This window comes from Lynx rufus, unplaced genomic scaffold (assembly GCF_022079265.1).
Source record: "Lynx rufus isolate CCGP_SWC_20201006 ecotype Redwood Valley unplaced genomic scaffold, mLynRuf1.p SCAF_4, whole genome shotgun sequence".
Classification (NCBI taxonomy): Eukaryota; Metazoa; Chordata; class Mammalia; order Carnivora; family Felidae; genus Lynx; species Lynx rufus.
This window is the reverse complement of record NW_025814856.1, coordinates 122,824,445-122,966,807: the sequence shown is the minus strand read 5'-3', so window position 1 is coordinate 122,966,807 and position 142,363 is coordinate 122,824,445. Positions and strand designations below refer to the sequence as shown.

The 142,363-nt window shown below is 52.3% G+C and overlaps 2 protein-coding genes and 1 pseudogene across 2 annotated transcripts in view; all 3 read right to left on the bottom strand.

The window, feature by feature from the left end:
- The window catches only part of AQP1 (aquaporin 1 (Colton blood group)), a 13,448-nt gene extending 2,920 nt beyond the window's left edge, over nt 1–10,528 (bottom strand). Inside the window, exons 1-3 of the mRNA XM_047096833.1 lie at nt 9,963–10,528; nt 308–472; nt 1 (exon numbers count right to left, since the gene is read on the bottom strand). The exon at nt 1 is cut by the window's left edge and continues 80 nt beyond it. Of these exons, the coding sequence (XP_046952789.1) occupies nt 1; nt 308–472; nt 9,963–10,352 (556 nt within the window). The 5' untranslated portion in view covers nt 10,353–10,528. The remainder of the gene's footprint in view (nt 2–307; nt 473–9,962) is intronic.
- An 18,921-nt stretch (nt 10,529–29,449) lies between these two features.
- On the bottom strand, nt 29,450–139,523 carry MINDY4 (MINDY lysine 48 deubiquitinase 4). The gene is made up of 18 exons (XM_047097363.1): nt 139,461–139,523; nt 131,703–131,822; nt 127,259–127,494; nt 124,040–124,286; nt 118,128–118,558; nt 88,844–88,902; nt 83,718–83,824; nt 81,119–81,235; nt 79,806–79,894; nt 70,827–70,928; nt 68,940–69,003; nt 67,804–67,869; nt 62,294–62,361; nt 49,666–49,729; nt 46,413–46,574; nt 39,906–40,086; nt 39,300–39,372; nt 29,450–29,892 (listed from the first exon to the last, which is right to left on the bottom strand). The coding sequence occupies exons 1-18, from the start codon at nt 139,521–139,523 to the stop codon at nt 29,844–29,846; spliced, it is 2,298 nt and encodes a 765-aa protein (XP_046953319.1). The 3' UTR covers nt 29,450–29,843.
- Nucleotides 31,199–38,196, bottom strand: LOC124525038 (oxysterol-binding protein-related protein 9-like; annotated as a pseudogene).
- Nucleotides 139,524–142,363: the final 2,840 nt, after the last annotated feature.

The following is a 142,363-nucleotide window of genomic DNA, read 5'->3' as shown; positions in this document are numbered from 1 at the left end:
TCTGCAAGGGGAAGGGCAGGGAGGCAGAAGGGGGAGAGCCAGAGAAACACAGACAGAGGGAGAGGAGGCGAGGCAATGACACACAGAGAGAAGACAGGGGGGTAACAATCAGGCTCAGAAAGAGGGGCACGCTGACCCAGAAAGATGGTCAGGGGGTCCCTGTGCTGCCCTCTCCTGAGCAGGACCCTATCCCCAGCCCCAAAGAGCTGATCATCCCACCCCCCTACCCGTGAGAGGGTACCCCGACCACCTCTGCCTGGCCCTGTTCTCCCCACCCTACCCCCAGCCAGGAAGACCCCACACTCACCGCGAGCAGATGTCCCAGGGCCACAGAGAGGCCGATGGCGAGGGGGCCTGAGCCCCCGAGATCACGGCGCCTCCTGTCAGTGGTGGCCAGCACACAAAGCACCAGCTGCAGGGTGCCGATGATTTCGATGCCCAGGCCCTGGCCAGAGTTCACACCGGGGGCCAGCTGTAGGAGAGAGGGACAGGGAGGTTGGGTGAGTGGGCAGAGAAGGGACTCTGTCTGAGACCCGCCCCCCCGGGCCCAGGCAACTTGGTGTCCTCAAAGCCCATGACATCAGCCCCTGAGCTAGGCCCAGAAGGGGCCAGGCCCCTCCCGAGAACACACCTCTGGTAGTGGACACCAGGCTCTGTCCCTTCCACGACTTTGAGGAGGTGCCAGCTCAGCCCCTGGTACCTGCCTCCTCCCTGCAGCACTCCGCCTAGAGGCCAGAGAAGCCTGGGGTGAGGCAGGGCATCTGCCCACCTCCAGCCAGCCAGAGTGCCCTGCGGGTACCGAAGCCATAGACAAGGGGCAAGCCCCACACATGGGAGGAGACGGTCAGGGATTCTCAACCCTGCAGGGAGCAGAGAAGCAAATGGCCGGAGACATTGCTTCACACCCCAAAAGTCCAGAACATTCCACCCCATCTCCTGCTGCATCTACAACTCCCAGAGTTGAGAAGGGTCTTCCTCAGTTAGCTGGCCCCAGCTCCCTTAGTCTCTCTCCCTGTTCTGGTCTCCCGCGCTGCCCTGCCCTGTCTCCTACCCACCCTCTGTCTGTCTCTCCCGGTTCTGTGTCTCTCCCATTTCTTCTCAGCCCTCCCTACATTCCCCTCCCTCTCCCTCCTGGAACCCACCCCCTCCCGCCCCACCACCAACTCCCTGGCCACATAGGCCCCGCCACCACCGTCTGGCTACTACTTGCTTTTGGGCCACTTTTAGAAACATGAGTCATGGAAAAAGAAGGGAATGGGAGCCGTCATGAGGTCACCGGAGCCCTCCCTCTGCAGCTGCACCAGGGAGACCCCTCCCCAGGGACCCCTGCACCCGCCCCTTTGTGGGGGTCCCAGGGGCCAGGGGCACCCGTACAGGAGAGCTGAGCCACGTGAGCAAAGGCTCACTGGCAAAGATGCCCGGATGTGGCCATGTGGGCTGTGTTCCCCCAGGGCAGGGCTGGTGTGCCCAAATACGCCTGAACTTGAAGCCTCATCCTGGGGGCATGAGGGGGGCATCCTCCAAAGCCAGAGGGCATTTTTACAAAACTCTAGGTGGGGGGCCCTCCTCCACCCCCACGCCCAGTTTTCTCAGCCCCACCCTGAGGCCATCTTACAAGAACAATTCTCTTCCCGCCTTTGTCTGCAGCCCTGGGTCACAGGGAAAGTGACTCACATCCCCTCCCCTGTGTTGCAGCCCCAGATCTAGGCCTTTCCTGGCCGACCCCAGAGCTTTGACCCCTCAGCTCAGCCAGCCCGGGGGGCAATGCCCAGTTTTGTTCCCATCCCTGTGTTCAGGTCCTGACTCTCCTACTTGTGCTGCCATGGCCATGGCCTTTCCCCAGTCTGACCCTCAGTTTCCCCATCTGTAAAATAGCTTTTCCTGCCCACCTTCCAGAGTGGCTGGAGTTTCAAAGGCAATGGTGGGGGGTGTCTCGGGGCATCTGGAAAGGGCTGCTGAGGCAGGAGGGATCAGGACAGTTGTGGCTTTGTTCTGGTTCTTTCTCACCTTATCCCCAGGACTGGGGGACAGCCAGAAGGGGCGGGGCCCTGCACAGGGTTGTGGAGGCCGGAGCGAGGACTGCCTGGAGCCAGGACAGGCTCCGTGGAGGTGAGGTTGGTGTGACCGGGCCAACTTGTACAGATGCCCATCACACTCACACCTGCTGCTGCCCTCCTGCTCTTCCCGCTCTCTCCTCTGCTCCCCAGCGCCAGCCTAATTGCTAGCTGGCCGGAGTCCTGAAACCAGGCCTGGCATGCTGATTAATGGAGCCATCGTTCTAAGTGGTTCCTGCCTCCTATACTCCCCATTCCCCACCCTCTCACAGACTGGGCCTGGGCGAGCTCATCTCCCCCAGTTCTTAACCAGGTCTGAGTACCCCAGGCCCTGCTCTGCCCAAAGGCATGCCTTCTCATGCAAAGTGAGCAGAGCACAGGAGCCGGGGGCCATGCCCAGCACTCTTGAGTCCACAGGAAGCAGGAGAGGTGGCCACCCACCCTGGGAACTCTGGGTTATACCCCCTTCCTGACCACCCAGGGCGTTTAGCTCAGAACCACGCAGGTTGACTATCTTCCTCTCCCGATACCCATCACCACCACCACTAGGAAGCCTCCCCTGATTGCTTCAGTATCTACTGGCTACTTCTGCTTTAACCACCAATGCACTTGTGTGACTTACATCTGGAAAAACTTGATAATTCAGAACTGAAAAGGATAGTTAAAGGTCTGTTGAAACTTGATGTCCAGGAAAAGTAGGTAAATATTCAAAACATGTTACTATTTACAACCCATTAAATTGGAAACAATTGCTTAAATAAGGCTAATCCCAGTTGTGGTCACTTGGTGTTGGGAAAAAAAAAATATGTCTGCACATCCCCAGGTAGTTTTGCCCAGCCGAGGCTTTATATTTCACTGATTAAGCCCCCTTCCAAACAACAACAACAACAACACAGTTTTATTAAACGACAGAATAATCCACACATTTAATGTGAAGTATCAGAAAGACGCCAAGCTCTGCATTTTCACATCAAATCCATTTACGCCCACTGTCAAGGCCCAGTTCAGATCCCACCAGCTCCAAGAAGCTTCCTCCTATCCCTGGCTGAAATTAATTTCTGCTGCTACCCACTCACGCTGTTAACCCTCCTTCCTCCTCTGTAGGTCGTCCAACCCCTGGCCTGGGAGCTTGGTGAGGACAGAGTAGGGAGACTTTCCCATCTTGCTGCCCAGGCCTCATAGGGGACACTTGGTGCATAGCGACAGAAGTAGCAGATGATGCTAATTTTCCAGAACTTCTATCCTCTCTAGAAGCAGCCTGGAAGGGAAGCTCTCTGGTCCAGTGCTAGTTTATTTGCTTTGTAGCTTGGAGACCAGAGGCCAGTCATTAGTTTTTGTGGGTCTTACAGGGCAGCCATGCAAGCCTCTGTAAGAGAATGGATGAGGAGGCTGAGTCCCAGGGACAAGATGGCAAAGCCAGGATCCTTGTCCCAGCCAAGGGTCCTGATGTCTACACGCCCAGCCAAGGGACCTGGCTATTCCCAGCTTGGTCTGAGGAGCAGGCAGAAGATGGCTGTCTAGCTGCCAGTGTGCCCCAGCACCCAGGAGAGGGTGGGGGACAGGTTGACCTGTCTAGACAATGGGTCCCTAGAACCATCCCTGCTGCCCATGGACAGACTGACCAAGGCAGCTTCCTAGGCCCAGGGCCCCAACTTGACCTGGGCACCCTGGTGTCCCACCCTTGGGGAACAGCAGGCACCAGGCCTCGCTGCACTCTGAGCATACACTCTCAAAGAACAGGGGAGGGGAGACATCGAGGCCTGCCCTGCTCACCCACTGCCTCCAGGACTCAGCACTCACGTGAGGGGGACCTCAGTGGGTCCCTTGTGTCACTCCTTCATGGATATTCCTGTGTGCATGTTCCTGTGGGTATCCACGGCTATGTGTGCCTCTGTGTATGTTCGTATATTGGTACCTGCAGGATCTGTAGGTGACCAGATGTGTCCGGGTGTAACTCTCTCCTTTTCCTTTTCGTGAGACGTTAAAAGGCTTATTACAAAATAATTGAATGAAAAAGTCTATCAGAGAGCTACATAAATTCGAAACCTGTATGCGCCAAACAACATAGCCTAAAAATAAGCGACAGTTGACAGAATATAAGGAGAATTTGATCAGTCCACCACCAGAGTGAAAGAGTTTAACAACCCTCTCGTAGAAACTGATGGACTGAAGCAGTCAGACAATATAAATAGCACAAACAGGAAGGATTTGAGCCACATAATTAACAAGTTTGATTTAAGGAAACTCTGTAAAGCCATCCACCCCAAATTTGAGAATATCCACTCTTTTTCAGCCCGTGTGGACATTCAGACGAACTAGTCAGGTATTGGCCAGTGTATCTCAAATTTCTCTGAGAATCCCTATCACACAGGGTGCCGCCTCTTACCAAGGTGGGCCCTGTGCATCTGGGGGTCTCTGTGACATGTGGCCCTGTATGGCCGTGCTGTGTGTCTGATGGCATTTCTGAGTGTGCAGCCCTGTCTCTTTGTATCACATAGCTACACACAGGGTCCACTACTTGGCTGGGGAAAGGGGAGGAGGAGGAAAGGAAGCCCCCTTGAGGGACAAAGAGTCACAGATCTCAAAGGGCCCTTATTTGCCCCCAGAAGCCATTTCATCTTCCTGACAAGAAACAATACACAAAGTAATGGCTTCCTCCTTCCCTCCCTCCTTCTTTTCCTTACTCCAGGGCAGTCCCCATCCTCCTGCCAGGGAAAGGAAGAGGCTCCATTGAGGAGCACTTACCCCACCTTCCTAGGATCCCAGGGCCCGAGTGGAACCACCCAGGCTTGAGAATATGCTCTCTACACCCACGTGTGTATGCCCCTATGTGCCATGTATGTGTGTGTGTTGAGGGAGAGGGGACGTTAGTGAAGTGTGAACACGTGCACTTTACAGAAGCAGAAATAATCAAGGGCTGGGAGGCAGGCTGGGGGCATGGTCCTGCCCTGCCGTGATCTGCTATACAACCTCACAATCTCAATGCCTCTGTGGCCTCAGTTTCCTTATCAGTAAAATGGAAGCCTTGGCCCAGATTTTAGCCCCGGACAGTCTCCAGGATTCCTCCCTGCCTGACATGGGACCCCTAGCCCCAGGACCCACAGTCACCCTCCCGGCCAGGATCCTGAGTGCAGGATTCCCACAGAGCCATCTGACCTGGGGTCTCAATACGGCACACTGCTGTACCCCCACACAGCCAGATGCCCCCAGAGCTGGCTGCGGGCAGATTCTACTTGCACACCTAACGATAGGGAGCTTACTGGCTTGGTGGCAGCCCCTTCCTGATTAAAAATAAAAACTGCTTTGGGGCGCCTGGGTGGCGCAGTCGGTTAAGCGTCCGACTTCAGCCAGGTCACGATCTCGCGGTCTGTGAGTTCGAGCCCCGCGTCAGGCTCTGGGCTGATGGCTCAGAGCCTGGAGCCTGTTTCCGATTCTGTGTCTCCCTCTCTCTCTGCCCCTCCCCTGTTCATGCTCTGTCTCTCTCTGTCCCAAAAATAAATAAACGTTGAAAAAAAAAATTTTTTTAAAAAAATAAAAACTGCTTCTTTGCACTGAGCAGACATCTGCCTCTCTAGTTGTCCTGGCGGTGGAATTTCAGGCACTGAAAGGAGCTGCTAATGGGAACAGGGCATTTTCCAGGCTTTTCTACCATTTTTGAGTTGGGGTTCTTAACCCCACAGAACTGCAGCTCCTTGGTTACATAAAGAGAGCCCCTCACTTATCCCCCTAAGCATCACTGTGGGCAAGGAGCCCCCCCCCCACACACACACACATCCCTGGGGAGAGGCCCTGGCTGAGGGGACAATGGCCATGACAACATTTTCCTGCCGACACCTGCGAGTGTGTTGGCTCAACCCCAGCTATTCAGGAGACCCCAGACCCACTGGCGCTTCCAGAGGGCAGGGACCATGGCCCCCAGGGAGGCTCTACCAATAAGAACAGAGGAAGCCCTGAGCCAGTCCCTGAGGGGTGGACATACGGCACGTTTAAGCCACCTGGGGAAAGCCCTGGCGGCTAATGCTGAAGGAACCCTTGCTGAGTGGGGCCCTAGAGAAAGTGGGGAGCACTCTCTGGGACTGAGCTCAGGTTAGAGGGCCCTACATGCAATTGGCCCGCAATGAACTAATGGCTCAAGGTGTGAGAGGAAGGCTGTGACCCAGGGGCGTGAGGGTGAGGCGCGTCCCCTCAGACTGAGGCACTCCAGCAGGCCACGTCCCCTCTCGTGGCACTGCCCCTTCAGAAGAGGATTCACAGAGCGAGCCCTGGTTAAGGCCAGGTATTGGGGTGGGCAGCCTGGGGCTGGCAGGGCTGCTCCGAGGGCCCCCACTGGGGAAACAGCCTCAGAATTTTCTGTGGCGAGGGAAGTCTCCACCACAAAACTCCTGCCTCTCGATGCCCTCCCCCTCATCTGGTTCTGGCTGGAAACAGTAATTATATGTCCCAGCTGTGGCACCACCACCCAGCCCCCAGCCCCCCTCTCTGGGCACATCCGTCTGAAAACTGGCTTCCCTTTCCCCAGCCCACCCCCAGCTCTGGAGGAGGCAGAGGGGCCCTCAACCCTGGAAGAACCGGTGGCCCAGCGCAGGGGTGGGGGGGAAGGGGGCCAACAGGGAAGGGACAACCCTCTGGCTCTGTGGTTGGGGAAACTGGGGAAGGGGAGAGTTTAGGGCTGAGGCCAGGCCCAGGCCGTGACCTCCCACTGCCGCCTTGCCTGTGCTCACAGCCTGTGACGCCCTTTCTCTGCCTGCAACCCCCTTTTCCTGCCTCCACATTCAGGTTCCCCATGGAGCTTCCTCCCCGAAAGCCTTCCAGGCCCTTCCCACCGCTCAAAGGCAGAGAGGTTCCTTTGCCGCTCTGACAGTCCCAACACTTCTTATCACACCTGCCTCCTGCCCCATATCGTGGGCAGCTGTGCGCGGGGCTTATCTTGCTCGCCAGGGTCTGCCAAGGGTAGGGAGCTGGTGACTCAGCCCCCAGCTCAGCCCCCAGCAGTCCCATTTTGGTTTGCAGGGAGCATGGGTGAGTGAGCCAGAGAGGGGAGGAATAAAAAGAGCCAGCTAACAGTCAGGACTCCCAGGTCCAGGAGCATATTGCATTTTCCAGAGCCCAGCCACGCCCCGCTGTGTCCCTATTTCACAGACGGACACTGGGGCCACACAGGCGAGCTTGTTGGCCTGAAGTGTTTCAGTGTCTGACAAGGAGAGAGGGAGACGGGGACACCAACCCCTGCCTCTGAGACTGTCACTTTGGGCCTAAATTGGGGTTTGGCTCTTAGAACCAGCCAGGATCCTATAGGCTGGACAGAGGCCCGTGGTCTCTCCAGGGTGCATCCCAAGTCCTGACTCAGTGAGAAGAGAGTTGTCCCACCATGCCCCCAGGGGCACCCCCTGACTCACTCCAACCACTTCCTGCCTCCTTTCCCTATTTTCCTTTGAAATCTCCATGCCAACAAAGGGCCCCACCTAGGTTTGGGCCAGGGTGGGGTCCGGGGCCCAAGGGGCTATGGGAGCCTCCAGCAAAGCCTGGGGGAAAGAATGTGTCACTTGCTGGGTAGACTGGTCTCTGCCCCTCTCGAGGCATTGAGGCCGCCTGCCGGGTCCCTTCAGATCCCTTCAGATCCCAAGTCCGGTGTCCCAGAGGAGGCCTTGAGAGAGATGCTTTCTCTGTTTCTAGGCCTAGAACTTGTGCTTCTGGACCCCAAACTTCCATTGTGTGGACAGGAGAGTGCCTGCACCCCGCCTCAATACTCAGTACCCTTGTGTTCAGCACGGCCCCTCTTAGGCTCCTCGTAGCCAGACCCTCCTGGGAAGGCTGATAAATTCAAGTCTGCAAAGTGAGCTTGCTGGTGGTATGGGCAGGGCCGAGAGAGATCTAGAGACCTGGGTTCCTTCTTGGAGTCTCAGGGTCCTCAGCTCCAGTGAAACTCAACAGGTGAGCAGGAGCAGGCCTTGAACACGGTGTGCTTGCCTCTGAGACCAGGGCTGGCCCCTGCATGAGCTTATCCCTTTTCCCCTCCTATCTGCAACCTGCCCAGCCCAGGCATCTGGGTAACTCTGCAAAATGGAGGTCAGAGAAGGGAAGGGACGCTGGATCAGGGTGTGGCCAGATCAAAATGACACCGTGGGTGCCCACCCTCCCCCACATCTGCCCGTGATGCCTGAGTTAGAGCGCAAGGTCTGACAACAGATGCCTGTCCTGCCTGTCCCTTGAGAAGGAGGGTCAAGAGGGGGCAGAAGGCCTGAAGAGATTCAACCCCTCCCCTGCGAGGCCCTTTTCACCACCCCCATCGCGCCCAGCCCAGCCCTAGCGTGAACCTGACCCTACCCAGGGGCACTTTCCGAAGTCACCTGGTTCTGCCCCTCTGGAGAGGCTGAGGCTTGGAGGAACGTGGCCTGCCAGAGTTCTGCCCCTTCTACCCACCTCGGCCACGTCTTCCCTGACTAAAGTCTAAACTCCAGCCTGTAGGCTAATCTTCAATCTTGGGCTGAGCCACAGTTAGCTCCTCAGAGGGGGCTGGGTAAGGTGTCACTGTGACACAAGAAGTGCTAATTCCCCCGTGGCAAGGCCATGCCCTCACCAAGCCTCCCCCAGCTGAAGCGCCCGGGTCTGAACTTCGGCTGGGAAGCGAGAGAACGATTGCTATATAATCACCCGCCGAGGAGCCCTTGGCCGGCTCCCTCACCGTCCCTACACCCGCCTGCCCTGCCCGGGCCTGGCCAGCCTCCTTTCTGTAGATCTGATTCCTCCTCTGTGCTCCTTCACTCTCCCCTTCCCTGGGACGGCACCCTCCAAGCCTTCCTCAGCCTCTCTCAGGCCAGATTCACCCCTGCTGTGGCCCAAGCCAGGTCTGAGTTTGCACTTGGCTGAGGGTCTGGAAAAGCCCAGGTCCGCAACAGCAGGCAACTGCCGCCAACGGCCAATTAGCTGTGCTAAGCGGCCCGGGAGGAATGCTTCTCAGCAGCTGCCACCCAGTCGCCAACCTCTGCTTACCACCAGCGCCCCCAGCCCAGACCCCACTCAAGCCAGGAGCAGTGGGCACACACAGGTACACGCACACACCCCCACCCACTCATGCAGTGGCCCTAACTCTCCCAGGCACACTTCTAGACACAGACGCACGCGGGGGCACACAAGCTTACACAAGCTCAGAGACCCATGCCAGCATCCACGTGCACACACCGCTCACACACACACACACACACACACACGCACACGCCATGCCTCACAGTGCCCGGCGACAGAGAATGGAGCCCAGACAGGAGGCAAGATGTCCCCACGCTGGCCGCCACCCCACACTGCAATCCAGGAAAACCACCTGCAAACAGCCGAGAGAGTGTTTTCACCCCCGGTCTTTGTCCACTCCCTGGGGACCAAGGAGCAGGAGGGGCTTTTTCCTTGAAGGCAGTTCGTTCGGGGCCCTGTGTGACCGTGGGGCCGCCCACCTGGGTCCTGCTCACACACTGGCAGACCTGACACGGACATGCCCGGCATCTAGGTCAGGGCAGCAAAGGGACAGCGGACAGCGGCTCCTGGGGGCCGGGCTGTGGGAAGAGGGAGCTGGCTGCACAGGCGGAGCGGAGGGGGGGGCCGAGAAACTACAGCCGAAAGGTGCAGCACCGTTGGCCCGAAGGTTAGCTGCCTCCAGAGCTTATTCCCCACAGTAGGTGCCCACAGGGGACACTGGCAAGACTATTGTTCTCTGGGTCTCGGCTTCCCACAGTGCCTGGCAGAAAGCAGGCTCTGGGCTGCAGGTGTAGCTGAGCACCAGCCCCAGCTCCGCATGACCCCCAGAAGCCTCTTGTCCCCTCGGCTCCTCAGTGTCCCCATCTGCACAATGGGTGGAGGGGGGAGACCTGTGCCATCTCTGCCCCGTTCCAGAGCCCTGGTGCCTGGGACGACCTCACATACCTCGTTTCGGCCGAGCGAGTTGTCCGGCAGGGAGGAGGTGACGCCCGAGAGGATGGCAGTGGCCACGATGGCCCCCACGCACTGGGCGATGATGTACATGATAGCCCTGAGGATGCTGATCTGGCAGCTGAGCAACAGCCCCAGCGTGACGGCCGGGTTGAGGTGGGCGCCACTGATGTGGCCCACGCTCTGGGCCAGGGTGGCGATGCTCAGCCCGAAGGCCAGTGACACCTTCACGTTGTCCTGGGAGGCACCTGCTGTCTGGTTGTTCTTCACCGGGTAATTGAAGCCCAGGGCGGAACCGATGCTGATGAAGACGAAGAGGGTCATGGCCAGGAACTCGGCCACCACGGCCCTCCAGAAGAGCTTCTTCTTGAACTCGCTGGCCATGCTGGCAGGGGGCTTGGCTTGAGACCGCTGCCTGGTGCTCGACTCCCTCTGAGAGCTGAGCCACAGCCCGGGCTGGGCCTATTTATAGGGCCCCGGGGGCAGGAGAGGAGGGGGGAGCACAAAGGGAGGAAGGCCTCTCCTCGCTCCTGGCCCGCCCCACACTGCACGGGCCTCCTCTCAGCGATGGATGCAGACACAGTGCTGCTGTCGGCCTGCCAACTTTTTTCCCTCCCTCCTCTCCCTCCTCCCTCCCTCTCTCCCTCCGCCCTCAGCCCTGCCCAGCCCAAGGAGGCAGGCAGGAGGCAGCCACTGCTCTAATAGGCTTTGGGAAATTCCTCCAAGTTGGCCCCACTCAGGGGGCCACAGAAGTCCAGGTGTCCCTGCCCTACATGCAAAGCTCAGAGGGTGCCCGCAGGCAGAGCCAGGAGCACTGGATGGGGCAGGCTGGACTCAGCAGGTGGACGGTGCCTTCCCTGGAGGCGGGGCACCATGATACTGCTTGCCTGGCATCCCCATCCCATCCCAGGGTGGCGTTAGTCTGGAGTCCCCGGGTCCAGGGGTCCCTGGGGGCATTCTGGGCCTCCTGCATCCCAGACTAGGCCTGGCCACTGGAAGTCACTTTAGGGATGTCCCGGGCCCCAGAGCCACTGGCCAGGTCCAGTTGATGGGGGCTCAGAGGCATTAAGACTCACAGAGAGCTTGTCTGTGGCCCACCCTCCACTCTGGGGTCAAGGGCAGGCTTTGGGGGCCTTCACGCTTCTGGAGAAATTTGAACCAATGATTTCAGGGCAGGTGGGGAAAATGGGAGCAGTCTAGGACTTTCCTCTCAAAGGCTGCAAGCCGGCAGACCACTGGGGAGAGAGAAGGGACGGCAACCTAGCCTGGAGACAGGAAGGAAAGAGGAGAAAAGACACAAGATAAGGGGAGAGGCAGAGACACAGACTGAGAAGGGAAGACAGACAGACAGACAGGGGAAAACAGAGGGAATGAAAAAGTAAAAGGGGAAGTAGAATCCCAACAAAAGTGGAAGTGAAAGAGAGACATCTCCAGGCCAGACCGAAAAGGAGAGACAGACAGGGAACACAGAGGGTGAAGAGATAAACTAGAAAGAGAGGATACAGGACTGGACCCAGAGGCAAGATACAAAGGGGGAAAGATGGGGGAGGGGACGAGGCTGCTCTGCAGACCCCTGTGGTCCACCCTGTGCCCTCCCTGCACAGCCTTAAGCCAGAGGCCCAAAGGCAGCTGATAAACTGTGCAAGCAACTAGACTCCCACGGGCAGGCAGCTGCTGCCCGTCCGCCAGCCTGGGGCAGTCAGGGTGTGCAGTTAGGGACAGAGCAGCCAGGTGGGGCCCCGGGAGGCAGGCAAGGCCCGGCCCAGGAGGGAGGGGCCCACTCTGGCCCTCTCCTCCCACCTCCTGCCTACCCGTCCTCGGTCCTGCTCCTGAGTATTGACTTCTCCCCAGTTTACAGGTGGCAAACTGAGGCCCAGCAAGGGGAAGGACATCTCTAAGTTCTGCATGTGCCAAGGGCAGGGCATGAATGGGCATGCGGGTCTTTGGCCTCGTGTCCAGGGGCCATCTGCCGAAGATGACACCATTCCCTGTTGGCCACCCTTTTGCCTGGCTGCAGCCACCCTGGAGCGGCGACGAACCACCCAGGGATCAGCCCGGGATTTGCCGGGAGCAGGAGGCCCCCTGGGGGTGGAGGTGGAGGGGAGCCGTGGCCACCTAAGTGCCTGTAAGTACAGGATGGAGTGGATGCAAGGCATGGAGTTGGCACGGTGGCCAGAGGGCCCTGCACGCTCAGCAAGGCCCGGCGGCCGGAGGTCATCGGTGCCTTATTAACCACCCAAGAGAGGGAGCCAGCCGGACTGGGCCACTTCCCGGAACCTCCTCCACATCCTTTCCTCTGGGCAGCACTTGCTCAGCTCTCCACACCCCAGGAGGCTGCTGCCTTATGCCTGGCCCTGGCCATTTCCCACGACCCCTCCGGCCCGCTGAGCGTCCTGGCCCACATCTGTCCCTGCCCTCCACTTGGTGCGGGGAGGAGTTCAGATGCTGGCAGGTACCAGGACTCAGCCTGGAGGCTTGAGGCAGGCAGCAGGGGGAGAGCTGGCACCAGGCCCACAAGGGCCACCGGACTCAGGCTCGTGCGGGGGTGCGGGACTTCCTGCTCCGGTTTCCATGACAGGCTCCACGGGCCGGGTCAGGATCCGTGAGGAAGCACCGTGTGCTGCTATGCACCTGAGAGTCACCTGGGACATTCTCATTTATCCACCAAATATTTACTTAGCGTGCCTCATGTGCCAAACTTCTCTGAGCACTGGGGTGACGGCTGCAAAGCAGACCGCCCAGCTCCCTGTCCTCCTGAAGCCTGCGTTCTAGCATGGGCAGGCTCCATGTGGGCACTCCAGATGGTGGAGTTTGCAGCTGTGCAGGGCACACGTGCATGAGTGTGTACTTGCCGGGGACCTGCATCCTTCTGGAGCAGGGCACGACATGGGTGGGGGAGGGGGGGGAGGCAGAGTAGCAAAGCACTTTTGCCTAGGCAAATTAGGCACCCACCCATCTCAGGATGATATGAGGGTCCTCGAGACAACACCCTGGACATCCACTGCATCTCCTGCCCCCTCCCCCATGCCCACCTGGCCTCTGCCTTAAAGGCCACCCACCATTATACTCCATTCCTTTGGGCAAAGGCATTGCCATCACCAAGAGAGGCTGTCAGAGTGCAGACATCTCTAGAACAATGCCCACCTCTTTCACCCACCATCTCCCATAATGGAGGAGGGCCTGTGTAGCCATGACCTGACCATTTCAGTGCAAGAGGGAGAAATGCCGCTCCAGCCCAAGACCCAGGAAGGCTGAAAACCCCATGGCCTTCTTCTCCCTGGTCTGCCACAAATCCTGGCTAACCGGGGAACGGAGGAAGGGAGGAAGGGAAGGAGGGAACAGTCTCGGGCTGAGGGCTCATCTTCACCACAGCCTGGGATGCTCAGATGTTAAGTGATTGGGCAAAGAATGGCAGAGCTAGGATTAGAACTCAGGACCCCCCCCCCACCCCGGCCCAATTCCCAGAACCCCAGTCTGGTTCTCTGTTCGCCTGTCAGGAACGGCCCCTGATGGCCCTGATTACCAGACGGAAAGCCAAGTTCTGATGGCCCAGTAACAAGGACAGGACCGAGAAATCCAGGCCCCAGGATGGGCAGGGAACATGGGGGCGGAAAGGAAAGGGCCATCTCCAACCTCTCCGCACAATTGGGACAGGGTGAGGGGTGGATGGAGAAGGAAGCACTGAGCTAAGAGTGGACACTCAGAGTGCTGGGAGAGACCAGAGCCACCTCTGAGCCCTACAACCCCGGGGAGCTTGGGCTCTGAGGCAGGGTGTTACCCACACCTCAGCTCCTCCCCACCGCGTGGCCTGCCTCCGTGAGCTCCGTGTCCCTCCCACGGACAGTGGCACAGGCCCAGCCTCCAGATCCCACAGGCCCGAGCCAGGCTACATAAGGGGAGACTGCTCCCCTCCCCAACTCCTGAGTCCCGGGCGGGGCTTGAAGCCACTCAAGGCCGGGCACTGTCTGGCCCTTCAGGAGCAACAGTCTGAAATCGTTTTACCAGATGTGCCTTATTTCTGACGTGCCCGGCGAGACCCACTTTCCAGTCAGAGCTGGCTGTTTCCAGGACAATCTGGGCCGTAGCTCCACCAAGATCCAGCGGGAGAACCTCAGGCTTTGTCCAGAGATGGGTGCACAGCTTCTCAGATGCATGGAAGATGGGGGGGGGGGGGTCCCAGGCTGCATGGGGGGAAGACACCCATGGGTGTGGTCACAGCCGTCACTCTTTCAGCCAGAAGCTTCTGTGGAGCCCCGTGCAGAGGGGCTGAGGGGAGTGGACCCTCCCTACTGGGCGGGGCAGGGGTTTCCCACCCACAGGCCTCCGTGTGGGAAACAATGACTTCATTCCCTCCGGGAGGCCCACCAGGAAGATGGAGCTGGAGGCGGAAGGGAATTCTGACAGCAGACTGGCTTTGACCATGCGGTCACCATCAGCTCACCAGCATGTTGGATGAATCTTCCAGAATCGGTCAGGCTTTCCTGAATTGAGGCAGGGTGCGCTAACAGAGGGTGGGAAGACAGGACAAAGTCCTGGGGAGGGGGTGAAACATAAAAGAATGCCTTCTCCCACAGAATCCCTCCGCCTCCTCGTGGCTCTGCCCCTCCCTCAACAGGGTGCTCGGTGCATCCCTCCCCTGAACTTGATCTAAGACCTGCCAGCCCTGGCTCTTGGCTGCACAGACGGGGCCCGTCCCCCACCCCTGCCCCCCCCCCCCGCACCACTGCCTGGAAGACATGGGCCAGGGAGGCATGGGCCAAAGTGGGGACTCTACATTAGTGTGGAGTCATCCTTCCAGTGAGGCTCAGCCAGACCCCCACCCCTGAGCCTGGGGGAGCAGAAAAGGGACCAAGGCCCAGAGACCAAAAAGAAGACAGAATGTCCCCCACACTGCTCAGCCCAGTCCTTAAGGCTCTCCACTCTCCACCCCTTCCCAACTCCAGACAAGGTCCCCGGCTCCTGTGCCACCAGGCTCCCTGTCCCCGGATATTTGCATGTCCGCTCTTCCTCCTGCTAGGCACCCTCCTTCCTTCCCCTTCCCAGCGGCACCTCCTCTCCTGACCCCCTCTTCCATGGCAGCACCCTCAGTTAAGGCGATGCACCTTGGCCTCCAGACCTGGTTCTCACCCCCCCACACACCCCTGCCCCCACCCCATCCGCTGATGGCCCTGCTGGTGAAGCTGGGCTGCAGGACAGGGCTGGGGTCTTCTCACCCCCGGCCCACCATGCCCCCAGCAGAGCTGAGCTCAGGGGATGATCCAGGAGATATCTGCACCCTGACCATCCGATTTCCCTGAGAGACAAGCACCCACCTCTCAAAGCCTAGAATTCCTCCCTGACAGATAACTCCTGGCCATTTAGGCGTCACACGATCCCCCTTAAATCAAAACCGGATTTAGCGGGCCACCAGTGATTCACCAGGGGCAGAACAATTTAGTAATTTTAATTTTCCAAGCTACTGTCTTCCCCCACCCCTGCCTTCCCTGAGCAATACTGTGTGTGTTGGGGCTGGGGGCTGGGGGGGAGGGTGATGTCAAGCCTATTTCTGGAAAGTGGAATCTTCTGTTTGGATGTTCACTCAACTCTTCAGCAATATCCCCGCTTGATGCTGCAGAGGAGGAGACAGAGAGACAAGATGGGGACAGTCGCCCCCAGCCCTGCTAGCATCCATGAGAGTTCGACACGCCACATTCAAAGATGGGAGCAGGGCTTCGAGGATGGGCTGGGCTCCCAGGACTGAATGAGGGTGCCTTGAGGACACAGGGCCGCCCCCTGTCCCACCCCCAACTCTGCTTAGACTGGAGGAGAAAAGAGGGAATGAAGTCACGGTTTCCCCAGCCCTGCCCTGCAGGCGAGGAGGCCAGGCCGGGCCAGGAGGGCGGCATCCCTCACTTCCAGAAAATGCTGGTGGTGGCATTCTTGCCAGGCGGCCGGCAACACCCTTGGGGGCCAGGTAGGGCAGAGGGCTCTGCCTGGAGCCAGCCTCTGCAGTGTGGGTCCCTGGAAGGGGAGTCCTCGTCCTGTGTATAAGCGACTTCGGAGAGTTTCCTTGCCCTGGGCACACACACACTTCCCCTCTCTGCTGACCTCACTGCTACTGAAGCTTCCGCTCTACTTTCCAGGCCCTTAACCCCTCCTGCCTGGGCCCTCAAAATCTCCTCTCTGTGCCTTATTACATCCTAACGCATCAAGATTGGGAAAAGAGGCTCCGCTGGCCGTGGACCTGATGCCCTCGTTTTACACATGGAGAAACTGAGGCTCGGAGAGGCAAGGTGGCATGCCCAGCATCCTTTTGTGAGTCAGGGGGGAGTTAGGACTAGAGTCCGGGTCTCCTGGTACCTGCCGAGGCCTGGCCTGCTAGCCACACCCAGCCTCTTCCTCCCCTCTTCTCTACTTGGTGAGAGGCTATCTCCTCCTTGGACTCCAGCAAGGACTCAGAAAAGCGCCTTCCCTGAGTAAGAGGAAAGAGACCTGGGCAGCAAGAACATATCCATGAGGGAGCCTGCCATCTACTCCCCCAGCCCGCAGGACCTAATGTTTCCATCTCCCAGCAGGGCCTGAGCCAGTGTAGAGGTAGGTCAACCCCCCACCAATGCCGTTGTCCCCCAAATGTCTAACCCCCGTGGCTCTTTCGAGTTCTGCTCAGTTTTCAAGGTTTCCCAGCCACCCTGCCCCCCTCTCATCCCCCCCCCCTCGCCTATAGCCAGTGTCCCCAGAAGGGGTGTCCACATGCTCTCAGCAAGTCCTGCAGGCAGGAACGATGCTCCCTCTCCTCCTCCAGCCCCTCTCCTGGATGCCCCATGCCACGTGGCCACCTGGCCTCACTGCTCTGCTGTGGATCCCACGGCCACTGCTGCTCTCTACTATATCTTCCTTGGCCGTGTATCTTCCCGAGAACCGCCACGGCTGCTGGCTCCTGCCCCAGCTGCCCCTTGGTCCCATCACCCGTGCCGGGTTCCCTTTGCCTCCTCTGGGTCCCGCTGCTGGGACCGGCTTGGTGCTTCACAGGGCCAAAAGCCTCACTGGATTCTTTGGCTTCTCCCCCAAGCAAGTCCCGGCTGGGTTCCCGCCATAGGAGCAGACGCGGGCCCAGGCGCAGCCTCCTGCTCCTTCCTGGGCCCGACAGCAGGGCCACTTAGGTGCCAGCGGGTAGCGGGGCTTTCGGGAAATTCCTGTTTCTCCGTGCTAGTGGCTGTTCTCACGACTCACCACCAGGATTCACCTGTTCATCTTTACACCAGCACAGTTGTAAAATTTAGCTTTTCATATTTGTTTATGGAGGCAGAGGCCCACGAACGCAAAAGAGCCCAGGGTCCGTGAAAGTGAAAACATGGCCTTGCCCCCCACCACGGCCGCCCCCCACCACTATGGCTAGACAGCAGTGCGCAGGGCAGGGACAGAGATGAGCACACTCCCGCCAGGCTCAGACTGACCCTTCTAACAAGTAAAGCATATTCCCAGGCTGAGCTGTGTCCCCAGCCCTCTCCTTCACGATGAGTCCTCAATCCCTCTCACTTGCCCTTGCCAAGCCACACCTGGCTGGGGTGCCACTACACAGGCTTAGCTGTCCCTTCCCCCTCCCCTGACAGTGCATGGGCTTGCATGCTCAAATGTGGGTGCATGTGCGTGCGCACACACACACACACACAGCATGTGCTTGCACACACGTGTACATACGCACGGGCAATGCACACGTACACACCAGCATATACATCGGTTGCCTGCACAACACGTTGCACGCACATGTGTATACACATATGCAAACACGCGTGCATACTCAAACCCACCCAAGTGCATGCACAACCTCATGTGAGCACAGGCTTGTAAATACACAGAGCAGAGATACACATGGTGGCCATGAACCTTGCACCTCCTAAACCCTCTGCTGTGTATCCTACGGACTCTGCTGCCTGTACCCTGAACCCTGGAGACTGCACGGTCTCTCTGGCACCTTCGAGCGCTCATAGCTGTTACTACCTGTGCTGTTCATAATCCAGGGGCCTCTCTCAACTCATCTCCTTATCGGGGAGCTGACTTTAGATGGTGGAGAGGAGGAGGCGTGAGCAAGAGGAATGCAGTGGTAGGCATTTCTGTAACTGCATGGCTCCAAGGTTCCTCTCTTGGGAATACACTATGTGTGTCCTAGTCTCTTCATTTCCAGCCAGGACCCCCTACCCTGGGAGGGGGATGGGGACTGGATCTGACCCAGCTCTCTGCTCACAGCCAGATGGGGAGCAGGCTCGGTGTACAGAGAAGCTCGGGAAAGTTTTCAACGGTGAAGAGAGCCAGCCATCTGCCAGCCCACCAGCCAGTGTCAGGAGGGGTGTGCTGGGCCCCCGTGGAGTGGGGATGGGCAGGTGCAATTCCGGGACCACCCTTTTCACTCTTTAGCTTCCTAGGATGTCATGATGCTGTGGGCTGGGGCCAGTAGGGGTGAGTCTAGGAAGGTGGGAGGTGCCCACCCTTGTCCCTCTCCATTGCAGACCCCTCCCTCTGTGGTCCGCTCTGGGGATTCTATTCATGTGAAGCCAACATTCCTGGAGCCCACAGGGCCAGCAAGATCATCTCACACAGGCAGATCGCTGTCTTGCCTAATGAGAAAATGATCACATGGCCCCCTGCCCCGGGCCCCTGCGCCCAGCCAGGCTCTGGCTCCCCAGCCCTCAGTGTCAGCAGCCTCACCCCAACACATGCACACCTCCCGCTTGTGCTGTTGTTCTACAGGTGTGTCCATCGGGCAACTCACAGGGTCCCTGTGCCTCCCCATCCAGAGCCCCCCTGTCACCAAGGGTTGGGCACCTCTGAACGCCCAGGGTATTAGACCATTAGGATAGGAGGGCCTTCAGGTCATTAAGACCCTATTGCACAAAAGTGAACTGAGGCCATGAGCTAAAGTGGCTTCCCCAGTGTCACACGCAGTGACCACCCCCTCCCGCCCCATCCCACCAGCAGAGCAACAGCCACCAGGGCACACAGTGGACCAGGAAGGACTTGCAGCATGAGGGAGGCAGGACTCCCTACCACACACACCGTTTCATCGCTGCACACCTCCTCCAGGCCAATCTCACTGGCAACTTTAAAGAACCAGGGCCTCAGGGGTTGGGGATACAGTGTCTGGAATTCAGGAAGTCCAGTCCCCTTATAGTGATCCTGCCTCTGCCCAGGCCAGGCCCAGTCCTAACAAAGGCTAAATATACAGTGTTGGCAGCATCCAAGGGGTGGGTGAGAGGCCTTCTCCCAAGCACTCCGTGTTCAAGAGCGAGAAGCCCTCGGAAGAGGCCATTTTTAGAGCCAGAGGCCAGGAAAGAGGCCTGGGTCAGCTGCCTGCCTGTATCTCCCACTCACCAGTCTAAGGGCAGGTGGACAGAGGAGGAGACCCAGGCCATAAGTTCTCTGGCGGTTGGGGGCCCAGACTCACAAATACAAGGCAAAGAAGAACCCAGGTGAGCTTATGAGCTGGGGGTGGGGAGTGATCAGTAAGGGTGGAAGAAATCATAGAAGCCTTCCTGGAGGAGGCATGGAATTTCAGGATCCGAAGGGATCTGAAAAGCTGCCTAAAACTGCACATCACCAGACCCAGGATGCACTTCGATATCATTTGATATCCAGAGGGTCATGATGTCCTGTGTGGGTACTTCTTCCACTCGACAGCTCATGGGAATGGTTACAGAATTGCTCGCCAGAGGGCAGAACCAAAGGTCAGAATCAAAGAGGGCTGGTGTGAAGTGGGGTCAGGCTTGAGCAGGGCCGCTGCAGAGGTAAATTTCTTTGGTAGAGAAGTCAGGGTAGGAAGGGGAAGAATCACTGCAGGTCTTATCTCATCTACCTTTTATATCTGTTCTAAAAGCACTTGGGGATTCCATCAGTGCTTCTCAGACTATACTGCAAACGTGAGTCCCCTGGAGGGCTTATTAAAACACTGCTCCTGATTCAGTAGGCCCGGGTGGGGCCCCAAGATTTTGCAGCTCTAACAATCTCCCAGTCGATACTAATGCTCTCTGGTCTCAGGACTTTGAGCAGCAAGTGTCTGAATTACAAAACAAGACAAAACTCCGGATCATAGTCTAGTTAAAAACACAGAGAGGCAGGAAGCTTCTTGTGACACCAGAGAGAGATTACAATGGAGCATCACTTTCCCTCTGAGCTTCCCGGAAGCCATCGCGAGAAAGGAAGACATGTTTACCAATGGTTCCTCTATGGTAACAGAGACAGCCGCCTGTGCTAGGGAGGAAGTTTCTCCCCAGATTCTGGCTGCTCAAGGAACTGATCAAGGAGACCTTATCACCAGGAGATTTGAGGAGCAGGCAGAGGCTGTGCTTTAGGGGCATTGTGGGCCTTTCTGTGAGAAGGGCTGAGCCTGGGCACCTCAGTGGGCTGCATCCTGATGGAGAGTCACAGTGCGGATAACACGATGCCCCTTGGTGCCCGGCCTGGGCCAGCGCCACGGTCAATGCCCATAGGTGACCATCCTTCCACCACTCAGCGGCTCAGCCCCGAGCTGGCTCAAGTGGAGAGAAACTCACAACTCTGATGCTCCACCATGCAGCCCTGGGTGTGTGAGGCAGGGTAGCCGAGGCCCAGGCCTGAGGCTCAGGAAGGGGTGAGGTGGATTTGTGGGCAGCGGAAGATCCCCACCTCTTCCCAATAATCAGGAAAGGCTTCCTAGAAGGGGGGGACATGGCAGATAGATTTGTTTATGCAAAGGAAGGGAGGTGGTTTGGGAAGAGGAAAGGCCCAAGCAGAAGGATGGATGGATGAGTGGGCTTCTAGCCATGGCAGGGGTGGGGCGGTTCCCTCGCTGCCCCTCTCCCCAGGGCTGACTGAGACCCTCAGAGAGGGGCTGCTGGAAGAGGGATGGTGTGCTCTGTGAGTCTGTCTGGGCTTCAGAGCCTGAATCTCTGCTTTCCCTCCAGGTCAGCGCAGGGAAGGAGGCCTGGGCCCCGCCTGCCTCAGGTGCACCTGGCTGGGGGCGCAGGGGCTCTGCCTTCGGAGAGCTCCTGGCCCAGACCGGTGTGTGTGTGTGGGGGGGGGGGGAGCTGGGGCTGAACGAGGAGCTTGAACAATTAGGCCTCTGAACGTGACTGTGGGCACAGCCATGGATGGGACACAGGAGATGACAGACTTTGTCAGCCTTGTGCCACATGGCCTTGGGAGGTGACCACCCCAGCCAGAGGTTCTTAAGCAGCTGTGTTCCTATGAAAGGCCAACCTGAACAGTCATCTCAGCCTAAGGGGGTGTCAAGGAGAGCACAGCTGAGTCACAAGGTGCTAGGTTCTCAGCTTTCTTTGCTTATCCCTTCCCGGGGTGACCAAGGATATACCTCTCTCTTCCCAGACTCCTTTGTGATGAAGGGGACGTGCATAATCCTGATGACTTTCCAGAAAAGGAAATGGAAAATCTTTAGACAAATAAACCCAAGGTGTGTCTGTGTTAGTGGGGAAGAAGGAAAAAAAGTGCTTGGCATTTTCTATGGTTGCCAAAGCCATCGGGGCTGGGGGACGACAGGAAGTGGGGTTTGAAGGAGACTCTGAAGCTGGATGCCTGCTCCCACCTTGGCTGGCCGGGCTTCCTCTGAGCAGGGCCAGGCAGGGGGCCTGGCCCATCCTTTTCTCTGGGCCACTGACAGGGAGCCATCTGAATCAAAGGGAAGACTGGGCTCCCATAATGGCTTGCAGGTATAGAAACTAGGGTGCTCACAGACATTTCCAGAGGCCCTGAAGTCTCAGGCCTGGGCTGCTGACTGGGGAAAATAATCAAGGAAGACAGGGGATGAGGGATTCCGGGAAGTGTCTCGCTCCTCCCCCACCCCTCTGCTTGGTGGCCTTCTAGGAGGCAGGGGAGCAAGTAAGAACTTGACATCTGCCATCTATTAGCCTGGAGGCCCTGGGCGAGTACCTTGGCTCTCTGAGACTCAGTTTCCCCACCTGAAAGTGAGAGGTTTGAGAGAGGGGCCCTGCAGGTGCTGCACACAGTGCCTGCCACTGGTGCCCTCGTCTCAGTCTCAGGAGTGGTCACTGCTTTGCAGAGCCACCTCATCTGATGACCTCATTTTACAAAAGTGGAGGGGGAGGGCCATATGGGGTGACCAGAGAGGGGAGCACATATTCAGTTAGCCCAGAAGCTGCTATGGGGCCATGAGAGCTGGAGAAAGGAGAGGAAGGACTGATATTTGGGGGAGGGGGTCAGGGAAGAGGGGCTGACCTCCAGGGATGGAGTGGCCTCACCGTGTCACCCCATCCCACATGGTCACACTTCTTGTCTCTCTGTGAGCTAGATCCACCCGGATTCCTGCATCCTCCCATCCGGCTCCCAGTCAAAGAGCCAACATCTGCTGGGTGCAGACTGGGAACCAAGCCCAGTTGCAAGCACTGTGCCCTTACTCCCATCCCAACCTTAAGAGGTACAGGATGTTATTATTCTCATTTCACAGGGAGGGAAACTGAGGCTCAGAGAGGTTTTTGGTTTGTTGGTTTGTTTCGTCTTTTTATTCTGTTTTGCAACTCAGGCGACACAACCGAGAAGTTAGAGCTAAGATCTAAACCCGGGTCATCAAAGTCCAGGTCCCAGTTTATAACGCTCCCCACCCCCTGGCAGGCTGCGCAGTCCCCTGTCTTGGTACACAGCCCCCCATGGGTGCAGCAAGGACCCCCTCCCCCAACCCAGAGGGAACACGGCAGACAAGAGCTTGGCCTTCTGACCCATAGGTTCCAGAGAGCCAGGGCCCAAACGACAGTGCATGCGAAGGAAGCAGGAGCCTCAGACCAGAGACTGGGACTGTGCTTTCCTGCCTGAGAGCTTCCTGGTCCTCAGGAGAGGAGCAGTTTCCATAATGCCCACTAACACCCGAAATGGCCAAGCTGGGGGTCCCAGGCTCTGAGAACACAGTTGGGGCAGCCCATGTGGCAGATGCCCTCCCCACGGAGGGACTGGGAGCCATCCTGCCAGCCTGGCTGTCTTCCATGTGTACTTGGAGGTGGCCAGGCCCAAGGGAGCCAGCCGGTCCCGTCCAGCTGGCCCAAGGTCACCAACAGCTTCGAAAACAATGGGCAGTGGGTCCAGCCGTAGCCGGGTCCAGAACAAAGGCCTGGGCACTTCCTCACATTGAGGCCCCCTCCTTCATGGTTTGCCAAGACAGGAGACGGAGGAAGCCTTCATCGGGAGGTAGGGATGTTTTGCAAAGACCATTCCCAGGAGAGCTACGGCCACCAGTGCCAACAGGGGAGCACACAGAAGCAACGGCTGCTCAAGGCCAAAGTCTGCCTGCCAGGAAGCAGGGGAGAGAGGGGCCTTGACTCCAAGCCCATGGGCCCCCTCCCCCCACCTCACCCCCTAGGCTGAATCACTAAAATGCAAGGTGTCTCCCACTGCTGTTCCTCTCTGGGGCCCTAGCTCAGAGGCTGGCGTCTGCCCTCTGGCCCGCCCCGCACGCTGCTGCAGCACGGTCTTCTAAAGCAGCGTGGAGCCACCGCTGCCCTGCTCCGAGACCCCCCACGACTTCCCAGCGCTCAGGAGGCAGCGCCACCCCCTTTGCCGGACACAAAAGCCCTTCAGCTCTAACATTCCTTATCTTCCCGCCGCCCCAGATGCCCCAGCCCCTCCCTTCCTCCTGGCAGCCCTGACCCTGCCCATCTGGGCTGGGGTACCTCTGGCCCTCCTCCTCCCCTACTTTCCTTCAGGGCCCGCCTTCAATTCCCCCCTCCAAGAAGCCTCACTGACTGCTCCGGCCTGTACAAGTTTCCCTCTTCTAAGCCCTATGCCCCCAATAAAATCCAAGAAGGATCTGAGCCCGGGACTTGGGAATCAAGTCAGGAAATCAATCGGTAACAAAACAATCCTTCCTGAGAGTAAAGTTCCCATACACAGCATAGTCTGTTTACACAACTGTCCTGGCGTGATTATTAATAACACTCCCTCAGGCCTGGTCCCCGTGCCGGGGCAGAGCCCAGAGATGGTGCTGACAACCGGTGTCTATAGTGCCCTGAGAGTATTCACGCTGGGCACCCAGGCAGGACACAAGGAGGTGGGTGCTATCATGGAGGTGAGCCCCATTCCACAGGGAGGCAGGGCTTTTCCTGAACCTCCCAGATGCCGAGAGGCCTTAAAACAGAAAATGCCAGATAAGCACCCAGGATTGCCCTTATCAAGGGCCACAGGAAAGGCGCAGGGTTTAATATCAAAACCACACCCGGAATCAACGGTTTAAAGACCTCAGGCAGTAAGTACCTCTCCACCCCAACACCCAGTGACTGGGGCTTTATGCCTGGAGGCGGGATGGGGGAGGGGTGCAGGGGTGGGTGATGGAGGGGCTTCTCCAAAGATGGGGAATGATCTTTGGGCTTCATCCCCCAGGATGAGACAGGTACACGAGGAGCAGGAAAGAAGGAAGACCAGGAGCCTCAGGCCCAAGGGCAAGGAAACAGGGTGGTGTAGAGGGTGTGTGTGTGTGTGTGTGTGTGTGTGTGTGTGCGCGCGCGTGCGCATGCATATGCACTTGTTGGGTAATGAGAGAAACCTGTAGCTGGGATCTGGGCTGTGAGAGAGGTGCCGATTGAGGGCCCTCAGAGGGTGGGTCCTGCACTTTCAGTTAGGTAATCCCAGAGGGCTTCCTAGAAGAGGGGCCTTGGAGACAGGCTTTGAGGGTCAGGTCAGATTTGGCAGATGGTCATGGGGAGCCAGAGGGCAGGGACCCAGGTGCAGTAAAGAGCACTGGCAAACGCTGCAGGTGGCAAGGGGCTTCAAGCAGCTGCTATGGTTGGGGGTGCACGGAGTGTGGAGCTGGGAGCAAGGTGAGGAGGCAGACAGGCAGGTTGGAATCATCCCCTTAGACTTCCCATCACATGTATTCCCTTGAGCCCAAAGGCCGTCTGGTGTTCTGGTCTCCAAGAGACCCTTCCATGAAGGAGAAATGTCCCAGCAGGGGTCTTCACGAACAATCCCTATCTGGCCTCAGTTTCCCCATCTGTGAACAGAAGGCCTTCGATGATTTCCCAGACAACAGGATATAGCATAGGTATCTCCCGGGAATGTGGACAGAACAGTAGATGAAGCACTTTGATGCCAAGACAGCAGGAAAGGCCAAGGGCGGGCGGCTGTGAGCACCGAGCCCCTGACCAGCGTGGGGCTCTGATTCCTCTCTTGCGCAGAGGTCTGCTGTGAAGCACATCCCCGAGCAACATGCCGAAACTGGCAGTGCGCCACACTGACCCATGGGCAGCCTGCCCGCCCACTCTCCCACCCACCTGCCAACCACCCCTCGTCCTGCGTTAAGCAATCTCTATTATCGCAAATGCCTGACATTTTTGCCTGGTAATTACAGCTCCCACAGCCCCAGGAGGATTAGGGCACGATTAGGGAGTAGGGAGGACTCTGGCAGATGGGGAGAAATACCTGTAAATAGACTTGGCAGCCTGATTGCCTCCTGCAAGTTTAGGCTCCCGGAAGGGCTCAGTGGCCAGTGAGGATCATCCTGGGGCCTTGGAAAGCAAAGGCCATCAGCATCTGTCACCCCCATCATCTCCTGGCCTCCCCACTCATACTGCCTTTCCTGGGCAGTATGTGCCCCTCAGTGTGCCCCCTGCCTCTGCCCCACACTCACTCCCCCATCAGGGAGAGAGATCTCAAGTAGAGCTCTGAGCAAACCTTGTCTCCTGGGAACAGGTCCCAGCCCTGGACCTGCCGTCTGAGGCCTTCCCCCACTCTGTCCCTCCTCTGATTCTCTGGGACTCCCACTCTGGGGTCACCTCAATGAGGCCCACAGACCTCATGGACTTTCAGGGTCTCTTAAAACCCTTTCAGGGTCTCTCACCAACCTTTCACCTTGAGTGATCTGCCATCCAAGTCTCCACTTGTCAAAACCGTGCCCATCCATCAAGACTTAGGTAAGATGCTGCCACCGCCGAGGAGCCCTCCAGTCCCCTCTGGAAATATTAAGAGCAAACACTTTGCAGGTCCTTGTGACGTGCCAGGCCCTACTCACTGTGCATTGACACACTGAATCCTCAGTACAGCCCTGGGCGGGTGCTAATTTTACAGACGAGGAAACTGAGGCCCAAAGAGCTTAGGTCACGTGCTCACAGCTACACAGGCAGGAAGCAGAGGGGACCCCTGGTCCTGATGCTGCTTGTCCTTGGACAACACTTCTCCCGCACGTCCCTTCAGTACAGCCTCGTTATGGGGCCAACTTCTGCGTCATCACACCCTCAGCCCCACAAAACCACAAGTTCTAGAGTACAGCTCTCTCTAACCGTAACCTGAGTCATCTGATGGTTTTATTAGAACGCAGATTCCGACTCAGGAGGTGGTGGGTGGAGCCTGAGAGTCTGCATGTCTAGGAAGTGTCCTAGTCTAAGGACTACACGTTGAGTAGCAAGACTAGAGCCTACACTAGGGCAGACAAGTCTTCCCCTTGCCATTGTTGGCTTAGCAGAGCCACGGGACTGTGGGAGCCTAAGACTGGTCCTTCACCATCCGTGGCCCTCCCAGGAGGGTGGGCCCCCTGTCGGTGCTCGCGACGGGCTAGGCCCCCACCGCTAACTTCCTTCTGCTCAGAAAAAAGCCGTGGGATGGGGTCTGGATGCACCCCTGCCTTAGGATATCCCCCAGCACCCCTCCAAGCCTTGGCCCAGCTCTGAGCCCCCAAGGAATGCTTGCAGTTCTTCTGGAAACTGCTCTTCTTACCTGTGCTGCTGCCACAAAGCACCTACAGAGACAGCAGGTCTCTGCTCGGCCAACACATCCTGTCCTCTGGCCACGGAAGAAGGTGAAGAAAGCACTTGGCAGTGGAAGAGGCCAGTAACTACTGATGACTTCTTTGGAGAGAGGCGTCAGTGTGCCGGGATCCCTTCCCCCAGCCATGGGGCACGGAGGCGTGCATGTCCTCTCCTAAAGCCAAGTGGGGGAGGCTTCCAGAAAGCTGATTGAAAGCTTACTCTGTGTGCCCACAGTGTGGGAAGGTCCCTGACTCCCACCTAAGGATGGGAGACATTGCTGTTCCCTATGGGAGGCTGAGCAGAGAGACAGGCTGAGGTGGGAAAGGTCTGACCTCCAGAGCTGGGGAGGCCTTGCATGGTTCAAACGTGGATCTTGCAGAAGGAAGACTCGGGTCTTCTTAAGAGGTGAAGGAGGAGGTTGACTTCACCAGAAGCTGGGTGTGACCAGGTACCAAGAGCTGTCGTAAGCAGCAGCTGGAGCATGAATCACCTGACTCAGGAGAGGTCGCTAGTGACTGGAGCCCCAAAGAAGCAGGGGGCAGAGGAGTTTCCACTGATGGGGGAGTATGGACTTGAGTGGTCGTGAGATGGCCCTTACTGCTCACACAACTGGGAGGGCAGTGCAACTGGCCGGCTCTTTCCTCCAGAGACCAAGAATTCACACCTCACTGAGGTCAGCTTGCTCACTGACCTGGCGGGGCCCGGCCCCCCCTGCCCCATGCACCTGGGGCACAGATGGGGCAGCCACACCCAGCACCGCCCTTGAGTGGGGTGGGAAGCCACCCAACTCTAGAACTCTCAACATTTTCTGCGGAATTCAGGAGGGTGTTAGTCCAAGTTCAAGGGTATAAGAAAGGCTAAAGATGCTCTTCCCAGAAAGTTACACATACATACGTGAACACAAAGATTTTAATATAATTTGGGAAGGAGACTGTGGACCCGCTGAAGCCTGCCCACAGTCTCCGTAGAAAACCATGCACCTTGGGTGGAGAACACCCACCTGCAAGGAGGCACGGGCCTCTATTTCATTCTTGCAGGCTTGGTGGCAGTGCTGTGGCTCTACTCCAGGAGAGGGTGGCGCTGGGCTTTGCCCCTCTTCCATTCCAGGAAACCCCAGGCCCAGGGTGTCACCCTGCGCATGTACCTGCATCTTGGCTTCTAGAAGAGTGTTTTTATAATTTGTTGGGACTGGGTTTTTCAAGCAACGCTGGGAATATTTTGATTTGTCCAGCCCTGCCAATGGGACCCCGGTCAGGAGGTTAAGTGAGTTTCATTGCAAAGACACACTTTTCCTTCCCGGGTTGATAAACAAGCCTGCTGCAGGGAAACCGACTTCCTCCACTGGCGCTCAGCTGGAGCAGCCTGTCCCTGGCCAAGGAAAACAAATGCATAAACATTTCGGGGACATATAGGAAGCATTTCTGCTGGACGCCTGCTGCGAATGGCCGCTGGAGTTTACACAGCAAACCCCAGTGGGGCCTCCGCACAGCCTGCACAAGGCACTCCCTGCCTCGCACTTCCCTCCCGGCTCCTCCCAGCTTCTCCCCAAAGACCCACAATACGATAATACAATACGACAATCCGGCCACGGCTCGTGCCCAGCCCACAAGAGTGCAAAACAGGCCCTTGAGCTGTCACCTCCATACGCCTGGCACTTAAAGAGAAAGGGGTCTCCTTTCAGCCGGCACTGCAGAGAGAACACAGTCCCTGAGCTGTTGTGTCCCGAGCCCAAGAGGGGGCACACAAGAGGCTGGGGACCAGCTGCCGTCCAGTGTCCAGGACTCTCCCAGGCCTCTCCCTGGGCCAGGGCGACACAGGAGGAGCTCACACCCTGATCCTTCTGTGCAAACACCCACCTCTGCAGGGCCCATTGACAGCAATGGCCCACGCCCCTGCTGTGCGCAGCAGGGGCGGGCACTGTTGCAGGCTCTGCCCTTATGCTGCTCACGGCTTCTCACGTGGACGGACCTCGTGACAGAGGCTCCTGGAGCCCAGTGCTCTGTCTCTGTGTGCCCTTGCTCAGTCCCACTGTTAGGAGCCGTCGCGAGGGGTTTCTTGACTTTGGTTTTGGACACATCTCTCTCTCTCTCTCTCTCTCTCTCTCTGGTCTTCTCTCCCACCTGCCACTGCCTCTCTATACTTCTTCATATTCCCTTCTAAAGCCAGGAGGGTGTAAATCAATGGAATCGAGGAGGCTGCAACTGTACAATTTTCCCTTTATGAATGATTGTGTTTTTCCCATTCCCACCTGTCCTACCCTTGCTCTGGGGGGGTCTCCACAGGCTCTGCCCACCCACATTTCCGGCAGTTCTCTTCACAAGGAGCTCTGTGGTAGCCACATGGGGGAGACTCCCCCCGCTCCCTCTGCTCATCCCCATCTTATTGCCCTCTGTGGCCAAGAGGTCCCTCCCTAGAAGGTTCTTCCCCCCATATCCACTTGGCCAGGTCCAGCCTACCCGCCAGGTCCACATGACCATCCTCCCGGGATCTCCCAGGGATCTGGGTCTGCCCTGAGACAGGTTCTAGGGGACCTGAGTTGTTTCTGGTCAGCAGGGCTTACACTGGTGCCTTAGACCTGAGGCTGATCAGTAGAAGACAGGCTAGACCAGAAGCTCAGCCGGTGACCCTACTGGACCACCTGCCTGCACAGACCCCTGTTAGGTGATATCTCCAGGGCTCTGGGGCCCCTCCGCCATCACTGTTCCCACCCTAGCCATGAACCATGCAGACTTCATGCTTCCTTCGCCATCACAGAATGAATGAGTCTCTCTCTGTCCTTAGCAAGGGTTTGACTTCTGCTTTATAAAAAGCCAACTACCAGAAATAATGAACCCGGGGTCCCCGGGCTGACCATATCACAGGCTTGATGAGGGGACAGGCAGCCCAGCAGGGTGCAAGGGAGGGATGCAGACAAGAAGTGGCAGAGGTGGTCCAATCCTTGGCAGTCACGGCTCAGCTGAGAGGAAGCCACGTAGCAGCACGCTGGGCCCTCATCACCGTCCTGGGGGCCCTTCATGGAAGGGGCAGGGAGGTTCTGGACACTTCTGGAGCATTGCTGGTCCAGACAGGAGGGACGCTCTTCTTAAGGACTTGTCCCTGAGGCCTGGGGCTCAGCTGTCACCCCCAGTGATGAGTGGTGGAGCCATAGGCTTACCCACAGGAAAGGTCACAGGATGGGGTCGGAGCCGTTCCAGTTCACCGATGCCCCCTTCCACCTATGCACAGAGTGACAGATACAGAGTTAGAGCTGCAGGGGCCCACAGAGGAGCTGCCTCTTGTCCTCACTCACCTGAAGTTCCTGTCTCAGGGGCTTTGAGGATCTCTGGTTCCACCCTCCCTACCTCACCTCTCCACATTCATACACGAACCTACACGCTAGGCCCTTGTGAAACACAAATACACCTCGGACCCCAGAGAGCCATGGAGAAGACAGAAGCGACAGATCATTTGTTCATTCATTCATTCATTCATCCCACAAGGGTCTACTGAGAACTTCATCCGTGCCTGGCACTGGAGGGCCCTCAGCCGATGCAAGTAGGTGATTCACATATGCGGATCCGGCCACCTTCCAGGGGTACTGATGGTGACACTTTAAAGCACATGGGAAGACCGAGATATGGGAGAAGGCTGGAGTGTTGTCCCAGAGAAGGAGGGAGAGAGGTGGGGGCAGAGGGTAGGAAGCAGGCAAGGTGGCACACAGCACAGGACCTGAAAGCCTCGAAGGAATCTGGGCTTTGCTCTAAGAGCCACCGGAAGCCAGTAGAAGGCTGTGAGCAGCTCGGTAAAACACAGACTTGCATTTTTAAAAATTACTTCATGAAGCCTTAAGAAGCAGTGAGTACTGGGGTGCATGGGTGGCTCAGTCAGTTAAGCATCCAACTCTTGATTTTGACTCAGGTCATGATCTCCCGGTTCGGGGGTTCGAGCCCCACATCAGGCTCTGTGCTGATGATGCGGAGCCTGCTAGGGATTCTCTCTCTCCCTTCTCTTTAACCCCTCCTCCGATCATGCATGCTTTCTCTCTCTCAAAATAGATAACATTAAAAAAAAAAAAAGCAGTGAGTATAATTTTACTGTAGCCCAGGGCTGGATACAATTTAATACTAGTTCAATTCCAAAATCAGAATTATTGGAGGTGAGACCACAAAACATCCCAACACTTGATTTTAATACATGGCACCCTAGTGTTCTAAAACAGTGGATGGGATATTTCTGCAAGTTCTGGCACTGGCTGTATTACACATATACATACATCCTAAGGTTATATGAACTAAGAAGCAGGTGTTGCACACCTCAACAGCAGTCCTAGGGTGCAGACTTTGGGAACTGGGGTCTAGAAATGCTTTTCACAGTGTGGAGCTTGAGGAGAGAGCAGACATTTTCAAAACCTGAAGTTTGTCTTCCAACTGAAGTCAAAATCTTAACTGCCAACAGAGGAGGGTTAAAAAAAAAAAAAAAGGAAGCTTTTCTCACTTTATTTGCACATCTGCATTGCAAAGTCCAGTATCACTGAGATGGGAACTACAACCAGGGAGCGAACGGGTTCTCCAGAAGGAAGCCTGTTAGACTTCCCGATCGAATGCTTAGACGCACCAAGAGGTTTCGGTAGCCGTTGGCTGTAAACCCAACCTTCTCCGCCTGCATGAATAACCCAGACGCCCTCTGAATTTCTTTCTCCTCCCTTCCTCAGGCTTCCTCTCTTTGTCTTTCTTCATGTGTGTGCCTTGCTTCAATTGCCACATCAATGGCTCTGGTTTTTAGGTGGGGAGGGACGGCCCTCCCCAGGCAGTGGGATTACTTTCCTCTTGACTATGGGCAGCCTCTTGGTATCTGTAAGACTGGATTTTCCTCTGTTGAATATTTTGCACACTTTACACCAGCCCATTCCTCTTCAAATGGGCTAAAGATTTCTTGTCATGTGAAGAAAAAAAAATCTTAGTGGTAATTCTGTGTGTCTTGTTCCCGTGGAAAGGTTTAGTGTGGGAGATATTTGTACGTTGTCTGTTTTGGAATGATTACTATCCCGTTGTTCTCCTAGCTTCACCCAGCACACTGTGAGGACAGACGGAATCTGAGAATATAGTGCTCGTCATAGTCTAGACACGAGACACAGCCCTGCCTTGTGTGGCACATGCCGGTCGATGTCCCCAGAACTTCTTATCCAGTCTATACAGGAATGCCGAATTGCATCTTTTCGTTACAATGCTTGGCATAGAAGGCTGAAATGGTGGATAATGGCAGAAAACGTGCCAAGCCATGACTGTTACACTGCTTTAGCAAACTCGTCCTTCAAAGCTAGCTCTGCGTGCTCTTCATTATTGTTGATAATGCCCTGTGATGCTGAGAGAGCCCACCCAAAATGGGGTTGGCTGGCTTTTTCACAGCCAACCCTGTCCCTCCTGTATGAAAGGCTGGGAGGTGCCTCTCACCAGCCGAACCGTTCGATCCCTGGGATCCATCTGGTCACAAATGCTCAGAAGTGGGTCTGGATGTGCAAAAAAGTTTGCACACATTTCTAGAAGAGGTCTTTTCTCAAGACTAATTATTGGAAGACCTACTTCAGCAAGACACATTCCAAACATTACCTGTGATGACACACACAACCCTCTTGTGCTCGTCCACCGACCCTACCTCTTGCTCATCGTCGATCACGTCACGTGAATCGAAACGGTCGGTACCACTCGTTCCTTTGGCTGTGGGGGCATTCAGTGATTCTGTGGTGTCTGGGTGCTTTCGATTTTTTGAGCTGCTATGTGTCAGCACTGGGGCAGATCCAGAGGAATCTATTAGGTGGTCTGGGGTTGAGCCACTCTGATGGACTCCATCAGCATCACAGCATCCAATCACTGCTTGAAGAAGCACTGGGACTGCATCTGGAGACTCTTCAACATGACTGGGAGAGGTCAGGCCACTCCTAGGCAGTCAGCACCCAATGCCTGTGCTGTTTGGGACTGGAGTCGATGATGCCCCAGGGTAGCCCCTACAGGTCCAGTCAGTAGCAATGATGGATGCAGCTCTCACCTGCACAACTGAGCAGGCTGCGGGGGTAAGACAGGCTGGGAAAGCTCTGTGCTGATCACAGGCTCCAAGGGACTAGGCTGACCTATTGCGCCAAGTGGGTTACGAGTACTTCAACCATCCGCAGCAACGCGACTCGGGGCTTAATTGATTCTACCATGCAACTTGAGATTTTCAGTTTTCTTTCTCTGTTCATCATATGTGCAGTTTTGAAGCATGTCAGGAAAAAGCTTTTATTGTTCCATTAAGATTTATAGGTAATCTTAGGCATCAGCCTCTGTAAGTTTCTTATCAAAGTCTTGGACACTAGGGACACACCCTGAATCCAGACCCCCCCCAGGAGGCGGCAGAAACGAGGTGTGGAGGAGAGCAATGCTCCACCCACAGCCTCACTCCAGGCAGGCATCACAGACCCAGATTGTGAAGGTGAAACTATTGCCCAGACCACAATGGTTCCTTGCCCTAGTCGTGGCAAGAATGGGCATGGAGGTGGGGGAGTCAAAAGTACACCAGACTCCTTGTATCCCTAGAAGACCTACCCTCAGCCTGGCCCCTGCAGCCCTTCTCCACAACCCTCGCCATCCCTCCCAGTCTTCACCCCTGACTCTGATGAGCAGAGAGAGGTCCCTCCTAGGAGCTCCCAATCTGCAAATATCTCCGATCCTGGCAGCATGGCGTTTGGCCTCAATGCAGGGTCACATTTGTCTGCTACTCGGCACGCCACAACAATGGTCACCGAGTCTTACAGTTCGGGGGGCGGGGGGGGGGGTTTATGTTTAGTTTTGAGGCTTTTTACAGAGGTTAGATAACTCACTGCAGCCCAGCCAACAGGGGCCAATAGTGGGGAGAGCATTAGAAGCGCCAGAGAAAAGCAGTTCAGAATTGCTAGAAAATCAGAAATGTTTTTCAACGGCAAGGGCTGAAGACACAGGATACTGTGTTTGCGTGGGGATGAATGGTTCTCCAGCAGGAAAGTCCACGGTCAATTACAAGGACCGTAAACAGAGCTCTGCATATGCAATTAGGGACTAGCAGAGAAAGGGGAGGGATGAAACGGAACCGCAGACAGCGCAGCAGGCAGAATCCCAGCTCACTCATCCAGTGTTAATTCAGGACGTAAGAGTGAGAGTTTACAGCAGGCTTGCTCAGCCTTGGAGCACTGACATTGTGGGCTAGGTGATTTTGTTGTGGGGGCTTGTCATGTGCACTCTGGGATGTTTAGCACCCTCTTCCCCAGCCGTGATACCCAAAAATGTCTCCAGACATTGCCAAATATTCCCTGGGGCATGCGATCACCTGGCGAGGACCACTGGCTTAGGGGTTGAGCTCAGTGAAGATGCTGTGGTCCCTGGAGCTCAGGGAGGCTCAGCATCACAGAGAGGGCCCACCTCCTGGCCACAAATGAGGCCCTTGCCTCCCATGGGCCATCCCTATAGAAGAGCAGCAGGTACCTGCCTCCCCACCCCGATTTTCAGCATTGATGACACTAGTGTATTTCAGCAGGGGTTCTAGGGAGAACACCTAATAAAGCCTATAGCAGCAAGAAGAAGAGGACAGACCTGGCTTTAAAGCCCCCAGAGCTGACCAGTAGAAATATACTACGGAATTCCTCTTACTCACTGTGGATTTCCAGACTAGCATCCTGTGGGCAAGTTCCCCTTCCTGTGCCCCAGCCACTGGGAGCCAGAGCACTGTGGAATGAGCCCCATAGGCTGGCTCTCACCTGTGCGCCTTGGCCTGTGCTGTGCCCTCCACCTGGAATAACCATCCCTCATCCCCGCCCCCCATTCTTCAGGATCAGATCCAGGACTCCTCCTTCCAGAAGTGTTCTCTGACCCCAAGCAGCCTGAGGGTCCTTTCTCAGCACCATGTTATCATGGGGTCTCCCTCCACCACTAGACTGGAAGCCCCTCAAGGGCAGAGCTGGTATCACTCGCCTCTGTGCCCTCCAAGGCCTCTCAGTGCCAAAGCACAGGCTGCTGGGGTGCCGTTAAATGAACACACTCCTCCATGGCAGCTGCTTTTTCTGAAGCCCTGGGCGCCTGGTGGGGAAACCTTAGTCTTCGTGCACACTGCACTCTCCCTTGCCTTTGACCCAGGCAGTCACAAAGCACTGCCCACGGACCTCGTCCTCTCTTGTCCCTCCCCCTCTGTTTCTTCCCGATTGTTCCTCCTCCCCACACCCCCCCACACACATGAGCCCCTATGGTCTCCAAAGGAAAGGGATCCTTATACCCAATCAAGAGATGGGGAAACTGAGGTCTGGAGCAGAACCAACCCTCCTGGAGGTCATACAAGGTGACAGCAGCAGAGCCAGGACTCAACTGAGGTCTCCAGAGTCCCATTATGTACTCCTCCCTTGCATCATGATGTTGAGTATTCTGTGAACCCAACCACAAGGACACAATGGGCAGGGGTGTGTGCAGGTTGCATGACGGGGAATCAAAAGGGGCAGCTGGGGCCGTGGGAGCACCCAGGGAACCCTCCTTTGATGGGTGAGAGCCACTATGAAGAGGGCACCTGAGCAAGAAGGGTGTCCGCGGAGGCGTGAAGACTGGCACAGGCCCCCAGGCAGGTGGGGACACAGCTGAGGGAGTTGGGCACTCAGCTCCAGCCCCTGGAAGGCACTGTTCCCAACTGAAATTATATTTTCAATTTCTTGTCTGAGCCTCCAAATAGAAACATCTGTGGCCCAGCCCCAGGCCCTGGTTATGAGTTCTTTCCTCTTTCCTCTGGACTATTGACAACTGTTTCATTTTCTCCTGCTCTAGCTAGGCTGGAAGCTCGAGAGGTCACTCTGTGCAACTTGTTTGGAAATGACCATAAATGAGTCTGGTTTTGCTGAGATGGTTACAGAACAGCGGGAATGGGAGCGTGGAGGACAGACCCTACATTCCTGACACGAGTGGCGGCAATGGGAGACCTCCTGAGGCCGGGATGCAAGTCACACTTGAGAGCAGAGGTGGCGCAGGACCTGGGGTAGTTCGACTTAGGATCCTCTTCCCCGAAGGCAAAGCTGACAGTCTGGTCTTGTGCAATGTCGCTGTGGCAACAAAGCCAGGTGGCGGGAAATCACACTGCCCGCTCTGTGACCTTCCCCAGGGCTGGGACAGCACGGGCCTAAGCTCCAGGACCTGGGTTGTCTGTGACTCGAGGTGTGACCTGGGGCACAGACCTCCACTCTGGAAACCCCCATCTGTGAAAGGAAGGCCCACATCAGGTGGTGTTCAAGGGCCTTTCTGTGGATCTCGGCAAGTTGCCAGATGGGCCAGATGTGTGGTGTCCTCAGTGCTGGCCCGGGTGAGCATCAGAGGTCCTTATGGGGCAACAGAGCTGGGTTTAAGGGTAGCCAGCACATCTCTCCCTGGATTAGGACAAGGTCGATCATGAACTTCTATTCAATGGTGAACTCTCTGAGAGCAAGAATCCAGTCTTATCCGGCTGTTTCTTCCATGGAGTCCAGCCCAGAAGTTCCATGAAGTTGAAGTGATGGGCCCACAGGTCTGGTCCCTCCTGTGGTAATGACCTGAGACGTGGCCTGACTTCAGGCCATGGCGCCACAGATACCCCCTTCCTGTCAGGGTGGGGACCTCCTGTGGGAAGCAGGGCTCATCCCCCAAGAGACAGGGCCCTTTCTCCCCAGGGTCTTCACTGACCTTGAAGGCCACTTTCCCAAGTTTCTCCCTTTGAGCTGTTTGAGAATCTGGGATGAAAACAAGACGCAAAGCCTTTGTAATCCAACCCCTTGGAACAGGATTCCAGGAGGCTAGGCCTGCTGTTTCCCATTATAGTGGTATGTTATCTGATGGGTACTTTGGTGGGGGGGGGGGTGGGAGGAAGCCAGCATTCCCACCATTCACTCACCCACTCAGCTTCTCTGAGAATAGTACTGGGAAAAACCTCACAGCATTAACTGCCCAGGTGGACCCGCCACGGTGGGACAAGTGACAGGGGAAGCAGTAGGCACAGGATGGATGCTCACACCTGGGGGAGGGGGAGAGGAAGGGGGAGGGGGCAGCCCACAGTCAGGAAGAAAGGACCCCTGGGCCAGCGTGTTACAGCAGGCCAGATGCTAGAGGGTCAGCACTTGACTTGACATCTGACTCACAAGGCAGCCAGGAAGGGCGACGGAGGGATAGGCGCTACCCTCACCGGGCACCAGAAGTTCTCAAAGTGTAGTCCGGGGCAAGCAGTGCCAACAATTCCTGGGAACTCCCCAGAAATGCACATTCCCAGGCCCTACCTAGATCTCCTGAACCAGAACCCCTGGGGGTAGGACCCGCTGATCACACCCTCCAGGGATGCCTGCTAAAGCCTGAGGATCACACCCTAGAGCAAATCTTCCCAATGGGTGAACCAGAGATGGGTACGGGTGTGTCAGAGCATTGATCCACACATCCATCAAGGGGCTGGGTAGGGTCTGGGCCAACCAGAGTCCCCAGGCCAGTGCTGTGTGCTACACAATGTGTGCTACACAAGTGTGATTTTTTGACCTGAGACAAGGACTAGGAAACACAGCTAGATGCCTTGCCCAACCCCCATGCCCTGACAGTGAACAGGGACAGAAAAGGGAAGGGCAGGGACTCAGCCTGGACCTTACACCCCAGGCCAAGGGCTCACTCCTGGCTGCAGGCAGTGTTCCCAGTTTCCTCATCATTTCACCGTTTCGTTCCATGGCACACCACTAGAGCTGGGGTGGGTGGGGTCCTGGGAGAAGGGGACAGCTGATGGAAGAGGAAGAGGCACTCTGGGCCCGCGCTCACACTCAGATGGCTCTGGCCTCAGCTCCCTGATGGACCAGAGCTCCGAGTTATTGTTGAGCACTGGACAACTAGGGCTGAGCCCAGAAAAGTCCAACCGCTGGGCCCATGGGAGGTACTGGGTGAGTCCTGCAGTGGAACCATTCTTGGGGGAAGAGGAGTTTTTCCAGATGGGGTAGCTGGAGAGGTCCCGGTGATGCTCCCCAAGCCCGGACCCCAGGAAGGATAGAGAGACAGATGGAGGTCCTCAGGGCGGGGGAGGTGGGCAGAGCCTGTGCCTAGGGTGCGGTCCACAGCCCTGCTTGGCAGGCTCACCTGCAGGAAGGATGCCCCGTGGCCTCCCACCCGGTCCTGCAGAGGGTGCCAAGGCCAGTGTCACCTCCTTTTTCCACTGCCGCTCTTCTCTCATCACCTGGAATGAGTGGCCCTTTGTACATGAAAGGAAAGCGACCTGCATGGGCCTTTAATCCTCCCGACGAAAGAAAAGCCAGCACATGACCCCACAAGAATGCTTTGTGCCTGGCTTGGTGGGCAGGCAGGTGGACGGATGAACAGACAGACGAATGGATGGGGCGTCATGAGGGTTCCCAACATCTCCCGCATCCCCTCTCTGGGGTCTCCACTGGGAATGGGGCTCCAGTCAAGGCTCACTTGCGGGCAGGTGGGCAGCACCCCTAGGCTGCAGGCGAGCCCCCTGGATCTCAGGCGGTCAGAGCCACGGGGCCTCAGTATCGTCCACATCGTCCTCCATCCCAACCCAATCATTTCATAGTCAGGGACATGAGGTTCTGCCTGAGGTCACACCGGTCACACCGGGCCGCTAAGGCAATAATAATAATAGTAAGAGCTGTTTACGGAAAACCTGGTAAAGTGCTAGGTGTTCTTCACAACAAGCCTGCGCTTGGCTCGCCCGTTTTCCCTGTCTTACAGCTGACAGCGTGAGGCACAGACAGGAAGACCAACAGCTCATGGCTGGAAAGCAGAAAGACCAGGGTTCGAACTCCAGAACCCAACGCTCACCACTTGCAAGTTCTACCTCTTCCCCGGAAAGCACTGGAATCCAGGCCTCCTCTTCCCCTCCCTGTCCCCCCCACCCCCGCCCACTGCTCCCCGAAGGCCTCCAAGTCATTGCCCGAAGGCTTTGTGGAGGGCCTGCCTGAGGCTGGGGGTGGCCCTCCAGAGTGCCGTTCCCAGTCCTGGGGCCTGGCCAGTGGGCTCATGAGTGAAGTGAGCCCCGACTCACCCCGAGTCTGAGCTGGACTGGAGGAGTCAAGGACCCCCACCCTGTGTCTGAGACTATAGGGCCCCTGGCCCGGGGTTCAGAGCGCCCAACCCGCACCAATAGAATGACTGGGGCTGCTCCTCTCTAATGCCGAGGGTGCTGCTGCTACAGGAAGCCATCTGTGAGCTACACCCTAGGGGCCACTGAGGAGTTGGGCCCTCTCGCCATCCTACCCGGCGCCTTCCTATCCCCGCCCCTCCCCGTACCCGTCCTTCCTCTTGGTTGGACCTAACAGCACTTGCCACATGTGGTGGCTACCTCAAGAAGCACCTACTCATACCATCACCCCTGCCACAGGGGCATCCTCAGAAGCTGTCTGGAGACCGGTCACCTCACAGGTCACACACGTCTCCACGTGGGCCACAGAGCCCACAAGACGCTCCATACAAACAAGCCCCAGGCACTGCGTCCTTCCATTCTGCAGGGGCCCCGCCTCACCGTACACTCCTGGCTGGGGAGACCCAGAAACCCACCCTCCTTCCCACAGGTCCAACCACCCCCAACCACCACACCTCCCAGCCACTCAGGTGAGGTTCCACAGCCAGAGACAGACCGGACTCACCTGGTTCTGATGCAGAGCTCGAGGGGCGGGACGAGGTCATTGTCTCTGTCCTCAGGGATGGTCTGGGTGGTGTCTGGGGGGGCAGGAGAGAGAGGCGCCCGCTCATCAGCCCAGGACCCGAGCTCGGCCTACAGTTGGCATCGACAACCCAACTCTCCGGCACCTGCCCCACTTCTCATCTCTATGGGACCCACCCTTGTTCTCACCTATCAGTTCTCTTCTGAACCACAGCACTCTTCTCATGGCCTCCTACCTCCAGTCTTCACCCCCACCCTCCTGCCCCCTTCAGCTACCAGAAAAAGTCTTTCTCAAAACACATCTGATCTCATCACTCTCCTGTTCCAAAACCTTCCATGGCTCCTCGTTGCCTGGAGAATAGAACCCAAACTTGTCGGCATGGTATTCCAGGTCCTCTACTACGTGGTCTCAACTCCACCTTAGACCCCCCAGTGCCATCAGTGTCTCAAGGCCCAGCTCTGGCCCCTCCTGTAGGAGGACCCGCCAACACACCATCTCTGATCCCCCAGTCCAGACCCGGGTCTGCACGGTTCTCTGCCCCAGGGACGCGCAAAGCCCGAGGGTACAGGCCAGCGGGGGGCAGCGCACCCACGGTCAGCCGGATCTGCTCCTGCTGGTTGGCCAGGCCGTCGTAGTAGTACAGGTCGAAGAGCCTCTCAGCCCTCCAGTTCCTCAGGAGCTCCGGATGCAGGCTGAAGAGGACGCTGAAGTGGCTCTCACTGCACACCACCCAGATGGGGAACCTCGGAGTCTTCAGGAAGCAGCCCACCTGGAAAAGGCGGAGGGAGCGGACAGAGATGTCTGCGCCAGCACCAGGGAAAGGGCCTGAGCATCATCCATCCAACCCCGGGGTTGGGCTGGCCTCAGAGAGACCCTGCTGGGGATCACGGCCTGCGTGCCACGCTGGGGCCCCAGGCACCACTCCCAGACACCAGCTGGTCTCCCGGAGCCAACCCCAGCACTCTCTGGGCCTTTGCCTCACACACAGTCCTGCGAGATACCCCGGCCGGAAACCCAGGCACCCCTGCCACTTCCTCTCCCACACCTCGCTGGTTCACAGTGCGCCCATCCTGCCTCCAAAACTCCCTCACAGCCAGCCTCTCCTCCCCAGACGATGGCCTCTGAAGCGGTTCTTCCACACCCCCAGACCACAGCCGCACCAGCCTCTCACCAGCACCCCCACGCACCAGCATGGCGAGCCTCTGTGCCTCTGCACCCACCGTCCACCACCTAGAGCACTGCTACACGGGTCCTCCCCTGCCGGGTCCTGCATCGCCCACGTTACCTAAGCAGGGAGCACGAATCACCTCCTTGTAGCTCCCGGGCGGGGGGGTTACCAGGTACTAGGTCCCAGGTACCCGCCTTCTCTCCTACAGTGCGTCACTGCCTCACAGCGATGCGCCGGCCTGCCCTGCACACTGGACTATATACCCCTAGCAGCAAGGGCAGAGGTTCGAGGTCAACATCAGCAAATGTTTGACAAATGAAGGTCCTCATGCATGAAGTGGATCTTCAACCAGGTAGGACTTTACCTTGAAGGCAGGTGGGCTTAGAGCCCCAGGGGGAAGGGAAAGAGGGCCTCTGGGCGAGGAGTAGGGAGGGGATGCCAGGAAAGATGTCCGGAGACACCCGGGGGCTAGCAGGGCATTTGGGAAAGAACACAGGGGAAAGGGAGGATGAGGGCTGGCACTTTCTGATGAGAGACTCCTTTGGAAAGCTCCCCACAGAGACTTCCATGGCAGAGGGGTGTTCGGGAAAGGCAGATACGATGGAACGTGCCTTACACCCTCAGTGCTGCTGCTGTTCTGCCAGCAAAGGGCAGAGAAGTGGCAAGAGCTCTCCGCAAAGTCCTGCTCAGGTGCCCGGCTGGCTCTGCCCCTCGGACCAGCCATCCCTATTTGTGCTCTCTCCCGGTCACCTGTGACTCCCTTGAGCGGCACCTCTCCCCCACCCCGGGCCCTGGTTTATTCAGCTCTGCACACACCACGGGCCAGGCTGATTCTGGCCTAATCCCCACCAGCCCCAGGGAGATGTTTGCATGCTCAGGTATTTACAGCCACAGCCTGCGGATTAAGGAAAGAATGGGAATTATTTTTCCAGTGGGGAGAAGGGCATACTTTCTCTGGCCTGTCACAGAAGAGTGGCCGAGCGGTCTTCCTGGGGCCTCTTGGAGCCCTCCTGGGAGCTGGCTTTGGGCTGGGGTGTCTCGGACAGGGGGGCTGTGCTCACAAGGCCCTGAACCAGGTCCCTGGTGAAAGGCTTGCCCATAAACAGCCGCCTCCTCCAAAGGGTAGGAAGGCGATCTTTACAATGCACTCGTTTTCCCATTTTCCAAGCGTCCCGCCCCACCCCCACCTGGCCAGTAGGGCTCTCACCCTGGCCCCTTGTGACATTAAAATGTGACTACAGAGCTCGCTCGTTGGTGGATGCGGGGGGAATTAGATGCCTTAGAGGACGTGGCCGGACGTGCCTAAACCCCACTGCAAACTTGGCTCCTGTTCCAGGCTCAAAAGAGGCTTTTCTGGCAAGGGCATCACCTCGAACAGGGAGCCTTCTTGGGGACTCACGGCTCATTCACTGCAGGAAAAAGAACCATGCAACCTGCCAGGGGGCAGGCGTCTACATAATCAGCCACCCTGAATTTTCCAGCAGAGGGACAAAAGGGCAGCTTGCCATTTATTTATTCAACGGTCAAAAGATTACAGGCAAAAAAGCTGCCCAGAGACTTTATAAATGAGTTTTCTCATTCAGGAGCCCCTTCCAAGTGGGTGACATTTTCCAAAGATGAAATTCACTTCCTGTGGGTTTGGAGGTAGCTGACCCAAGGCTTGGGGTGAGGAGTGAGGCTGGGGGGGCACATTTCCCTCAGTACAGTCTGAGGCTTTCTCCTGGTGGGTAGACGTAGTACAGCGAACATTCAGCACAGTTAGGAATCACTTTTAAAGGGGGATTCTTCAATCTTTTGCAAGGGTGAGGTGAGCGAATGCCCCACCCCCATCCGTGGACTGCCAGCTTAAAAGCCCTGATTCAAAAGAACCAACATCTGATTAATGGCAGGGTTGCTGTCTGTCATCTCTAAGGGTAACTGTCATTCAACCTGACACACTCTGGTCCTAGGCACCACATTCGACAGTGGGGGTACAGTAACGGAGGAAGCAGCAACCCTCTTGTCCTTACGGGGCTCACCAGGTTAACGGGGAAGACAGACAGTAACCAAACAATCATCCAGACACATCTGTACTGCATTTCACTAAATCTAAGATGCCATCGAAGTTGCCATTATATTTTGTTCCACTAAGAAAGAAAGCAAGCTGGCACTTGAAGTCTGACACACCATCGACTGCATTAATGCATCAAAATCTCGGAAATGTTCAAATGTGCACAAAGTTTGCATCTCAAGGGGCACCTGGGTGGCTCAGTTGGTTAAGCGTCCGACTTGGGCTCAGGTGATGATCTCACAGTTGGTGGATTCGAGCCCCGCATCTGGCTCTGTGCTGACAGCTCAGAGCCTGGAGCCTGTTTCAGATTCCGTGTCTCCCTCTCTGCCCCTCCCCTGCTCATGCTTGCTCTCTCTCTCTCTCTCTCTCTCTCTCTGTCTCTCTCTCTCTAAGATAAACAAACATTAAAAATAATTTTTTTTAATTTTTTTTTCAACGTTTATTTATTTTTGGGACAGAGAGAGACAGAGCATGAACGGGCGAGGGGCAGAGAGAGAGGGAGACACAGAATCGGAAACAGGCTCCAGGCTCTGAGCCATCAGCCCAGAGCCCGACGCAGGGCTCGAACTCACGGACCACAAGATCGTGACCTGGCTGAAGTCGGACGCTTAACCGACTGCGCCACCCAGGCGCCCCTAAAAATAATTTTTAAAAAAATTTTTTTAAAGTTTCATCGCAAAAGCAATGAAATGTGACACTTTGAACCAAGAAGAGGTCTCTCCGGGAAAGACTTGAGATTCTACAGTGGAGAATGACAAGGTAGCAGGGGACTGTGAGAGCAGACCCCTATTTAGATGGAGTGGTTAGGTCAGGAAAGCTTTCCCTTAGGAAGTGACAGTTAAGTCAAAATGTGAAGGGAAGAAAAAGCAGGGGCAAGTCTCATAGGGTCTTGTAAGTTGTGGGAAGTTTGGGATTTCAGTCTGCATTAGTTTGCTCGGGCTGCCATAACAAAGTGCCACAGACTGGGTGGCTTCAACAGCAGAAAGTTATTTCCTCATGGTCCTGCAGGCCGGAGGTACCAGATCGGGGTGTCACAGGGCTGGTTTCCTCGGAGGCCTCTCGCCTGGGCCTGCAGCGGGCCGCCTCCTCCCTACGTCTTCACGTGCTCTGCCCTCGTGTGTGTCTATGTCCTAAACCCCTCTTCTTACGAGGATACTAGTCAACTGGATTAGGGGCCACCCTAATGACCTCATCTTAACGTAATCACTTCTCAAAAGCCCTCTTTCCAAATCCAGTCACATTCTGAGGCTCTGAAGGTTAGGACTTCAACGTGCCAACTTGTGAGGGGACACAAGTCAGCCCTGAACAGTTTCAGAGGATTGGAAAACCACTGACAGGTGGAAAGCAAAAGAATGATGTCATTCAATCTGCTCTTCTAAAGATCACACTGGCTTCAGTGAAGGGACAGAACTCGGGGGGGGGGGCTGGTGGCGGTGGGGACAGGGGCCAGAGGTGTCACTGGTGTCTAGATCAGTGATACTGGTGGCTTGGACCATGGTAGAAATGGACAGACTGGAAAAACAACTTAGGGCAGGAGCCACATGACCTTGTGATGGGTCAGCCATGCTCCAGGGTTTGAATAAGTGAGTGGATGGTACTATTTGCGGAGCTGGGGAAAATGGGAGGAGGCTGCAGCCGGCAGAGCCTTCCCCGCCAAGCTCAGTCTTTGCTCAGATCCCTTCATGAAGGCAGCAAGGCACGTGCCCTACAGGGCATGGGAGAAGCACTAAAGTTAAACTTCTGGTCCCATGCTGTCCTTTCCTGGACTGCCAGTCCCCCACTGCCACAATCACCATGAGCCAGGAGGGGCTGGCCTTCCAACTACAGCTCGACAATGCGGTGCAGCCCACATTTGTGAGCTCGAGGGCAGGGAGAATGAGGTGCAAGTCAGATAGGCACGACCAGCCCACTGGGGTCACGGAGAGCCGATGGGGGTCCAGAACACAGCCGGGCTGTGGCAAGAGGCTGGCTAGTTCAGCAGGGGGTGCTCGGCCCAGAGCTTCCTCTGCTTCCCCCCAGACATACCGGGGTGTGGGCATCTAATAAGCTCACCAATAGGCAGGACCTCCCTACCCTCCAGCCCCCACATATTCAGTAAGGGTCTTAGAACCTTCCAGCCAGAGGCTGCACTGAGAAGCTCAGGACAGGCTGAATGACAGTCAGGCCCAGTTCTGCCATCTGGGAGAGAAAGCCTTCCTTAAAGAGCTTGCAGCCTCAAGGCAGAGGAGCAAATCCCCCTTGCTGCAGGGAGATACGAGCCCCAGGCTTCAACCAAGCATATAACAGCAGAGGGGCATCCGTGTGGATTCAAAAATCTGGATCCTTGTAGGGCCTGAATTTCTTCAATCAGCAATTTATTCCAAGGGAAAGACGACCCCCAATTGATGTTCCCATCAATTATCCTCCACAGACCGAAGGAAAATAGTTTACTTTTTGACCAACGCCCTCAACACAAGAATGAAACCAGGGCTCATGGTAAGCCTGGGGATTCCACGAGCCTGGCCAAGGTTACCTTTCTCAGCCCATGGAATTTCGGGCTAAATGCTTTCAGAGCCCACCCAGGGATGCTCAGGGGCCCTGGTGCTTCTCATGGGCCACGTGGCCACATTCCTGGGCTCCCTCCTGACACCAGCAAATCAGGGAGGGAGCCCTATCATTCTTTTCTCCCTAAGTCTTTGGAAGCCACAGGTTGGCTTCCTGTCCGTGGGAGAAGGGGTGTCACCCAGAGAGGGAATCTGGATGTGCAACCATGCCACATGGCCCATTAGCAATGGGACAGGATACCTGACCCTGTGGTCATGCAGGAAGAGCACCACGAAATCAACCAGAGAACAATGTCTTCTCTGAAGACACGAAAACTGATATTCAGACAAGGTCCAGGGGTAGGCTAGACAGGAACCCAGGGCCCGGTGGCCCTGCCCACCCTATAGACATACGGTCACCCTACCCTGCCCAGCTTTGCCTCGGGCCCAGCCCTTTCCAGGACCCTGGCTGCAGGGAGAGGGGAGGGAAAGGGACTAGTACACTCAAATACATGGGTGGCCTGTTGGGGGTTGAATTGTGCCCTCCACAAAAATATGTTGAGATCCTAGCCCCCAGTACTTCAGAGTGTGACCTTATTTGGAAATAGGGTTGTTGTAGATGTAACCAATTAAGCGGAGGTTAGTGGAGTAGAGTGGGCCCTTAGCCCAACATGACCGACATCCTTCCTTCTAAGAAAAGGAGGAGGCCCACGGGGAGAAGATGGCCACATGACGACAGGCAGAGATTGGCATGATGAATCCACAAGCCAAAGAATGCCAAGAGTTGTCAGAAAACGGCAAAAGCCAGAAGAGAGGAGGATGGATTCTCTCAGTAGCTTTCAGCAGGGACATGGTCCTGCCAACGCCTTGATTTTGGACTTCTTCGGGGAGAACTTCTGCTCCCGGACAATCTCTACTGTTTTAAGCACCCATTTTGTGGTGCTTTGTTGTGGCAGCCCTGGGAAACTACGACATGGCCGAAGAGCTCAAATCCCCTGTCCCCAGAGAAGACCCCATCCCAACACTTGCCCCCCCACATATACACACACGTGTGCGTGTGCGTGACAACTGCACCCACTCTGGCCCACGATCACATTATAAATCCCCAGGAGTCCCTTTGAAACAACCTTTCCCAGAAGATGGTATCGGCTGGCTTTGGGGGTGAACTACGTGCCTATACTCGATAGCGGTGAAGCTATACTGCTTTCCAAACCCGCTGTGATTGAGCCTGGACCAAACTCTGACCAGCTCTGGGACCTGGAATGGAACTTCTTCCCCCCCCCCCCCCCATTTTCCTTCTCATCCGTCCCAGGGAGCCGGGCCCTTCCGTCTCCAGAGACCTGAGCCGCCGGTACCTGGCACACGTTGTAGTGCTCAAACAGAGATAGGAATCCGATGTCGCTGCGCGCAGCAATGCCTTTCAGCAGTGTGATGTTCCCGTTCCCAGAATCTAGCTCAACCACATCGTTGAAAACATTGGACACTGCTTTCCCGGTCAGGAGCAGATTGACAAGTTCCTGCAGATTAAAGAAAGAGGGAGGGTTTGTCCAGGGGAGGTCGAGAACAAGAGAAAAGGGGTGGAAGAGGAAGGCAAGCAAGGAGGGAGAGAGACCAAAATTACAGGGGGCTGGGACTGAGTTCCTACGAGCCCTCGGGAAAGCTGCCAGCGGCCCCAGCCGAGGGATTCTAGGAGCGCATTGATCTTTACTCCATAGGCTTTCATTGAGTGCCAGCTGTGCACAGGACCCTGTCCTCAGCTCTGGCTGGCAGCAGGGGAGTGGGGGTGTCCTGTCAGGAGGGAAAGAATGGCTCATGACCTCAGGTGTCCGGTCTAAGCGGGGATCAGGTGTGTCCCTGCACGGCTGAAGCACAATGGAGGATGTGACCGGGGCTATAAAAACGTGTGCATGGCACACTCCAGGGCCAGGCACACATGGGACCACATGGCTGAGTCACAGCCACTTTGTGGAGAAGCCACATTTGGGTGGGGTCGTGAAGGATGGCATTTTTTTTCCTAAACTTCTTTTATTTTGAAGTAACTTTAGATTCAGAAGGATTTGTAAAAATAGCACAGAGAGTTCCTGTGCACCCTTCACCCAGCTTCCCCCAATGATAACATCTTACACGACCAGAGCCCGTTATCAGCAGCAGGAAGTGGACAATGGTGTGCGGCACCAGGAACTCGGCTCCAGGCCTGATCTGGATCTCACCAGTGACGGTGGGGTCTTCGAGCAGGGAGGGAGAGTGGAGGGCGGCAGAAGCAGAGAGGTGGAGGCGAGGAGCCCCAGTCTGGGTTCTGGCTCTGTCTCCGCCATCATCGCCAGGGTGGCATCACATGTTCAGCAGCCATGCGACTTGTGACGCACGGCCAACAGGTCAACATTCCCGCTGACCCCAGAACCGGGAAACGGGGACATGTGGAGCCCTGTTCCTCCGGCAGTCTCCTTCACCTTGATGTCCCCTGCATCAAGGTGGCAGGAAGCGCTCTTCCTTAAGCAAGGCAGCGAGGGGTCCAACCCCCTGTGAGGAATGGGGACACTGGGGCTCATAGACGGGAAAGGATTTACCCAGGCCCCACGGCTAGTTAGTGACAGCGCTGGACTTGTGTCCACATTTTCCGGCTCCCTGCCTGGTGTCCTTCCCTCGCCCCTCACTTGTTACCCTCAGGGTACCAGCTGGCTGCTAAAGATCCCAGAAGGGCGGCCGCTGAGTGTCTGCTGCACCCCTGGAGAAAGAGCTGAGTGAGCCCAGCCTCAGCACCTGGGCAGGCTGGACCCTCTGCGTCACCCACCCTATCTGCTCTGGAGTGCCTATAAGGCCAGCAGGTGGCCATTGCCCCCATGCTACTTGGGAACGGCCAGAATAGCCCTTTCCCAGCATAAACTTTGGAGGTGAGAGTTCACAGGAGTGTTTTCCCCTGAATTGTAAAAGCCATACTCCCGTTAGTAAATCCCTCCGTCAACACCAAGACCCCTGCCCTGGTGGCAGTAAAAGATGTCCCCTCTGATGGCCAGAGAGCGAACCCCATTGGAGGCAGATAGCAAAGGGGCCCCATTGTGTCCTTGCAGAGGAAACAAAAAAAAATTTGGAGGAAATGTCTGCTCTGAGATACTGTACCTCAGGGGCAGTGGCCGCTAGGAAAGGCACGGCCTTTTTCAGATGGGTTCGAGTATTCCCATCTGGTTTTCAAGGAGAAGTAAAAGGCCCCTGCACCCCATCTTTGCCCAACCTTCCTCAGAGCAGAAGGCCCTCTTGAAATGAGGGAAAAGGGGCGACACACAGCTCCCTGCCCCAAGTCTCAAAATCATGCAGTGGCAAAGCTCAGTGGTCATGTAGCCCCTTGCTACTCAAAGTGTGGTCCGTGGACCAGCAGCATCACCTGCTCTGGGAAGCCTGTTAGAAATTCAGAACCTCAGACCCCGGGCTGGACCCACTGAATCTGAGCCCGCTCTTCAACAAGCCTCCCGGGGCGGGGCTCATATACACATCAGAGTTTAAGAAGCACTGGTCTAATCCAAACTCCTCATGTTACAAATGAGGAAACTGAGGCTCGGGGAGGGGAAGAAAATCAGCCCAGCTCATTTGTGTGTGAAACCGTGAACACAGCTCAGAACTAGCCAGAGATTCTGGTCTGGCATCCTCTGCGCTCTGCTTGAGTGCCCACCCTTGGTCACATCTCTCTTTCCCTGCTGAGGGGGAAGCTCCCACAGAGAAGGCAGGCACCCAGAGAGGGCACTGGGCCATCCCGGACGGCCATTTACCCTGAGGCCTTTCTCTAGGAAGGTGGGCATCAGTCAACCCCATAGTCCCTCGGGTTGCCGGCACAAACTGCAGCTCTGGAGCTGGCCCCTGCACAGTACCCAGGTGTTTGCAGAGATGGCACAAGTGAGCCAGGACCATCAGGACAAGGTCCTCGTTTGGGCCTGAGCAATTCTGCCCAGCCTGTCTGTGCTACACATGCTGTTCCCGTGTGCGTCGAGGAGCAGATATAACGATGGCCCGGGGGCCACTCTGGGAGGCCTGGCCATGCCGAGAAAGGCACAGACGGAAGCCAGGAATAACATCTAGCTCCCAGTCCTGATGCTCACTGAAAGGATCACGAACAGATCTCTTCTCTGGTATCACCGCACATCTGGGAGGATCGATGATAAGCAACTGTGCTAAGGGACCCCCTGCTCCATCAGGCCCCCCGAGGGCCCCTTTGTGAGGCTGCAGAGGGGAGGGTTATTGCCAGGACGATGTCCTGTGCAAACATAAAGGGTGCCACGGCCCTCATCTCCCCAGCTGGCCCAGAGCCCCCGATGTGCCCCCAGGGCTCTGGCTGGGGCTCTGGGCTATGCAGCGCCTGGCTGTGTCCTCAGCCCCTCTTGCAGCCACTGCAGTGCCAAGCACACAGGTCTGGTGCAGCAAGCTCTCCAGAAGTGGAAGCTGAACTGAGTGGCCTTTCTAGGTCTCCATGACAGTGAAGCCCAAAAGAGGTTGGCACATGAGAGCCGCTTGGGGGAGGGGGGAGGTGGGGGGAGGAGGGGAACTGGCACGGGCAAAGAAAGAAGGGAGGAGGAAGGAAAAGAAGCACCCAGCTGCCCGGCGCCCCACTGCACCCCCTACCTGGGTGCAGTATCCATGTGCTCCAATCAGGTGGCTGGTGGGGACGTCGAAGTCCTGGCGAACCCTGGAAAACACAGAAGGGATGGTATTAGGATGCCTCTGCCTGACGCTCCTGGGCAAGCCTCACCGGGTGAGCTCCGGGTCTGGGGGGAAGCCAGGACTCCTCAGTTCACACTCACTCTGCTCTGGGCAGCGGCCTCCACGCTGGCTTCGCCAGGGCCCCTGCCGACACGGAGAATGGCGACAGAGGAGTGACATGGCAGAAAGGCCCCTGCAATTGGAATCCAGCGTCCTGCTTTCACATCCCAACTGTTGCTTACTAACAGTGGGGGCAGGGACATCCCGGTCCATCTCTGGACATCTGTCTGCGAGTCTGTTCAGTGGCAGCAACAGTCTCTAATGCCTGCTTGAGTCCTGAGACAGTAACTGCCACCGCCTGGGCACAGACCCTGTACCCCATACTACCATTATTCCTCCAACCCCTAGAACAAACCAAGGCTTTGAGAATACTGACTTGCTTGGGGCACTTGGCCATGGGCTTATGGAGCTGGTGGAGGACCCAGAAGCCAGTCTTGGAGGCCTGTGCTCCCCTGACTCCAGGTTACCACAGTGGCTCTACCCTCAGAAGGGGGCCCCTAAAAGGCAGGAGGTGAAAAGCCCCTTTGCCGAAACACATCCCTCGAACTGGAAGAAACCGACTTCTAGGGCTGTATGGAGCTGGAAACCAGGTGTCATTGTCAGCAGTGGCTCTGTCATACGCGGGGCCAGCACCAGGAGGCAACCCCACCCCTCCATGAATCTCAAAGCTCTCCTACCATCTAGAAAGCCCACCACTAGGACACAATTCCTTTCACCTACCCCCACCTAAATCCTCCAGGAGACTGTCATTGTCCACCAGAACCGCGGATGAGCAAAGAGGAAAGGAGCCGTCATCTATGGAACGTGTCCGGGGATGCTAATTTCAGCCTCGTCCCCGGTGAAGCAAGGATGACTATATTTTACAGGCATGGAAAGTCCCAGCACGGCATCGCTGGGGGTGACACGAGGCTGCTGCACAGGCCCCGGGGCTTGCTGCCAGCCCAGCACCGTGCCCGCGGCCCGGCCTGCCTCCTCCGGCCCCACCCCAAAGAGACCACAGACAGACCGCCCAGAGGAAAGGGCTCAGCAATCGCGATGTTTGTTTTCCCTCTTAGTGCAAGAGAAGAGAAACCTGGTCTCAATTTTATGCTTTAAATCTAAGATCTGCCGAAAGTCCACAAACCTAAACCACTCTGGCCCCTGTATCTTTCCCAAACGAGTCTAGAAACTCAAGCTCCATGACCTTTGTAGGAGAAAACGCTTTCTTGTGGTTTTTAATAACCGTGGCCAAATGGGGATGCTTTGCGGTCCACATGGGCAGATGGGCTGGGGTTGGCCCTGCAGGGGCCCAGCGGAGAAGCACGGAGGCCTGGGGGTCCTGGGAACGGCCAGGGAGGCTCACCCACCAGAGACAGCCCAGCAGGCCCGGGAAGGAGCAGGCTGGGGCGCCAAATGGCCGCGGGCAGCGCTCGACTGGCGCTAGCTCAGGCAGAAGAATTGATGGAAACGCTCTCTGCAGCATATACGGGCATCTTCTGAAGAGAAGAAAATAACCTCAAAGGAGCCCTGGGTGGACCGATAAGCATCGCTGGCCCCAAGCCAGCCTGAAGCTTTCAGAAGCGGTCTGATCTTCATAATCTCACAGCCTCGTGCTCACCCAGCGGGTCTGAGAGCCTGCGTCAACTGAGCACAGGGGTACAGGCGGAAAGGACAATGGGAGGAAACGGTAATTGCATCCTTAGGTGCAAACACGATGGGAAATTCAGGAGTGAGCACGGAGCTTGAAAGGGAGGAACGTCTGCATTTCACATTAGGGCGTTCAGGAGACGCCAGGGAGCAGCTTAGGGCTTAAGAGATTTACAACTTTGGCAAATCTAGATGCCCAGACCTCCCTCTAGGGGAAATCCCTGGAGAGCTGAGTGTCAGGAGTCCTTGAGCAAAGGAAAAACGGCTTCTGCTCTGCCCAGAGACAGGGCAATTCAGAGGGCAGGGCCATCACCAGGCCCGAGTTCCAGCCCCGGCCTGCGGTGTGGTGGCAAACCTCTCCTCTCCAGCCTCAGTATCCCCTTCTGTGACATAAGGGACTTGCATGCACCAGATGAATGGTGTCGTGGGCTGAACTGTGCCCCGCACCCCCCCCAAAACTGTGCCCTGCACCCCCCCCCCAATTCATATGTTGAAGCCCTGACCCCAGTACCTGAGAATGTGGCTGTATTTGTAGACAGGGCCTTTAAAGGAGTGATTTAAGTTCACTGAGCCCATTAGCGTAGGCCCTGACCCAAACTGACTGGTGTCCTTTCAAGAAGAGGAAACTTGGGACACACAGACGGACACCAGGGATGCATCCTGGCAGGGAAAACACCATGTGAGGACACAGAAGGTGGCAGCCACCTACAGGCCCAGGCGAGAGGCCTCAGAGGAAACCATCCCTGCTCACACTTTGATCTTGAACTTCCAGATTCCAGAGCTGTGAGTTCCTACTCTTTAAGCCACCCAGGCTGTGGCATTTTGTTACAGCAGCTCTAGCAAACTAACACAAGTGGCCCCCAACATCTGTTTCGACTCAGAGCTCTCTCTTCCAGTGACATCTTCTAGGCAGAAGCCAAATACATGAGCTACTCCGAAAGCATCCCATCCTTCTCCTTCTCCTAGCCTCTGGGGCCCCTCTGGGGTACCCCCAGGTGTCCAAGGCATGCAGTGTCCTGGGAGCAGGGGCTGAATCAAAGGAGGGGCTGCCTGAGCTCTGAGTCTCCCATACTTTCTGGGCTTCTGAGCCACAAGCAACGATGAGCCCTTCCGTGGGATTGATAACCATTCCAGTCTAATAGGCAGGCTGTCCCTTCCACAGGCTACCTGAGGACTGGACAAACGCTGGGCCCTAAAGTAATCCTGCACAGCCTGGGGACACAGGTGCCAAGAGCAGGGAGAAGCCAGGGCTTGATGAAGTCTGCCCCCTGAGGCTGTTGCGCACTGGGGACCCCTTCAGGGAGGAGCCTACCTGGGTTCTGGATTCCAAGAAGCACCGTGTAGGAGAAGCCTGAATGGACTTGCCCAAGGCAGGGAACCTCAGGAGGAGGGGCTCAGCCCTAACTGCCCTACCACTGACCTCTTCAGTGTTCTGGGAGCAGAGGGCAAGACCCTGGACCCGCGGTCGGAGTGACGGCCCCCCTCAGAGGTATCCAGAGGAAGGGGAAGAGAGATCTCTTCCTGGGATGCCAGCAAGGACCACTTCGCCCAGCTGTTCCCCCATTGAGAGGTCCCAGAGACAATGCACTGTACCCAGAAACAGAACGAAGAGGACACCAGGGCTGGCAGGGCCCTCCGGGCTCAGCACTGTGCAGATGGAAAAATAGATGCCTAGCAAAAGAACACAAGTGGACCAGAGCTAGTGACAGAGGCCAGCCCAGAATCAGCCCCCAAAGCTGGGCTGGGGCTCTGCTGCCTCCTCCCAGTCATTCCTTGTCACACATCTCAAAGGGACAGAGGTTCTGCCACTGAGCAGCTTACAATGCTTGAGCCTTGAACCTGCAGAATCTGTCATCTCCCTCAAAGACACCATCCTCTCTGAAGCCTCATGAGGCCAGAAGAGCAAAGGCCCCCATCTCCATCTTTCTAAGGGGGAAACTAGAGAACCAGAAAGGAGAAGGGACTTGCAGTCTTGTGGTCACACAGGCAGTCAGCAGGCCAGGACTGTGTCCCCAGTGCCAATGTCACACAGTGTCCCCTGTGGCCTGGAACACGGGATGGTCAGCCTGGCGGGCCAGCTCCAGGCAGATCCGGGAGCCTTCAAGCCCCACTCCTGGTCCCACCCTCCCTGACTGGGGCATGGCTTGTCCCTTCACCCTACAACCTCCCAACACACATCTGAACATGTGAACCTGAGGATCTTGTACAGAAGTTTCCGAATAAGCAGAAATATGTCTAAGTGGCCTAGAGACACGGTTCCAGTCTATAGTCAAAGCCACTCACCTAAAATCAATGTCTGCGAGGTGGAGTCGTGGCCAGCTCGGCCTCAGACTGGCTGAGTGACCTCAGGCAAGTCCCTGCCTCTCTCTCAGCCTGTGTCTTCACTTATAAAACCAGAGGACTGGAACAAGGGGTCTCTAGGGACCTTCTGGGATGTGAAATTGTCTGGTTCATGACTCTGATGTTTAAAACATCAAGCCTAAAATGGGTGGTAATTAACTCAGGAGGGTCAGGCCAGACACCTCCCCTCCACCTGACCCCAAGGTGGCGCCAGGCCCCAGGGCCACCACCACACCCCCACTCCGCCCCCTCCCCTGAGAATTCTGTTGACTTTTGAGGACAAATCAGTAGGGAGAAGGGCAGCTGTGGAGCAACTAAGAGAACCTGGGCTCTGAGGTCAGGGGGCCCTGGATTCAAATCCAGTCACTGCCACTTCTTGGCTGTCCCCTCTCTGAGGCTGGTTCCCCCAGCAGGAGGGGTGGGACAGTGCCTCCCTCTACCACAGACTGCTGTGAGAACTGAAGGACATGAACTATATAAAGCATCTGGCATTTGGTAAATGTCACTTCCTTTTTCCTACGATAACAACAATAATAACAACAACTAAAAACACAATGACCGAGAGGTCATGATTCCAGTAACCTCAACTACTCGTATCGCGGCCAAGAACCCAGAATACACGGAGGCTTGCGAGCGGTCGAAATTTAGCTACGAATATCTAACAAGGATTTGGGTAGAGTGGATGTTGACTATTTTCCCAGGAAGGCCTGCAGGGAGTGGGCGATGAGGCAGGACACCTGGCTGTCAGGTGCACTGTGTGACCTTCAGCAAATGGCTTTCTGTGTCATCCCCTGCCGGGGACAACAATACGCACATCAAAGAGTTGTTTCCATAAGGGTCAAGGCCATAAAAGGGCCTTGCACACTGCAGAGAGCCCCACAAGTTGGAGGGGGTGGCTGTTATTTCCCCTCTCCAGGCAGGGCCCTGCAGAGGAAGGGCCAAGGTGCACGGGTGGAGAGAAAGGAGCCGGAAGGAAGGGAAAGCAGAGGTGTCCAGGCCCTTCCCAAGCTGCCTTCCGCCTCACCACCCACTAGACCTCTCCCCACGTGCTGGCACCGTCCTTTCCAACCAGACCTTATGCAATTGTTCTCTGCAAACCCCACCACTGGCCTTTGCCTGCTTTGTTCTCATTGCCTGCCAAAACCCTTCCCACATATCCCTCAGAGCCCTGCTAAATGTCACCTCCTCCATAAAGATAGCTCCTTCGTCCCAGGACAGATGTGCCCCATCTCTCCTCAGCTGGCCCTTTCCTAAGAGCACTCGCCAATGCTTTTCCTGCGACTGGTTTGTCCCTCCTGGCAGAAGGACTTTGAGGGCCAGGGTTATGTTGTGTCCATCTGCCCCCCCCCCACCTGGCACCCAGGCTCTAACTCTGCAGATGTACAGCAAATGGGCCCTACATTATGTGAGCCTGGCCCACACCCGTCCCAGGAGAAGCTCTAAGGAAGGCCCTGACGGAATAGGCTCCAGAAGCTGAATCCCAGGAGATGTGCAGAGGCAGGCGGAAGGAAGCTTCCCACCCAAGCAGCCAAGGTTGGCCTGGAACAGAAGATTCTTCCAAAAAGTTAATTGCTTCTCCCTCCTCCTGAGGCCCATGCTCTTTATCTGGACACCCAAGCCCTTTGAGGAACATGGAGGTATAGCTCTTAGGTGAATGGGTAGGAGTGCTAGATGCACAGAATGTCAGGACATTCTCTCAGCTCTGCCACTAAGTCCAGTGGGGTCTGGGCTTAGTCGCCCTCCTCTGCCATGGGAGACTCAGTGCCCATGGGCAGACCTCCTGCCCTCAGCCACACCCCACTGGCACTCACCAGCCGTGACTTGCCGCCCTAGCAGCCTGGAACCAGGCTTGCTTTGCCCAGACTATGCCGGCTGAAATTAAATGGAGAATGAAGCTGTTGGACCGCTTCTGGTTTGGTATGGGCCTACTTGGGGGTCTTGGTTCCCTCTTCTCCTTCTAAGTCGGCAGACACACTGGGGCAGTGCCTGTCACTCCTCCCCCAGTCCAGATGGGGATGCGGGCACAGGGTCTTAGCCTGGAAGCCAGGACACTCAAGGATGGTGTCAGCTTGCCACCAACCTGCCCTAAAATCTTAGATCCTTGGTTCCCACATCTGTAAAATGGGATAATGGCCTCAGGCCTCCGGGCCTGCCCCCTTGGGTTACTGCAAGCCCCAAAAGCCCAAGGTGACAATGAGGACCTCTTTCTCCTCCACCTCCAGCGAGGCTGGGTCTCTAGCCCCTGCCTTCCATGTGGCGAGAGGGCTTCACAGGGCCCCCAGAGGGAGCCAGTGAGATCTACAGGACACGGCTCTGGTCCACTATGGAGGGGACACAGGAGCAGGTGGCCAGAGAGAGGAAGGAGGGTCAGTGTAAGGAAGTGGGGTCTGAGTGGAGGGTCTCCTATTTCCAATGACAAAGGTACCCACAGCCCTTTGGGTCTATCTGCCGCGCATCACCTTGGCCTCTTCAGACACATGTGCTAAAAGAGCTCACTAGCATGGCCTCTGCCCTAATCTGAATCAAGGTTAAGCTGACTTGGAGTTCGATGAGGAAGTCCCTCTCTTCCTGTTCCCTAGCTATATGCAAAAGATGTTGGCATGTCAGGTAGGCAGGGCCCTTAGCCACCATGTTGGGTCTCTCATGCTGCATGTGGGAGACCCAGGTGAGGGAGGCCAAGGGCTTTGTTCAAGGTGCACAGAGCAGTTGCTATCTGTGTGAGGTCGGGGCGCCTGGTCTGGGTGGTTCTGTGTGCAGTACATTATTCTGGGCTGGAGGAGTCCAGGCGGGTGCAGCGGGAGGGTGGAGGAAGAACCTGAGGGGTATCCCATCTACCCCCTCCCATCACAATAGCACATCTGGGACCACCAAGCCTGGGATTCTCAACAAGAATAGCCCACTGCTCAAATCCTTATGCCACAAGCCCACCCACTGCGAAGGTGGTCTCTGACTCAGTGAGTTCTGCTGGATCTGGAAACGTTGTCCTTTCTTTTCTTCATTTCTGAGAGGAACCAGTGGGGGCCTCCATTAAAGCCCAGGTCTGACCCGCCCCCAAACTCACATCTTCCCTCCTGTTCCTTGACACGTCCCAAAATCCAGTGCATCCCTTTCCCAGCCAGCGTGGTACACCTCTGTGGGTTCTGCCTGCCTTCTGGGCCCCCATGACGGATAGAGCCCAGGCCCGGCCACCAAAGGTGTCAGGAATGGGGTCATGGCTGCCGGCAGGGCTGAGGAGTGCTGGGGAGAGGGCCTCCTCTCCGCTGGGCCCACCAGAGCCCACCACACAGCAGGGACCTCCTGAGGACACAGACAAGACAGAGGGAAGAAGTGTGACAGGACAGAAGGAGGGACGCGATGTCCCAAAGACACCGTCTGGTTCCTGGATCCAGCTACTCTTAAAGCCCTGGGCTTTTGATATGAATCAATTAGCAGCGCTGTTTTCTGCTTACACTGGCTAAGAATCAAGTTTCCATCACTCGCCTTTGCATTACCAACACTCACGGTTGGCTTTCATTTCAGGGCTATTTCCACAAAGAAAGAAGAGGTGCTGTTATTTTTCCTCTCCTGGAGAAAGTTACAAAGAGCAACAAAGCCACCATGGTGTGGTTGCTACCCCTCACCGTGATGCCTGGCTGGCGCTGTTAAAAATTACTTCAGCACATGACAAACTACTGCCTATTTTGGACTTCCAAGACTGCCTTTGGACGGCCCAAGTTGCCCCTGTAGCGAATGCCAAGGGTCTGAGGCATGAAAAGGGTCTCTTCACAGTTGTTTCCCCCCACCACCACCCAAGCCTAAGCCACCCAGTGGGTATCTCCGGGGCCCTCCCCTATGCCAGGCCCTGGCTCACTGCTGGCTCCCTAGGGGCCGGAGCACCCTCGCACCGCACTGTGCAGGTCTGGCTCTGAGCCAGCCAGGACCCCAGGGCCCTGAGCATCTTTGGGACTCGTGAGAGCATGCTGGGGAAAGTTCTAGGCTGTGTGGTTTGGAAAGCGGTGGAGCTAGGTAAGCACGAAAGCCTGTACAGATTTACTGTAAGCAACTCAAGATCTTAGGAAGGAAAACAGATGGCTTGAAATCAAGTGGAAAAAAATAAAACCTTCACAGGGTTTTGCAGTGAGCCCTGGTAAACAAAACTCAAAGGCCAGCTTCGCTACTATTCTTTCAGCCTCTGACGGAGAAGTGACCAGGCTGTGCCGGGCTGCGTGTACATCTGCCCTTGGTGCCCTCACCCTGGTCCCACCCAGAGCTGGCAACAGCCCATGGACAGAAGGCACTGACTTGGGTGCAAGGCCTGTCCCTGGACATCAGGCATGAGTCTGAGACCCTTGCTAGGAGGGAGGGGAGGCCGTGTGACCTTCATAGCCACCAGCACCCACATCACCTCACACCCAGCCCCGCAACCTCACAGAGCCCTCATGCACACACACAGGACCACAAATGCACACTGTGTTTGTAAAGAGTGGGTGATTCCCAGCCCCACACTCCACTCCTCCTCAGCTGCACAGCACGTGATCTGAGAGACTGCCCTGTCTGGGCTACCAGGACAGGTTTTCAACTACCCAAAGTGATAACAGATCACCCTGAAATGGCATCAAAGGGTTTGGCAATGCTGAATCTGAACCCCAGAGCAGGAAGGCCCTCGGGGATGGTCTGGTCCTATGGCTGTTAAGCTTTGTATGCAGAGCTGGGGTTTCTCCAAACAGGGGTCTCCTGGGGCCAGGCTGGAGACTGGGAGGGGCAGGCAGGGGTTTCCGCCTCCCCACCCCCTTCACCCTACCTCCCCTGGGCTCTACTCAAAACAGTCCTGGCTACATCTGCTTTTCATAGTGAGCCTGGGGATACAGTGTATTTGGAAAACAGTCAGATGTCAGGTTCACAATAGAAAGAATTTAAGTGGCTCTAGTTGCACCCCCCCCCCCCGCCCTGAGGCCTAAGGCACAGGCTGGGTCAGCCATAAACGTGCTGGCAACAGAGCAGAGGTGGGGACTCAGGTGTTCCGAAGCTACATCGGCAGCCAATGAATGGGATGCTGTCATAGGAGCCGTCACCCACTGGGCCACCCGGGACAAGCCTGTCAGCTCAGCCTGACAAATGGAGCCTGTGCTGGATGACATCCACCCCCGTGTGCCCAAGGGTCCACAGAGAAAGGCCTTTGCAAGTTGCTAGCACCTGCGGCAGGCCAGGATGGGGTGGCCTTTCACAATCCCAGGACCGTTATCACTGCTAAGTGAATCCCAGCAAACCTCCAGCCAGGTGTGGCATTCCTCCTGAGAACGGGGATCAGAGGCTCTGGGGAGCCGCGGAAGCACCGCTGGAGCGTGTGACTGAGACGTAAGGGGCCTAGACCAATGCAGGAGCTCCCCCTTCTAACAGCTTCTTCAGAGGAGCCCAGAAAATGCCAGCAATGCTAACGTGCTATTTCAAATAATGTCAGCATGACTCTCTCACAGGATCTGGGCACCATTTCGAGGGGCTCTTCTCCTCCTCACCATCAGTCCTGTCTTTCCTCCATACACTTGCCACCCCTTTTAGGAAGTCCCCCAGACCGCAGGAAGGAATGGCCGGCTGCACTCCATGATGTCACCAGCAGCCCTGTACCCAAAGCCTGCCCTACTCCCCACCCGAAGCCCTCAGACAGTCTCTCTAAAAGCGGTTTTGAGCTTGAACAGATAAGAGCCGAGTGTCCTCTCGAGCACATCTTTGGTTGGCACCCTCCCAGGCAGGGACTGGTTCTCCCGCCTCCACTTCTCTTGCCCGCTCTGAGCAACAGCACACAGCACCCAGGGAGGCCCCGGGCAGCTCAGGAAGTGCCTGCCAGGGTGGGCACCACCGCAGGTGGACCCATCACCACTCGCAGGGCCTCCCCGAGGCTACGTCTGCACCACCAGGAACGGGGCCAAGACTGAGGGCAAGACGGACAGGAGGGGGCACGAGATGCCTGTGAGCACAGCTGTGACAGGACCACGCCGGCAGCGGCTGTTATCCGAGTGGGCTCCCCACCGGGAGCCGAGCCAAGCGCTCAACATATAAATCTTTATTTAATCTCGTGAAGCAGGAATTAGCATCCCCCTTTCAGAGAGTGAGAAACTCAGGTGCAAAGGAGTATAGAGTCAGGCCTGAAATCAAATCTGTTTGACTCCCAAGTTCCTTAAACAGAAAACCCAAAGAGTCCTGTCCGGGCCCAGGCTGTCTGGGCTAAGCTGTGTGAGCTTGGGGCAGGTCTCTGTTTCTTCACCTGAAAGACAGCGATGCTGACGGGAATCATTAGTGCCACCTAACAGGGCTGCCAGGGGCGGGAAACAAGTGTGCTGTGTAACACGTTGCAGCAAAGGATTGGGCAGACAGGAAGCTTACTAGGTGTCGGTCACCATCGTTCCTGCTGCTGCTGAGAATATCTTCCATGCTGTCTTCTTGGAAGGGAAGGGGAGGCCCAGGATAAGACGAGCCCCCCCAGTGCCTGCCGGGTCCAACGCTAAAGCAGATCTCTACCAGGGAAGGTCCTCAGGAGCCCTGAGTGGGAGGGAGATGGTCTCAGCATACTTTTACGCCTTCCTCTGCCCTGAGAGCAAGGGGAAGGAGGTAACTCCAGACGGATCTTATGGGTCTCTGTGCCTGTGTGTGTCTGTGTGCATATGTATGTATATCTGTGTGTATGTGTCTGTGTATCTCTGTGCATCTCTGTGTGTGTATATGTATGTATATCTGTGTGTGTATATGTCTGTGTATATCTATATGTGTGCATGTGTCTGTGTGCATCCGTGTGTCTCTGTGTCTGTATCTCTGTGTATCTATGTGTGTGTGCATCTGCATGTGTACGTGTGTGCAGTGGAGAGGAGGGACGTGGCAGAGCTGAGACGTCAGGCCTGGTAGCATGAGGCCATGCAGGTCCAGCAGGGCAGCCACGCCTCACACAGATGCCCCCAAGGAGCCAGAGCCTGGGCGGGGACTCAGCCCTGCCTGGCTTGGTTGGATGGGGCAGGGAGGGGACAGACACAGCCCAAGTCCTCCCGCTCTGGACAACAATGAAGAGTAGCCTGGCTATGGGGGGTGAAGGCCCGTGCGCATGGAGAAGGCCTCCAGAGCCACTCCCTGCAGGAGCACACCCAGGCTGGTGAGCAAGACCGTTAGCAGCTGCCCCAGTGAGCAGAGCAGAGGCACTCTGATCACAGAGTCCTAGACCTTCAGAGCCGGATGGTTCCCTGTACAGGTGGAGAGACTGAGGCCCAGGAGATCACACAGCGAGATGTCACCAGGCATGGGACTCCTGAGAGCCCAGCTTCCCCTCAGGTAGCTCAGGGGTCTCACCCACATACCCAGAGACCCCCACCCAACGTGGTCAGGAAGGGATTAGCAAACTTGCGCCTGGGGAGAAGACAGTGTGGGTTATGGTCTCTGGTGCACGTGAGCCCGGGCCAGGAATGAATTGTATCATTATGGCAGGATTAGAAGAAAAATGCCATTAGAAAATCTGTGTGTGCACCACATTTAATAAGGTCAGTAGCAGCAAGCAGCAGGCAGGCCAGCAGCATGAGGCCACAGAGCCCCCGCGTCCTCCTCCTACCCAAGCCAGAGCCTGCGGGGCACGGGACAGGCCCTGGCCCGGCCCGGCCACCAGGAGCAAGTGTCTCCTTCTGCCAGGGCCTCCCCAGCCTGGGCACCACATGGCTACTCTTTCTACCTCTTCACTTCCCAAGGCCCACCTGCATGGGGTTGTTCCCAAATCATCCCCCACAGCAAGCACCCCACAAAATGAAAATTCATTCCCTGGGTCTCCATGGCCTCTGGAGTCTGCTCTCTACTTGGAAAAGGAAGGAGTAATCAATTGCACTTTACAAAACTGTTAATGTGCTGTTAATCTGCTCCCCTCCCTGGTGACATAATGCACAGATGACAAATACGGATTAGAGGTCTAGAAAGCTCATGGAGAATGGACATGATGGAGAAACTCCAGCTCTCGGGCAGCCGGGCGGCCACATTTGATAAGGGTACACGGAACTGAAGTCCTCCACTTCCAGGGCCCCCGGGTATCCACCTACCCGTGTCCTCAGGGCTGGCCCTGGACCCAGACCTTGCAGCTTTCAGACTGCCACGGCCTATGGTGAGCCCCCCGTCCTGAGTTCATGGAGGCCCTCAGTCCTTTCCCAGACCTCCGTCTCAACTGCCCATCCCCATCCACGTCCCAGGGGAGTACACATGTGCTGAAGTATGCGCCCACCGCAGTCCTACGGGGGACCCAGCGGCACTGTTAGCTGTTTGGGTGGGAGTCCCTCCAGGCAGCCCCAGCACACGTGGGGAGACTTAGAAGGTAGCTCTGAACACACATGTACGTAGCATATAACTGCTCTCTCTCCTCCACCAGCCAACCATCCCGTTCTACTATTTCCTTCATCCTCTTGACTATGCTCACAACATGCCTGCTATGCACCAAGCTTGGTCCTGGGCTTCTCGGGGGTGGGGGTGAGGCAGCAGCGAACAAGACAGACAAGCCCTGCCTGGGGGTTTGAGGGAGGAAGACACTCACAGCTCCGTGGACCTGGACAGGATGGCAGACAGGGCGAGCAGGATGCATCCGTAGGGACCCGCTTCAAACTGGGAAGAGGAGAAAGGAATGAACACCCACCAAGTCTGCACCCTCTTCTTCTCACCTCCTCGGGGGCCACACCTAGGGAGCAGCCTGACCCTGAGCCAGCTGCCCCAGCCGGGTCCCAGAGGTCACCAGGTGGCTCCATGGCAGGCCCCCTAAACGATGGGGAGCACACCAGCCTGAGTGACAATGGGGGCAGACGCAGTGGCCGCCAAGGTGCATACCAATGACGACCGAGTCCCGGAAGTTCACAATACAGCAGCCAGGGCAGCCTCCCTTACCATGCAAGTGTTGTCACAGGCCTGTGCTTTACAGTAGTGTTAATACTGCCCTCTGCCACACAAGGAAATGGGTCAGATACCGAGCAATTGGCCCGAGCTCACACAGCTGCTACACAGCCCAGGGGGATTCCAGCAGGCTCTATTTGATTCTGAATCCCTTACTCCAAAGACCTGCACTGTGTTAAGAGCGGCAGGGAGCAGGTGTGGGGCAGAGTCAGGGTCAGGAAGGCTGAGTGACCCAAGCCGTTCAAGTACAAGGACAGGTCCTGTCTTGCAAAAATTTTTGGTATTTTGTTCATCATGGGTTTTTTTGTGTGGATTAATTTGGATATTTAAAAAATATTATTGATACTGATTATTGAGGATTTTGGTACCTCCTTGAATTTTTTACCCAAAGGGAGCACCTCATTTATCTCCCCCCGGTCCCAATCCTGGGTTAGAGCCCACAGCCTAGAGCCTGGCTGCCTGGGTTTAAATCCTGGCTGTGCCACTCCTAGCTCTGTGATCATGGGGACAGTTTTTAACTTCCTTGTCCCCAGTCTTCTCACCTGTGAAACAAGGATAATTATACCAGGACCCACTCTCATCAGGGTGTTGTGACGATTAAGTGAGATCATCTTTATAAAGCCCGTAGGACGGGACCTGCCACCCGTGTGGGCTGTTAGTATGGTGCTAGCTCTGCACTGCCCACCTGTCCAGTAGCCTCCTGCGAAGGGTTACATCATGCTGACTCCCGAGAGAAACGCCATCCCCCAGCTGCAACTGTGTGAAGACCTTACGTATCCCCCCTCTCGGGATGACACCACTTCTAGTGCGTTGTGGATGAAGACGCTGCCTTATGATGGTCAGTGTTCCTTATGTGTGGTCAGTTTCTTTTTGGACTTGAAACCAGACCCTCAAACACGTTTGTTTTGCTGAAACAATAAGAATGATATCATCGATCCCCTTTCCATTTTGCCCTGGTTGCCAGGAAGCTCAGAGCCAAGTAGGGTATTCAGCTGTGGTAATTATTTCAGCTCAAGCTTCTGATAAAATTATCTTTTCTTTCCTTCAAAATACAGTCTTCATTTCCATACTGCAACTCAATTCGTCATCTAAAAAATTATTGTGTGGGGCGCCTGGGTGGCTCAGTCAGTTAAGCAGCCGACCTTGGCTCAGGTCACGATCTCACAGTTCATGGGTTCGAGCCCCCTGTCAGGCTCTGTGCTGACAGCTAGGAGCCTGGAGCCTGCTTCAGATTCTGTGTCTCCCTCTCTCTCTGCCCCTCCCCTACTCATGCTCTGTCTCTCTCTGTCTCTCAAAAATAAATAAATGTTAAAAAAAATTTTAATAAAAAATAAAAATAAATAAAAAATTGCTGTGTGAACTTTCGTGCCACGAGGAGGCTCCCTGACAAGGTTATGCTTGTGAACAAGGTGGATGCGGATCTGCCTTTGTGGGAAGTAACTCAGGGAAGAAAGAACAAGAAGCAACTTGAAAAGGAGGGGGAAATACAGGTGCTCTGCAAACACACAGAAAGGGCCTTCAAGCAGACTAAGGATTTAGGGAAGGAAGGAATGCAAAGGAAAGCTTTCAGGAGGAAGTGATATCCAAACCCAAAGGACAAGAAACAATCAGAAGAGAGGGAATGCTGTTCCAGGCAAGACGAACAGCGAGTGCAAAGGCCCAAAGGCAAGAGAGGGCAGATTTACTGTGGTTGGAGCATAGAAAAGCCCCAAGAACATCATCTTTTTATAATAAACTTTTTTTCTAGAAATTCATAAGTAACAAAATATTCTGGTGGGGGGGGATATAGAAATGGAACAAATAAATCAACAACAATCTTATATCAACCTCATTGTAATTCTCTGATCTCAAACCAGTCACTTAACTTCTGCTCTCCTCGGTTTCTCCATTTGCAAAACGAGGATGATGAATCCCTACTTTGCGTATTTCCTTGGGTTCCGGTGCACGTTGTAGGAGACCACGGCTGTGGACATGCTCTGATGACTGCAAACGGTAATGCTGATGCCCTTGTACAGCAGGACGTGGGCCCAGGAGGGCCGGTGCCCTGGTCACAGCTCTGCTACTGACCTGCATGTTGCCTCGGGGAGTGACAAAGCTCTCTGTCTCCGCTTCCCCAACCAACTGCTGCCATGGACCCACCCATGGTGTTGGGGGAGCCATGGCACCCTCTCTGTCTGCTTCCCCCTCAGCCACACCTGCAGCTGCAGGGCTGCAATGAACCAGGGGACACAGAAGCCCGCTGTGCACCCCAAGTCTGCATAAACATGGAGAACGGTCAGTACTATGTGGGCCAGCATTTTCCATAGTCCTTGGAACAGCCTCAAGGGGAGCTTCCCATGAGCTCTGGATGTGTCCCTCTGTGCAGACCGGCTAGCAGGGAGAAAAGACGCCTGCCTGGGGCTTCTGGCCCCCACCAGAACATGACTGAATGGCACCAATATTCCATTTTGTTAAAAAATAAAAAAACATTAAAAAAAATTTACTAAAATTATCTCATCAAACCCAAGCTGCCAAGACATGGGAGGCCACAGGGCAAGGTGCCTGCATTGAAAGGAGAGCTCTCCGGGCGGGCAATTGGGCCCGAAACTGCCGTTAGGGTCCGGAAAAATGTCTGGTGCCATTTGGGAAGAAGGGGCCATCCTCCAGCGCTGCTCTGGCCCTGGGGAGAGCGAAGCCCACCAAAGAACCCCAAAAGGAGGCAGGGGCGGAGGCTCGCCCAGCTCGCAGGGGGCGGCCAGACATCTCACCCGAGGGTGAGCGGTAATGAAAACACAGCAAGGAGGCTGTTTATTTTGGGCAGCGATGGTTCAGTGTTCGTTTCCAGGCCTGGCACGAGGAACCCCTCTTAGGCCCAGGCCATGAAAAATGAATTTGGTGAGGGTAGTGCTGAGGCAGCTCAACGGCTTCCAGAAAAAACATAATTACACTGTGGGGGAAGGCACCACCTTCAAGGGTGAGGAGGGCCAAATACTGACCACTGGTACACAGGGACCAAAGCCAAGTGAGGAGGGGGAGCCACTCCGGAGCCAGAAGAATGACAGAAAGAAGGCAGCCCCTCCTCAGCACAGGCCCACCCTCTGAACCTCTTCCAAAGTCACTGTCTTGCTTGGGCTTCACCGAAACCCCGGGGTACAGACAGAGGGAGGAGAAAGGCCTCATTTCATAGACGAAGATGCAGAAAACCTTGGTGCTGAGGCATCACCCCAGGGCCATCAGTGGGCGGTGACAGGCCCCAGGAGCATCTGAGCTATTTCCCAAGGGCTCTCCTTTGCCCCCTTGAAGCCTCCAGGGCACCTCCCTCTCCTGGCACCAGTGGCTCCACGCTCCGCTTCACCTGATGGTGTGAACACAGGAGCCCGGGGGCCTGCCTCCCTGGTCAAATCACATGCACGGAGGCGATCAGGCTTTGCTCGTCTTTTGGACGCACTGCTGTATCCTCACAGCACTCTGAGTGCATTTAAGAGTAGAATCCTTGGGGCGCCTGGGTGGCTTAGTCGGTTGAGCGGCCAACTTCGGCTCAGGTCATGATCTCGCGGTCTGTGAGTTCGAGCCCCGAGTCGGGCTCTGTGCTGACAGCTCAGAGCCTGGAGCCTGTTTCAGATTCTGTGTCTCCCTCTCTCTGACCCTCCCCCGTTCATGCTCTGTCTCTGTCTCAAAAATAAATAAACGTTAAAAAAAATTTTTTTTAATAAAAAAAAAAAAAAAAGAGTAGAATCCTTTCTGCTTATTTAGATCACCTGATGCTTAATTTAGAAGGCATTCTTGTCCATGCATTTAAGTTTCTTCTTTAAAAACCACCGCTGGACAGTAACGAGCTGGAAGTTACCTGCTAACTGCTCCATCTTCCATTTTCTAGATGAGGCAACTAAGGCCCAGTGACTTTCCCAAGGGCCCCATGTGGCTGAGGAATAAGCTAGCAGGGGCCCTCAGGTCCCTGCTCCAGGACCCCTACAGCTGTGTGCACCAGCTGGGAAGTGCACTGCATCGGCAGACAGCCCCCTGGGTTATGTCCGTGAAGAACCAGAGAGAGCCAGAAACAGGGAGCAGGTGGCAGCCAGTCTAGGCCGGGACCCCTCCCATGCCAGAGCCCCTCTCTTCCACCTCCCAGAAAGGCCAGGCGGAACGGTCAGTGCAGAAAGACAGCGTCCTAAGCTGGGGACACGGGCCAGGCTCCTCGGACTGAATCATCCCTGGGCAACAGCTCTCGGGCAGAAAGTTTCTGAAGAGTCAGCACCTCGGTGACCGCACACCTGCCTCGCAGTGGTCTCAGGACAGGCCCCATTTTCCTACCCAAGCAGCGTCTGTGACCACTCTTCCCTGGCTCCGCCCAGACGCACAGCGCCTTCAGGGAACAGGAGATGGTAAGACAGCAGAATGTCCAGTCCCACCACCCAGGCTCGTCAGCAAATCTCTAGGCAAAGTCGCCTTCTTGGGAGCCTAAAAGAGCTCATCCCACAGCCCAGAAGGCTGAAAGAAAGGCAAAGAGGCATGTGCCATTTGCTTGCACACCAGGAGAGAAGGCCTCAGCGCCGTTTCTTTCCTTCCAACCTGTCACACAGACGTCAGAAGATGAGACCTTGCAGTTGGGAATCTCAGAGGTCATCTTTTGGCCTTGGCTCATGCTGCACCCTGCCCCTCATTTCTACGTGTCTACAACTTACCAGTCTCAAGGTTACCTTAAATAATCGTGATAGTGGTGACCATTATATCAACAACGAAAGCTAAAATCACTGACCACACTGAACCAGGCACGCTAGTTCTAAGCACCGTTTTTATCAGCCCCATTTTACAGATGAGGAAACTGAGGCACAGGGAGGCTAAATAAGTTGCCCAAGGCTACAGAGCTACTAAGCAAGGGGTGTTACCTGGATTGGAACCCAGGCAGAAGGCTCCAGTAATCATGCCCTTTACCAGGGAGGCTTGGGCTCCTTCCTCCACAAAACCAGTGAGGCTACAGCCCTGAATTCCCACAGTACTTTGTGCTGTTCAGGCCCTGGATGTGTTCCGCCCCATCTCACAGCAAGGGGTGGGGGCACAGATCTCCGCCAGCAGACAGGGTGCTGGAGGCCCCACCCAGCCGGGATATACTGAGCAGGGTCTCCATAAAGAAAGCAGACAGCTCTACCATGCACATCCCCCCAAATAAACCACTGTTCATACCTGATGGATGCTTTGTTGAAGAAAAGTCACCAGCTCCTCATAGCAGGTCAAACTGTGCAGTGTGAGCTGAGGAGACACAGACCCACAGGGTGAGCTGCCCAAGCCCCCACCGATGGTTCCACGTCCTGGATTATCTTCCACCACCCCGGCTTCAGCAGCTACAAAACCCACTTGGAAATGTCCCTGTAGTCAGACGGGTGACCTTGAGAGCTGGGGCGGGGAGGCACACAGGCCCAGACCCGTGTGCAACTTAAAAGGCTGACAGGGCCCAGCTGGGGTCTCGGCGGTGAATTCCGCCCTGCCAGCCACACCAGGCCTACAGAGCCCTGGGATGGAGGTGTTGCGGAGCCAAAGCCAAGGAGCCCACATTGTGCCTGCCCCCCACTGACAAGCGGGATCTGAGAAGCACCTGGGGGTGCAGGGGAGCCAGGGCGAGAGACCCACCCAGCTCTAAGCCCAGCAGGCAGTGTCCTGAGTTTGGCGGGAAGCTGCGGGTATGAGTCTCCTTTGCTTTCTCAGGCAGGATAGGAAAAAGCCATTTGTAGAGAAAACACCCACCAGGTGAGACCCCCCAGTTAGGATCCCGGGGCCACATGCGCCCAGACTCAGGTCAAATGAAGCAAACTAGGTAAAACAAAAAGTCCTCAGTGCAGAGGAGGTCCACTCGTGGAAAACGTCACTTTGTATTCTCACGTCTCTCATTTCTTTCCCTTACTAGGTCACACCAGGTCTGGCTTTATGGCCGGTGCTCTGTCCCGCACAAGCTCTTCCCCACCCTCGAACGCCCCTCCCTCTCCATACCACCCCACTGCCCTCTCGCAACAACCCCAGAGAGGATGCTGAAGAGACACAGAGGGACAGAGAGGGCTGCAGTCCGACCAGAAGGCGTTACGTATGGCCTGCTCTTCTCTGTGACAGGGCGCCTGTTGGCCTCTTGGCCATAAAGCCAGTCCTGGCAAAAGCCCACCCCCGGACTCCTACCTCTGCCCCCACCCCAATCCCAAGTGGAGGATCTGCTAGCCTGGGCTGCAGGGAGGGCTGGCCCATCCCCAGCTGAGGGAAGATTTACTTATATGAAAGGAGACCGTCCCCACACAAAGCCAAAGGTTGCGTGATAATTTTCCAGAAAGCCGTACTGTTTCTAAGACTCCATCTGCTTTGTATTTCCCTGTTGGACTGAAATGCTGTGTTCCTGAAGCCCTAAAAAGGAAAGGGAGATGCATGAGTCCTCTGCATGGGGAGAAGACATGCCCTTGAGCCAGGGTGAAACCACATGTGCCATTAAATGAGGACAAATAAAAAGGTGGCTCCAGAGGAAAGAACGGGACCAAGGGTTTCTCGTTTCTCCCCCACTTTGTACTCACCCACTAGGCTGGGTCCAAAGAACTCCACTAGTGGGGGTGGGAAAAGGAATGGAAAAAAGACGGCAGGAGGAGAGCTTAGGGTAACCAAACCCAAGTCCTGGCAGGAGGAAGCCTGCCTCTCACCCACAACTGACAAATAGATTTCCAGACTGAGGAATGCTGACTTGTCCTTCATTTTCAGGGCTGGGAGGAATTTCAGCCTCTGGCCTGAGGCTTCCCACCCTAACCCCATGTCCGTTTACACAACACCCTGCGTGTGCAGCCCAGGAAGGCGTGCACTAAAAGTGGGGTTTGGGGCCCACTGGGTCATTAGCCTGCTGCCTGGGCTGGGACCAGCCACTGCCCCTCTCTGGGCTCCTGTTTTCTAATCCATAAAACAGGGAGAAATTGAATTTTTGTCCCATCTGCTTTCAGCACTGCCATGCAGATCCTAAGGGCCAGGGCTAATCCGTTAACTGGGACACGAGTACCAAGGACAAGCACTCGACAGGAACAACAATAATACCCAACACTGAGATGGTACTTAGTATGTGCCAGACATTGTCCTAAGTACTTCACATTTATTATGCACTATGTATTCATGTGGGTAAATGATTAAACTGGTAATATAGTCACTGATTACATAGAACTTATTTAATTCTCACAGTCACTCTACCAAATAATCATTACTATCACCCCCATTTGCCAGATGAGTAAACAGATGAAGTGCAGAGAGGTTGAGTCAATTGTCCAAAGCCACACAGCCAATAAGCAACAGGAGTTAGCTTCTGGAGCCCCTTCTCTTCAATTTTTTTTCAATTTTTTTTTTTTTTTTTTTTTTTTTTTGAGAGAGAGGGAGAGAGAGCGAGCATGAGAGGGAGAGGGGTAGAAAGAGAGAGGGAGACACAGAATCTGAAGCAGGCTCCAAGCTCCGAGCTGTCAGCAGGGCTTGAACTCACGAACCACAAGATCTAGACTTGAGCCAAAGCCCACCGCTTAACCAACTGAGCCACCCAGGCGCCCGGGAGCCCTCTCTCTTTAGCAGTGTGCTCTACGGACCCTTCTACCCCACCAGAGTGTAATCTTTGGCCCCCAAAGGCATCCTTTTTACTAAAGCTTAGCCACAGGCCTGGGATGGACTGATGCTCCCACTGTGAAGGGCCAGACTGAAGAGCAGCCCATGTGGACTACACGGATGGCGTCCTCCACCTGCGGGAGGACGGAGGCAGTGGGGTAAGTCTCTTCCTCAGTGGAACAGGGGTCCAGGTGACAAAGTGGACAGGAGCATGCTTTGGGACTAGGAGAGCGGTATGAATCAGAGGGTGACTGGTTACCGAGAGGCTGTTTGCCAAGGACACGGGGCCAGAAATACAGAGGGGAGCAGGCTGCCTAGGCCAGAGGGTTGTGTCCCCCAAAGCTCCCCAGGGAGGAAGGCGAGACAGATGCGACCCCCGGCAGAGAGGAGAATGGAGCTGCATGGAGACCCCTCCAGACCTCTCCCAAGCGTGGGGCTGCCTCTCTGGGCTCACACTGGCATGGGGCACATGATAGGCACCCAGGAGGACGCACAGACAGCCTGTTGGAAAGACAATTTCCCCAAGGACAGGAAAGCACACAGCCAGCTTGTCTGCAGCCGTGCCCCACGTGAGTGGCAGTGACAAGGCCCTGAGAAGCGCTTACAGTGTGACCACGGCTCTCTGATGGCCCCCGGCCCGCCACACAATGTCCGCGATGGCCAGGGCGAGGCAGTGGGTCCTGTGGGCATTGGAAGGCTGCAGCGGCCTGAGGAGGAAAAAGAGAACGTGTTTATGCCAGTAGGGACACAAGCCAGGGACCGCGTAGCCCTGTAGCAGATAGCCGATTCCTTCCTCTGCCACACAGAGGGCCCCAGAGCTCAGGGACTCCCGGCAGGGCCTCCTCAGAGGAGGGCCAAGGGAAGAGCCCTGGGGGAGGGGCCCCGGGTGGGGCTGGAGGAGGAGCAGGCTGAGGAAACAGCCCAGGGAGCAAAGGGGACCCTGGAGGCTTGGCAGGGCCCGAGGTATGTGCAAGCCAGTGCGGTGCGTTCTGACAGAGCCCAGGAGGCTGAGCTGAAGGCATTCTGGAACTACCGCCACCCCGAGGAAAGGTAGCCATCCCTGGCAAAGGTCTGGTACTGCCCTGACCCAGCCTTGACCAGTCCCAATATCCAGGCCCCTGGAGACAATGGTTTGTGCAAGCAGGTGCCCTTCACTCCCACGAGCCACAGGAAAGGAGGTCATGGGTACAGAGGGGAGAGCAGCCTGCCTTGCTGGTTAGCTATAGGGCGTGGGATGTGGGAGAGGAAGGATTCGGGAGCTTTCGCGGGTGCACAGTGGTGCTGTTCACTGAAATGAGGAATACAGGCAGAGAGGAGAACTGGGGGAGCAGCTGGAGGTGCCCATGGGACCCCCAGGTGAAGCTATCTGACCCATCTAAAGCCCAGGACAGCAGCTGGCACTGAGTATAAGTTTATGAACCACCAGCATGTGAGGAGTCCTCAGCACTTTGAGTGGCCAAGATTCCCCAAAGAGATGATGGGGAAGGGCAGAGGTGGTGGCCAAGGATGAAACGCCGCCAGAACTCTGGCGTACCAGGGAGGCAGAGGAAGGCAGGAAGTGGCAAGGCAGTAGGGGCTGGGCTGGGAGACGGTGTTGTTACATAGTTTTAGAAGCAAATGGGCTTTGAGCAGAACAGGCAGCCAGCAATGTCAAAAATGGCAGAGAGACATCTTACGATAAAAGGGGTAACAGAGAAACCCTGTTGTGTGACACGAGCAAGAGGGAAGAACAGGCAACAGCCTGATACAGGCACGTCCTTCAGTTTCACCTTCCCAGGGCTCCTGAGAGCTGTACTTCTTGCCCACCCCTGGAGTCCATGGATTTCTTCTAAACTCTTAGAAAAATTACATTCTTACAAAAGCAGCCTGTTAGGCTCTTCCTAACAAAGGTGCCTTGATGAAGACCTTGCTGGGGCTCAAAGGAAGACAAAGGGCAGAGCGGGGGTGGTTTTCTATGTTTTCAGTAGCCAACTAACATCTGAGCTCCGTGCTGAGCTGCAGAGGTGGGGGGGAGGAGGAAGAAACTGGAGAAATGGGAATGAGGAGACCTGGACACAGGTCACCATGGTGGGCAGCACGTGGTCACTCCCCAGTGCCTGAGACACAGAACCAGTTGTCTGCATCCAGGCTGTCAAACGACTAAAATGGGAGGTGACGTGACATAGCCCTCCCTCAGTTTCCCCTTCCATAAACTGGAGATGACAAGGGGACCTCGTTCATAGCATTGGGAGCTTTAAGCAAGACGATGTGTGTAAGGTCCATAGCCCAGCACCTGGCACGTGGTCAATATTCAATAACCAATACCTATTACTGTTGTCTTTATGGAAACATCAAGTCCCCACTTTGGCCATGGTGACAGGAAGGTGAACTCCTGACATCTGGTGTGAAAGTAACAAGCCACCCTCAACCCACTTGAAAAATGAAATGGCAGACTGCCTGGTACTTCTGCAGCCTCTGGAGACCCGCCAAGCTCCTCGAGGAAATGGTTACCACGCCATCACCAAGCCAGGCAGCCCGAGCTGTGCGGGGAGCACTGGCCCGGGTCACCATCAGCTATGAAAACAAAGGTGAGGAAATGTTGTTCTGGGTTTCCGGAGAGGTGATGCCAAGGACTAAGGGGGGGCCAGGAAGGCAGGGCTTGTCAGACAAAGGAGAAAGGATTGGACATTTATCTCTTTGGATTCAGAATCTATGAAAGTGGGCTTCGTCATCCCCATGGATCCTGTTTCCTGCCCTGCCCCCACCCAGGTGACCGTCATGTCCTGTCAATCACACCTCCTGAGTACCCTTGCCAATCCCCTTCCTGCCCCCGTCCAGGACCGGGATGCCCTGCTCCCCAGCGGGGTTGTTACAGCTAGTGCCCGACCAGCATTCCGCCCCATCTCACCCCTGTGGGCTCTTCCCACATCACAGGTGCGACGAGGGTACTCCCCAGTTAGAACCCTTGCCGTGGGTGCGAGTTGTGCAAAATCGTCTCTGCACTGTAGACTCTGCCTAGAACATCTATGCTGGAAAACCTGCAGACAGGGAACTAAGAGGTCACCTTTCAACATTCACTGTGTTCTACACGAACTTGCTGAAGCAAGTCATGTGCTTGACTGAAAGCTTCTCAGTGTAGCCACAAATGAGATTCAACAGTCGACACATATTGAGTGCTTATCACATGCCAAGCGCGGTTAGAAACACTTCACGTGTATTATTCCATTAGTCATTAAAGCCACCCTGTAACGGCAGTAGCATCCTTGCCCCTTTCAAATGCGAAAACTGAGGCACAGCGACTAAATGATTCATCCAAGTGAACCACACAGTCCGTAAAGTTGGAAAAATCAAAACAGCATTGAGGGAGGAAGGAGAACTTGGGGAAGTGGAACCAACTGTCTGGAGCTCTTGCCTTAGGAATCAGCATCCCTCTGCCTTCGAGCTCAGCTCTTCAGCACCGGACAACACTGGCTCTTCGGTCCAGCCCGTGTCTTCCTGATCTCTCTCACAGACTGATTACAGCCCCTCGGAACCTCTGCATTTCTACACAAAAATCCTCATTATTTTCACTGGCTTCCTTCTGGAAACGCTTCTAGTCTCTGCATCCTTCCCTGAGTCTTCTCTAGCTTGCTCTCTTGAGACACGTCTTTCTAGAGAACAAAGTGGAAGAGTGCAGTGGTCGGGCCCAGGTTTGGTTCCAGGTTTGGTTCACAGGCCTCGGGGAAGCCCCTCGCCCTCGCTGACCTTCGCCTTCCCGCATAGAGGCAGACCCTGAGCCAGATGCCCCCAAGCATCATTCCAGCATTGCCATCTCTGCCATTTAACCAGCCACAGGGTAGACCGGGCTGTCCATGCCGAGGACGAGAGGAAGGAGGCGCTGTGGTGAGTTGCCCCGACTCCAGCTTCACCCGGTTAACTCCCGGCTTTCACCTGCAAAACCTCAATGACAGGGGTGGTCCTGTGTTGTCTTCATCAGTCAGACACACGTTCATCAAACTCCTACCATGAATCTAGCATCCAGCCAGGCTCCTCAAGCAAGAACAGTTTCTTTAAGCACCTACTTCCTCACAGAAGTACAGACTGAAGATACGTGTCTATGGATGGTGGAGGGCATAGGGGAGTAATACATCCTACATAGTTGCTTACACTAACTACTTAAGTCCTTCAGATTAAAGAGATGTTTTGATCCTGATTATCTCGAGATAGCCTACAGCATCTACAGACAATCCAGAGGAAGGCCTGGGAACGACTGCAGGCTTTCTGCTCCCTCTGAGGGTCAAACACTGCTGCAGGGGAGGGGAAGAAGGCTGGTCTGGGGACCATCTGACCTGGAGTCCAGGCCTGGCTCTCTCCTAGTGTCCAGCCAGACAGGCCCTGGGCAAGTGCCCCTCCTCTGGGCCTTGAATTTCACAATTCTAAAGGGGAGGAGGCGTGGGGCCGTCAATCTTGTCTGTGGCTCTCTCTAGGCCTGCAGGGGAGTGGGGCTCATGGTCTTCCCGCGGCCAGCCACAGGCACAGCCCTCCTCAAGTGGAAAAACACGGAGTCCTGTCACCGGGCGCTGTCCTTCCCGATTGAGGAGAGGCCAGCTGCCGGCCTGATGGAATAGGTCCTAATGAAGCCAGACAGTCCTGCAGAAAAAAACACCATCCCTGCCAAGAGGCCTTTATTTCAGCATGACTTCCCTGGAGGGCGCAGTCACATCCTCCACGCTGCTTTCACAGAACCATTACCCCCATCAGCTGTGAGTGTGGGCGGAGGGTGCGAGGAGGGCCCAGAGTGGGGCAGCTGCAGACACCGCCTCGCCTCGCTGTGGCGAGCCAGGCCACCGTGCTGCTCCTGAAGAGAACAGAGCAGGTCGCCTGCGTTGTTTTTGTTTTTTTTTCAGTTGGGTCATTTCTGAAATCCTGGAATTTCAGAGTCAAAAGGAAGTATTGAAGCCTCAAACCCAACTCAGCACACACGGCCCATGCAGCAACACCAGTGACCCAACCCATCCATATTAAAATTGTATGAATACATCAATGAGACTGGAGGAGCCGGGGACTAAGGTTGCTGCAGGGACTTCACCCGTTGCTCACGTGAGGCAGTGGGTCCCCTAGGTGTTTCCGTATTACTCTTTGTACTCTTCTGTACTGAGTTTTTCCAAATTAGGGGAAAAGGGGAGGGTCTTCCCAGAAGCCCTTTGTAAAACACAGAGCCGCACCTTGGTCACTGAGAATCTGTCTGGGAGTCCAGCATTCAAGTGTTTCAAACTCATGACATCAGCCTCCTGGTGCCAGCCACTCCTGACCTCTCTGGCTCTCCCACTTCTCAGCGTCTCTTCTGGAGCACAGCAGCATGGGATGGCAGACAGGGCTCGGCCATAGGTGCCAGGGGTGACCCTGGGCCAGCATCTTCCCTCTCTGAGCCTCAGTTTCCCCATATGGTCCCACCTCCTTGCACAGCCTTTGATGATTTACAAAGGACTTCATTTGTGTTTCCTTGTTGAGTCAAAGTTAGGCAAGATAGAGATTCACCAATGAGAAGGTGAGGCCCTGCAGTCCAGGTCTCTGGACCCAGCCTAGCATGCCCCACCCTGGAAGGGGCTAAGGAGCACAGAGCCAGGCACCCCTTCCCGCCTCAGCATGGGCACCTACAGGATGCACCAAGACCCAGGCAGCAAGGACAACTCTGGGTGGCCTCTGACCTGCAGGGCCTCACCATCACAAAGCAGCAACCCCAACTCTGCTCTCACTTCTCTCCTCTGCTGCCGGCCCTGGGCACCAGCCCCTTGCTCCTCCGGCCTTTGCTTGACCCAAGTCCTAGCTTGAACCACAAGAACTCTCGCCTTCCACCCCCAATCACCTTCCAGGCCCTAAGGCAGTCTCTCACCTCAAAACCCCATAGCAGGGGAAGGGGGAGAAGAAAGCACAGGACTGTGTGTGTGTGTGTGTGTGTGTGTGTGTGTGTGTGTGTGTTTGTGTGTGTAGACATCTGGTGCCCCTCGCCAATAGCCCGACACCACTGGACCTCCCCCATCTTGTCCCCCTCTGAACTACTTCTGCCTGAGCCCCTGAAAGAGCTCTGATGGATGGACACAGAAAGCCAGCCCACTGCACTCCACCTGTGTGGAGATCAGCCCTAGTTAAAGTGCCCGGGGAAGCAGGGATTGGGAGTGGGAAGGGGAGGGACTTACCAGGAGCACCCATAGCTGGGAGGCTCCAAAGAAAACTGAGGTCACTCTTCTGCAGCATGAATCCTTCCATGCTTCTTAGAGGAGGGGGCCCTGGCCAGCAGGCCGAGCTCTATGGATACTCAACACAGGCCTCTTCTGGTCCAACCAGGCAGACAGAGTGGGGCTCCTTCCCACCTGGAACCCCCCCCCACACACACCCCAGCCACTCCTCCTTTCCCCTTCTCCCTCTGCCTACCCACCGCTGCCCCCAGAACCCAGCTCAGCCCCACCAGCCTGGCTGCCAAGGGCCTTCAATCTAGGCTGGCCACAACTCCTCTTGCAGGGTCCCAGCCAACAGGGAGCCCATGGAAGCCAAGGCCGCACTCCCTCCCCTGCCTCCCAGCAAGGCCTTGGTGGAACTCTCCATCTAGTCGGTGCTTAAACAGAGGTCTGTCGGTATAAACTTGGGCCTGAGTCCACGTTTGGCTGGTGTCTGACTGGCAGATGGCGGGACATGGAAGAGAACCTCGCTTACACAGCTGGCCCGGTTTTCTTTCCACCCAGAGCCCAACTTGCACCCACAACCAGGTTGGCTTTTTGCTTTCCAAGCCCTGGATGCACTCCCTGGTGTGGAGAGCAAAGCGTTCCCTGGAGAATGCACCTGTGGATCCAGAGGCTCGCATACTCCCTTAGTGGTGGGTGGGGTGGGTGACAAGGAACGAAGCCTGCCTTGTGCCCTGGGCAGGAACAGCCCTGCCTGGAACCAACTTAAACACCCCATCCTGACCACTGGCAAGCAATCCCCAACGTCCCCCAAATACAAAGTCCAAGTTCAAAAGCAGCTCTGAATGAGAAGGGGGCCAAAATGAGTTATGAGACATCTCCCATGAGGGCCAAGGCCAACACTTGGCCCAAGCGGATGGTAAGCCTCCAAGGCCCCTCTGGCAGCATGTCCCTGACCACCATCCCCGGTCTCACCCTGCCCCTCCGAACTCTGCCCCGACCACCCCAGGCAACTCTTGGCTCCTGGCCCTGCTCTCCCTGCCCTCAGGCCTCTGCACATGTTGTTCTCCTTACCGGAACACCATTCCCCTCCCCTCCCTGTTAGTCTGGATAACTCATGCATTTGTCCATGTGTTCATTCAACAAAAATTCTGAGGGCCTCTTCTGTGGACTAGGCCCTGGGCTGGATGCCAGAGACAGGCTGTGAACCAGGCAGCCCAGGAAGGCCCCTGTTCTCATGGGGTTTGTGTTCCCAGGGGCTGGGGGATTGGGGGGAGCAGACAATGGACAGGTAATGATGTCCATGAACAAGGGTGCCATTTGGTGGGGAGGCCTTGGAGCAGGCCTGGGTTTATCTCAACCAGGGAGGTCTGGGAAAGCCTCCCTGAAGTCATGGCCTCTGTGTGGTGAGGAGCCCAGAACCAAGTACGAGGGGTTTGTTGGGAAGGGGGAAACTGAGGGAGAATAAGCATGTGCAAGGATGTGTGTCAAGCCAACTGGGAGTCCTGATTACCTCCAGACCTTGGTGAGACTCAAATGTCACTCCTCCAACAAGCCTGCCCCACCCTCTTCATGTGTGGGTGAACCCCAAGCTTCCTGCACATCCCCTGTAGGCCTCCTATCTGCCTGGCTCTCATGGTCAGTCATAGGTGCCATGAAGGCAAGGCCACAGCTGTCCTGTTGAGCCGTGTATTCCCTCCAAGCACCTGCCAAGTCCTCCCTGCATGCTTCTTCTGAATGCAAGGAAGGAAGGTAGGCAGGTGGGGACATGTATACTCAGGGACAGTCCCCACACCCTTTGAGGGCAGCTCCCTCATTTAGCAAATTCCACTTAGTCGGGAACATTCCAGAACATCAAGCACTGTGCTGCCTCTCTGGGAGAGTCGGCAGCAGGGTCTCTGTCCACACTGTGGGCAGCACTTTGCTGGCTGGCCTTCCAGAGCACGCAATGGGGAATGGCCGTGCACAGACAGGAGCAGCTATGTGTGGACTGGTCGGGGTATGGAGAATAAGGTGAGATCCTGCTGCGGAAATGTTGTATCACTCTGCTTCTGGTTACAGTTCTGCTATGCTGAGAATTAGCATCTTTTAGCTTAAGATAAAACACCTTGATGATTACTTGGTAATCAGACAAATTATATTACTGGACACATTCTAAAATGCCAAGCATGCAAAGCTGCCTTCCCTTGGACCCTGTCTAAGGCAAAATCCTCTAAGCTGGTAAAAGATGTTTCATTTGTCCCGAGTTTGGCAGGATGTCTGGGGAGCCAGCGTATCTCCCAGGAAGCTGAACATGAGTGAATGGGGAATGAGTTGCTGTCTTTATAACACCTAAGCTTTAAAAAAAAAAAAAAAAAAAAAGACACCGAAATACGTACATCAAAGAACAAGCCCCTTTAATTAAAATTCAGGAACTGGCAAAACTAAGCTGTGATTTTAGAATTTGTTTAATCTCAACTTTTGGGAAGAGAATGGGGGTATCTACTAGGCAGGACTCTTCTGGGGTGCTGGAAGTAATTTTCTTTTGTGATCTGCATGAGAGGTTCATGAGTGTGGGATTTTGCAATAATTCATTGAGCAGAACACGTCTGAGCCGTGCACGTTTTTGACATGTGCACTTTCCTGCATGCATGTTATATTTCAACTAAAAGAAGAAAGAGACGCACCAGTTCTGTAGGTCTGAGGGGAACTCAGAACAAGCTAGTAACTGGGCACACAGAGAGACAAAAGTAAGACCGCGGTCTCCTCGAATCGGCCATCTAGCCCCAGCCCTGGCCAGCACCTTGCCAATCCCTCCATCTTAGCACGACCACGCTATAGAATGAGGGTTTTCTATCCATCCATCCCTCACAGAGCATTCTGGAGCATAGAGTGTGCATCTATTCCTGTCTGTATCACTTGTGCCTGCACAGAGATGTTCCAGAAAAGTCTGTTGAGTGAGAGAGAAAATGAGAATGGGGGGGGGTCCATGTGCAAACACTTAAAGCGTGAGGTGGAAAACAAACGGCCAGAGGGAGTGGAAGCAATGTGCCGCGGGGCTGGCTGGAATGTGTGGTAATGGCTGTTGGCAGAGGTGAGGTAACATGGGGTAACATGAGGTAACTGAGACCTGGGCTCAGTCAAGGGGTCAGGGGGTCGATGTGGGTGTGGATGGGAGCTGGGCAGCTACCACAGTCAACTGCTGAGGAGGGGGTGGCCTTAGTTTCGATGCCATTCCAGCAGCTGCTTCCCACGTGGAATGGGACTTAACGACCCTCCCTTCTTTTAGAGGCAAGTGCATACAGGTCATTTCAACTGATCAGCACTGGACCTGCTAGCCGGTCACCATTTCCCTTTTCAGAAGACGGGAAATATCAGGGAACACACATGCTTCCTTGCTTGTTTTTTCTGGACACTGAGGAGAGGCCTTGGGAAAAGAAGATATTGCTATTACGAGCACTGACTTACCGAACGCAGTCAACTTTGCTATCTCCTTCAAACAGGAGTTTTTGTAGGACACAGCCTTGGACAGCTGCCAGAACCCCACAGGGACCCCCCTGCAAAGAAGGACACACATTAGTACCAGTGAGGACTGACCAGGGCAAACCTGGCTGTTCCTCCAGAACCAGCCTGCTCCCACCAGTTCCTGCCCCTCCAACACGGGCCTTTGATGTGCTGAGTACTTCTGCAAAGCACTGAGCCTAGTCACAGAAAGGGGGTGACAAAGGCCACGGTGCCCAGCACTGGAAGAAGAGCAAGTCTGCAATGTCTCATGGGAAGAAAACAGGCCTTCACTACCAGTCAGGTGTAAAACCAGGTTCATCACCATAGGTTCCCAGTCATCCAGAGAAATGCTTCCATGTCCACAGGCTGAGGGTGTCAACAGTTTACTCAGCTTCGAGGCCCATCCTAAAGGCCTCCCCTTCCAGGAAGTCTCCCCTGATCACCTCAGTACCCCCTGCAGCAGCCTCTGCTTATGTGAGCAATCTTTTGCCCAGGTGTGGCCTGCCTCAGCACCCATTATGTGTGTCTCTATTGCCCCCCCACCCCACATTAGAGGAAGAAGGCTCCCTGAGGGGTTCATTCCTATAGGCATCAACATGTACAAGGAATATCAGAGTAGCAGGTGTGGGTGCCCTTGAGCTGGGGGTGCAAAATGAGCTGAGCTTGGCCACACTAGGGACAAAGGCTAATGGTCTTGGGGTTCTTAATCGGGCAGTGTGGGGCAGGGGAGCTTCCTGGGATTTGAGAAATGGAACCTCGTTGGGCTGCTGGATTTAGAGTATCTTCTAGCCCTTAAAGTGTGTAACTTGGTAAATGTGTACACACCATGTCCAAATCCTGCTCCCGTCTGCCTACACTTCCCTGTCTTGAAAACACCTCCTCCTCACACACTTCTTCTCGAAGCCTCTCCTTTATTCAGGCTGCCTCCTGCCTCAAGTGTCCTCTCTCCAGCCCTGCTTGCAAAACCATTTCCCAATACTCTGCCTGTGGACCCACTCTGATGCCCCCAACAAACACAGAGCCTCCTTCTGCTCCTCTCAGAGAAGATTCTGGACACTGAGGAGAAGTCTTCATAGAGTAAGGGTCACACTCCCCAGCTCTTGCTCTGCCAGCCACACATGAAATTCCAGCACTGGGTGACAACCTGGCAAACACAGGGCTAGTTGGCACTGAAGAGCTCAGGAAATGCTCGCAGGACTTACCAAACTGGGGGACATCCTGCCCCTGTCTGTGATGGGCCCACAGAAATGTCCCTGGGAAACTTAAAAGCAACCTGCCTTGTTCTGCACGATGCCGTATTTTAACGAGGCTTTGTCGTTAAAGGAAAAACTCTGAAGTTTCCATTCCTCATTGAAACAGCAAAAGCTGGAACCAAACAGAAGGGCCTTTATGTCCTGTCAAAAGAAGAGAGAGTTTCGTCAGTTGTCTTAAAAGCAAACAATAACACACTGCGCGGTCTACGGATTCCCACAGGAGCTGGTCTTGCGTTCTAGCAGGGCATCCCGTTTTCCAGCAGGGTTATTTATTTTCTTTTTCTTTTGCAAACTCATTATTATCTGAGAAAAGAGAAAAGTCGATCCTGAGGGCCTCATCTCTGGAACGTCCATAAGCCAAACCAGCCTGTGCTGACCTGGGCCCAAGTCTTGGTAGGTTCTTTAGGGGAAACTGAAACAGAAACTTTTAGTTCTAGAAGGGATCTTGGAGGTTCTTGGCTGTACACGGTAACCACCTGTGGAGTGTTTAACCATCCTGATGCTCAGGCCACATGCCAGGCCAACTAAATCAGAACGCTTGGGTGTCAGACTCCAGTATCTATGATTTTAAATGCTCTCCAGACAATTCCAATGTGCAGCTACATTTGAGAACTGGTGCTGACAGACAGGCTTAGCAAACTACGTCCCACGGGCCAAACTTGGCCCCACACATGTTCTGTGGATAAAGTTTTATTGAAATACAGTAACACCCATTTGCTTACATACGTTGGCATTTGCTTCTATGCTGGCTTTTACGTTACGATGGCAGAGTTGAGTGGTTGTAACAGAGAGCCAAAAATAAACAATCTGGCCCTTTTTGGAAACAGTTTGCCAGCCCCTGCTCTAATACTCTTACTACAGGGAAGAATCTCCTTTACAATATTACCCACAAGTGGTCCCCCATGAACTCAGCTTGAACCCCAACAACCCAGGTTGGGGTTCCCACCCCCTCCCAAGGCAGCCCCTCCATTTTTCCACAGCTCTGTCTTCCCCAAACTTCTAGATGACACTGATCTCACAGTTCATCTCCCATAAACCAAAGCCCCACCCTCCAGAGCCCCAGAAAGTGCCAACCCCTCCACCTGGCCAGCCCTGGAAGGCAGAGCCTCTCCCTGGATACCCCCTCCTTATGCCAGCTCCCTCCTCTCTCTCCACCATGGTTTTACACCCAAGGTCTCTGAAGGGCCAACTCATGGGTTCTGTTGCCACCTCTCCAGGTCAGATCTTTCTTATAGATTCAGATTATTTCCTTCTAGAATCGGTTCTCTTTTGCTTTTCATTAAGAAAATCTCAGCGACAGAAGCATTTGTCAACACGTCAGCCCATCAACATGGGCTGGCGGCACACAGGAGAGAAGCCTGGGTGAATTCATCTATCAGGGTTTGCTTTTCCTTCTTGTGCCAACAACAATCATCCGTGTATTTGAACTGAGTTTTTTGAGAGCCTAGAAACTATAGGGACTTGAGTTTTCTGACTGAAGCCCATGTCTGTTCTCTTAATCACAGAATGACAGCCCCCAGCTAGGCACAGCATGGTCACCAGGTCACAGAGTTAACAGCCTGGAAACCTGGGTGCTATGGATGCCATGTGCCCTGAGCCCTCCTTTTCTCTGGGTGGGCCTTAGTTTTTCCAGCTGCTTTTGGAGATGCTACTGCTGGGTGGTCTGAAGTTAGGGGCCTCTAGGGCCCTTCCCAAAATAGGAGTGTTGTGTTCACAGCAAATAATCACAGCCTCGTGGCTACAGATAGCCAGAGCACTTTTCCCAGGCTTGGGGCCATGTAAAAGTGTCCGACCCCCCAACACACACACCCATGCCCTCCACGGTTCGAAAGAAGGAAAGAAAAGGGAAGAGAGGAAGGGGAAAGGGAAAAAAAATCTCTAGAAAAATCTTTGACTTTTTTATCTGTGTGCTGAGTAAATAGGGGGTGAGCTGTGTCCCCAGACATTTTAGCTTTTCCTCCTGGATCCTGGCTGAAAAGCCAGTGGGATAGTGTAAGAGCAGCATTCCATCCCACAGGAACCACTGGCCAAGGGGAGGGGTAAGGCCATCTGGCAGCTGAGATGGTGAGGAATCCAGGGCATCCCTGCAGAGGAGGCCGATAAGGCCAGGAACCTGCCCCTTAAGTCCTCTCAAGTCCCTCCAGGAGGCCACTGGTGTGAACCCAGTGGTGCTGAGGAATTGTTAAAACCCTCCTGTCCTTCCCTCACTGCAAGCCCAGCCTAAGCCCAGCATGGGGGACGAGCACTAAAACAGAGCCGCTCTAATGAGGACAATGCTCCCAGTGCCGTCACAACTCTGGAGTGGCCCACTGCAGATGTGCAGAAGCGGCTCCGGGCCAAAAGAAGCACGAGACCCTGGAATGTTTGAGTGGGAGGAGGCTGTACCCACACTTCTTCCTGGAGAAGACCACATCCCCATTTTCCTGACTCTCAGTTCAGGTTCTTCTATACCACGCCCGAATTTCCACTTGAACGAGTGAGACATAAGATGGTTGGGGTCAGGGGGATCATAACCACCTCACCCACACCAGTTCACATCAAAACAGCTTCAATTCACACCACACCAATTCACACCAATTCAAATCAAGACGTATGAACGCGCACTTTCAAGTTGACAACGCACCTTGGCCACTGAGAGGTCGATTGGCTTTGACACTATCTGCAGCTTGAGCATGGATGGGACTGGAGACAGGATGACTTCTTCCCTTACCAATTCATCCTCCACATCCTCTGAAAGAAAACCGGGGCACGTGAGCTCCTTGTTATGACCCACGGGGAACAGAATAAGAAATAACACCAAGGGCATGGATGAGTTTGAAGGAAGGGAGGGCTTCCCCACCCTCCACCTGCCTCTCCCCCTTGGGGCTCCCAGGCCTTCACAAGAAGGAAAAAAGACAGAGTAAGGGTCCTGGTTCCTTGTCGCAGTCCCATCCTGGTCCATGGCACAAGGATGCCAGCGGGCACAAGGTGGTTACCGGTCCACTAGAAAGCTCTGCCTGTGGACATGCAGTGAGACAGGAGCCTGGGGCCGAAGCCACGGAGTCAGGCCCAGAAGAGCCTCACTCAGACACATTTCTTACAAAAGGTAGGCATGGCACACAAACCTGTGCCTGAGGGCAAACATGAAGAGGGCAGAATTAGGGGGAAAAAACACCACTGTTCCTGATAAAATAACAACAGATTATCACTGTCGCAGCTTTCACTTACCAGCCACTTGTGTTTTAACGCCTAGGTCCCATAACAGCCCAGGACAAGGTAATTATTGTCACCCCTACTTGCAGATGCAAAACTGAGGCTTAAAGAAGTGAAATGACTGGCCTGACATCACACAGATGGAAAAGTGACAGAGGCCAGCTCCTGATCGTTCTGTCTTCCTGCCAACCAGACCTCCCTGGACCTCCAGCTGGAAGGGCCACTAAGTCACCTGCCACTCACAGTCATCTTACAGCTGAGGTGACGGAGGCCCAGAGAGGGTCCCAGCATGGGTCTCCCAGCCGGGCCTCCCTCTCAAGATTGTACCCACAGCCGTAGCATTTACCAGAACACTCAGAGGAAGGACCCAAGTGTAAACAATCCAAGGTAATTATGCTGGCAAAACAGAGCAGACCAGTCTCCAGAGAGCCTGTTGAACCATCCCCGCCTCCCATTTTCCTGAGACTAAATGATTATTTAAAAAGTACACCACACGACATAGAAATCAACATTATCTCCTACAATTCTGTATATCTAGGACTATAGAAATGTCATTGTCCCTGCCCCACTTCTTCTGGAGAGGCTATCCAAAGGCCAACACCCCCAGGACACATGTTTTATATCCCATTCTTCAGGCTCCTTTTCTTCCCTTGGGGAGGAACAGGCACAGCAGCACAAGACCAGCTCCCAGAGTCCCAGTCCACTGAAAAGGAGACCCTCCCACCTTTAGGCTGAAAACGAAAATTAAAAATAAGCCTGGAATATAAATGAGAATCTGAATTTAAATGCAAACTCTTCTTAGTTAGGGTCTCTGAAAAAGCCACCCTGTGACCATGGTCTTATAAAAGCACCCTGAAATAATGACCAGATGTTCACTTAGCAACATGCATGGGTCTTAAAAACAGGGTGCTGGGTAGAGAAGGCAAGAACACAAATAAGATATATATATATATATATATATATATACACACACACACACACACACACACACATATACACATATATATATATACACACACATATATATAACACAATATGATTTACATCCATTACAAATATATGCACACAAACACTATGCATTTTGCAAGAATATGCAAGAAAACAGATACCAACTAAATACACGAGAATGACTGCTTGAGGAGAGGAGGATCATGGGAGGGTGGGGGTGGGGCTAAAAAATGAAGGAAAGGCAGGAGAGAGAGAAGGAGAGAAAGCGAGGGAGGGAAGGAAAGAAGGATGAAGGGAGGAAAGGGAGAGAGGCCAAGGGGAAGGCTTTGCAAAGATCAATACTGAGAATGTTCCCTGAAGGAATAGAGATGTGTGATTAATTCAACCCTGGGCAGCTGAGGCCCAAAACAGAGTAGGGGAGAGTAACCTGAGTGATTCCACCAGGCCCTGAAGGGCTCCTTGCAATCACTCAGGCCAGATTGTTTCCTGGAGGCATAGAAGGGGCAGTGTTTAAGCCTATTTGGAGGCTTCTGTTTAGTCTGAGGTTGTCCGGAAGGGAGCCCGGGCTGAAACGTGCCTGCTCGGGGCTCCATTAAGTAAATCTGAGGATGAAAGTTGGGGGCCCAGATTGGGTGGAGCCCCTAAAAGGAGGCAGCCTCCCTTGGCTTCTGCCAGGAGGAAGTTGGCCCCTGTGCAGGGATTTGGTTCAGGACCACATAGCAGGCCTCAGGCCCAGATGTGGTGGGACCGCCATGCAAAGGAAAAACAAAGCAGTCCAGAATGACATGTTGGCCAAGCAGACAAAACCATCTGCAAATGCCAGTGGTTTAAGAATGCTATTTTTAAGGCCCTGGTATAAGTGTCTGGTTGAAAGAAGCAAGGGAGCTTGCTTCCCATACCACTTTATCTACCCTTTGGAGGAAAACGTATATATGTGGTAATATATAATAAAGGTCCATATACCTCTTTTTCCAGGTACCCTAATCACTATTTCCCGCTGACTACAGATATCTTCTCCTGGAAGTGCCCCACCACCCCAGACTCCAGAATCTCAGCACAGCACCCCTCCAGGCTTCGGTTTTGATAACACACTCCATCTCCCCAGTCCTCCTCCAGGGACTCAGTCTGAGACCTTAGCCCTCTCTCCCACATCATGATGATCTAGCCTCCCGATCATTCTGCCTCCAGGATGTCTCATACCTCACCCCCGCCTTTTTCCCCTCCGCTGTTACAGGAATATGTCATTCTTTTTCTATCTGTTCATTAAGCACTTCATTGAGCATCCATGAGGTGCCAGGAATTATGTGGGAGAGTGGAGGTCCAGGATGAGTAAAGCATAACCCCTGCCTTCAAGGAGCACACTGCCTGGGGGCGGGGGGGGGGGGCCGAGAAGCCCAAACAAATAATGGAACATGAGTTCCACTTAAAATAGGGACAGTGCGAGGGTTTTAAGAGCAGAAGAGAAGAGGTAAATAGCTCTTCCTTAAAGGGTCAGAGAAGCTTTCCATAAGAGCTAAATATTTGAGCAGGGTCTTGAAATACCCAGAGGATTTCACCAGACAGAACAGGGGCCCAATCACATCTTTTCTCGACTATTCCAAGAACCCCCTCCCTGGTCTTCCAATATCCAGGCTCTTACTCCTACAATCTATCCTCTGCACGTATCCAGAGATAGCCCCAAAGCCACAGCCCTGCACACATTACTGCCCCCACGCAGAATTTTCAAGTGCTCTTTACCGGCTAATGATTTATGGTCAAGCTCATTAGCACAGCACTCAAATCATCCCCACTCTTCCACAACTTTGTTCCCAGCCTCATCTCCCCCTGACCCTGCAACTTCCCCTCCAGGCCACTCACTTCAAGCCAATCACTCCCTCACCCTGCAGGCCTTGCATGTAAGGTCTGTTGCACATCTCTACTTGGCGAGACCTTGCTCAACCTTCAAAGCCCTGTCTAAATACCACCTCATTATGCAAACCTCTGGAACCCACCACAGAACTCAGCTTATACGTGTCTAGAAGCAGTGATGAACTGCTGATCATCTGCTTTATATGTTGCTGTCAGAGGACACCTCTCTTCCTTTGTCCCACCCAACCTGGCCCTCCAAGAAAGCAAGCCCACTTTTTATTCACCTCAATCTGCTCAGCCTCATCTATGCCCTGACATATAACTGCTAACAAGTCTGTGGAACTGCAGCAAAGGAAAATGAATCAGGGTGGAGAAGAAAATGCCATTCCTCTAACTAAATTTTGTTCCTTTCTCCTCTTCACCCCAAAACTTCTGTCCCTTTCCCTTGGTGACTGCGTTCCATGATCTCTTACCTTCTATTTCTTTCTCCTTTTCTAAGTCATTAGCTGAGCCACTAGCAAAGAGGGGTCTGCCTCCCTCTGGAAAACACACACACACACACACACACACACACACACACACACACACTTCAAACAACTGAGTTCTGAGAGAATTGCTAAAAGCCTTCCTTCCAGTAGAAGCCCTTTGGGTTCTGAAGGCCAGGAAGTGCTTCGTTTTATGTCCAAACAGGAGTGGCTTTCACTGGAAAATCTTCAAGTGCAGTGCTTTACAGAAACGCTTCAGATGCCAGCATTTGCTGGCTCTGGACCTCATTCTGCATCGCCGTGGGCAGAACGGCCCCTTCCCCGGCTGGCCAAATGATCCCCACCAGCCATTTCTGATGATTAAAACTCGAAGGAATTGTTACCTCTGACGCGAGCTGAGCAGAATAAATAAACCCCTGCCTCATCATTCCTAGAGGCCCCTGCCTTTCAACTTCATCAAAGCAAACTGTCAGACTGCACGTCGCACACAAGTAACTTCTAAAGAGAGCGCTGCTTTCTTCCTTCGCTTTAAAAGGAGTGCTTAAAAGGAGAGGAAAGAGGAAAAGTCACTGAACGGCTGTCGTCTGCCAAGATGGCCAAACAGGTAAATCGCTGGCTTTCGGAAGAAGAGCAAATGTCAACAGCACTCAAGCCTCATCCTTTCGTGCCTGGTCACTGGTTCGCCATTGTCCATTCTACTGCTGCTTTGCCAAGCCCTGCAAACACATCAGTCTTTGGGGAGTGGAGAATTACACAAAGGCATACAAAAGATTGCTTCCAAACTAAAGAGTGGGTGGACACGTTCTCTACCTTGATCTGAGACAGCAGTTACGTGGGTGTACACATATGTGCAAATGCACTTAAGATGTATGTGCTATGCACTTCACTGTATTTTATGCCTCAATAACACATCGATAAAAATTTTTAAAGGATGGTCTCCCCCAGGCAAAGCTGTCGTCTAGAGACCTTTATAGGTTCTGAATAGTCCTAAAAGAACCTCCAAATGCAAAAAAGGCTCCTCTGCATCCCACCCACCCCCCAGCCCCGTGTGGGTCCAGAAATGCCCAGACTTCTTATAAGGATTTCTCCAGGACAGAAAGAAAGCAGAAGAAGACAGCAACCCAAAAGAGAGAAGCCCGCTCTACTCACTGGGCCAGCCTCTCTTTCCTGAGATCAGGTGGGAGGAAAGGAGTCCCCACCCACTGCCTCCCAGACGGAGCAAATGAAGACCACTGGACCCTGATGGGCACAGCATACAGGTATCAGCTGCACTTACCAAGCTGCAAAACGCTCAGCTCCCCATCAGCCTTGCTGGACACTGGCAATTGATTTTTCCTAGAAAAAAAAGAAAATGTCAATGTACCAGAGGAAAATATAAACAGCAGAGAAGAATGCAGGGAGGACTGGCTGGGGGTTCAGGAGATGGGTTCTCTCTAGCCCTGGCCCTGCCCCTCATATGTGCCTTGCCCCAGTCACTCTCCCTTCTCTGAGCCACAGGTTCCATATTGGATGGGACCAAATTGTCTCCAAAAGTGCCTTTCAATTCTGTGTTCTCACACACACACACCAGCCAATACAGGATGATAAACCCTGTAGTTTGACACTTGCCAAGAACCAAAATGCAAGCGTACCTTGCTGATGTCGTTATGATACTGCTAGAAAACACACACACCCACACACACACACACACACACACACGCACATACACACATAAGTTCTTGTAATCACTGCCCAGATTTTTTTCATCTCATTCTATTTTCTTTTTTGTTTATTTCCTTTCTCCCAACTTTTTTGTAAAGCTATCAGCTACCATTTATAAGAAACCTCTAAAGTGCACCAAAAACCTATTCTGTGATTCTGATTTGTAAGTTCAGGTATGTACATGTGGAGCTTTCTAAAAATGGCCCACCTGTATTTTAGCTCTCTTTAGATATTTTTTCCCCTCCAGCATGCATCGATTTGTACTAAAGTAAAATCTTTTCTTTTAAAGAATGTATTAAAAATAACAATATTACATCACTCTCTGAAAACCCATTCACTACGTTAAAATGACAGCTCTTTTGAACGTGGAATTGAAATATATTTTCCTCCAACATCCTTGCAGGGTAAGATATGATTGAAGTAACAATCGTAATCTCGCCATGGTTCGTTCTATTGAATTGGCTTCCTCCTGAAGATGTATTGAAGGGGTGTGAGTGGAAGACCACGGAGGACTCACGGTACCAAATCTGTGAGCACGTACTGCTTTGGACTCTGGGTTTCTTTTTCCGGCTCCAGAACACAGAGCTCCTTCCCCCACCCTCCCAGGCAGCCCTAATCCTCCCCCACTGGCTCAAGCCTATTTTCCTCAATTCAAAATGGCAAAATTCCTATGTCCCTACACGACCAGGATTCTGCGAGCATTCTCCTGGGGACTGGTAAAAGAACAAGCTGGAAAGAGCATTTAAGGCCTGAAGGGGCAGTAGAAGGAGGTGACGGAAGAAGCAGTGCAGATGCTGTGTCAGAGCCCCTCTTCCCCAGCCTGCAGCAATGAGAAACAGCATGCTCATCAGAAGCACGTATCCTCTCACACGGCAACTGGCTATGCCACTGAAGGCTGAGGACCGGAGTCCCACTTTTATCTGTCCCTTCTATCACTATTCCCTCCGGGGACTAAGGCAGAATGCCTCCCCCCTGCACCTCACTATCTGTTTCTGCAAAGTGAGGACTGAGCATGGTACTAAATGGCCTCTAACACCTGCCTTGAATCATTTCAAGCGGGGAACAGCAGGCACAAAGCCATCTCTGGACTACCCCGGAGAAAGTAACATCTCCCTTGTACCCATCTCTGTTCTCTGCCTCTTCATCTGTCACCCGGATCATTGGAATGGCCTCCTCACGGGTTTCCGGACCCCCAGTGTGATGCCCCACCCCAGACCATCTTCACATGGGTGTCAAAGGCATCTTTCTAGAAAGCAAACCTGACCGTGCCACAGCCTGGCTGAAGTTCTTCCAGGGTTCCCCATCGTCACCACCAACAACAATAATATTTATAAAAGTGACAGCAATCATAGCAGCAAACACTCTCCGACTCCTTTGACTGTTCTAGGCACTGTGCTGAGTGCTGTGCAAGCAACAAAAGCCATCTGCTCCTCAGGACGGCCTTATGAAGTAGCCGTTGTGCTGAGCCTCAGAGAAGTCCGGTAATTTTCCCAGTTACACAGCAAGCAAGTGGCAGCACAGGAATTTGAACCCAGGCAATGACCCCAAAGACAAAGGCAGCAACCACCACACATATTGCTTCCTTAAAAAATAAAATCCAGGATGGAGTGTCTGGCTGGCTTAGTCAGTGGAGCCTGCGACCCTTGATCTCGGGGTCGTGAGCTCGAGCTCCATGCTGCGGGTAGAGGTTACTTAAAAATAAAAATAAATAGGGGCGCCTGGGTGGCTCAGTCGGTTAAGCGTCCGACTTCAGCTCAGGTCACGATCTCGCGGTCCGTGAGTTCGAGCCCCGCCTCAGGCTCTGGGCTGATGGCTCGAGCCTGGAGCCTGCTGCCGATTCTGTGTCTCCCTCTCTCTCTGCCCCTCCCCCATTCATGCTCTGTCTCTCTCTGTCCCAAAAATAAATAAACGTTAAAAAAAAAAATTTATAAATAAATAAATAAACAAACAAACAAACAACATAAAACAAAACCCAGGCCCATTAGGGTGCCCTATGGGCTATCATGACCTGGCCACCTACCACTCCACCCTCTGCACCCTCACACTCCACGCGCATCTCCTGAATGCTGAGCTTCTCAGCCTCTGCCTCTATACCTTTTCGTAAGCCCTTCCCTTCTGCTAGAATATACTTTGGCAAACTCATGCTAATCCCCTACAGCCCAAGTGGGATGCCACATCTTTCTCAACTCCAAACGTGCGTTCCTTCATTTCTTCACCCTCTCATTCAGCAAACATGTGGCAGTTATCCGGCAGGCCAATCTCCCTGCCCAAAGGAGACCCGGGCATGCAAAAGGACGAGACATAAATTGCAATTTGACATGGTGTAGTGCGCTGGACAACAGCCCCCAAAGATATCCTGTGAATAGTGCCTTATATGGCAGAAAAGACTTTGCAGATAGCATTTACATTGGGGATCTTGGGATGGGAGAGGGTATATTGGATTACCCAAGTGGGAACAATGTAATTACAAGTGTCCTCATAAGAGGGAAGGAAGCAGAAGGACATACGACCCGGAAGAGGAGGGGTGGTATCACACCAGAGGCAGAGGTTGGAGGGACGCACTCTGAAGACGAAGGAAGGGCCACAAGTCAAGGACGTGGGTGGCCATGAGAAACTACAAAAGCAAAGAAACAGATTCTCCTCTGGTGTCTCCAGAAAGAACCAGCCCTGCCAACACCTTGACTTTAGCCCCAGTGGAACTGATGTCAGACCTTGATCCTCCAGAACCTAGTGCCATAATAATAAACTCATGTTGTTTTAAGCCACTAAGTTTGTGGGAATTTGTGACAGCAGCCACAGGAAATGAATACATACGGTAAGAGAAATAAACAAGGAGGGACGAAGGACCATGGATTTTCTGGGTCAGCTCTGTACCCCGCATGCCCAGCACCTGGTCAGGGCTCCATAAATGGGTGCTAAGTACCAGAGTGACCCTCACAGAAGTGAGGTGACTCACACAAGGTCACGCAACTTAGGAGTGCCCAAGCCAGAACTCAAACCCAGGCCGCTGGCTCCAAATGCTTTATTTTGTTCTTTCTTCTATCTCATGCTTCCTTCCCCTGTCCGGAACCCTCCATGGTTTCCCATGGCCCACAGGACAAAATTCAAACCTCCCAAGTGTCCCCCTTGGCTCCTGGGGGCAAACCCTTGGAGGATGTGGGTGGCCAAGAGCCACGGTGAGAGGGTGGTGATGATTTTCCTGCCGCATAGGGTACAGCCAGGCCTCTCCTGGGTCATGGGACTTCCACCCGGAGCGCCATCCATCAGCCGCAAAAGCCCAGCTCAGATGCTTTGTGCCCATTTCCCATAGATCTCATCACCAGAGGAGACTTCAATTATGCTCACACTCAGGGAATGTGTTTATTGTTCCTTTCATGTGTCCCTTTGTGGCATAAGCATTGCAAAGTTTAAAAGGTCAGTTTAAAAGCATGTTCTTGCCTTTGAGTGAAAAGCTATTATGCAAAACAATGACAAAAAGATAAATCAAGGAGTCAAAACACTTTTTCAAAATGTGATTGTGCAGATAACCCAGAGACATGTGTCAGAGTGTGCATCTAATAAATCCGCAGGAGCCGGGCTGTAGACACCCAGCTTGTCCGCTGTGTCTGAGGTCACCACTTCCTACCCAAGCTCCCCTTTGTGGCCCCGAGGGAGAAGCAAGGACCAGGGCGCTGCAGGTGTTCAGGGCTACGCGGGGCCAGGACTCAATCCCATGTAACTGAATCTTGGCTGGGTAGGAAGAGCTACTTGGAGACCTGAGTTCTCATCCCTTCTCTCCCAAACTCTGCATGCCCGCAGGCAAGTCATTTACCCTCTGTGGGCATCAAGTGCCTCATCTGTCCCTCAGGGGAAGCCTGAGCATGCTGGTCACTGCAGGACATGACCAGGTGCAGGGGCTCCAAGAAGCCTGAGGTGCCGGGTCACACTAGTTTTGAAGATGCTCTACTGCCTCTACAGTCCCACATTCTCAATATTTCACTAGCTCTTAACGTAAAAAGAGACGAGGAGATGCTCCTTCCTGAATGTTTGGTACTGGACACGTGGCTAAATAAGTTACGGAGTACAAAAGAAAGGTGTCCCATGAGAATAAAGATATTGACCACTTACTATATATTCTATTTGATGAAAACTCAGAACCCAGTGTGAACGGAGTCCAAATTGACCCCACTCACGCGGCACAGGAATCCAGAATAAATAACATAAAATTTTCCTGAGCCAGTGATATCCTAGCACACCTAACTAATGCAATGTAAAAGTATCTGGAGGGGCACTTCTACAAAGCAGGTCATACAAGATTCCCCAGGGGAGACAGATTTTTTTTTAAGCCCCACTGAAAATACGCTCAACACTAAAAACTGGTAAATATATGAGAAAATCATGCATCATAAGTGAAAGCCAGATGACACAGCCAATAGGACTCCCAAGAACTTGAGATGATAGAACAACAATCTAAAAGAGACTGTAATTAGAATAGGAAGACTTTTTAAAAAGGAATGGAGGGGCGCCTGGGTGGCGCAGTCGGTTAAGCGTCCGACATCAGCCAGGTCACGATCTCGCGGTCCGTGAGTTCGAGCCCCGCGTCGGGCTCTGGGCTGATGGCTTGGAGCCTGGAGCCTGTTTCCGATTCTGTGTCTCCCTCTCTCTCTGCCCCTCCCCCGTTCATGCTCTGTCTCTCTCTGTCCCAAAAATAAATAAAAAACGTTGAAAAAAAAATTTAAAAAAAAAAAATAAAAAGGAATGGAAATCAGAGGCACCTAGCTGGCTCAGTCGGTAGAGCATGTGACTCTTGATGTCGGGGTTGTGAATTTGAGCCCCACACTGGGTATGGAGATTACTTAAAAATAAAATCTTTAAAAAAAAAAAGAGGGGCGCCTGGGTGGCTCAGTCGGTTAGGCATCCGACTTCGGCCCAGGTCATGATCTCGCAGTTTGTGAGTTCAAGCCCCGCGTCGGGCTCTGTGCTGACCGCTTGGAGCCTGGAGCCTGCTTCAGATTCTGTGTCTCCCTCTCTCTCTGCCCCTCCCCCTCTCATGCTCACACTCCTTCTCTGTCAAAAATAAATAAACTTAAAAAAAAAATTTAAAAAAAAAAAGAAAAGAAAGAAAAAGGAATGGAAATTATAAGGAAAGACATAGACACTATACAAAAAGAATGATCCATTTTGAAAAGTAAATACAATCATAGAAATAAAAAACTTATGGACATATAAGGATGGTAACAGATAACAACATATGAAATTTACATAGAAAATGCCGTGAATCTGTGCTAGAGGAGGGAGTGAGGGAGGAAGACAGGGACAGGTCATGGACAGCTCTTCTCTGTACGACACCATCACCTAATAAATGTAAAAGGAATGAGAATATGATAAAAATTAGACAATCACCATTTTATAAACTCTTAATATGGGAAAAGATTATCAATGGATGGTAAAACCACTGGTTAAAAAGTTTTTGAGGGACAGGATAATCATCTAGTCTGAAAGTAACCAATTCCTCATTAATTGCAAAAGGGAAAATTTCCTTTATAATGATGGAGAGATTGGCAGGAACCACCTTAATGGAGTGATCCAATTTAGCATCAGCAGAAATCAAACAAGCTGACATTATGTGCTCCTGATGTGATGTAATGGGAAATACACAACATCACATATGTATTGTCCTTGCCCAAAACGTGTTTAACATAAACCTAATAATGAAACAGACATTATCTAGAATGTGGTCATTCCATAAGACAACAAGACTATACTCGTGAAAAACTAAGAATAGAAAGGAAATTGTTTGAGATTAAAAGAGACTAGAGAGACATGACAGCCAAATGCAGGTAAACCTTGAATGGATCCTGGATTGAAACAACTAAAGCCTAAGAGAACATTTTGGAGCCATGTGGGAGAAATCTGATTGTGGGCTTTATGTTAGCTGATGTTACGGAAATTTCTTGGGTGCCTTAATGGTACTGTGGTTAGGCAGTAGAACATTCTTGTCCTTAGGAAATGCAAGCTGTGATATTTAGGGATGAAATGCCACAATGTCTGAGTTTTACTTTCAAGGAAATCATCAAAAATGTATGGGTTACAAATATGCGGAGAGGGGAGAAGGGAGAGGGAGAAAAAACAAATGCGACAAAGTCCTAGAATCACTTAATGTAGGTGAAGGTCGTATAAATGTTCATTTTTCCATTCTTTCAACTTTTCTATAGGTTAGATCTTCTTTAACATTGGGGGGAAACTTGGGGTAAGCTTAAACAGGAGATCAGATACAATGAAGAGATAAGAAATTACTAGGGGCCATCAGATGACATGATCTGGAATGCAACTCAATCCAAAGATATCAAATATATGAAAGAGCAAAGAAGAGACATGGAGGGAAAAAACTTTAATTCCAATGCCCATGTAAAAGGAGTTCCAGAAGGAAAAATAGAGGGAGTGTGAGAAAGGATAACTGCTAAGAACTTAGCAGACATAATCCTCACAGAAACCTAAGAAGCCTCAAATGGCACATGTGGAAATAAATATACTCCTAGAAATGTCATAGTGAAATGACCAGAATATTGACGACAATGAGAAAAATCTTAGCGGAAAGGCGGGCTATCTATAAACAAAAACTACTTTAATAAAAGACATCTTTAATATTCAAAATATTAAAGGTAAGGACAAAATGAAGACATTTTCAGAAAATCACTGAAAAAGTTTACCATCACAGACCTTCACTGAACAAACCACTCGTGGATTTACTTTAGCAAGAAGGAAAGTGAACCCAGAAGAAAAGAGCAGGAAGAAAGCAGTGGCGAGAAAAGAAATCCATAAACATGTAGATAAACCTAAATGAGAGCCGATGATAAAAAATTAATAACAATAGCACTAGTTAGGGGGTGGTTAAAAACAAAGGGATAACGTTAGACAACAATACACAGGAAACATGGGAACGGGAAATGAGCAACTGAAGCTTTCTAAAATCCTTGTATTTTTTGAGGGGGTAAAGAGATTGATTAAACTGAAACTTTAAGTCATTATGATAAAAAATATTTTAAGAGTTACTGCTAAAATAGTAAAAACATATTTCTATAACTTCCAAATCAGAAAGCCCAAGAAGAAAAAATAAATACCACTTGATTCATAAGAAAGTGCCACTGTGGAAAACAGGTTGGCAGTTCCTCCAAAAAACTGAATATAGAATTACCACATGATAGACTTCTACTCCCAGGTATATACCCCAAAGAAGTGAACACAGGGACACATGTTCATAGCAGCACTATTCTCTATGGCCAAAAGGTTAAAACAACTCAAATGTCCACCAGTGGAAAAAAAAATGTCCACCAATGGATGAGTGGATAAACAAATTGTTGTGTACCCACGCAATGGAATATTATTTCACCCTAAAAAGGCATGAAGTACTGACACAGGCTACAATGTGGAGGAACCTCGAAAACACGATGCTAAGCAAAAGAAACCAGAGACAAAAGATCACATACTGTATGATTCCATTTATGTGAGATATCGTAGATTAGGAGTTGCCAGGGGTGAGGGAATGGGGGCAGAAATGGGAAGAAACTGCTGAATAGGAAGAGATTTACTCTGAAGAGAAGAAAATGTTTTGGAACTAGACAGAGGTGATGATTACCAAACATTCTGAATGTACTAAATGCCACTGAATTGTTCGCTCAAACATGGTTACTTTAAAAAAAAAAGGGAAAGAAGAGGAAGAAAAAAGATTAAAAAAAAAAGCATGGCAGCATGAAAGCACAGAATACAAATGAATTCAAGTGTATCAGTAATTATAATAAAAGCAAACAAATGCGACGGGCCAGTTCAAAGAGACACTCGGGCTTTTTTTTTTAAATAGCAATATGCTGTTTCATTAGCTACGTGACACAAAAGGTGAACCATAAAGCCTAGGGAAAAAAATAGATCACTTGTGGGCCAACCATTTAAAAGCTAACGTAACTGATGCTGTACCATCAGATTAAAAATAGACTTTGGAATAAAAAGCATTATTAGTGATAAACCTACAGAATAACAAAAGGAAATTCAACAGGAAATTCAACAACAAAAGGAATTCAACAGGAAAATTTAACCATTTTCAACCTCTATAAAATGGGTTAATTACAGTCCTACCTCAAGCAACTGTGGTGGCAATGAAACAGGCTAATCCATCAAGTACTGAGAAAAGTGCCCAACACAGAACTGCCACATGCTCGCAAACACAATGAAACCTCGATTCCAAACACCTACACGTATAAATACAAGTACAAAACTATGAAATAAAAAACAAACAACTGCATCAGCCATGAGTCTGAGGCAGATCTTGGCCGAGAAAGGATTGAAGTATATTTTAACATTAGACAGTCCAGGAGCACCTGAGTGGCTCAGTCGGTTAAGCATCCGACTTCGGCTCAGGTCATGATCTCATGGGTCTGTGTGTTCGAGCCCCACATCAGCTCTGTGCTGACAGCTCAAAGCCTGGAGTCTGCTTCGGATTCTGTCTCCATCTCTCTCTCTCTACCCCTCCCACCCCTCTCTCTCTCTCAAAAATAAGTAAACATTAAAAAAAAAAAGAAAGACAGAAAACCCAATAATGTAATTCACACCAACAGAGGGAAAAAATGGAAAACAATCTCAATAGATGCAGCAAAAACATTTGATTAAAAAAAACTCATACATATTTTTAAAATAAAACCTAGCAAAGAGGCGCCTGGGTGGCTCAGTCAGTTGAGTGTCCGACTCTTGATTTCGGCTCAAGTCATGATCTCACGGTTCGTGGGATCGAGCCCCACGTCGGGCTCCGTGCTGAGTATAGAGCCTGCTAAAGATTCTCTCTCCCTCTCCCTCTTCCCCGCCCCCACTCAAAAAATAAAGATAAACCTAGCGAGCCCAAAGGACAAGAAGGGTTTCGCTCTACTTGACATATATGTACTTCAACCCGACCAGACATCCTAACACTGAAGCCCTGGAAGCAGTAGCCAGCTGAGGATGTCACACCCCACGGGACTCGAAGTCTCCCAGAGGTGCACCAGAGGCAGTGCAGCAAGACAAGCGAGACCGACGAGCTGGCGGGTGCTGCAGAGCCCAGGTTTCCTGACACAGGTTTAGCACCCTTGCTACTGCCCGACTCCCAGCAGCACCTCCTTTCAGGACTAGACGGTAATGAAGCAGAGAGCTATTCCGAGGTCAGTGGACACAGAGGCACTGGACGGACAAGCCACAGGACCAGCTCGTGCCAGAGAAGATGCATCGCTTCAAGTTGTGATCGCCTCCGAGTCTCAGCTTCCCTTTTGCCAGAATCGTCTTTGGGAAGCTACGAGGGCCCTAACACCTAGTGATTCCAGACTTCGGCTCTCGGGACCCACCCCTTCCCCGCCTGCAGACACTCCTTGGACACAGGAGGGGGTGGGGGTGGGGGGAGAGCAAGTCCTTAGGGGGCGCCCTCAGAGGAACAGCTGTGTTAGGTTCTTTTCCTCACAGTGACCTTCCACAGCCTGTGCTGAAATAAAGCCTCTCCTTAAGGACTGAACTTCGGAGGAGTAAGCTTTAATGAGGCAGATCCCTGAGGGCCAGCTGATTTAAAAAGAATTAAAAAAAAAAAAAATCAAAGCTCTCTATAGAAAAAAAGACTCTTCACTTGCCTGCTCTCCAGTTCTCTTTGGCTTCCTATAGAGGCTCAGCCAAGCTCCCCCAGGTAAAGGTACAGAATCATGGTGACCTAGATTGGGAAGAAGCTTGGGGGTCACCCGGCATAACCTTGGTTTGATGGATGAGGAATCTGAACTCTGGGGAGAGGAAGGGAGCTCATCCAACGTCCCCACCGCCCAGATGCCCCCCGGGGGATCCATGTCCCTATCTTGAGAAGCCCTCTATCTCCCTGGGCAACCCAATCCGCAGACACTTTTTAAATTAAGCCCTAAAGAACAGGAGGCCTCATGAAAGGTGGGGCTGTTGAGAAGTCATCCTGTGCAGGATCACAATGTTTAACCGATCTCAGTTTCATACCCTGCAGTTGCCAGTTCCCAAACTGTTGACCTTCACTATATAAAAGGAATCTTTTTTTTTTTTTCTTTCCCCCTCTCTCTTTTCTTTTTTCTTAAGGATGTGGAAAACTTGACTAGAATTGCCTGGTCTGACATTTCCTGTGAGAAAGCACTCTGCTTGGAATACTGTGAAAGCAATCTGCCTTAACAATTCAATCCAAATAAATTATCTTCCTGAAACTAGTGAAAAAAGTTAATTGGGAATTGGGCTGCATACCCAAGTCTCTCTCATCCGGGTCCATGATGACGAAGGTTGGACAAAGATAGGGATCGCCCGGTGAGGACAGATCTGGGGAAGGGGAGGGGGCACGGATGGCCCTGCATCCTCCTGGAAAAGCCATCTGCTCAGCCCGTCTAGCTGGAGAGAACACACGTACTCCAGCCTCCTGGACCATTGTTCTTTCAGGGTGACGATTTCTCAGCTTAACTATCTTTCCGTATGTGCCCTTCCCCACAGGCTTTGGCACACACCCTTGATGAGAAGTGTTCAGAGCCAGAGCAAGATCTGAAACCAAGTCCAACATTTATTTCTCTTTCCTTGAGTCAGGCCGGATTCTGGCACATTCCAGAAACAGAGAAGAAATTTACCCAGTTACCAAGACATCAGACTGGGAGGGTTCCTTCAAGGGCACACAATTCACAAAACAAAACTGTACTAGGTGTGACCTTCCCTCGTATTATTCTCCCCTTCTCCCAATTGGCACAAGGCCTTAGCATACAACTGGTGTTTAATGAATGCCCCCTCGGAAAGCTGACAAGTTCTCAGAGTTCACCTAGATACGGCTCTTCCATCTGGAAGGGCTGGAAGGGCCAATCCAGACCATCTAATGTAATCCCGCAGCCCTGTCAGGGATAGGAGTAAGGTGGTGCAGAGCTTTTGCTAAGGACCCTGGCTAGTGGGCAAAGCCAGAAACAGGACTCTCATGTCAGTTCGTTTTCATCCATCCCATGCTGGATATCGGAAGCACTGATTGCACTTCCTTAAGACCCGAACGCATTAGGACAGGTTGACTGCTCTTCCCTTAAAGCCGCTCACAGGGGCTTTGCAGCTCTCCCAATTGCTATCTCTTGCCGTTCTCACAGGCTACACTCTCCTGGGTGTGGCTGAGCTCAGTTCCACAAGGAGACTGGTGCCCAGAGGCAGACGTTGCCCAACAGGAAGCGAAAAAGTGGGTAGAGCTGGTGTTACACCAGGGAAAGAAAAATATCCTCTTGAAGGAAAATGGTCTCTATGGAGTGGATCTCTGGAGCATGGCCAAATTCATTGAACTATTCATTCACCTGAGCTATGCAATTCACCAAGCAGAATGCTGCTAGCCCACGATCTCCCTTGGTCTTGTCTCCTCCCCTCTGCCCACCAGCACACGGCTGCACAGCTCAGCCAAACCTAGCCACCATGAGATGTTGGGTGAGGCCAATGACCAGGGCCAGAGCTAGAGATGTGACATGGTGCCTGGCTCACGCCACAAGGGCCCCGAGGTGTGAGCCCCAGACTGCACACCCAGCAACTGGGATCACAAGCCTGCCTCTGATTAGGGCTCCCAGCCTCAGAGTGAGGACCCAATGGCAAGGCTCTACCAGAGACAGAGACTAGCCCTGGCCCTGCCCTCCCCAAGGCTGGTATAAGAGCCCAGGATGGAAAGGATTGCCTCTACAACCTTGGCCCTGTCCCAGGGAGTCTATAAAGTCACACTTGGCATTATAAAGGGGAAGGTTCTGACATGCCGCCTAAAAGACATTACATAAGAGTTGCCGCTGGTTTCCACCATGGATTGGAAAGCTGCGTGGAGATGTTTACTTAGCTGCTAGGGGCAGCTGCTTTGGGGCACTGTCCCTGCCCTGTTACTGTCCTAGTAAAAGCCAACACATCCAGGGAAGGAGCTGTCCCAATGACAGAGGTCGACTTTCTCCAAGTCTCATTAAATAGTGATTCCACTTGAGTTCCGTGTGGCTAAATATGTCAAAGAGTGGCCTAAAACAACTTCTGCGATGAAGTATTTCCATTTTGAACACACAAAACTCTCCCCTGCATAAGCAGTAATAAAAAAGCCATGAGTCACAAATCTGAAACAATGCTGTCTGGGTGCGTTAACTTCTTCTCAATTTTAAAATGGAGAAATTTGAAGAAATAAAATAAATTTTAAAACACATAAAAATAAAAGAGAGAAATTTGGGTTCATTTCCTTTTAGAAAACCTTTAGAGTAGGTTTACACTTAAATAATTCTTCTTGTTGGAGCTCATGTCTTCCCCCCAGGTGGTCTTAGATGGATATCACCTTCCCTAGGCTTCTATTTTCCTTCCTGCTACATTCTAAAGCTTCTAAATGTTCCACAGTTTTGTCCTTACGATAAACATGATTTATCTGGGCGTTCAGATCGACTTCACCAAGCCCTTTCAAAGCATAGTTTCTCATTTAATTCCCCCCAGAGGCCTATGTGGGAAGCGGCATTTTCACAAACGAGGACCCTGAGGCCGAGAAAGTTGGAAGTTGTCTGACACAAACCAGTTCCTGACACACAGGTCCATGGTCAAGTGAGGAAAACAAGCGCCTATACAGTGCATCTTTCACACAGCGTTCGTGTTAAACGCCAGAATTTTATTTCAAGATTATATCTACATTTAAATTTTACGAAATTGGTTTTAACATTCCCACTTGGCCAGAAAACAAAATAACACCACACTGAACAGCATGTGACTGACGGTGACGTTAACGGGGCTTAAGCTCCACGGGCCCTCACCTACACAGACCCCTTCCCAGAGGCCCAAGCAATGTGCTGGCGTGGCCTTCTATTTTTATCAAATTTGCAAAAATGAGATACTTTTATATTCTTCGTCTTAAAGAGGCTGCCAAAACAGTTTACGTTTCAGGCTCTCCACACTTGGACCTGAACCAAGTTGGTCCCCCAGGGTTCTGTTTTCTGTTTCCAACTTTGTTTTTATGTTGCTGACCTATGAACTCCCGGTGACCCACTGTACCAGATGTCTGACACCACAAGGACTCCTCCGACCCAGAGACCCTGTCATTGTCTTGGCCGCGTTCATACTGAGGAAGGCCCAGCCAAGACTGGCTCTCAGAACATCTCTTTCTCCCAGCTCACAGTGCCCCCTCACAAAAGAGGAATCTTCAGGAAATTCTGACCTACTCCAAAAGCACAGAGAACAGGTTGTTTTCTGGAAATTTCTTAGAAAAAAAAACGAGAAAGAAACATGCTGCTTTAAAACCAAGTTAGCTTTGCTAACTTTGAGCATTACGCCACTCACACACATAAAACCAGAGAGCTGTGGAATTTCCATGGGTGGACCAGCCCCAACTCAGGACGAGCACACCCTGAGCTAAAATTAGATGTGTCCCTGAGCCAGTTCGGCTGCTTCCCTGTGCCTCTTCTGGCAGCCATTTTCACTTGAAATGGGGTGTGAGGGTCCCTGGGTACCAACCAGAGGGTGGGTCCCCGCCCTCCCCACCTGCCGGAGTTACAGCCTCTGCCTCTAATGAAGAGTTCCCAGCTATGGAGCACGGGTGGTTCTGTGCAGGAAGCCCAGCGGATGGGGGTATTCAGTGGGGAGCTGGGACACTGCCCAAAGGTAGGGAATCCACGCTGCAACTTGACGAGCGAGCACTAAAGCTGAGGAGCCCAGAGAACACCTCACACAGAAGTCAGGAAACGGGGACTTAGAATTTTAGCACAGGACAAGTATTCCTTCCCAACTCCTTAAGAGGTAACACATTAGTGTGAGTTTGTAAAAGGGGGGGAGAAATGCAAGGAGCACAGTCTTTTCCACTTAACAGAGAAACTTCTGCTGAAGCAGAATGAAGCCCTTTGGCAAGGCTCTGGCTTCCCTGGTTTCTAAGGATCTGAATCCAAATAACACAAGAATGAGACTGAAGGCACACGCCCTCCAAAACCACACCTAGACTCCTTGCTTCTCCAGGCTGCACCCTTCTGCCACCCATCACCTGTCCCCAGGGGGGCAAACGTGAGGGGCCAGAGATGGCAGCCCCTTCTGGACCGTGTGGGCGAGAAACGGCCCCGGCAGCGCAGCCGACAGGAAGAGCTTTGACCAAAGGTATCTGGAGCTTTTTCCAGAACAAATATAAAAACCATGTGAAGCAGCTGGACTCACGTCAGGCAGTCTCCTGTTGGAAATGTCACGTTGAGCCTCACGATGTGGGTGTAATAAAAAAAAAAAAAAAAAAAAAATCGGAGGTTGCAAGAAAACATCCGGAGGGTCTGCAGAGGGAAGACCCAGCCAGCTTGTACTGCCAGCTTGTGGGTGTATGGGCTCCGGTCCTGGCAGTGTGGGTAGGGGAGGCTGGAGCTGGGGGACAGGCAGGCGTCAGCTTCGAGTGCCCACCAGGATGACACTGAAGGAAGCTGCTTTCTGTGTGTCTGGACCAGGTGTATGGACTATTGTTTCTGCAACAGCCATTGGTTCCTTGGAGACCAAAGGGCTTGAGGATGCCCACATAGGACAGAGAAGGGGCTGTCATACCACTTGCCGGGCATGTTGGGGCATTCGCTCGGTGCTTCTTGGGCTGGCCCTGGGCTTTGTATCATCACCTCGCCCAGATTCCAACCTTTAGCAGCACACCACGACCCTGTTACACTTCTTTAGGATCTTTTCTGAGAGATAAAAGATAGATTCTATCAACTAGTCATTTTTCCTATGTGCTCCATGCGCGTTTTCCCTTTTTAATTGGAAAACTATTGAACCTACAGGAAAAATGAAAGAATAATACAATGAACACCAGTACACCCTTCACTTACAGGGACAAATTATTAACATTTTACCACATTTGCTTTTCTCCCTCTCCTTTCCTCTCTCCCTCCCTCCCTCCAAACACACGCAGACACACAGAAACACACACACTTCTTTTTTGTTTTTTGCTGAACCATCTGAAAGTGAGTTATAACGTCATCCCTAAATACTCCATCCAGCCTGTATCTCCTAAGAACAAGGACAGTCTCCTACAAAACGCATGTGGGGTTTATTTGCATAACACCGCTTTTTAAAGCCACGATCCTTATTTAGGCTCTCCCACATCCCGACATCTGGTAAATACACCTTTCAGAGTTATTTTCTTTGAAAAGATGGAGAGAACAATCATAATGTCTTTATTTAATGGGCCAGCTCCCCTTTTGGTTTTTATCTAAAATGGGTACTTTCAACTTCTCTTTTCTTCTTTTAAAACACTCCTAGGAGTGTATTGGGTTTTAAGGATGCCTGACTGTCCACATCTAGGCTAGAAAGCGGCCTGAGATTTGTCAAGAAGCTGAGGGGGGGCCGGGGGGGTGTGGAGAGGCTCTGGGTTGTAGCACCCAGATGGATTTCCTTGACTTCCGCTGGCCTTGGTTCCTAGACACTTGTCAAAATGCCCATATAAGTTCATCTGCCCTCTATAGAGTGGCTTGTGGAACGTGGATGTTCAGTGCGCCATTGCTCCGTGAGGAGGGGAATATGAAATTATGAAGGTGATTGTAAGGCCTGCAAAAGAGCCTCCAGTCTCAGATGATGGCAGAGAACTTGGTCATGGTGTCCATTCAGGAAGTTTTTTGGCTGGTTAATTTTTTTTTTCTCATACAAAAGAAATTTTATTTGAAGGCAGAAAAGCTGAACCAAGTCAATTATAGGAATGCCACCCTCCTCTCATGGACTTCCCATTTCTCTTTACACCTTCACAGAATCTTACGAAGCCCTGAGGCCCAGTGCAGTAGCCCTGAGATGGAAGACCACAGCCACGGGGGCCCAAGCAAGGGCAGCCAACTGTGCCAGCCTAGGGGGAACTTCTAGAAAAGAGACAGGCAGGAGCACACCTCTGTGTCAACCTCAAGAGCTTTCAAATGAGGGCCCAGCCTCACCTTGGCCTTGAGTGTGAAAGGGAGGAAATGCCTCATGGAAGGCAAATTTAATCCACACATGCTCCCTGAAGACCTACTAAGTGCCTGGCCCCAGGGGGGAGACCCGTCCTGAGGCACAGGAACCCAGGTCATTCTCCTCTTCACCGCCTTTGGCCATGGCCCACATGGCCCACACAACAGATCGAAACATTTCTCTTTGACCATCATAATCTCCCATAATCTCTAATCTTACTTCCCACCTCTTCCTTACAAAATTTCCATTTATTCAGGAATATATCCATCCACTTAAGAAACAGTGTGTTTTGGACAACCAAAGAGTAGGAAAGATAGCCAGTATTTATTAACTATTGTAGGCCAAATATTCTATATGCATTATTTCCCTTATTCTTCATGACGATCCCGTAAAGACAGGTATAATATCCCATTTCTTAGATGAAGAAACTAAGTCACAAAGCGATAAACAAAAACATCATGCCCGAGGTCACCCTGTTAGTAAGTGGCAAATCTGTCCAATTCTAAATCCCAGGTTCTTTCAACCTCACCAGGCTGAGAGTCACTAAATCTGTTAAAGATGGAGAGCCCCGTTTCAAAGTCTCAGAACTCGATAAAACGCAACGTTTTCCAAACAGCAGTCCTCAATAACTTAACAAAGCTTTGCTTCATTGGACTAAGTTTCAAATAACTCAAAAAAACCCTTCTGAGCAGAACTGGCTCTTTCACTGGGGCTTTCAAAGCTACTCTGAGAACTTGTAATGCCCCAGGCCCGGCATCACGACCTCAACTACCGTTGTGGAGAGTGGCAGAAAATGAATCTGGATACTGTCAGTGCAGCCCCTCCCAGACCCAACCCAAGGACACACTTCCTGCCCCTTGGGAGTCTCTGTGAATGGCTGGTTTCTCCTGTGTGGCTGGCACCCAGCCTTGGGCTTACAAACATGCTCACATCTCTCCGGTCCTGGAAAAAAAGACCCTGTTCCCTGACCCTCCCCGGTCTGGAGCTGCCATCCTGTCCCCGTGCTTCCCTTCACCTCTAAGCTTTTAAAAAGCTCCACGCTCTGTGTAGATGACCTCACCCACACCATTCCTCGATCTGCAGCAGTTGGCCTCCTGCCCCCAGTACCCTCCTGAAAGAGCTCTCTCCAACACTTCTTCTGTCAGCACACCTGGTGTGTCCTCCCCCAAGGGAGCACAGAAGCGTGGGATTAGTGATTCTGCGGACAGAAAAAGTCACCTGAAAGTAGCAGGCAGCATCTGTTCCAGGCCAGGTGCCGCAAGGCTCCCAGCCTCTCCTGAGGGTCCAAAACTGTCACCTTCCTGCTTCCTAGAGACCCTCTCTTCCCTCACCTCCGCAGTCCTCCTGCTCTGACCACTGTTTTTCCTTATCACACCAAACACATGGCTCTCCCACTCAGGATTTGGACCCAGGTGCCTTTACCACGTACCCTTGGCAGTGCCCATCGCTGCAAGGACTTCAGCTTTTGGCCCCATGCCAGTACCTCTCATGCTTCCATTAAGCGTTTCCCGGGATCTACACTTCTGCCCCACACCTGACTGTGGACATGAAGGCTCAGCTGGACATGCCCAGGATCTGACTCACCTCCCCTTCAGGGCCCCACCTCTGCTACCTGCGCACCCAGCCTCCCGGCCCTCCTTGGCCCACAGCCACTACACCAGTGTGCCCACCTCTTTGCCCCTGCTTACACTGTCCCCTCAGCAGGGGACGCCTCTGCCTCCTAAACTGCCAGATCAACTCTCTAAGTCCTCACAAGTGGCAGCTCCCCCACAGCCCTTCTTCCCAAGACAGGGGACTATGGACAGTGGTTGAGACTGAGGCCCCAAGAGCCAGACCGTCTGCATGAACTCAGACCGGTTGGTCATTCTGTGCCGCAATTTCCCCACCTATAAAATGAAGACGGTAACTCTCCCCATGTGGCTATCAGGATTAAATAAAGTAATGTATCTAAAGCTCTTGCCACAGGACTTGTCAAATGTGAGTGCTCAAGAGCTTAATTATCCCTGAAATAATCCAGACCTTAGTTCCATGGCTCTCTGCCCTTGTCCCCTTGTCACTTGCCTTTTTTTAATCCTGTATGACAGTCATTTGCATGGATGTCTCAGCCTCTTTGGGACAGGAACCTATCCATCATCTCTCCTTCCAACACTAGTCGAACAAGCAAGACGTACTCCATAAGTGCTTTGTTGAATTGAATAAAATTAAATAACATGTATTTAGATTGAGATCAAAAACTGTTTACTCTATTGGGAAAAGGCTCCACTTCTGAGGGACCCATGGCTGCAAAAGTGGCCTCAACAGGAAATGGAAGGAATCCCATGGCTTTAGTAACTTCTTGTGGAATGAGCAGAGAAAACAAAGTAGAATTTTCTGGAATGAGGCACACACATGGAATCCAGCTATACAGGAAACTGCCCTGGCAGGCCATCTTTGCGATCTGAAGAACTCTACCCAAAATGCCCTTGACAGAACTCAGGATCAAAGCCCATCTTTCTACAGTAGAGGCACCAGCCTGAGTGAGTCACAGCAGTATTCCATCCCACGGCCGCTGTTTGGGAAAATGAGCTGGGGAGTCACAAGGGAAGGTCCGCTCCATCAGAATAGAAAGGGATTTAGCAGGGGAAAGACATCATCAGCTCTCTCTGCCCCAGTCCCCGAGGCAGTTAGCCTAACAAAGTTACACTCAGGGTGCTAACAAGAATGCCCATCTTTTCCCTAAACCAAAGCCCCTTCCCAATCTTCAGGGAAAGCTATGAGCTTAGGCTCTTTCTATATGAGCCCCCATAGATGCACATCATCCATAAATGTCTACAAATGCAGCAGAACCCAATACAGGCTCCAGAAAAAAAGGGTTCAGGAGGCTCCAGAAAAAAAAAGGTTCAGCTGAACCACCAACTGGGTGGTTCAGTTGGTTAAGCATCCAACTTTTGGTTTCGGCTCAGATCGTGATCTCATGGTTTGTGAGTTTGAGCCCCGCATCAGGCTCTGTGCTGGCAGCACCAGCACAAAGGCTGCTTGGGATCCTCTCTCTCCCTCTCTCTCTGCCCCTCCCCTACTCATCCTCTCTCTCAAATAAATAAATAAACTCTAAGAAGGAGGGGGGTGCTGAGGAAAATTGAGAGAGTTGCTTTAGCTTTTAGGAATGAGACTCCCAGGAATACCAGCACACTTTTTCTCAAGAAATCTCAGACTGGGAGAAAAGGAGAACAATGAGTATGTCCAGGCACCACGGTGAGGCCCTTGGCAATTTCCCAACTTGGCTATTCCAACCTTGCTCACCCTTCAAGGCCCAGCCCAGGAACACCCCCTCCTCTAAGACCCTGTGGCATCTGAATGGGCACCATCCACCTGGCCTGGGACAGATGCTGCCTGCTACTTTTAGGCGACTTTTTCTGTCCAAAAAATCATGAATCCCACTCTTCCGCGTGTTCCTTAAGTGAAGGGAAGACCTCACACTTCACTTCCCCCTCCCCAAGGCAAAGCCGATATAATCCAGTTGCATCCAATAAGTGTGGAACAGTTCTGAGCAAAGTTGAGGGAGGATGGGTCATAGACAACTCACCCCCACACTCAGGCAGCTGACAGTCCAGCAGGACGAACAAAGTAGCCTGTGAGCTCTCTTCAGTGTGACATGTGCTGTGAGAACTATGAGAAGGGGGTCATGTCCAGGTGTTGGAGCAGAAAAGAGATCAGGGAAAGCTTCCTAGAGAAGGCAACATTCAAGATGACTTAAATATAGGACATCACAGTTGTGATGGTTTGGGTTGGTGGGCTGGCGGGTTGGTTGGTTGGTTGGATGGATGGATGGTTGGTTGATTAAATGAATGTATGAATAAAAAAATGAATGAGTGAATGAATGAATACCAAGTGACCCTGAGGATAAATCTGTGATTGTTTCAATTCTACTGAAAATTATCAGTTTAAAGTTTTATGACACTGTCCCAAGCAGATCAGCATAATTTTTCCTTCCTTTCTCCTTTCTCCTTTTGCCCAATACTTATTGCCAGGTCCAGGGATATGGCTAGAAAAAAAGGAAGGGAGGAAGGGAGGGAGGCAGGCAGGCCCACTCCAGTCCTTAAGGACTTCATGGAAGTAAAGGTGAGTTATGAAGTCACCACGCTATAGTGAGGGTTATCCATGATACCCAGGAGCAGAAGAGAAGCGCACAGACTATGTCGATCAGGCCACCATTAGAGTGACATATGCAAGGCACCTAAGGTGAAAATTTTAAGGAGGCACTCACTCCCAGGTTCATGCAGATGAACCACCCTGAGAACGAGTGCTCCTTAAACCCTGCACCCTAGATGCCCCATTTGCGTCACTCTCATCCTGGTCCTGTTGCTGACCTCTAGATGGAACTCTTTGCAGTTCTGGTAGCCAGGGTCTAGTGAGCTAACTGGCAGACCAGCAAAAAAGCATTATGGAGGGAGGGGGGAAGAAAATTAAAAAGCACCCAGGAGAGAAGAATCTCCATATACTACCCCTGCTGGCAGCCATCTCCCAAAAATTATCCCTGAGCCTTAAGAGCCTCCTTCTATCCAGCAGTAGTGGCTTCCCTAGGCGATGCCCTGGACAGAAGACCCAGGTGCCCTGGAGCTGAAGGTGGCCAGCAGCGAGAATTACCCCACAGGGTAGGGATATCTGCCCCTGTCCTACAGGACTCCAAATGGCCTGAAATGCGCACTGGGGCAGTTTCTCCTATTTAATCTCCTGCACGTGCGAGGAAACGAGAACTCGTATTCCCCGCGGGTGGGGGGTTTGGGGGAGCACACATGTAGGGTAAATGTGGGTGAGAGGTGGGAGGGAGGCCAGCTGAGCACAGAGCAGCCGTACCCACCATAGAAGAGAGGTCCCTGGAGTCAGTTAGGAAGGTGAAGCCGGACCAGCACAGGAGCCGCAGGCCGGTACCTGTTCACACGGGGCCTCTGGGACACAGGAAAGCAAAAGTGTATGTGTCAAGAGTCAGCTAATTTCGAATCTTTACAGACTGACTCCAAATAATGTGCAGAGATAAATTAAACTGGAAGTCCCACCCATTACTCATCCCATGCAGTGCAGATGGCGTCAGACCCGGGATGCTCGGGTATGGGGAAGAGCCCGTAAACCGCAAATACCACATCCTCAGCTAAGCCTCTGCCAAGCCCCAGATGGCATTGTCCACTCCCTCTCAGGGCGCAGCCAGGCATCTGTGTGCCTGCCGGCCTCTGCTCACGATCAGGAGCCTGGGAGGGGATGGGGATCCGGGAGGGACCGGGATTCGCTCCTAGCTCCTCAGGGTGCACTGTCCTTAAGAGGGGCCTGCTGAGGGCCTGCTGAATGAAATCGCCAGCAAGGGTCTCTGGAGTCCTGATGACTGATGACGATCTGCCGCCACCTACTGTCCATTCTACAAAACCCGAAAAATCTGCTGGCGCCCCCTAATGGCACTCACTGAACCCCTGGAATCGACTACTGGCTTCCACACAGAGGCAGGGACACTGATACTCGGGGCTAAAGCGGAGTCCAGGCTGCACAACAAGGCAGTTTAATTACATTCCTCACCCGATGTCACTGCTTCACCGTGAAGTCTTTGCGTTAACCATGGCCTCTCCAAGCCCAAGGCCCTTTTCCCTGTCCGCAGCACTCCCTAACCGCTCCAATCTTCCACTCCTCTGAGGGCCACAATCGAGCACCCAAGTAAGGACAGCTTCACGAAAGGCCCTGGGCTTCGGAGGCAAGGAGCCATCTCACCCTTCTGTAGCCCTAGTGGTGGCCTGGGCACCAAAAGGGCTCAAGAGGCACCTCCCGTCTGATCGACACAGCAGGACGTTAGCAGCCACGAAGCCAGTGACAGTTCATCTGGCATTCTTGCAGCAGGGGCTGCGGTTTCATGATGGGGGGGGGCTGTCTGTGGGCCTGAATTAAGCTTCATTCCAGTGTCCCCTCTAGAGTCTGTCTCCCAGCCTATAAACGAGCCTGCCTGGCCTGCCTCACCAGGGCACCCTATGCACCAGAGGTGATGGCCATGAACAGGCTTTGCAGCTTGTCTGCCATAACCCGGGTTTGGGGCACCTGGGCGGCTCAGTCGGTTAAGCATCCGACTTCTGCTTAGGTCATGATCTCACAGTTTATGGCTTCGAGCCCCATGTCGGGCTCTGTGCTGCCAGCTCAGAGCCTGGAGCCTGCTTTGGATTCTGGGTGTCTCTCTCTGTCTCTGTCCTTCCCCTGCTTGTGCACTCTCTCTCTCACACACACACATATAAATAAAAACATTAAAAACAAACAAACAAACAAATAAATAAATATTTTTTAAAATAACACCAAGTTCTGGGCGAGTGTACAAGGACCCACAAGAATGACACAGACAACACTGGTGTCCCGCCCAGGTGCCCTTGCCTCAGCGTGCCCATCCCGGCTGCTGTCCATGTTAGCTAAGAGCTCACAGCTGCGTCCTTCTCCACAGAATCACCCTTTGCCAGACTCACCCAGGAGGTGGCACACTGCCCATCGTAACCCTCCCCCCGCCCCCCCTCCCCAGGACGGGCGACCCTTAGCCAGTGACTGACTTGGGAAAAAAGCCCTCTCCTAGCTTAAAGGTGGGGCTAGCTCTGGGTCAATTCACACTCTCATCTCCCTGGGAGATCAGACTAAGGCCCCACATCCTGGCTGAGACCTTCCCCCACCCTGTCCGCCCCCCCCCACTGACTTTCTCCTGAGAGCACCCCAGTAATTACATGCAGTCACCCCTCCATCTCAGGCTTCTAGGGCACTGGTTCTTCAGCTTCACCTGAAGCACATCACCTGGAGGGCTTGTTAAAACACACTGCTGGGGGGCGCCTGGGTGGCTCAGTCGGTCAAGCGTCCAACTTCGGCTCAGGTCATGATCTTGCAGTGGTTTGTGAGTTCAAGTCCCACGCGGGGCTCTGTGCTGACAGCTCAGAGCCTGGAGCCTGCTTGGGATTCTGTGTCTCCCTCTCTCTGCCCCTTCCATGCTCATGCTCTGCCTCTCTCTGTCTCTCAATAATAAATAAATGTTAAAAAAAAATTTTTAACAATAATACAAAAAAAAAACACACTGCTGGGCTTCACCCCCAAAGTTCCAGGGCCCCATTGCTCAAACTGCACAAGGGGACGCGCATTCGCTCAGGGGCTCTGGTGCCTAAAGACTGCTGCTGTGGCCCCTGCCATGGGTTGAACTCCCAAGGGAGGCCAACAACTTTCAATTTCATGCCCATGTCTACATACCATGTTTCCAAAGGAGATTGGGCAAACAGTGAGTGGCTGGAGCTTGTGTGGCCCATGCACACCCGGAAAATAAAAGCTGAAGCCAGTTCCTATTGCCAGATGCCCAGAGTGACAGGTTTTGAGCAGATGTGCAGAAAAACAACCCCAGCACAGTCCATGTGGCCATCAGAAGGCCCAGAAATTCACTCTGACGGATTCTTACACAAATGACAGGCCAGCACATCCTCAGAGAGGTCTGTAAGCACCGCAAGGGCTGGTCACCCCCAACCAGACCATCAACTTTCACAAAGTACCACTTGGGGAGCCACCAGGCTTAGAACACCCAGCTCTGGGGACTTCTAAATAACGAATTCCTCTCCCGTGCTCTTGGTCCTTCACCTAAGGTTTCCTGAGGACCTACTTTGGCCAAGGCATGTGGGTGATAGCAACATATGTAAAGATACAGAGGAATGTCCTGCCCGCCACATAGTGCAATGGCAGGAAGCAGAATGAGGCAAGGGTTACAGGACTACCCAGGTCGCGGCCAGAGTCCCAGCAGATCCAACTGATGAGCACAGAAACCTAACAAGGGCAGCCCTGACAAACCAGTGACAAATGACAGATTGTCTCAACCACAACCCCCACAGTGGGAGCCCAGAAGACATATTTTCTGAGTATCTTCTTAGATCGAAGGACACGGGAAAGGAACAAAAATCAAAGCAGAAAGTGGTCCCTTCAGCCACTAAGTTAGATCCAAGGGGTTAGAAGGGCCTGACTGCATAGATATTCATGTCCCCTAACATCTCAGCAGGTCATATCATCCGCCACCCCCCCCCCACTCTCTCCCAGGACACATGCTCCCTGCTCCTGCCCCTGCCTCTGCCCCTAGGTGTGACTTCCATGGCCATCCCTGGGCCCGACGTTGCAAGGCCCACAGAAGGCTCCAAGTAGCCACCTTTCCTCAGCTTCATTAGGGCAGGGTGATGGGGCAGCGCTGCACACACAAGCCGGCTCTGCTGTCATCTCACTGTCTTTGCCATGCTTTAAAATAACTGCATACGCAGGGTGCCCGGGTGGCTCAGTCGGTTAAGTGTCCAACTCTTGATTTCGGCTCAGGTCATGATCTCACAGTTCGTGGGATGGAGCCCCGTGTTGAGCAGTGTGGAACCTGCTTGGGATTCTCTCTTTCCCTCTCTCTCTGCCCCTCCCCAGCTCATGCACTCTCTCTCTCTATCAAAATAAATAAATAAACCTTAAAAAAAATAAAATGAAATAATTACATACCCACACATCTCTCTCATCTTGAAGAGCTCACAGGTCTGATACACACTATGACTCCAATCCACATTTACTGAATCGAATGAAATGAATGGGGAAGGGGGTATAGGTGGGCAGGACTGATAGAGGGGGTTGGGAAGGACAGGGAGCTTACTATGGCTTTTAAGTCAAAGGTGCTGCATACGGTTATGTAGTATGTGCACTGTACAAACATGCCTAGTTGAGGGGACAAGAGGCAGCTGAAATCCAACCCATATTCCATCCACCAAACTGAGCCCTGGGACCTGCTTCCACCCAGAACCTTGAGAGGTTCCTTAAATTCTCTGGCCTCCGTTTCCTCATCTGTAACATAGGGATAATAACTGCTGGGTGGGGGGATGCCCACTCTGAACCTGCAGTGTCTTCTGGGAGTTTGCAGGGAGCTCTACTAGTCTACCCTCCTGCAGACCTTTACTCTCCTCCCTCGATGCACTCCAGCCTAAGGAAGGAAGTGTGACATAGCTGACCCGTTAATTTGGGAAAGAAAGAAAAGCTCAGCTGTAGCTGAGCACATTAAGCTCAGCTGTAGCCTTTCTCCTCTTGAGAGTGAGTTGCTCTCCCGGGGGCAGCCGCTCCCACCACGTGGCCACAAGAGCTGACCTGCCCATGGCCTGAGATGAGGTGGGGAAGTCCATCTAGCTCTGGGCCCACGAGGCCTCGGGGTCTGTTGTGTCTTCTATCTTCCCCTTATCAATCACAGAAATGATATGTATGTTACTCCAATCTAACTGATACCCTTTGTTTTGTTTGTCAATTTGTTCAGAGCTCAGGAGAAGAATACTATTTAATAAGCACACAAAAGAAAAAAAACCAACAATACATAATATTCACCTCAACCGATTAGTATAAAGAGCAAATGGGATAATACATATAAGCACTTAGCACAGTGTCCAACAAATAGAGAGTAAGTGGTAGGTAAAAAACAAAGCCCCCCAAAATGTTTGTTGACTGATCAATATAAGGGTCAACACTATTAAACATGTGTGAAACACCCCTGATTATACTTCTCCTGGTATTGGGGATGGGGGATGTGAATGCACTTTTACCTGCTTACTGTAAGACAAAGTTCACAGCATCTTTCAAGGGTTTACTAACTGGGGTAAGGCCACAGTGGTTATAAGGGGCAGAACTGCCAGTCCATGGAATCTGAGTCCAGCCCATTGGATTCCAGAGCCCATGTGCCATACCTCCTAAGAGCACTGTAAACAGTAGGTGTTCAATAAAAACCTGATGACTGAAGCAGAGGGCCCAGAATAACTCTGAAAGTAAGAGCCACAGGCCAGCAAAATGCACAGGCTGGAAAGAAACCTGGACCTCATCTACCCAGTGGCCACATTTTACTGTCAGAGACAGTTAAGTCCAGAAACAAATGACTGGCGCAGGTCAGCCAGGGCAGAGCGAGGACTAGAACCCAGGCCACCTGCTATCCAGCCACTCCTCTTTCCCCTCAACCCACCATCTCCCCCCACCGATCACCGCAGCCTGAGAATGCTCCCATCCATTAGGTTGGAGGCACTGTTCCCTTTCAGGTGCGCTCGGGTTGTGGCATGGGAGGGCAAAACAAGGCCCGCTGAGTCAAACCACAGCAAGCAGATTTTAACTCAGTGTGAAGAAGAATTGTCTCGCAGTCAGAATCACACAAAAGTGCTGTGGGAACTGGGGAGCTCCCCATGGCAGGAGGGGTTCAAGTGGAAGCCAGTCACCACCCTAAAGGCTGTGGAAAGGATTTCTATTCAGGGAGAGAGGTGACGCCATTTGTTCACGTATTCCCCAGACTCTGGAGCTCGCCGCCCGGGTTCTAACCCGTTCTGCCTCTTACCAGGTGTATAAGCATGCACAAGTACAGCCACTTCTCTGGGTGAGCTTCCTCGCCTGTAAAATGGGAATTATAATAGTATATCCCTCCTAGAACCGTATGAGGATTAAAAGAGTGAATTTACTCAAAACACTTAGAACAGTGTCTTACACAAAACAGGTCAATATCAAAAGTTGATTGATCTTGTTACTGCTGCTGGTGGTGGTAGAAATAGTATTAAGCAAATGCTCATCGAATGCCCTCTGTGTACCAAGCACTATTCTAGGAGCAGGGAATATAAAGTCTCTGTTCTCATGAAATTTATTTTCTATTGTGAGGGAGACACATAATGGGTAAGTAAATAAAATAACTTCAGGTAATGATAGGTGCTGAGAGGCCAAAAAAACAGGCTGGAAATGCGGGGGTAGAGGTGCAGTTGGTCAGAGAAAACCAGTCTGAGTCCAGAACATCTGACTGACAAGAAAGAGCCAGTCACAAAATGACTCGGAAGTCAGGCCTTTATAGCAAGAGGACAAGTCAGTTCTACCCATGTTGGGTAATGGGAAAAAGACCTGTAGAAAGAATAAAGATCTAGAAGTAGCTACAAGAGGGCACCTGGGTGGCTCGGTGGATTGGGTGGCCACTCTGGATTTCAGCTCAGGTCATGGTCTCGGGGTTTGTGGGTCTGAGCCCCACGTCAGGCTCTGCAGTGTGTCAGCACAGAGCCTGCTTGGAGTCCTCTCTCTCTCTCTCTCTCTCTCTATCTGCCCCTACCCCACTTGTGCTCTCTCCCTCTCTCTCTGTTTCTCAAAATAAATAAATAAACCTTTAAAAAAACTTTCAAGTAAAAAAATAGAAGTAGCTACATCAATGCTGAAACAAAGGAAGAGAAGGGGGGACTGGCCCCACCAAGATACTAAGCTATAACTACGAAGTCATAGTAATAAAAGCTGTGGTCATGTGGTTTTAGATTTTTAAAAAAGGACGGAAGACCAATAACCCCAATAGAGAGCTCAAAGACAGACCCACAACGAAATGGGAACTTTGTAAAGAATAAAGGTGGCTTCATGAATCAGTGGGGTGAGGAACAGATTGTAGATGGTGCTGGAAAACTGTCTTACTCTGTGGGGAAAAATAGAAGCGGATCTTTTCATCCTACCAAATGCAACAGGCAAATGTAAATGCAATAATTATCCCAACTAAAATAAAAATTATCTGAGAGGGTTAAAAATTCCCAATATTCATTGCTGAGAAGAGATAAGCTTTGAATCTATACCAGGCCATAAAGAAATCCCAACAAATATCAAAAGACTGAACTCATACAGAGTGTATGTGACTGAAGTGAAAACAAGCCAGAAATCAAAAACAGAAACCAGAAAAATACCCCAGATGTTTGCTTCGGTCAATATGTGTCTAAATAACCTATGGGTCAAAAGAATAAATCACAACGGGAATTAGAAAATATTTAAACTAAGTCATATGAATAGACAACATATGAACTCACGGAATACAACAAAGCATTGCTTAGAGGAAAATCTGTCGCCGTAAAAGGTATCACAAAAGAAGGCTGAGGGGAGCAGAGGGTGGAGGAATGGGTGAACTGGGTTTTTGTGTGTGTGTGTGTTTTTTTTTAGCTTAAATAAATTATAATCTTTTAAAAAAGAGGGAAGGATCCTGGCAAACCCCATAGGGTTTTGGTCAGAACCCTTAAGTAAAAGGCTATAGAATGGATGAAAGTAAAAAGATAGAAAAAGATACTCCATCGCTATACTATAATCAAAGGAAGGCTGGGGTAGCTCTCCCTAAATAGACATTAAGGCAATAAGCATTACCAGAGATAGAGATTTCATAATGATAGAAAAGTCTATCCGACAGGAAGATACAAAACTTCTAGATGTACACGCATCGAATAACATAGCCACAAAATGTGTTAAGCAGAGTAGGCCCAGCTTACTAGGGTCATAAAGGGAGTTTATGGACTATAATCTATTTAGTTTGCCTGTACCACCAGCACCCAAGTGCCTAACTCTTCAAGAGAACAGAAAAAAGGGGCACCCCTTCAAGCATATCCTAGATAATGGAATCTCATGGTGTTGTTGCAAGGAAGGAAATTTGCTAGCCAATCTCCTTCACGAATTTATACATAAAACCCTACATACAAATATTAATAAATTTAATCAAATAATATATAAAAAGATAATACATCCAAGTAAGATTTATTCCAGGAATGTAAGGTTGGTTGACATTCAAAGATGAATCAATATAGGAATCATCAAGGTCTATTGTGAAAGAATAAAAGAAGAGTAATACAAAAAAAAAAGTTTGCCCCCAAGAGCCTTGTGGGAGCCGATACATCACCATGTCTGGGGCCTCCCACAAGAAACATCTCTTACGCCACATCAACCTGGCCATGTTGCTGCAGGTAAGTCTGGGAATCATGTGCCAAAGTCTCGAGACTGTGAGAAGAAAAAAGGACCAAGGAACCCTTCCTCCTCTGAAGCTTCCCGTATGTACGCACTCTGGGCTGTTCTCTCCCTCGTGGGGGGACCATACCCACTTTCTGGACTTCACAGGCTTGCTCTGAGAGCCCAAAGAGCCACGGGGGACTGGGCAGATCTCTGGGAAAGCCATCACCTCAGCACAGCGCACTCACCTGAGGGGCAGGGGCTGGGTCCCCTGCCGTGTGAACGCTCTCTCCAGCCTCTCCTGGGTCGTCCTGGCACTCCCACCTGGCAAGGAGAACTTCGAGGGCATCCTGTTGCCCTCCGAGCCACTGTCCACAGCTGGGCTGTCCTCTGCAAGATCTCGCCACCTGCCGCTCCCCCTCTGCAGGAGCCCTTTGCTGGGCAAGTGAGGGGGGCTGCTGGGTGTGGTTTTCTGTTTTTCTGAGGTCAGCTCACTGAGTGGGCCCAGGGGACTTCTGGAAGCGGAGCCAGTGCTGGACGCCAGGCCCTCCTGGGCTGCAGGATGGGCCGGGGCACCAGCGGAAAGCTCAGGCACTTTCTGGCCCTCTTCCTCGGAGGCCTGGGGGGCGCCGCTGCTCAAGGACAGGGACCGCCTCAGGGAGCGCTTGCGAAGGGAATCCTGAAAGGGGCAAGGACAAGGGCAGTGAGGATCCCATCCCCTTCAAGGGAGGTGGGAAAACACTCCATCCCGCACGACAAGCATTTGCCCATGGCGTTTCCTCCCCCTGGAACATCTTTCCCCATTCCCAACTCCTCTTAAAATCCCACCTATCCTTTGAGGAGGTACTCACAGGCTGCCACATCCGTAATGCTGTCACCGTGCTCCACGTGCATAAGCCCCAAGAGCGTGCCTCGGCCCTTCTCCCACAGTCTTACAGAGAACAGCGTCCAGGAGCAGGTGCAGCTGTAGCTCCAGGGTCGGATCTGTTTCCCAATTCCTGCATCACCACCTACCTACCAGCCATGCTCCCTGCGGCAAGTTATTAATTTCTCTGTCCCCCACTGCCCTCACCTGTAATATAACCTGTCCACAATCCACAATCTGGAATTTCTCTCTTTTTTCTTAATGTTTGTTTACTTTTAAGAAAGAGACAGACAAACAGAGCATGAGTGGAGGATGGGCAGAGAGAGAGAGGAGACACATAATCCAAAACAAGCTCCAGCCTCTGAGCTATCAGCACAGAGCCTGACACGGGACTCGAACACATGAAGATCATGCGAGATCATGACCTGAGCCCAAGGCAGACACTTAACTGACTGAGCCAACCAGGCGCCCCTAATTTCTCTTTTTTTTAATGTTTATTTTGAGGCGCAGAGAGAGAAGGAGAGAGTCCCAAGCAGGCTTCAAGCTGTCAGTGCAGAGCCCGATGCAGGGTCTCGGTCCCAAGCCAAAATCAAGAGTCAGAGGCTTACCCAACTGAGCCCTCCGGGCACCCCACACTATCTGTAATTTCTAAAACCTCTCAAAACAAGTTTCTTCTGGAATCCTGTGGCAAATTCTTCTGAACTGTTACAAGGTTGTTTATAGTCTTTTTCTAGTGTGAATATTCATATCTTTAGTTGTAGAAATGTCAATATTTTTGCTTAGGGGGTGCTCCCCCAAACCCTACTGCAAAGCATTAGGTGATATATGGTTTGTGCATGGTGTTTCTTTCCTGAAAATAATGAAATTCTGAATTCCAAAACACATCTGGCCCAAAGGTCAAATGAGGGATTGGGAACCTATAGCATCTATTTTCCACAAGATCATAGTATGAAGGGAGACACCCATGGAAGGCACTGGCACAGAGCCAGACCCATGAGGGCAATCAACAAATGTCAGCCACTGCTCTCTAGCTTTTCCCCAGTCCCCAGTCACACAGGGCCTTAGCCTCTCCTGCTGATAGACCAGGAACAGCAGAGGCCAATCTTCATTCATCTCTGGTGTCCAGAGTTCCCAGCTCAGTGACCTATATCTAGTAAGCGCTCAAGGCTTGCTTAGTTTTTGAAATGAAGGAATTCGAAAGGAGTCAACAGAAATGTCCTATTTTACTGTCAATGATCAACTGATGAAATGGGAACACAATTTACCAATCTAGGATAGGGGAGCGGAGGTAGAGGGGACAAAAACAGACCTGCGAGGCTTTTCCTGGGTTTAAAATTGGGGATCTCTCAGAATTTCCAGAAATAATCCTGAACCCAGTGGTAAAGCCCGAGCTGGAATAAAAATAGCTAATTCTGTAGTATTGTTGCCTAGTGGAAATTACTAGGCACTACAACCCTCCGAAAGCCACCAGGGCATCCCTGCCACACAGTGCAGAAAATATTAGTCACCATTCCCAAGGAGACCCAAGCTCTGGCCAAAGGCAGGGAACCCAGCCTCTTACTCATCCTTCGTAAGTACAGAGCTGACCTAGTAAGTAAAAAAAAAAAAAAAAAAAAAAATGATGAAATACCTAGCAAATCTTGCTCTTCTCTCTCGAGCAACCAATTAAGTATGGCCAAGGTACTCACAGGTCCACAGAACACTTTCTAGAAAGCCTGGGGAAATTCTACAACAACCTGTCCTATCTTTCAATGCCCTTCATAGGATTCAGGTACCCCAAGGGAAAAACACACCTCCCGAGGCAATCATCCCCCCTTCAGAAGTTTGGGTCAATCTCCTAGTGGTAAAGCAGATCTATGCAATCTGCCTCGCATCTCAGTTGTGAAGGGGGTCTCAACTGCAAGGATGTGATGGGATGTCGCTGTAGAACAGGACCCCAGCATTCATCTGGTCCACCAGTTCTCAAAGTGTGATCTGCCAGCCTTAAAGGTCCCCAAATCCTTCTAGGGAGCTCAAACCACTTTTCATAATAATATGACATGAGTTGCCTTTTTCACTGTGTTGACATTCGCCGTAATAATGCAAATGCCCTGGTGGGGAAAAACTGCTGGCCAGTAGCACGAATCCAGGGGGTGGCACCGAACTTTACTAGCACTGGAGGCATTTGCCACCACTTGCAATAACAGTACATAAGTAAAATGCTAATTTTGCTTAAGAACGTCCATGATGAGGGGCGCCGGGGTGGCTCAGTCAATGGTTAAGCATCCAACCTTGGCTCGGGTCATGATCTCACGGCTTGTGAGTTCGAGCCCGCATCAGGCTCTGTCCTGACAGCTTGGAGCCTGGAGCCTGCTTTGGAGTCTGTGTCCCTCTCTCGCTCTGCCACTCCCCCGCTTATGTTCTGTCTCTCTCTCTCTCAAGAATAAATATTTTTTTTAAAAAATTGGAAAAAAAGAAAAGAGAAAGAACGTCCATGCTGAAGCATAACACTTACCAACTGTATTCAATCTCAACCCTATGGTCCACATCTCTTTAATATTCCATGGGATAAAATGAGAGGTATATATACGCACTCCGCTGGGTGCAGAGGACCCGGCTGTCTCAAGGAAAAGCACTTGTGCAACCATCTGAGCTGTGAAACGAACTTGCTAATGTTTTTCGCGGAACAACTGACAGACAAACTATGGTTACTCAGACTTGGGTATCCGGCAGGCGTTTTCTTGAAAATAAACTGAGCCTGTCACTTCAAGCGAAACAACTGATGAACGGTCAGTGATAAAATACAAATTATCAGGTAAAAATGAAAATTTGGGGGAACCTGAATCAGCCACGGTGAGCTTGAGGGCTTCTCAGCACTTAAAAATTTTTTCTGATGAATTGGGTGGCAACATCAAGCAATGTGATTTTTTTGATGTGGGTTGTTGGGTTGTTTTTGTTGTTGTTTCTTTTTTTTTTTTTTTTAATGAAATGTGTTCACATTCAGAAGATCTCAGGAACCCAGATAACTCAGTAAGCCAATATTTTCCAAATGAGCAAATGCATCATGTTACTAAACTAGGCGGTGGCAAAAGATTCATTCAAAGTGCAAGGCAGACCGATAGATATTGGTAAGGTACAAAAAGTTCCTGGCTATGCTTTCAGACTCCACAATAAGAAACCACAACTTGTCTAGTTTGGTGCAGCATCAAAGAATACCCCTGGTTTCCGGAAGAGACTAATAACACGCTTTTCCCTGTTCCAACTACATATCTGCGCGAGGCCATATTTTCTTCATGGACTTCAACTAAACTATCATAATGGGACAGACTGGATGGAGAAGCAAATATGAGACCTGAACTATCCTCTACTAAGCCAGACATAAAGAGATTTGCAAAAATGTGAAACAGTGCTCCTCATCTCACTATTGTTTTGGAAAATATGGGGGGGGGGCGGGGTTTGGTTTCACAACATGTTATTTGTATTAAGTGTAATGGGTTTACTATTGTTGATGGTTTAGTAAGTAAATATTTTTTTTAATTGCTCAGTTTTAATCTCTAACGTGGCAAATGTCAACAGCTATAACCCATATAACAAAAGCTCTTCAGGTCCCTCAGTAATTTTATGAATATGGAGAGACCCTGAGACTACAGTGGTTTGAGAACCACTGATAGGGTGTAAAACAATGTCTCCAGCAGAGAGCGTCCCTGGTTTCCCCTTGACCCAACTAGTCTAGTTACTTCCGACATGGCCTGCTCTCCTCCTGAAGCATCTCTGACTGAAGTTCCTCATACGGGCCTCCACCTGCTGGTCCCAGGTGTGCTCTCAAGAGACACCAGGCCAGGCTACACCAATCACCCCAACAAAGGGCCAGCAAGCCCACACTACGCTCTGCACACAAGTATGGCAGAGTCCCTGCTCTCAGGAGGCCCACAGCCTAAGCTCAAGAGGCCTGATAGGGATCATCTCCCTCGCCACTCCAGTCCACCCATTTGGAGCACCGGCAGAAGATGCCCAGGAGATTGTGACGTCACATCCAGGCTTGACAGGAAAAGAACACTGAGCTCACTAGCAATGTCTGCTGCAGGCACAGCATTGGGCACTTGCAGGCATTTGCCATCCTGGGACCGGGTTATTCCTACATCCGTGCTGGAAGAAATCTCTTCTGTTCTGCCCCTCCTCCCACCTTCTGTCTTCTCTTCCCAAGACTAAACATTCCCAAATCTTGCCACTTCCGCCAAACTCTTCACCTTCCTGGCGGCTTTCCTCTAGGCATGGTCCAGTCCCTCTCCAAATACAAGACACGAGGATGGGACATGATGTGAACGTGCACTGTGAGCCACACACTGGTTCGCCTCCTTGATCTGGACACCAAGACTGTAGGACCATCTCCAGGCTGTGAAATCCCAGTGCTCAGCAGAGCCTTAGCCATCTGATCTAACAAACGTGACCACGGCCAAGAGGAATAAAGACCTTGACCAAAACCCCACAAGACGCAGGCAGAGGCAGGGAGAGGGTCGGCTTCTTTATGTCCTGATTCCAAGTGAAATGGGAGAATAACACCAGCCTCTAGAGCCACAGCCCACATCTAGCCATGCAGCACAGGACAGGACGTGACCAGCCATGGGCACCGATGACCTATGTGGGTTTGCTCAGGCTCCCTCATTTGACTAATACTACACTGTGACTTGGTGTTTGGTTTTCCTTTGGTTTTCTGTTTCTTTGCTGTTTCACAAACTCCTTTTATATTCATTCTCTCATTTGGTTTAGTCCCCCCACCTAATGCGACCCTACCAGAGCCCCTCCTTAAGGAAGACTATAAAAGAATGATGTGAAATTATTAGAATTTCTTTTTAAAGCAAAGCAAATGAGACTATTAGGGTTGGGATTTCTTTTACCCTTTTAACTATGATGTCTTAAAAAAATAAAAAAGATTTTCTCTAGACTCAGATGGGTCACCCACCACTCCTGAATGGCAAAGGTAAAACTAGAAGATACATGTGTTCTCACTCAGCAAAGGAAGACAAAGCCATGGCATCCACCTCATTGACATGGTGGGTAAACTGAGGGCAGGGAAGGAAACGAGGCCTGGCCATGATCCCATAAGGATCATACACTGTCTGGCTGACAGTCATGTACTGTCTTTTTGACAGTACAACCAGAGAAGACACAGGCAGGTGTTCCTCCCATCCCAGCTCACAGCTCCCCGCTTCTTGGACTACGTCATGGGGAACCCTCCAATGATCCCAGGCAGCTCCTTAAGCCCTGCCTGCCTCTCACTTTCCACTCTCACACGAGCAGTGAGATCAGCAACCCTACCTGCGGGGAACTGGCGATGGGCCCGGTCATCATGCCTCGGACAATCAGGCCAGACTTTGGCCTGATCTTCTCTCCCATCCTTTTCGTGTCCAGGGAAGGTTCTGACAACTGAAGCCTGTCCATCTTCTCCCATGCAGGGGCCACGGGGGGACTTTCACCTGGGACAGCCTGCGTGGGCTTACGTTTGTGTGGGGGCCTTTTGGATGATACAAAATTACCAAGTAAATCCCCATCAAGACTGTCATGTCTGCAAAAAAAGATATATCTCCATTAAGACAGATTCCCCAAAAGGAACAGCTAACATTGATAACAAATTCCACATTCAACAGGCACACAGAGCAAGCCCATTCATAACTATGCGAGGGTTCTAACCAGCCAGGGTTCTAACCAGCCAGTGCCTATCGTTAAGGTAAAGAACAGAAAATACTTTCATATCAGGGCAAATCTGACTTATAAAATAAGACCACGAAACAAGAAACAAAATCAGAATTGATGACCCATGACAGGATTCCTCAAATATCCTTAGATATTGTGTATCCTCAAATATAAAGAGCATCCTTATTCCAGATCCAAGTTATAGAAAACCATAGCCCTTCAATACAATCATGAGTTACATGGAACCCAGTCTTACTGCACCTCATTGAGATTGGTGGATAGAGACCTGTGGTAAATTTTCCCACAACTATTCAGTTAATGTCCAGTTAAGTTGGGCATGCTAATGCCTTCTTTCCTGGGTTGCTCGGCATTGAAAGAGAGTAAGAAAGATAGATTGTGTGTGTCTGTGTGTGTGTGTGTGTGTGTGTGTGTGTGTGGTGTATGTTAAAGAGAGAGAGCAAGAGAACAAAAGAAGGTGAAACACAGGGAGGTAAGCAAGGAGGAATAACAAAAATGAGAAAGAACAGAGCCAGAGACCCAGATAAAAAGGATATTCGCCTATGATCTGTGACGGATCACCCAGAGCCTTTCTGACACAGGCTGGGATGCTTTCTACCACTAGACTCTGGCCTAAAGGAGCGCTGACTGCTGCTCTGTGCCAAGCTGCTTATCACCAAGCACTGGGTCACATGTGAGAGAAGCGGTCATATGTGCCATGACTGGGGCATGTCCGGCAGAGGAAGGGCTCAGAACCAGCCTGGAGAAGCTGAGAACGACTTGCAGAGAGGACAGCATGGAGTCTGTAGGAATGAGTAGGCAGGAGATAATCAGAGGCCCCGGGCACTAACACAGAGGCCTGTAAAAGCAGGACAGGTCCAAGTGAGCCACGCAGGCTGACTGTGGAAAGAGTTTTGCAAGTTACCCTTAGGAGTTTGGATTTTTCCTGGAAGCCATGGGAAACATCTGAAGGCCTTTCCGTGGGGAAGCCAGCAGAGCCAGACTCGTTTGTAGGAAGCTCATGCTCTCTTAGATGGAGGGTGCACTCGAGCAGATCACTAGAGGCCTAGAGACCAGGGAAGAGCCGGTGGGAGTCAGTGCAGGCAAGAGGGGAGGGTATGAACTGAAGCACTGCTGTCGGGGCAGAGAAAGTAGGCAAGAGTCTAGTGTCATTAAGGACTCATGGAGGCAAAAATGATAGACTCAGAGAAGTCAAGGATAACACCCAAATATGTAGCTTGGGCAACCGGGTGGAACTCGGGAGCCTCGACTACTTTCTTTTGCTCGCTCTTCATTGTCTCAGAAATATTTATTTTCCCAGCCAGGCGGTGAGCATCTCCGAAGAAGAACCATCTTCTTCCGCACCACCCTGATTCACTTTTACATCCGAAGACTTGTGTTAATGTTTTTTAACGGTGCTCATCCTTTGGCAGCTCGATGCCCAGACCCTATACTTTGGCTACCCTCAGGAAAGAAAATGCTTCTCAACAAAGCCGGAAGGAAACACCCAGTCCCGGGGAGTTAGACTCACTGGTGGTGACTACAGGCGGCTATTAAGTTTGTAATGTAACATAACTGCTTTCCAAATAATGGAGGTTCAATCCAGAATCCCAATTCATTTTCTCCCCAAGAGGTCCAAAAGGCCTTATTTTTCAGATGTGTCTAATTCTACAGTGTTATAACTTGCTTTGGGAATTCTGTACCTGTTTTGTTTTGTTTTTAAGAAAATGCAAATGAAGCAAGCCCCTGAACCTGACAAATGTTAAACATCTGAACCATGAGCATCCCCCCTCGCATCCTCCTCTACTCCCAAGGCCTCCAGAGAAAGGTAACAGTGCCCCACAACAAGGAATTGGAAAGCACACAATGTGGAAGCTGAATAATGGCCCCCCAAAGATGCCCTGACCCCAGAACCCATGAATGCTATCTTACGTGGAAAAGGGACTTTGCACATGTGTTAAAGTTTGAGATTATCCTCTATTATCTGGGAGGGCCCACTGGAGTCACAAGGGCCCTTGCTAGACAGAGGCAGGAGGTCAGTGTCTGGAGTAGGATACAATGACAGAAGCAGAGGCTGGAGTGATGTGCCCTCAAGACAGAGGGAGCAGCCACAAGCCAGGGAATGCAGGCAGCCTCTAGAAGCCAAAAAAGGAAAGGAAACAGATTTGCCCCCAAAAACTCCCAGAAGGAACAAGCCCTACTGACACTTTGTCATTAACCCAGACCAGTTTTGAACTTCTGACCTCAGAATTGTAAGATAATATATTTGTGTTGCTTTAAGACACGGTGATGGTTAAATTTCATGTCAGCTTTGCTAGGCCATGTTGCCTAGTTGTTTGGACAAATACTAGCCTTGATGCTTCCATGAAGGTGTTTTTAAGATAGGACTAACATCTATAATTAGTTGACTTTAAGTAAAGAAGATTACCTAGATAATATGGGTGGGCCTCATTCAATCAGTTGAAGGCCTTAAGAGCAAAACTTGAGGTTCCCCAGAGAATTCTGCCTCAGGACTATAACACAGAATACTGCCTAAGTTTCTAGTGTGCCAGTCTGCCCTACAGATATCAGACTTGCCAGCTCCCACAATCATGTGAGCCAACTCCTTAAAATAATATATATATATATATGTATATATAATACGTATACACATATATATGTGCGTATATATTTGCATGTACGTACATACACACACACACACACACACACACACACACACACACATCCTGCTGGTTCCTATTGGTTCTGTTTTTCTGGAAAACCCTGACTGTTATAGCCACGGCATTTATAGCCATTTGTTACAGCAGTGATAGGAAACTAACTCACAGTGTAAATAAGAAGAGATACCTGGCTTTGCTTGTTTCTGACAACGATGTTCTCCATCCTGCATCTTCCTCTGCAAGGTCATATATATTCACCAGCGTGGTCTCTGAGCATCTCGGTGGTGATTTGATATTTTTCTTTGGAATTGAGAGTGCAGGAATTGGTGTTTCTTGAGTGACATTGTTAGCAGTATTCCCAAAGTGATCCAGAAAGTATCTGGTAATGAGTTCGAGGTTTGTTTTTAGAGGATTTTCCTTTGCCTATCATTGGAAGAAAAAGTATCATTAACCACAGGTACAACTTCAGGGGAAAAAGGTGGAAAAGAGGACTAGTCCAGTTCTTTGACATAGTTTATCAGCTTCTTATTCATTCATACACTCTTTCTTTCAGCAAGTATTCAGTGACTGCCTACCATGTGTGAGGTGCCATGGTATAACAGAGATGAAGACAAAAATCTCTATCCTAAAAGAACTATCATCCGATGCATGAGTCAGGCGATCCGATGAACAACTGTAATAAAATATGATATGAATAGAAGAATACCCAAGAAAATTTCCTCTTGGTTTTTCTCCTAGGAGTAATTTTAGAAAATAGATATCTTTTCATTTAAAAAAAACTAAACCTGTTTTCGGGATCATTAACTCTACAAGTTTATAAATACTTGGGACCCGAATGTGCTCTAAGGTTGTGTGCTCTGCATTTAACACTTGACACTGGGGACCACAGGGACTGTTCTGCAGCAGTCTATTGCAAAAAAACATGAGAGGCCATCAGGATTGACTCAATCTACACCAGAATCTAGAAAGAAAGAAAAAGAAAGAAAGAAAGAAAGAAAGAAAGAAAGAAAGAAAGAAAGAAAAGAAAGAAAGAAAGAAAGAAAGAAAGAAAGAAATGAAACTCTTTAGTGTTGGTTTTAGAAAGAAATGATATCAGTATTTCCCAATCCTGACAATACCAAATATCATCTTTGGAGCTTTTAAAAATATATATTCCCAGGGGCGCCTGGGTGGCTCAGTCGGTTAAGCGTCTGACTTCAGCTCAGGTCACGATCTCGCGGTCCGTGAGTTCGAGCCCCGCGTCAGGCTCTGTGCTGACAGCTCAGAGCCTGGAGCCTGTTTCAGATTCTGTGTCTCCCTCTCTCTCTGACCCTCCTCCATTCATGCTCTGTCTCTCTCTGTCTCAAAAATAAATAAACGTTAAAAAAAAATTTTTTTTAAATAAAAAAAAATAAAAAAAATATATATATATATATATATTCCCAGGTCCTGCTGTGTCTTACTAAGCCAGAATTGCAAAGATTGGAGTCCTGACTTCTCTTAAAATTCCCCTAAGTAAGCTGGACATAGTTATCCAAGCAGCAATCCACAGGCTGACCTCGGGCCATGGAACTGTGTCAGTCCCCACCCCACTTGCCCAGGAACACCAAGCTGTTGGGAAGTGTGGTCAGACATGGGACATTTGGTGAGTCTGCAATCGGAGCAATATAGCGCCTGACAAAGAACCTGGCACAGAGAGGACCCTCAGGCACATCCAGTCCTTCCCTCTTCCTATTCCCCTGCTCTGCACAGCAAAATCCTGGGACCCACACCCGCAGCCAAATGGGTTATGACCAACAGCAACAGATTTATCAGGCAGTCAAAATAAGGGGACAGCTTTATTTTTTTAGAATGGGGCCCAAAAGAACTATTTTGTCTAAGTCTAAATGAAACTCACAAGGAAGAGAGTCAGGGGAAAGGCGTTGCATAATTAATTTAGACCGTCCTATTTTTCTTTCAGTACGAGAGATTTATAGTCCTGCGTTACACGAATTATACTTTGTGGCTCTTCACAGCCTTTATATGAATCTAGACACCATTTTTCAAAAACTTAATTTTACATTGGCATTTTTATATATTGTATCTTTAATAGGGAAAAACAAGTTCCTGGAATTAACATTAAATTGCAGGGCTTTCCTAGAAGCAGGCTAGCTTTGTGCAAATGTCAAAATCATTATGCGATAGATAGGTTAATAAATATGTCTTTCTGTAAAATATAAGCTCATTTCATTGTATAATAACTACTGTAAAAATCAAATAATCAGGGCACTTACCAAGATCTAATGAAAATATCTTAAGTATCTTCAGATAATTATTACCTTAGGGAGACTATATTATAGTGCAGAAATAAAAATAACTTGAATGGCAAAGATGATTCCAGGAAATTAAGTAAAGTTGCATTTACATAAAAAATCCCAGTGCATCAGCAGGGTTATTTGATTTTCTGGTTACCCGTCTCACTTTCTATGGAAAAGCCTTTCTAAAATATACAGTCTACTCTGCTGCCTTGAAATGCAGCCAATGGAGATCTGCTGAGTGTCTGGTGCTGGGGTCTACAGGACCCCAGCTGACCACACAGAAGCGGTGGAGGGGCAGCGGTATCACACCGGGACCAAGGATGAAGGGCATCGATCTGATGTCTTTACTGAACCTATGCCAGGACTTCACCTGGCTGCCACTGCCCTTTTCTCATCAAAGTCAGGCACAGGAACTTGTGGCAACCTAAGTGTTCCTGTAGGTTGATACCATTGTTCGTTTGAGGGAAACTTGGCCTGGGTTCCTCCCTGGGCTATGTGACACGTGCGAGGGCAGGTTTTGAGCTGCTCTAAGGTTTTTCCAGATGTCTCAGAAATAGCCTTGGAGGGCTGGGGGGGGGGGGGGCGTCCCACTCCCATTCTAACCTCATCTGCTAAGATATTGTTTGAGTAAAGGGTTACAATTACAGGAAGCTTGACTGCCATTACTATAGTAGGGCTGAGAATTAGACCTGGTTCTAGATTCACCCCTACCCTGTAAGTCACTGTGAGATCTTGACAAGCCACGTTTCTCTGGCTCACAGCTCCTCCAGATGGGTCGCCCATTCTATCAGCAATTTCAAAGCTTTGAGGCACATGGGTGACTCAGTTCAGCGTCCAACTCTTGATTTCCGTTCAGGTCAAGGTCTCATGAGTTTGAGCCCTGCATTGGGCTCTGTGCTGACAGCATGGAACCTGCTTCAGATTCTCTCCCTCTCTCTCATCCCCTCCCCCACTCACACACTCTCTCTCTCTCTCTTTCTCTCAAAATAAATAAACTTAAAAAATAAAATAAAATAAAAAATAGAGCTGCTTAGTCCAGCCCTGAGGGGCTGCCCTAAAAGGCCAAGAAGGCAAGTCCTCTTTATCCACAATCTAACTAGGGGGTTTCCCTTCTTTGTTTTGCATATCTGGACTTCTGCAGGAAATATCATTTTATTGCCTTTTCAAAAAATTATGATAAATGCTTAACTGCATGATCATTAGATTCTTTCCAACTCTGACACTATTCCCTACCACAAGGCAATACCTACTGGAGAGCCCATTCTTCAAGCAAATTAGAAGATACCGTGTTCAGGGCGCCCGGGTGGCTCAGTCAATTAAGCGTCCAACTTCAGCTCAAGTCATGATCTCGCAGTCTGTGAGTTCGAGCCCTGCATCGGGCTCTGTGCTGACAGCTCAGAGCCTGGAGCCTGCTTCAGATTCTGTGTCTCCCTGTCTCTCTGACCCTCCCCCATTCATGCTCTGTCTCTCTCTGTCTCAAAAATAAATAAACATTAAAAAAAGAAGAAGAAGATACCGTGTTCATAGCAGAAAAAGCAATTAAGCCAGAATGGTAGCTTCATTCATTCAGTCAGTCATAGAATCCACAAATACACATGGACCATTTGCCGTGGCCTCAGGCAACATGTTAAGTAGGGGATACAATAGTGAACAACAGAGATGCCCTCTCTGGCCTCCTGCCACATCCAAGGTGGTCGGGAAGCAGATACTAATTAAACTACCACACAGTCTATTATAAGTGTGCTGAGCACAACAAAGGAAAAAGCACACGGCGCCATGCCGTGGAAGCTTGTAACAGCCGGTAGGGGGAGGGAGGGACAAGGCCGAGGGGTCAGGGGAGCCCCCCAGCCCCCCAACCAAAGAAGTGCTGTTCCATTTGCTACCTCAACTCCGGTGCACCAGGGTTAGCTGAGCCCAAGCCCCAGGTCTGCCTAATTAAATGTCACAGTGGACTCAAAAATAAGCTATTACTCAGAACTGAAGAAGGAAAATCTTACACAGGCAGGGAATGGAAAATTTTAGTATAACCCAACACTATATTCTTTAGTCTGACTAAACACAGCCTCATGAGGGAGGAGGGAGCACAGGGAATAACTGTCATAGGCCCAGGTTCAAAGTGAGCTTCATAGCCACACATGCGCAATAAGCCCACAGGGGCGGCCTGGGGCCTCCCTGAGGCTGGAAGCCCAACTCACACTTGGGATTTGTCGGCACTTGGCTGGGTCTGTTTCTCCCCGGCCACAGGCACGGCAAGCCTCCCGCCACCCATCTCCAACAGCTTGGCCGGGCCCACGAGTGCTCTGACATTGCCAATCTCAGTTCCAGAACATTACACCACACCTTAAAAGCATGTACCTTGTTCTCCTTGTAGAGAAATTCAAGATGCAAAACCTTGCGGAGATCGTTTCTGCTGTTTATGCTGAGGTCGGAGCGTGGGCGTTCCTGGTCCATGGTCACACATGTCTTCTTTAAGCCCTGTGGGAAGAAATCGGAATCATTCTTTTCATTTTAAACCAAAACCTTTCATTCCCTGATGCAGGTTATAAACAAAAGCCTGTTGATGTTCATTATGATCATTCCTGTCCTGCCTTCCTTGCAAGGATACTGCAAGCACCAGAAGCTGACTTGAGAATTTATTTTTATATAACCTTTACACTCGACATCTTCATAATTATTATTCTGAATCTTACAGTGACCCCATGGGCCCATTTTAAAGAAAAGGAAAGTGAGATTCAGGTTACTGACGCGCCCAAGGCTGGCTCAGGAGCTCTGGGTTTGACAGATTTGGAGCCACAGAATACGAAGCTTTAAAAATAAACAAAAGGAGGAGCGCCTGGGTGGCTCAGTCGGTAGAGCGTCCAGCTTCGGCTCTGGTCATGACCTCATGGTTCACGAGTTGGAGCCCCACATCGGGCTCGATGCTGTCAGTGTGGAGCCTGCTTCAGATCCTCTGTTGCCCTCTCTCTCTGCCCCTCCCCTGCTCGTGCTCACTCACTCTCTCTCTCTCAAAAATAAACATTAAAAGAAAAGATTCTCTCTCTCTAAAGTATAAATAAATAAATAGATAGATAAATAAATAAATAAACAAATAAATAACAAATAAAAATAAGCAAAAGGAAAAAAGAAATAAGCAAAAGGCCAATAATGATTCCTTTCTCAGGTGGGAGCAAGGGTTGATTTGCCCGGGTAACACAGTAGGATCACATGACACGGGGTTCCGCCATCCCAGCCTGTGAGTCAGCAAGGTCAGGCCTGGGGCCCGCTGGAAGCACATGGTAAACGTTTGCTGAGTTCCCAGGAAAGCTACTTGCCGTCATCCAGCCCTGACCTCCCAGAAGGCCCAGCTAAAACATAGTCTGGCAATGACAGGCGCTATGCTTCCCAGGAACCTGGCTTCTTCATTTGGAAAAGAACCGACTACCTGCCCACCTCCCCAGGCTCCGGTGATCACAGAGCAGTAGAGAAGGAAGAGATGCCTCACAAACAGTTCAGCCTGGCACCAAGGGGCCCCTCTGCTCTTCACGATCCAGACCCTAGTGCTAGCCAGGCCTCAATTTCTCTCCCAGCCTCTGTGTTCAGAATCTCACAGAGGCTCCCGCTGATGGGCAAACAAGACAAGACCTGTTGCCTGTCATGAAACGAGGGAAGAAGAATTTGTGAAAAAAAAAAGAGGTACCAACACAACCCTGAACCACAGAGAATAAAAAGGAAGTTGAGGAGGGAGAACAGAAAGAAATGGGTGTACATGTTGGGGAAAAGGTAGGGGCATGTGTGGGCACTCCAGGGAGAGGGATCTGGAAGGAGAGGTGGGGCTCACAGCAAGCACCTTCCCCACGGCTTTCCTTCCAGTCGGAGTGAGGCAGAAACCATAACGAGAGTCCCTCTCTGCTAGATAACTCTTCACGTTTGTCAAAGGTTCAGATCGGCAAGTCTTGGCACACTTAACAAACTCGCTGGGACCGTGGTACACACTGACGTCTGAAAACCACCAGGGCAGTGGGCAAGGATGTCCTCGGGAATCAGCCAGTCCTTGGTCTCATTGGTTCGTTTAATCGTCATGACTCAACAAACATTTCCCACGCACCTACTAGGTGGCGGGCTCTTCGAGATGCAGGAGATACATAAGGAATAAGACAAACCCCACCCCTTCACAGGGTGCAGAAATTCTGTTGGCGAAGCGGACCACAAACAAAGGGGTACACGTACAGTGCAGCAGCTGCTGACGTGCACTACTATGGAGACAGATAAAATGGGGAGAGCAGAGACACAGAAGAGGGACACTGTTTTCCATAGTCAGCTACTTATGCTCACTCCTATCTTCCAGTTTTCCCATCTGTGAAATGAAGGGAACGAATCACTGGTCCACTAGTTCGGCTGCTGGAGGCAGAGGAGGAAACGGATCAAAGTCCTAGCCCTTGTGGAGCTTATATTCGGTGGGGAAAAGGGAACAAACATAAAACGCTGGCGGGGGGGGGGGGGGGGGCGCGCGGGAGAAAGTTTAGCAGAGCAAGAGACAGAAAGGACCAGGAGGGGGTGAAGGAAAGGTGTGATACTTTAATAAAAGGGTAGTCAGGAAAGGTTTCATGATTAAGTGCCATTAGAACAGAGACTTGAGGGAAGTAAGGGAGCAGGCCATGCAGACACTTGGGAGAAGTGTGTTCTCGGCAAGGAACAGCATGTGCAAAGGCCCCGTGGCAGTCACAGGAGGCCAGTACAGCTAGAGTCGCATGACCAGGGGAAAGTCGCAGGAAATGAGGTCAGAGAGGCTGCCCAGAGCCTGATAAGGAAAGGCCTTGTTGACTTTTGTGAAATGGTGTGGTGGGGGTGGGTGAAAAGAACAGCATGGACTGATGGTATTTTTTTTTAATTTTTTCTAATGTTTATATTTATTTTTGAGACAGAGAAAGACAGAGCATGAGAGGGGGAGGAGCAGAGAGAGAGAGACACAGAATCCGAAGCAGGCTCCAGGCTCTGAGCTGTTAGCACAGAGCCCGACGCGGTGCTCAAACTTTGTCAACTGCAAGATCACGACCTGAGCCGAAGTCAGACGCTCAACGAACTGAGCCACTCAGATGCCCCTGACTTGTATTTTTAAAGGATCACTGGCTGCTAGGTTGAGAACAGATTTTTTGGAGACAAGGTATTAAGCAGAAACTAGTTAGGATGCTCTCTAGGTGGCTTGGACCAGGGTGGTTGCAAGAGAAGTGGAAAGAAGTGGCTATGCGCTCTATGTGCTCTGATGCTAAAGCCAACAGATGGGCTGATGGACTGGATGTGGGGTATACGAAAGGGAAAAAAGCCAGGAATGATTGCAAAGGTTTGGGCCCAAGCAACCAGAAAGACAGCGACACTGCCTACTGAAATGGGGAAAATTGCAAGACACAGAGGGAATCAGGAATTAGGTTTGGGATGTGCTGAGATATTTATTGCATATCCACGTGGAAATACAAAATCGGCAGTGGGAAAGAATGTAAGAGTTCTGAGAGAGACCTTGGCCAGAGACAGGCATTTGGGAATGATCAGCATATTGACAGCACTGGGATCCAGTAGACCGGCAGAGGCATCTAGAAAATGAGAGAAGCCAAGAAGATTGAGTCTTTGAGTCCCCAGCTCATACAGCTCCAGAAAACAAGAGGGACCAGCAAAGAATCATAGCAGAAGCCAAGTGGGAGAAGGTGGTCTCCAGAAGCCAAGCAGAATGAGCTTCCAGGAGGGAGCCTGCTTCGGATTCTGTGTCTCCCTCTCTCTGCCCCTCTCCCTCTCATGTTCTGTCTCTCTCTGTCTCAAAAATAAATATAAACATTAGAAAAAATTAAAAAAAGAATACAATCAGTCCATGCTGTTCTTTTCACCCGCCCCCACCGCACCATTTCACAAAAGTCAACAATCAACTGTCCAAACACAATGTTAGATCAAGAAGTGTGAGGACTGAAAATTAAAGATCATTGGCAAATTTGACAAGAGTTGTTTCCAAGGATTGGTGGGGACAGAAGCCGGATTAGAGTGGGTTAGAGCAAGCCCGAAGCAGGATTAGAATCGGAGCACACACAGCTCTTCCATGGGGTTTGGTTATAGAAGAGAGAAGAAAAATGGGCCAATAGCTGGAGGGACTTGAGGGTAAGGATGAGATTCTGTAGGAGCGACAGTAGAAAAGGCAAAATATATATGCGATAAAGAGGTGACGACAGCAGTGTTCTTGAGCAGGCTAGCAGGGACAGGCATGCGGGGAGAGGGTGGCCTTCCCCAGGGGTATGGAGAATTCCCTCGTAGGCGCCGGACAGAGGCTGGAGTGATGGCTCAGGCCCAGGAAGGCTAGCAACTGTGGTGGTACAGGCTGCTCGGAGTTTTCTCAAGACCTCTTCTGCTTCCCCGGTGACCTGAGAATGGGGAAGAAGCTTTGGGATTGGAGGAGAGAGAAGGTGTGAAACGGTCATCCAAGAGCGGAGGGAGGGAACGGGCTGGAGAGGGCTAACCAGGTACGCAGGCATGCCTGGGGCGGGGGGATGGTGAAGGGCCGTGAAAACGTGGACACGGTGCTGTGTTTTCCTCCAGCCTCGCTCAGCTTGCAGGGCAGGCATGGAGGAGGCCCGGCTGAATTTGAAAACTTGGGGCGGGGTGGGGGTGGGGGGCTATGATGCAAGAAGAGGAGGGCAAAGGAGGTGAGCACGTTGTTGAGGGTGTGACTATAATGAAGGGTGGGTAAGAAGTGGGGAGAGGTCACGACAGGGCCGGGGGCCAGGGGGTCGGGCTGGGGAAAGCTGGCAGGAACTGTGGAATGCAGACGTGAGTGAGACTGAAGAACAGTTTATGCCGGGCTGTTGAGGGAGGTGAGCCGCAAGTGAGGAATGACAGAACGCCCAGACAGATGACAGAAAGGGTGCCCTGCTGGGAACAACAGGCCTAGGACATGACCACTTGGAAAAGGGTGACGGAGGTGGGATGGGGACAAGTCACCGCAGGAGAGGGAGGCTGGGGCACCAGAAGAGTCACCTTGGAAGGCCCTGACATTGCGGGAGACTATCATGGCTCTCCCTGAGGACCGGCCATGCTTGGAGGGGCCAGTGTAGCTGGATTCGATGTAGGGTAGGGGGCACGTGAGGCAGCAGTGGAAGGTGAGGTCGGAGGCACGGCCTGCAGCAGGGTCGTAGAGAGCCTTGCAGGCCCTGGTGAGGCTTTTCCTCAGATTCTCTTCTGCTTGAAGTAAGAAGCCCGTGGAGGGTGTTTTGAGTAGAGGAATGTGACAAGATCTAACCTGTGCACCAGGGGCACGTTTCCTCATGATCGTCCTTACGTGAAAGGGAACAGGTATTCCTGTCTTTCAGGACGGTTATGAGGATCTGAGAAAACGAACAGACGACTAGAAGGTACCTCACACCACGATGGGACCTCTCTAGGTTCTACCTGCCTGGGGCCAAGCCCGGAGGGGAGTACATGGTCTCTGCTCTGGAGCAGAAGGTGAGGAGGAAAGCAGTCGCTCTGGACTGCAATCCCAGCTCTACACAACCTTATCTTTTTTTAAAGTTTATTTATTAATTTTGAGACAGAGAGAAAGCACGAGTGGGGCAGGAGCAGAGAGAGAGGACAGAGCGAGAATCCCAAGCAGGCCCCACACTGCCAGCACACAGCCTGATGTGGGGCTCGAACTCAGGAGCCGTGAGATCACGACCTGAGCTGAAATCAGACACTTAACTGACTGAGCCACCCAGGCGTCCCCACAACTTTCTGAGTGACTGTGAGCAACCCCTTTCTCATGTCAGAGGTTTAGTGTGCCCAGATTTAAAAAAAAAAAAAAAAAGAGTGAGAGAGAGAGAGAGAGAAAGGAGCACCTGGGGGGCTCAGTTGCTTAAGCATCCAACTCTTGGCTCTCAGCTCAGTTCTTGATATCAGGATCGTGAGTTCAGGCCCCATGCTGGACTCCAAGCTGTGTGTGAAGCCTACTTAAAAAAAAAAAAATGGCAGGGAGAGGAGGCCCAGTGAACCAGACGACTGCCAAGGTTCAACCCAGATCAGGCATCAGTTCTGTGGACTGGTCTAGTGGGTGAGATGTAGAAACAGACGTATAAACCACAGATGTATAAACTATAACGTGACCGTCAATGAGCAAGCCACAGACAAGGTTAAGTCAGTTATTCCAACGGGACTTATCCAAGAAGACCTCCTGCAGGAAACAGACTTGGGGGGGCCACAAGTGGAACAGGGGAAAGCAAGTGGGAGAGGCTGGAACCAACGCTGGGGTGCTCAGCTGGGGTCAGACTACAGGGGAGAGCCTCAGGTATCCACGGAGGACTTTAGATTTCATTTGTACTCAAGAAAGGAAGGCCAGGGGGAAAACTCTCTGAGAGCTTTGCTTGGTGGCCCAGACTTAAAAGAAACGATGGGGGACGCCTGCGTGGCTCAGCCAGTTAAGCATCCGACTCTAGGCTTGGGCTCAGGTCATGATCTCGCAATTTGGTTTATGAGATCGAGGCCCGCATCGGACTCTGCGCTGGTAGCCTGCTTGGGATGCTCTCTCTCCGTCTCTCTCTGCCCCTCTCCCTGGCTGGTGCTCTCTCTCTCTCAAAATAAATAAATAAAACTTTTTTTAAAAAAATTAAAAAAGAAATGATGATGGTGGGCAGCCTCACAAGGCTGTGTCACTGATATCCAATGTGCACCCAGGACTTGGTGACGGAAGGTCAAGTAACCATAAAAACAGAGCAAATACAATGAACACACACTGCATTTTTTAAAAATTTTAATTTTTTTGATTAAAAAAAAATTTTTTTTTAAGCGAAGAAAGATACTTTCAAAACAGATGCATAAAAGAGATGGGGGTGTAGACACTGCTGAACACAGGTACCTACTATGTACCAGATGCAATGCCTGGGGACTGCCCATATGTTATTTATTTTTTAATGTCTTTATTTAGAGAGAGAGAGGCAGAATGCAAGTGGGGGAGGAGCAAAGAGAGAAGGAGACACAGAATCTAAAGCAGGCTCCAGGCTCTGAGCTGTCAGCACACAGCCCAATGGGGGGCTCCAACTCACAGACCGCAAGACCATGACCTGAGCCAAACTGGGTAGCTTAACCAACGAAGTCACCTAGGCACCGGCCCATATGTTATTATTAGTCCTCATCATAAATCTGCAGAGTGAGTCTTATTAGGCCTGTTTTACAGATAAGGACATTGAGGCAGTGAGTAACGTACCGAAGCTCACACTGCTAACCAGTTGCTATTTTTGAACCCTCCACCTGATTCCAAAGCCCTTCCCCTTTTCCATTCAAAAAAGTATTTTGTTGGGGCACCTGGTTGGCTCAGTTGGGAGAAGCGTGTGACCCTTGATCTCCAGGTTGTGAGTTCCGGCCCCATTTTGGGTGTAGAGATTACTTAAGAACTAAAATAAAATCTCTAAAAAAAAAAAATGATTTTGTTTCTATGTATGTTTAATCCAAACAACTGCCCACGGCCCCTGCTCCACAGGACACCGTGAGTGACAAGCCGTGAGTCACTCTGTACAGTTATAATGAGGAATACTGGCTGTTCCTACACTGGCATCCGCAGTAACCTCTTTCCCACGGTGTCCCCACCTGCATTGCAGATGACTGCTAAGGACCTCCCCAACTTTTGAGTACTCCGCAAAGTCTTCCGGTGCAACACAATGGAAGTTCAAAACAACTAGGTTGCAACCTCGGAGCGCGACTGAAGGGTTCACCCATCGGGAACGCTTTTCAGCCCCTTGGGTTCCCCCGGCGGGGAGGACGTTCTTTCCCGGTGCGATGGGAGTGCCGGGACGGGCCACGGGGCCCAGACCAGGCGGCTGTGCTTTAGCAGGCCGCCGCCCACCGGCCCCGTCCCCGGGGTCCCGCGCCACGTCCCCCGCCGGAGGGGCGAGATGCCTGCGCAGGGCGGAGGCCGCGGGCCGGCGTGGCGGGCGGGCACTGCGCGGGGCCAGATGGCTCCTGGGAAATGTAGTCTCGGCAGGCCGGGAAAGCGGCGCTCCCGTCGGGCATCCCCGGGGCAGGCGGCGGCAGGGGCGGCTCTCCCTCCGCGAAGTGCGGGGCTTGCAGAGCACCCCCAGACTGCGCCCCAACCCTGGAGCGGCGGCCCCGAGCGGCGGAGGCGGCGCGACCCACCTTTCTGCTGAGGAACTCCCGCACCAGGGAGGCGGCCACCTCCTCCACGAAGAGGCTGTCCATGCCGCCGTCTCTGCCCACGAGGCCGCGGCCGCCGCAGCCCAGAACCCCCGGTCCGTTGGGGCCAGTATGGCCGCGTTGCCGTGGCGACGGTGTCACAGGAGCCGGGAGAGCTCCTCCCCTTTCCCGGAGCACGCGGGCTGGGAGGGCGGGAGGAAGGGGAGGAGCGTCTTCGTTCTGGCTTCTGGAAGCGGGAGAGGGGCGAGGTTCCCTGCTTGGGCTCCGGGCTCGGGTCCTGGCTCTGGCCTGCCCATCTAGGGGGCCTAAAACAAGCCACTGCTCCACGCTGAGTCTGTATTGCCCAAGATGGGAAATGGGGAGAATGCCTGCCTCCTTGTTCCCGGAGGAGTAAACCCACAGTGAGGCGGCCCAGAGAGGGCCACCCACAGCACCACAGCTGGCTCCTGGGCTCACCGAGCCAAAGACCTCGGCTGGCCTGGACTGCGTGGGGCAAGGAGGCCCAGGACTCTGCGTACTCGGTGCTGAAATCAAAGGACAAGTCCCTGCCTCACCCGCTTAGTGCCTTCTTCCCTTTAATAAGGCTGCCAGTAATTGAGCACCAAGCATTTTAACACAGCTGTCATCAAAATAAGGGCTCGATCTTTACAAATATCTATAATCATTTACAAATAAAAATATGCTTTTCCAAGTTCCATAAAACGGAGCCGGTAAGTACACCAGAGCTACGGAGCATGACCCGGGTACCAGCAAATACAATTTCTCCAGGCCGCAGGCTGGCCTAAAACCAACATTAGCCCAGACAAGCAGTGAACATTGGCCTCACTAGTGATCAGCTGTCATCTCTTCGCCTACTCAGATATTCAGTGGAGCTTAGCAATGGAATTGTGAGTGGAAAAGTTAACCCCTAAAAGCCTAAACACAGCATATCTTTGTGTAAACATATAACAACTTAAACCAGAAAATCATAATTTGTAGGGATACAATGCTTCCGTAAAGCTTTTTTGTAAAAAGAGGAAGGGAGTGAAGACCACTCCCTTCAAAACAGCCATTGCTTCTGGAGGGGAGGAAGGGGCACAGGGTAGGGGAGAACCACATGGGTAAATATAAGTAATTGTCAAAGTTCTGGGTGTTTTTAGGGCGTTTGTTTCATAAGCGTTTGTTCCAGTATTTCTACTGATTTATTAGTTTAATAACAGATGGCCTTGCAGGGACCAATGATGAGAGGATGTTGTGCACCAAGATGTATTATTAATTCTGTGCCCCTGAGGTCCAGAAGGAAGGGAGGGAGGAAAGGGGAGTGGAGGAGAATTTAGCAGACATTACATTAGAGGGACAATTTAGATGGCCTTACCTCATAATACAGGATTCTGTGACATGCGTGTGCATACGTACATATATGCATGTGCAAAATCACACACACATCACTGCACAGCAGTGGCTGTAAGCATCGGAGTCTGTGAGCTCCTGCATTTGTGTCAGTCTGACCACAGGAGTTTCTGGGGTCCCCGGAATCTGCCCAGTGCCCTGTTGGGTTCTGACAACAGAGTCCGGCAGGTGTGGTATGGGCCTTAGAACAGGCCTGCTGCATTGTGCTGTGAGAGTTGAGGTTCGTTGCTGTCTCCTCCAAGATGCTCCAGGGAGGGGACTGACTGTATGGATCCCCCTCCCACCTTGGGCTCCTTGAGAGCAGGGCAGGACTGGGCATTTACGTGGGTCGGGGGCTCCAGAGAACAGAGGTGGAGCATGAATCCGACCAGGCGCAACATGTCTGGACCAGCTGGTTTGGAAGGACATTGTGAAAGTCCTTTTTATTTTTTTTTAAATTTTTTTTTTCAACGTTTATTTATTTTTGGGACAGAGAGAGACAGAGCATGAACGGGGGAGGGGCAGAGAGAGAGGGAGACACAGAATCGGAAACAGGCTCCAGGCTCCGAGCCATCAGCCCAGAGCCTGACGCGGGGCTCGAACTCACGGACCGTGAGATCGTGACCTGGCTGAAGTCGGACGCTCAACCGACTGCGCCACCCAGGCGCCCCATATTTTTAAATGTTTATTTATTTTGAGAGAGAGCACACACACGTGAGAGCGGGGGAGCAGGGGGGAGGCAGGGCAGAGAGAGGGAGAGAGAAGGAAAGAGAATCCCAAGCAGGCTCCATTCTGTGAGTAAGGAGTCCAATGCAGGGCTTGATCCCACAAACCACAAGATCGTGACCTGAGCCAATACCAAGAGTCATATGCTTAACTGACTGAGCCACCCAGGCACCCCAAAGTCCTTCTAATGACGTGATCCTCAGTCCTTCTCAGCTGTCTGGCCACCATTCCCAGAGATCAGGACAAGGAGTCCAGCACAGGTGATTGTCCTTGACAACATGAAGGAGGAGTACATCCATACACTCTCCACACACCCCCACCTCATTGGCTAACCTCCCAATTTCTACTTCACATGGCCACCAACATGAGACTGGAGATGGAGGGAAGACCCAGTCCCAACCAGGCCCCAGCAAGATGAAGTGGGACAGCCACAACCCTGGTGAGATTTGGCCTTTCACTCAGCCCCAAATGTGCCAGGCCTCCTCACTGCCAAGGATGAGGGGTCTTGTCTTCTGTCCAGGTCCATGCAGCAGGGCCATCCAGGTAGAAGACAAAAGGCAGGGAGGGAAGGAGGAAGGAAGGAAGGAAGGAAGGAAGGAAGGAAGGAAGGAAGGAAGGAAGGAAGGAAGAAGGAAGAAAGAAAGAAATATCTTCCTCACATTTGAATGTCAACTAATAAGTGTAGAAAGAATGATGGAATTAGCAAAGCAATATTTGACAACTAGCATAATTCAGGCAAGAATCATCATGAATGCTAAAACTACTGGGTAAAAGTTTGATAATCTCAAAGT

Bases quoted from the DNA above. Each gene is read 5' to 3' on its own strand.
- MINDY4 (XM_047097363.1), bottom strand. From the start codon at position 139,523: ATGGACAGCCTCTTCGTGGAGGAGGTGGCCGCCTCCCTGGTGCGGGAG. The intron at 69,004-70,826 runs GTAAGCGCTTCT...TTTCCTTTTTAG, and splicing joins CAGAGAGCCGTGGTCACACT to GGCTTCAGGAACACAGCATT. The intron at 40,087-46,412 runs GTACCGGCGGCT...CGCCTTTTCCAG, and splicing joins AGCACTACAACGTGTGCCAG to GTGGGCTGCTTCCTGAAGAC.